At 40.4% G+C, this 121,431-nt stretch overlaps 1 protein-coding gene across 4 annotated transcripts; it reads left to right on the top strand.

Annotated features, from left to right (window-relative positions):
• Positions 1-26,488: 26,488 nt before the first annotated feature.
• On the top strand, positions 26,489-105,993 carry SEPTIN7 (septin 7). 4 transcript variants are annotated; one of them, XM_075083588.1, is made up of 14 exons: positions 26,505-26,607; positions 44,761-44,863; positions 78,412-78,518; positions 84,750-84,850; positions 85,444-85,578; positions 88,518-88,635; positions 90,426-90,518; positions 91,718-91,814; positions 93,920-93,971; positions 94,891-95,016; positions 99,461-99,481; positions 102,180-102,315; positions 104,307-104,446; positions 104,973-105,993. In XM_075083588.1, the coding sequence occupies exons 2-14, from the start codon at positions 44,854-44,856 to the stop codon at positions 105,010-105,012; spliced, it is 1,176 nt and encodes a 391-aa protein (XP_074939689.1). In that variant the 5' UTR covers positions 26,505-26,607; positions 44,761-44,853; the 3' UTR covers positions 105,013-105,993. The 4 variants fall into 4 exon arrangements, with proteins under 4 accessions (XP_074939691.1, XP_074939689.1, XP_074939690.1 ...); XM_075083587.1 differs by lacking the exon at positions 26,505-26,607 and adding an exon at positions 26,701-26,949; XM_075083590.1 differs by lacking the exon at positions 99,461-99,481 and having other exon boundaries at positions 26,489-26,607.
• Positions 105,994-121,431: the final 15,438 nt, after the last annotated feature.

The raw sequence follows: 121,431 nt of genomic DNA, 5'->3' as shown, positions 1-121,431 counted from the left end.
TACGTGTGAATGGTTTCCTGTCAGTTTAAAACACGCCAACGCTCACATCACCAAAAAATACAATTGCTTCATTGATTAGCCCCAGTAATGAGAATGAATAAGCACAGAGTTTGAGCTACTCTTTCTTTCCAAAAAAACAGTCACACCAAATTGGAATTGCAGGAGACTGCCAGGGCATCAGGAGGAAGCTTGAAGTGTTGGGCGCTCTCTATTCTACAGAGAAAAACATTTCAGTTAGTTACCCAGAAAATCTATTAATGAGTTTTCTCATGCATTAAATGACCACACAAAGTCCTCTTCCCCTCTGCCCTAAAAACACAAGCCAGCATGATGCCAGAAGAGCTCAGTGGTGGAGGAATTTAAAAAAGAGACATGTTTATTCTTTGGCAGTTGTGGGCAAGTACATGAAAAGAAGCAGCAGATGTAAAAAGCTCAGGGGAAAAAAACAGTAAACACTTTCAGACACAGGTGGATTTATGTTCAGAAGGTGGTGATATGATCTGAGTTCTTGTAGTGCTGTGAGAGCACAAGGAAAGCAGCCTGTAGGCAGGATCCACAGTCCTCTGAAAGCACTGGGAATGTTTTTATGGGTTTCAATAGCCCATAGAGCAATGGAGCTGCCAGACGTCATGTATTTCACTCAGGCTAGTGGGGACGTTCTCAGGCTGCCCTGGCTCTCAGCTGGGTTCTCAGGCACTCAGGCTGGCAGTGGGGAAACATGGCAGGAATTTGACTTGTAGTTCTGTCTTGGGGCTGCTAGGGGCCCCAGTGGCTCTATTCCTAAGGCACATAATCATGTCCTTGCTGTAACCGAATTATGCCCCTAAGCAGTGGACCTGTTCCAGACCAAGGGAACGAGCGTAAAGGTTTCCCAAGCTGACACGTCTGTAGCCAGTTATGGCAGAATCCCCTCCAACATTTTGCTCCACAAGTAAAGTAGCTTCTACCTGTAGGAAGTCCAAGAGCCAGAGCATCCACTGCTTTCCTCACCCAGCAATGACTTACCCATCCAGCATCCTTCTGCCACTAAAATCACCTGGGTCTGACATCTCTCTGCCTCCCTACTGATGGTACTGTCAGCCCTGGCGACCATCTCTCCCCATCAATCCCCTTGCTACTTCCCAGCAGCACCCATCCAGTAGCCCTCTCCAGCACTGCACTACCCCGCACCTCTGCTCTGCCATGGCTTAGAGTAATGTGTGTTGCTTGCTAGTCTGAAAATTATTTGCAAGCATGTGTAAAATTGCACACAGGGAGTGGGGCACCTTTTGAAAGTGCTGCTTCAGTCCCAGTCTGGACCAATATAATGGGGAGAATAATAATAACAAATCAAAGAAACAGTATCAGCTGAGGCATATCAAATGTTTCAGCTCATGGAAAATGCCTACAGTCAAGGACAGCATGCAGAAACGAACAACCAAGGTCTGGAACAAGATAGGATTTCTATTGTAGGTTTCTTACTGGATGGCAAAAAACGGCAAACAGATGGAAATAGCAAGGGAATTTACCTAGAAAATGCTGCCTTACAGAGCTATGAGAACATGGAACGTTAAAAATTCACACTCGATGAGGGGTCAAGAGAGATATCTAACCTTTCTTGGACTGTACACATATGAAAAACTTGTGTTGATGGTTACAAGCTTTAAAGAAAGTTGACCCATTTTACTGTTTACAATATTTTGAGACTTCCTTGGAGACTTATGTGATGCCACCTATATATAATGACCTAGATTTTTAAAACAGTTGGGAAGCACACGTCTGGAAAACCACTGTGAATTTAACATTTTCCATATAAAGATCAAGCGTAAACTTGCAGTTTAATTTCACTTAGGAAAGACTAAAATGCTTTTAGGACTTTTCAGATACATTATTAGGATCATCTTGTTTGGGAGATGACCGTGAAGTGACAACAGAGCCATTCTTTCCCAGCCAGATTCCTCTCTTAAAGAATGCTCAGGTAAGCACAGGTCTAAAGTCATTGCTATCTAATAACCGTAGAGTTGTTTGTATGCCGTGTCTTAATATGCCTCTTAGTAAATGGGTGTCAGTGTCACAAAATTCACTGGCACCATTAGTGCCTGGTGGCTGAGTTATCACAGTGACTGACAAATGAAGCGGAGAAGAGAATGAATTACTTTGCCAAGATGAAGCACTCAGAATTAAACAGACATGTGATGATCAGGATGAAGCAATTTAGAGGATGGCTTCCCCTCTCCTCACATTAACAGGCTTCAGTCCACAGGTTTGTCTTCCCAGCTATATTCTCTGGAACTCACTCAACCATTCAAAGCATGGACTATGTGAAGTGGCATTTCTAGAGTTCAGCAGGCAGGCTGCCAAAAGAATCTCCTCCATTCCTATTTTAACATAAATTTCTGTGAGTTGGGGAAACAAAATTAAGCAGTCGTATAAAAGGGAATTGCTGGCAGAAAATATTTGGGAAAAAAAAAAGAAAAGGAAACTGAAATGTCTCCTTTTGGATTTTAAATAGGAAAAATATCCCAGAGCCTCATGGTCTTAGGGATCGAAAGGTCAGTAGAAACAATAAGTAGTAAGCCTTAAAAAAATAAATAATCTGGTAGGAGGAAAAAAAGGGAAATCTGTAAAAATAAGCAAAAGCAAGTTAAAGGGTAATTAGTGAAATAAATAATACTGAATTCCAAAAAAATATTTCGGCTGACAGCAAAGGGACACAAATATGTTTTTAGTGGAAGTCGACCAAAGATAACTAAAAATTGGTCCATGGGAGCATAATTGGCTCGATTGTCACAGCTATTTAACTAACAGTTTTGAGATTATGAAAACAGTTGTGTGATACTGCTGAAAGGGCTCATTAAAATAAAGCAGGCATTTCTGCAGGCTGCTAATGAGAGTTTCCTAGGAAAAGGTTTGATTAGAGTTTGTTCTTGAAAAACCTCTCTGCACAGCGTTTGGAGACCAGTGTACACATGGAACCAGAGGAAAGTGGAATTAACTATCTGCACTTTTCTCCCACGGTTTCATCAAAACCTTAGTGAATCACAGTCCCTTTATAAAATCAATGCTCATTCTAATCCCCTGCAAGTCTCTCAAGTACAATCCCTGTTACTCAAACAAGGATGACTTCCAGACACAACAGTTATGTCTCGAGAAATATCAAGCTAGCTCATCTTTCACCGGGACAAATAAAGACCAGAAAAGATAAAATACTATGAAAGTATGTTAACCATTTTAGCAGATGTCAAGCAATAATCTGTGTTGTAGTAGTAATAATGAAGTCAGGGCTAATCTTAAAGTAATTATTGTTGTGCAGAACGATACGCTAGCAGAAATGTGTGCTACAATTCTGAACATACCAATGCTTGTTCAGATGAATCTTTGCACAATAAATTTTACAGCTTCAGCTTCTCAGAAGAACATGCTTTGAACTACAGCCCATAAATATTTCATGGTTACTCTTGCAACTCTTCTTATTTCCTAGCTGCAGTCCTGTTAGTATGAGATGATGTTCCTTGAGTCTATTTAAGTCCAGCATCAGAGGGGACTTCAATCTGTTTTATGCTGGCCCCATGGCAGAACACACTGGTTTTGGACAAGGCAAGCATCAAAGGCATTTGAGTGGCAACTGGAGGGACCGGGTGGAAGCCTCTGGCAAAGGAAGGCCTGCAGCAGTGCAGGGAACACCCAGAGCCTGAGCAGAAGGCAAGCAAAAGCTAGGGATGGACAGGAGATGCTTTAACATCACCTGACATAACATCCAGTAATTGTCACTTAACTGTTCTTTCTTACAACTGCAACATGGAGCTTTGCCAAAGCCTCGCATTCTTAACTGCACTTTTGAAGTGGAGAATTTAAACCTCACAGAAGCCAAAATGGTACTGCTGGCAGCAGAATGTGTTTCGTACCTGATTTTTTTTAGCTGCAGATAGAACTAAACTTTTGTTAGTGCATATTGTAATTTCCAAAACTGACTAGTTATTGCCCATTATATATTCCAATTTTATTTAAGAGTAACTCAGGTGGTAAAAACATGTAGCTACTTAGCCATCTTGTAGCTTGCGAAGTTGTCTTCCCAACAATTTATAGTTCATGCCCTCCACAAACATGACAAGAGTCAATCCCCAGAAGTTAAACGAACCACATCCTCTGTGAATATACCAGCCCCCAGCCATCTGCAGAAGGCCTGAGAAAATAGAGCTAGTAGTATAACCCAAAGGTCAATAAACTGATTCTTTCAAACCTGCACTATTTTGGAGTTGGAGATAAAAGCCAGGATGTGAGCTTTCTGAGGCCTTTGCTTCTCTATCTATAGCTGCACATTCATAAACTGTCTACAGACAATTCACGGCTATGTAAAGTCTTCAGCTTTTCAGACTTATTTGATATTTCCTAATTACAATTCCCCTCAGTGAGAGACCAATTGAAAATCCTATGATCCCTGTTGTAGTTGTTTTGCAGGCTTCCTTTATCTACATAAACATTTCCTGTTCTGCTTTCTCATCCTCCCCCAGTGTCCTATAATGGCTTCCTATCATCATTTTTTTAACATTTCTTTCACTTGAGTCCAAATTGGTTTTCACTGGTGACAGCGCCATCTGTGATATTTCTTGCTTTAGAAATACATCACGGCTTCTCATCAAGTGAAGAGGTTTTCTTTGTGCTACTAAATGCTTTAGATAAAATGTGTAGTGTAATGTTTAAAATTCTTGACTGCATCTTAATTTGACTAGAGCTCGGGTGCGTCTGGTTCATTGTATTGCTGTGATAGCACCACTCTCTTCTACATGCTCATGACACAAGGGATCCTCTCAAAACTAAAATTAACCTTCTTTTACCACTACTTTTCCCCTAAAAAGCTGTGACGCTATAGTATTCCAACCCTGTTGCAGAAGCCGTTCCGCAAGTGCAAGTTCTACATCCTACCCTTTTGTAATCTGTTTGTGCAATTCCTTTTTACAATTCTGTAGTTTATTATTCATAGATCACCATAGGTGTGCTTCAGATACTGTTTAGGTGCTGTAATTCTCTGCACTTTATACTCTACCACCATACTGGTTTACTGTGGAGCTTGCAGTCTGACTGAGAAAGTTACAGACCACACAGCAAAAACCAAGGGAAAGACGGAGACCATATAGAGCCAGTATGGAAGTGAGTTCATTAAAGTCCAGTCAAAAGAGAGGAATATTAAGGAAGATCTTAAGTCTTTGTTGTGTGACATAAGGGAGGCAGCGCATCCTGAGGAAAGTCTGGGAAACAAGCCTGAGTGACATTTATCTATCCTCACCCTCACTGTTTTGCTCTGGCGTAAAAACTTGCCTCCAGTGACTGCTTCATCCATTCACCTCTGCTGTCTCTCCCTACTGGTCTTAAATCATATTAGTAATTTTTACAGCTTTTGCTTCTTATTATCTTCTTTTCTAGACATAGAGTTTATGAATATCCCCCAGCTACCAACATTGGCCCTGTTCTCCTTCCCAGCTCCCCCAGCTTCTTGTTTTTTCTATGCCTTCCATTCTGGGTATCATAATCACGTGCAGTTAGCCTGCAGCACGTTTTGCTGCTGGTCCCCTAAACCTCACCTACACTACAGCCCAAGGGATTCTTCCAGTAACACTTAAGGGGTTTGGGGCTTTCTTTGGTGTTTTTCATTGCAAAAATATACAAGCCTGGTCTTCTCCCCTTCCCTGAAGGCCTTTGATGAAATACTAGTTTGCAGCATGTAACTGCATCCTTCTCTGTAATGGTGAGGGACTCCACCCTGTACACCTGCAGGCACTTCTGTTGGTGGGTCTCAGTTCTCAAGTAAGAGTGCTCATCGTTAACTCATGTGCATTCCCATCATAATTGTCATTATTGCGTGTGGCCACCAAATAAAAGACACAAGTTTCTGCATCACTTTATTAAAACAAGGGCAGGTTTTACCTCATATGGGAGACAAGATGGGACATGGCCACTTTCTAGCATGCTGCATGTCACTTAAGAGGAAGCTGTTGTAAACATGGTCCATCCTCAGCTGGAATGTCTTTCTTATAGCTCTTGCCTTTGGAGGAATTAGTGGATATAAGATAGTTAAAGTAGGAGACGGAGGTAATTTAGCAGGCAATATATCACTGCTTCTGTTGAAGAAAGGCTTAGAATAGAATATAGAATAGGCTGTTTCAGTTGGAAGGGACCTACAACGATCATCTAGTACAACTGCCTGACCAATTCAGGGCTGACCAAGGTAAAAGCTTATTAAGGGCATTGTCAAAATGACTCTAAAACACTGATAGAAACGGCATCAACCACCTCTCTAGAAAGCCCTTTCCAGGGTTTAACCACCCTCTCAGTAAAGAAATGCTTCCTAATGTCCAGCCTAAACTTTCCCTGGCACAGCTTTGAACCATTCCCACACGTGCTGGCAGTGGGTACCAGGGAGAAGAGATCAGCACCTCCCTCTCAACTTCCCCTCCTCAGGAAGCTGTAGAAAGCAGCGAGCCTCCTTATCTCCAAACTAGACAAACCCCATGTCCACTGACATTCCTCAGAGAATATGCCTTCCAGCCCCTTTACCAGCTTTGCTGCTCTCCTTGGGATGCATGGAGGAACTTTAACATCCTTCTTAAATTGTGGGGCCCAGAATTGCACACAATACTCAAAGCAAGGCCACACCAGCACTGAATACAGCAGGATAATCACCCCTTTTGACCAGCCATTTATGCTGTGTTTGATGCACCCCAGGATGCGGTTTGCCCTCCTGGCTGCCTGGACACGCTGCTGACTCATGTTGAGCCTCCTGTCAGCCGGCACCCTCAGACCCCTCTCTGCAGGGCTCTCTCCAGCCACTCCTCTCCCAGTTTATACTTGTGCCCGGCATTACTCCATCCTTAACAAGTGTGGCATTTTGACTTGTTAGATTTCATCCCATTAATCAAAGCCCAGTGCTCCAATCTATCCAGATGCCTCTGCAAGGCCTCTTGTCCCTCAGGAGAGTCATCAGCACCTCCCAGTTTCATATCATCAGCAAACTTACTATTGGTACATTCAAATCCTGCAACCAGATCGTTGATAACTATATTGAACAGCACCAGCCCTAGAACTGAACCCTGAGGAACACCACTGGTAACCAGTCACTAGCCAGATGTAGCCACGTTCACTGCAATGCTTTGAGCTCTGCCCTTCAGCCAGTTAAAGCTTGAGTAAACAATATGCATCTTGTAATCTTTTTTTTTAAAAAACCAAGCAATGATCTTCTGCATTTTTTTCTTTGCCAGATGAATTTCTGTAGCAAATGTGTGTTCTTCACACTCAGTCTCCTCAACTGATCTGAGTTTCATTTCAGTCATGACAATTACATCATCCCCTCTCAGCAAGTAACCTTGGAGTGGTAGGGAGGAAAATACAGTCATTAATGGGGTTGAACCCTATCCCATGGAAAGCCGAAAAGAGAAAGATCGTTGTTCTGTTTTAAAGCAGCTACTGAATGTGGAGTCACTAAGCTGCATGGAAATATGTTCTGACATGTTCCCATTTGCCTTTGCAGCTCAAGAGATGCATATCTGCATGGTGGACTGGTTAACTCTCCTGAGCAGCTTTCTCATCTTCCATCTTAGAAATAAAGTCACAGGGATGAATGCCAGAGTCCCAAGAACCAGATTGGATTAAGATGGAAGGAGTGTGAGATGACTTCATGGGTGTTCAAACACTGGTCAGAATTAAGTATTACCTGAATGCTGATATTCTTGATATTCTCTCATATATAATCTCTCCTTAGCAACTGATAGAAGGGGGGGAAAGTCGTGATTTCCTTAAAGCGCTGTACCATCTGTCAGCTCTACTCATCTTTTCTTCAAACTTATTTTAAGTTAGCTTCTTTTCTCCTTCTGACGTTCACTGTTCCAAGGCTTGGTTATAGTTGGATGACTGTATTGTTCAGTACAGATTATGAGATACATATAACTGTTCATTTTAAAAATCTGAGGTATTTCATCAAGTGACATCCCATTGGTGCAAATATTGACAACTAGCTTTCCACGATGGGATGTGAAGGACGGAAGATAACCAATATGACCCTGGGGAGTGCAGGTAGTTTTCATCTTTAGAATAACCCCACTGATCCCAGATAGCTTCTGTGGAAAAGCAGCCAGATCTTAAGTTCATTTGTGTCAAAAGCTGCTGATAAACCTTGCAGACTTTTACCAGAGATAAGAGGATTGTATTGCACAATGGCTATAAACCATGCTAAGAAAGATTTGGATTCCTCTGAAAGGTGTGCATTACCAAACCTGGATTTTTCATATTTTTCTTGAACTCAAAAAATACAGCGGTTATACAATGCAGCAAATATGATTTTTATATTTAAACATGATTCTTTTATTGAGTAACATCTGGATTATGTCTGTGGGAAAGAATTATGCAGCTTTTAAAATCCTGTGCCTGTTTTATTAATTTTAGTTTTGCGAATACTGATTTTTGGTTTTTTACTTTTCTTTTTGCTGTCAGTAGGACTTTATTTTAGGGTTTTAATTTTTGGACTTCCCTTCTGCAGTCTCTCTTTTCAACAGAGCACTAACCCTCAAGAGGTTAAAATGACAAAAAAGGCACATACTCATACAATCAGGATGCTAAACCCAGCTGAACAAAGCAAAGCAGAGTGCAGATGCAAGACAAATAAAATATGCAGCAAACTCAGAAGGGAAAGAATAAAGAAGTCAGTATGGCAAACAGTGAGAAACTAAACAAACACATTCAAAACACAGCCCACGAGGGAAGCAAACACGCACCAAATACAATGAGAAAGGAAAAGTCAGGCTCGGGCCGTCCCCACTCATTGGCAACACATGAAGAGAGTCAGCAAATGGAAACTGCACGGGTTTCTCTATAAAGAAAGGCTTGATTTTTCAGAAGCACTTTTGAGGATGGAATTTTCTTCTTCTCATGAAGCAGCAGATCGCTTCGTAAAAGTTAATATCTCCAAAAATTCAAGGCGAATACCAGAATGTGGTTCAGTATTTTCTCTTCTGGAGAAATCTTTACCTGCACTAACTGGGTGTAATTGGAAAGAAAGCATTATAAATTATCCGTGGAACTTCAAAATTTATCTTTTTCTTTGTGTCGTGCGCGGGCAGTAAAGCAGAAGTAACAACGTTAGTGGTTTGGCGAGGGGAAAGCTGGAACTGGAAACATCAGGAACAGCTAATGCATAATACATAATTCCCAATACGTGGATGTTATACACACACCTGGAGTAAAACATACATATCTGTATGTGTGCACATACCTCCGCCATGCAGACACTGAGGCAAGAGGCAGAAAGACCGGAGAAACAAACAGCTGAAGCACTCTGGGCCCATGTCCACATGTGTTAGACCTCTGTCCTAAGCCCACCCACACTGAGCCCTTTTTGTCCGCTTAACTAGTCTTAAAAAACCTGATGAAGAGCCCTGGCATGTGGGGAAAAGCTAGTGGTTTGCTAAAACTCTTAGCAGTTTGTCTGCTTTTTTAATCCTTTGTTAAATACGCTCACAGCCCAGAATACGCACTTTTTTTATATTTTGCAAATTGAAATCAAAATAAATAAATAGCTAAAAGGAGCTTGCTGGCAAATTTAAATTATCTATGTTTTGTTATAATTCTGCTAGCAAACACAGAGTTTTTCAGAGGAGAGCAGACAGGGCTCAGGGTTTAGAAGAACAAAAAAGCAGAAATAAGGGAGCAGGGAGCTACAGCCTATGCCACCAGTCCAGCACCTATTACTAAGTGACAGCAGTGGCAACAGTAACATATTCTGAGCTCAGGTAGATCTCTCATATATCACATAGATGGAACTAACAAAATTTAAAAAGATGTGTCATTTTAAAGGATAATGAGTAAAGATGCATGTGCTTTGTTCCATATTCCAGAATTTAACAGATATTCAGAATGGGGAACTGAATAAGCCTATCGCTTCACATCACATTCAATTCTTTTTCCATAATTTTCACAGCTGGAATAACTTCATGGGAAAGTGACACAGGTCACCAATGTAGCAAAAAGCTGAATGTCAGATGGTGAGAAAAAAAAAAAAATCATCAGAGGCTGTAATATTATGAAGAGGATCAGAGGCTTGTGCTTCCCTGAAGCAAATGCTGTCTACAACCAGCTCTCACAGCATTTGAACTAGGGGAACTGCTGATGCAAACGAGGCAAAGCAAAATGAAGTTCAAGTAAAGACCTATTGCCGAGGGGTGGAAAGGTTTAAGCACAACAAACACCTCAGCTTGACAACGTAAATTCTGCAAATACTCAAACAGAAAGCAGCAATTACTGTCTTATGTTCCAGTTCTAATCTTAAATTATAGTTTCCTAATGAGGGGGAACATTGCAGGAGACAGCTGTGGTAGATGGAGGGGAACACTGCTATAATTACAGATCCTTGCACTTTGGTGACAGAAGTTCCCAAAATCCAAGGGGAAACACCTTCATAATGTTTGTTTTTTTCAGAATCAAATAACATTCCTAATTTGCAGTGGAATGGAAATGTTTGAGGACGTGAGCCTTTAAACCAGACTGCAGCCCTACCTGGTACATGTTAGGAGCTACATTAAATTGGCAGAGGTGAGCTAGTGTACCAGGATCCTAACTCAGACTGAGGGTACAATAATGATGGTCAGCTAGAGAAATGCAAGGTACAGCAGTGACGATTGAGAGAGAAAAAACAAATAACAAATCAAGGAGACAAGTCTTAGGCAGCACATCTGATATAGCAAAGTCAAAACAAACTCGTTCCCTTCTTTCAAGATTACTGCTAGCAGCAAGGGTGTTGAATGTGTCATACACTTTCTTATTACACAGAGCATGTTATTGGAAAGACTGAGAAAAATTATTATTGATTTAACATGGTTTTTTTTCCTTTGTGAGCTATACAGTCAGAGACAGAGGTTTACAACATGTGGTCTACAGACTCCTAGGGTTCCACAGATGACTTCAAGGGCTGCAGAAGAGGTAACTAAGAAACAAGCTGTTGTCTTGTCCTTATCCAAGGGTCTGCATCTCTCCTGCAAAGTTCTCAGGGATCTACAAGTGAAGAAAGCTCAAAAGCACTGTGTTTACACTATTACTATTACGTTAAAAGAAATGGATGGTATTTTTCCAATTAGTACATCCATGGATGACTCAGCTCCTAGTAGCACGATTCATAACTGTATTTTCAGAGTAGCTCTGCTTCAGTCAGTACACAGAACAAGAGCTGGTCCTGTAATGAGCAACTGTTCAATGATTTGTGTTCTCCCGGTTGTTTAACGGGGCTTCAGACTTTACTGTGTGGTATTCTTTTATTTTGCTCTGAATGAAGAATTGTTTTTTCCCCAAGATACTTACATACTGGCATTTAATGTTATAAAATCTGAATACTTCACAAGCTTATTTTTTTTTAATATGACTCCAAGGTGAGTGGATGAAAAATGGGGGAAAATGTAAATTAATTTTGGCATCCAATTTGATATATTAAAACCTGATCATCCTAAGTGCTTAACTTTTTTTTTCTTTTTTGCGCGTACACAGAGAACATTGCCTCCACTGACTTCAGTTATAGCTCTGAACACTCAGCACTTTCTCATGTCAGGCATCACACTGATCACCAGGTAAATAAGGAGCTTCCAGGTAACAATATGCAAAGTTTGCCCAGTGTGCAAGGAATTCTGGAGCAGTGGGACAGAGTCCGAGGCAGCATTTAAACCCCAGGGGCCATTTATCCGCACATCTTCTCCTTGCCCTCAGCTTTAAGTCCTGTACTGCTAATTGAGCTAGTCCTCACCTCCCCTCTGTAAATTTCCCACCCAGTCCTAATCTTGCTTAGCAAATCCTAGGCCCTAGCAAATCCAAGATAAGTGGACTGCAGACATCAGCCCCATGCATAGCTCCTTGCCTGGACCAGCACCGTTATCCTCTCCCTGTCTTGGCATCGCTGTCCCTGCTGCCTTTCTCCCTTTCTCCCGTGCCAGCTCAGGCAGGTTCAGCCCCAAGCTCTGCTCATGGCGACTTCCCAGGTCCCCCAGCTCTGATGCTCCCTTCCCAGCTTCCTTCCAACTTCTGCCTTGCAGTTTGCTTTGGCACCAGTGTTCTCCCACCATGTGCTGCTGGTTTAAACCTCACGCCCTTCTTCCTGCCACCTCTGGAGCCAGTTTATGCCATTCTGAGCCTCCTTCTCCCCAGGAGCTTCCCCTTCTCTTTGCAGTGCCAGCCAGGGGATGCTGGCTGGAAACCAAGCTGTGCCCCCCCACTCAGTTCAGAACTCAACATTAAGTGTGACCTGCCACAGAGCCTCGTAACAACTGTATGGGGGGAAAAATTTTCTTAAATTTGGACTGGGGTATGCTCAAGGCAGACAAAATCACTGGGGAGGTTAGCTGCTAAAATTGCAGAGGTTTCTGTTGAACATGTGTGAGCTGCAAACTTTCAAAGGCCTCTCTTTGCCTGAGCTAACTGTGGCTGAATTTGCTGAAGGAGTGTAAAAGAGAGAGCCCTTTCAGAAAGACTACTTCTCCCCCACACCTCCTAACTGCAAAGGCCAAATCCTCACTCCAAACCTCTTTGGCCGGAGCAAGATACACCTTTCACTTTTATCCTGTATCTGAAAAGTACAGCTACGTGTACATAGGTGTACCTAGTGCAGCCAGATGGCTCTGAATGGCTCGATTCTAGGAGCTGAACTCAGGACTTATAACCAGCTGGAAACAGGGCTTTGTAATGAGATGTGCAGACAACTTTAATAATACCTGGAGTCACCAGCCTCACCTACAATATCTGATTTCAGTTGGAGAAATCTATACAACAACTATTTTGGTGAAGCCTACAGTAAACAGGCTTTTGTTTTATCATCCTCCTCCCCATGTTAATTGTGACAGATACAGCCTGACATCATTGTAATCTGGGAACCAGATAGTTAGGAGAGGAATTGCAGCCACACCAGCACCTAGCTTTCATCTGACTTCTCTTTGCTCTTTCATCTTTTTAGCTGGATAATTAAGAAGCTTGAATCAGCACCCTGCCAAAATACTTTGTGCCTTTTTCCTTGGCTGTGACTCTCAGAAAGAGCATCCAGTGTATTCACATTCAGTAAGAAGCGTGTTACTTGTGAGTCTTTCAGCTCTGTTCATTTAGGTGACCATATAAATGTGTGCTGTGTTCTACTGTGGACCCTCCTCTTTCTGCGTTTCCTATTCTAAGATGAATTAAAGGGGGAAAAAATATAAGCCTTGACATCACATTTTGCAAAGGAAGCAAATGCACTCCTCCCTAAAGTCTAAATGAATGGCCTTTTAAGGTGACTGCTGAATTAAATTCCTGAATGATGAAATCAACAGGCATGAGAAGGTTCTTATTTCCGAAAAAGAAAAAAAGCTGCAGGAAAAAAAAAAAACACAACAAACCAACCCACCCAGTAGTGTGATTGCAGGGCTGAGAGCTGAATAGGAGCTGTTTACACTGGCTCAGTAAAGATACTTTACTCAGCTTTGGTAGTAATGCAGCTTCACAGGCTGAAGGGAAACGGGGATATACCTGAGCCTGCTAAGCTTCTCTAATGTAAGACATGTGCATTTAGTTGAAGTCCTGAAATACCTCACTAAGAAGAAAGATGATCGAAACCCCAAGCACATCTTCCTGTTTATCACACATATTTCTGACATACTTTAAGCAGTACAGTATGCAGCCGACATTGGTCTTTATATATATAATATGCCGGTAAGGTATGCAGCTAAAACACCGTTTCTGTGAAGACCTAAAATACCGTTAAGACAGAGTAAAAATAATCTCATTAGAGGAAGGGGCACGTCTAGACATTCTCAGGTCCAAGCTGTACCTGAGCACAGCCTGTCACTCTACCCTTGCAGGGGAAAATCATAGTGAATCAAACTGGCATGAAACACAGAAATGAAACAATCTCCCTGTAATCTTGAAAAAAAAGACCCAGCGACTTCCATGAAAGCCGTAAATTCCCCAGAGCTCAGGAGGTCACTACTGGTTGATTACCACTACCTAAGCACTTTTCTATCATTTCCATAGGGATATTGCAGAAAGATGAGAACACAATGGACATGAAATCTTGTTCCAGTTTTTCTCCTCTCCTTATACCCGCTGCCCCTGTGTAACTCCAAAACCTGGGTCTCCATCAGACTTTCCTTCATAACACCTTCCACTTTTGGGACTTCCCTCTGGCTGGATTGTCAACCAGCAACAGGAGCTTTAGGGCAGGAGAGGTAATGCCAGGAGTTGGTATTTTTTTTTATTACTACATCAAGCAGACTTGCTTTAAGTAAGGTTAGACCACACAGTGATAATACACTGATGTCTTATCTTAATTGTTCTCAGTGTTGCTACAGGCAATGGTGCTACACCAGAGATAACTGAATGTTAGGGGAGGGTGACTATTTTAGACAAGCCTACATCTCCAGGAAGGAAGGGAATGTGACACCTCTGTAGGGATTTAGTTTTAAGATAAATGAACCGGAAAGCAATGATTTTCCTTTTTTGAATGTAATTTGTCCTACTATCATAGATTTACAGATGGTAAATTTATTACTTGGACAGTTCAAATAGGGAGTGAAGAGGGAGCTGAATGATGGCTTGAAGACCTTCCGCAGGTTAATCGCTTCAGTGGACTAGACAGATGTTAGGGCCAGATTATCACAACAGGCAGGGGAACACTGCAGTCAAAGCTATTTTCTGTGTCATAATCTGGAACTAACCCTGAATTGGATGTCTCAGCAGGGGATGTGACAGGACTACACTCCTTTAAGTTCATCTGTCTTTGCTGTCTACCTACTAAGAGTGAATTCTGAGTTTTGGACCCTACATATATTTTATCCATAGCAACCACAACACTTCCCTCAGATTTGCTAAAACGCAAGTCTTTAATTTAGAACAAGGAAGATGGATCTTCCCCCGATACTGTCCTTCTGAGCCTGACTGAAATTTAGAAGTCAGCATCTTTGTTAGCATCAGGGCTTCCTGATGGCCCTTCCCATCTTAGAGCCTCCAAACCCTGGCTTAGCAACTCATGACCTTTGCTAGCAATCACTGGGAAAGCGCTGAAGAAAAATTGTTGAGTGATGACTCACTCTGCCACAGATTGGTTGCTTTATCATTTTCTAATGCTGCTGATGGGAAGATATTTTCTATTGTGAGAGGCTTGTTTTCCTGCTCCATAGGAACAATGATCCATAAGGATTTCCTGAGGAGTGACTTCTCCTTAGAGCGTGTGAGATTTCTTGTCTCTCAGCTCCTGGAAGGCTAATTTAATTACCCATCACCCAGTTACTTATTACCTTCCTGTACCCTCTCGCCTTTTCAACACCTTCTTTAATGCAGAGGGCTCCTCACAGGACACAGGCTCTGGGAAACTGGGTGTGACTAATGAAAAGCCTTCATAAATCAGCAGTGGAGGAGGAAACGCGTAGGACCGGGCTAGAGCAATCAGGGGCTGCATGTGGATGACAGCGTGGGGAATTACACATGGAAGGGAGCAACACTGGGTGTTCAGTCCTGGCTCTGCTGGCTTTCCGTGTAAGCTCCAGCCCAGAATGGCCATAGCTGATGACGAGGGTCACAGCAGAGGACTTCTTCCTTCTCCAATCAGAAACAGCACTTGGGGCTTCTTAAGAAAGCAAAGGCACAACAGCAGTCAAGGTTTATCTGCTTGGGCAAAAGGCCCAATGCCACTACATTCTTCTCCTTTTATTTACAGCCTTCGGTGAGGGCTCCTCTCCTCTGATGATCGCAGATTATGATGTTTTGTTGCAAGCACAGCTGGCTGGTTTGGGCGGCTTACAGGCAAAGCGGCACCTGTTGGACTAGATGCTAAGAAAAAAGACATGTTCTGACAAATACAGGGAGATTGTCTAATCAGTGATGGATTGCACAGCTAAAAGAGTTTGTTAAGATGATCCTGTGTGACCTCCTGCATTGACCATCCGTTGACTCCTGGTTGGGTGACAGAAAGTCTTTTAAGATGATACCAAACCTACAGAAATGACTCTGATCTGATGGTAAGTATGGGTAAATATGTGTTCACCTTGAGGTTGGCAGTGTGGAAGAGATGTCAGTCACACTGCATAGCTTGCTATTGTCCCTTTCTCTGCTCCCAGGATGCTGGGAGAAGCAGCTGTATTGCAGGGGTGCCAACCATCAGCAAAATACAGCAGCAATTGTTTTATGAGTTTAATGCTCTTTATCTCCTAATTTATTTACCAGGGACATGTGTAGTGCTCAGTGAAAGCCAGTTTGCTGAGAAGAAAAATCTTAAAGACACCCTTTCATTCGCTAATGTGTTGTTTCTTAATAAATAAATGTGTTATGTTTTAGAAAATTACAGCTTTTTACCAAACAAAAAACAAACAACAAAAACTGAGGGCAGGGAGGGAAGAGACAGATGGGCAACTCCAGAACAGTGAAATACCTCCTCCACGCACAGGTAAATGGGAAAGCGGGTCAGCCAGGCCTTATCTTCTTTTTCTAATTACTAGCCCCAGCAAGGATGGGGACCCCATTGCCCTGGGAGCATATGGTCCCTAGCCCAAAGGCTCACATGCTGAAGGGTGAATGGTCGCTTTGCGTAACCGTATCTGAAGGAGTTCAATCTGATTTCCATGTGAGACAGCTGCTGGCTTCGTGTTTGCTAGCTCAGGTACTGTTATCTCCTTCCTGTTTATGTACAGATTATCTGTAATGGCTGGGACCCCTCGGTGAATGCTGCCAACCTCTGTACCAAGTAGAATTAATTGCAGGATAAGGGCTCACTGTGGACCAGATAACAGGGATCTAGAAAATCTATGGAGGCCAGACAGCATTAGATAAATGGTGGTGAGAAAGCCTGCATTAATAGCACTAATGTAGCTGTGCTTCCTGAACAGAGCAAGAAATTCCCTAGTGTAGACATGCTTCTTGTTGGCCAAAAAGCATTCTAAATACCTCAACAATCAGGCAGGAAGTGGTAAAATCTGTCAGACAAAATGACCAATATGCTGTTTTTTCCAATATCAAAAATATATTTTAGGTCATAACTATTAGAGAAAACATTTTGTGGCCAATCAGATTTATTTTTTCAGCCATACTAAATTTGTCGGTGATGTACAGCAAATGGAATTTCTGTACACAAAATGTATTTTAAGAGCTTTCTTTCAGTCCAGATCAGTACTTTACTTTATAGGTGCATCATTCATAAGCACTCACTGCTCTTTCAAAAATTTGCACAAATAGAAATTATGTTTTAGTATTTTCCCAGTCAAGTAATCAGAGACGAAAGCAGAATTATAATAACCATGGGTTTTGTGCTGCCTGCAAACATGGAGTTTTTATCACAGACAGACACAAAACATATAAGGTAATCTCCAATTTAATTTCGTCACTTCATGTGATTACTTGTGTTTAGTTTCCTCCATGACTGAAGTCAAAGCGTTGACTCTGTATCACAACAGGTCTACAGCCTTGTACTTAGCTTGCTTTTGGTTGGCTGCTCTGAGGAACCTTCTACCAGGATTTCCTCTTGTCTCCATTTTAGAGAAGCTCTGTCTTTTCTGTGATGAGTGGAAGTTAGTAAGACCCACCTGGTGCTGCTGCCTGAGTCAGCAGAGTAACGCTGTGGCTCCTTCCAGCTTCTTTGCTTGTAGATAAAGAGGAAGGAGGATGCTAGCTTAATAACTTCTCCTCATTGTGCCCCAGAGGCTAGGCACCTTGCCATACACAGATGTTATAAAAAATGGAATAATTTTATAAATAAACTGTGAATTAACAGCAGTCTGGATAAATGTATGCTTTGGTTCAAGACTGATGTATTCCATTCTTTGAGAACATTCTCTAAATAAACTGAATGTTTTCATTTTGTACTTTGTTACGATTTATCACATTGTGGTTTATTTAAGTCTTTGAATGCTCTCTCTTCCATTTGCTGAACTTTAGATATGGAATTAAAATACCCTTGACTGCACAGTCAAGTGTCCGAAGGAGAAGCCATGTAGCTATCACAATGGATTAAGACGTCCTACATTAAAAACCTGTGTCACTTATGCAACTGTGTGCATTTATGCAACAAGACATCGGTAGCTAATGGACACTAAGACGTTAAGTTGAATGGACACTTTTTTCATAGCTGTGGTAATTATGAATACTCTGAAAAAGGCTTCTTTGCCAATTGTAGGCTAAGAAAATCAAATATTGTTCTCTTGCAAAAACTGCTCTGCAACTGTTCAGCCATCTTATTCCATTACACGCCATTACAAAAAATAGTGACTTGTTTATTCCTTGGATGTTACTTGCACATACGGTAGATCTTCTGAAGGTCTGTAAATGCTGCTTTAGCCTGCTTTCTGTCAAAGGCATGGCCTCAAGCTAAGAACCTTCTCCATTTATCTGTTATGGACAGCCCATAGCACTAATAGATCCACAGTCATAAAAATTCAGTGATCCCCAATTCTTTCATATAGAATTACAACAGCCACCTTTGCTCCCTGGACTCAGCCACAACCGAGTTGTGGGGTGATCCACCCATCCACAGGGAAAGGAATTCTTTTGGGGGACATCTCCCAGAATATCAGGACCAAAGTCTTAAATGTGCCCAAACCCAACTTGTTCTAGAACTAGGGTTTTCCAGGAAAGAGTATTAATGGTGTTGAGGTATATTCACAATAAACACCTTCTGCTGTTACCAAACATATCAACTTCCATTTGGTATTTAGTTATGCCTTAAACCATTTATTTAGTGTCTAGTTATGATTCATATAACTATATATTGCTGCCAAATGAATTCCATTGCCATGGGGATATTTGCAGACATTTTAAATAGTTGAGATAAATACAATAAACTAGAAAACCAGCAAGAAATAAATTGATAAAAAACGGGAGATCATTGGCTCACAAACTGGAATTAAATAAACTGAATTTTTGGACCAACTAAGTCAACACAACAGTAACTGCATGAGCCATGTAATAATATACTACAGGTAGAACAGTACTATGATTCATTTTGCAATAAAAGTAGTTAAGACTTTTTAAAGAACGATAACATAGGCAAATATTTGCTTTCTACACGACTGAACCTTCTTTCAGTAACATTCAATTCTTCAGCTAGATATTTTAAAAAAATAAGAACACACAGCAACTAGTCTGTCACCAAGTGCCCTGTCCAATAGACTATTTCTATCACAGTGTCTTTGGTGAAGATGATTAATATCTGAAAACGGGCATGGGCATTACAAATACTCTTGTATTCAGAAAACATGAAGTCATGCAACTAGGCATTCCATGTATTAAAAAAAGTGGTTTTATTTAGCGTATTATGTAAGAGAAGTGTTCCCATGCACTCTGTAGAGCACAAGATTAACTATCAAAAAGTGCTATCGATGTATAACCAAACAGTATATGCTTCACATATATTCAACCACAGGTTTTTACCATGGTTTTTACAGAACATTGGGCGTTATGTTAGACTGCTAGGAAAAAAGAGAAGAAATGTTGGCAAGGAGCTTGGGAACATCCTGGGTAGGAAGAGTCCACACTGCTAGTTAGTCCAAGGACATTGAATGACCCCATGATTCAGAAGTGGGAAAAAAATGTTGTTTCATAAAATGTATCTATGATATTATGCAAATAACCCTCAACCCTAACTTTTCTACGTTAACAGAGATTATGTATTTTGCTTTAGAATGTATACACTGAAAGGACTGAGCCTGATGTTTGGCTCTGTAACAAGCATATAATTTTTTCAAAAACTCTCTAACACTCTAACTTTCTGTTATTACAACAATACAAGAACTTTTCTTATCTGGAAGACTGAGGATATGTCTTGGGTTATGCTAATGGATCTACTTTGAAACAAGCTCTTGAAATATTCTTGGCTTATATAGTGGATTCATCATCAAAAAGACCATTATCTTCCATTATGAATCCCAAACGTCTACATAACGGATTCTTTCAGAACTGTGCTCTATTTCTAGTATTGCTCAGTCATCATAGCAAAATCACTAAGTACTGTCCTCCTTATGTAAAAAAGTAGTTCAGCATGATGTAATTCAGAATACAAATACGAAAAAGTAATCTGAATTAAGTTTCAGCATTTTCCGTGTTCTACGTTTCAGTTTTTAATTTTTTCCACATTACGCACCTATAATTTAGCTAACTGCATTGAACTCTAATGTGTTTTGAGTCTTTCTGTACCATTACATTCATATTTTAGCTGTTTGTGGTTTTCTTAGAAAACATAGTTTTGAAAATTTTTTAATAGTGGCAGATTTGCTTGTAAGAGATTGCATATCCCTTGAAACCAATTGCAAAATTCCCACTGTGGTCAGTGGCAACAGGCTTCAGTCAGTTCCATGTGTGAACAGACACCAATCCTTACACATGACTTAAGAAAGAATCGGTTTTGCTTTTTACTTATTGATAAGTGTTTAATATTACCTCTTGTTGCAAGGGACAAGTAAGTAGCTCTATTGGATTAACTGGAGCTACATACATAGGTGTGGTCAGCTTAACGGCTGCTGCTAGGTAAACTATCACCAGAGCCCAAAAGACAGGTACAAATAAGCCATCCTCTGGCAAAAGCAGGAGATGAAGCCAAGCAGTGAACTGTAAAGATTGTATTTATTGATTCTAGCCCAAGGGTTCAGCAGCTGGTTTTAGGCTGGAACCTAAAGATCAAAAGCACATTGAATATCTGAAATTGAGAAGTGCAATTGACTAGCTGAAGAGAGACTTTCGGGAAGCGTAGGGTGGATGTTCTGGTGCTGAGGCACCAATAATTTTGTTCATACAAAGCAGGTGGTCAGAACAACAGGAAGGGTGGTCTGACTACCTTGCGTGAGTTACATGTGTATGCGTGGTAGATTAGACAGGTGTGGAGGTTCAAGTTCTCCTCTCTGTGAAGTGCTGCACTCCTGATGGTTGTGATAAGCAATTTGTTTTGCTTAATCGATTCCTTTAAGTGCCAGGTGCAGCCTCAAAGGGAGGATCTGGGAGCCCAGTCATGTGCAGGTCAGCAGACGAAGTGCAGTGGTGGACTCAGGACCTGCCTACCCAGAGGGGGCAGGGTCCAGGCTGGTCCGACTTGCGGTACGAAGAGGGAGACTCGTTGCTTTGCGATGAGTTTGGAGAGGACTCCAGTAGCCTGGTAATCATGCGAGAAGCTAGAGTTGCATTTTCACAGGCAAAGAAAACAGAACAAAGTGACAAAGCAATTAAAATGCCCGTACGTAGCACAATCTGCAACACTTCGGTTGTCCAACATTTGTACCCAAGGCCTTGATGTGGCATACTGCTACCCAAGGCTAATGTCAGGTACTAGGCATGCTATCGCTTCAGTGTTCGCAAGGACAAAGCCTGATGCAATCTTCCTAGGGTGGTGTAGATGTCCTTTAATCAAAAGGGGACAACTGGAAAATACAAAGACGAACTGCTGGGACTGCAGTGGCACAGGGTACACAGCACTTCTTCCCTATCAGAACCCGTCATTGACTTTACCTTTGTAGGAACAATGTTCTGATATGAGTAAAAAGAATAAAGGAGCTGACTACTGTACACACAGAATTAATCTGTTTTAATTCTGTAATATTTTACTATTATTTGTTCTACAATATGTTATTTCTGGAATGAAGAAAAACCCTGTCCAGCATTAACATTTTAAGCTCTCTAATTAATTTTAAGAAAAATTATTTTTCTTTTGGAGGACATAACTCCTTTCCTTAAATAAAAAGAAAGTAATAAAACGCCACGTTGCATTACATGTCTAAGTAATATTTTTTTTTGCTAAAGTATGACAGCAGTACCTTATGCTATGCTAGGAAGCACTTACTAATGTAAATAGGCAGTAAGCCCAACTCTCCGAAGGCCTTGCTCTCGCAGCAGCAGCAGTATGAGCAGACCCTTTATGCTCACCAGCCTCTGCTCAGACACAATGGTTCATCAGCATATGTTCGGCCGCAGCACAGGGTATTAATGATTACACATCTGGGTATATAGAAAGACTCTTAAGGATTTACTGAGACCTGCCCAACCCCAGTGGGGTTTACTTATTAACAAATAAATAAACAAACGGAAAACTGGAATTACAGGACAGGCACCGCACACAATTGCCTTGCTCCTGGTCATCTGAGCAGTCGCTGCTGGTGCCTGCAAGCGGAGCGGCAGAAGGGCTAGAGGGGCATTTGCTTAAGGCTCTAACTCCCTGGCATAGGAAATATATCTTACAATCTGTCAGCTCACCAGCTTGCATCTGCTAATGTCATACAAACAATGCATTAGATAGTGCATTTTTCAAATACTTTAACATTGCTGGAAATCTGCTGTTTCCCAAGCCGCAAGTTCTTCACAGGGTGAAGGAAACTACCACAAAGGTTGTAACTCGCCTCACTTAAGGAAGTAATCATTATTGGTACATTGCTACTTGACTCAGGGTTAGGCTGCCTTCCTGCATCTATGTTCCCCACTACACAACTATAACTGTACAAAGCAACCATTTTCTACCTTAAACAATAAGTGCATGTGTGTGCCTCTCACAAGGATCACATCATTGGGTTGTAATCTATCAAAGCCTCTTTCTTTAGATAATTGAAGTAATGGATGTATACCAGGACAATACAGTAAACACACTACAAGACAAGAGATGCTGTATTTTTCCCATAGCAATTGTTCAATAGGAGCCTGTCTTCACAACTTTTACAGCATTTTATAAGCATTTGCTGATGAATATAGCTTGCTTTTGTTGTTGCAGATTGGTTTCTTAAACAGCAAATGGCAAGACTTAAAAGGGAGCCAAGAGGTATACATTTTATCTTGCTTAATCATATTTGCATGTTCAAAGAATAATGTTGTAGGTGGCAGCCAAAGACAACAGCTGTGATGGCAGTGACGACGATAGTTAGGATAGTTGGTTACTGTGCTGCTTGTGAGTTTGCAAGGGTTTTCTGTTTCTTGGCAGCCCTCCTCTTGAATACAGAAAAGTGATGCAAATACAGTCCTGATTCTGGAAACCTGTATTCAGAGAAGCGGCCCTACTGGCTTGGAACATCTCAAAATAGGAAAGCATTGATGGACAAGGCATCAGGGCCAATTAGATGTGACACCAGATGCCTCATACTATTGTTAGCGTTTGTATTACCGTTGTGTTGGGCCATTTCTTGTCTAGTGAGTAAAGCAAAATGGCAGCATTTACAACAAGATCATCCAATGTAAGGACAACAGATGTCAAAGAGGCAACAAAGTCCAAGGACAGGAGACATTACTGGTCAGCATGACAAGCAGTGGTCAAAGTGCGGTCAAGATGCTGGGGGGGGGGCATTACTGCAAAGCTGAGATTTAAGGATGGGTTTGAAGGAGGATACTGGGCTTATTATTCACTGCTAGGCATCCTCACCCTCCTGTCTTTCAAGAGCTAGACTGTTTACAGGAGTGGGAGTTTAGGACTTCACCCAGTTGGTATAATGAAACTGGTTGTTTTGGCAAGCAATTGCTTGGTATGCAAAACTCTGTTACACTTGCCTGGCAGCTCAAAAGGATGGTACATACATTGGACCAACTGAGCAAGTGCGATTCAGTCTGGAGATGCACCACGTGCCCTACAAACCCAGGAGGTACTGGAGTTGCCGTGCAGGAGCAAGTCAACAGGGTATAAGCACAGAAATTCCACCACATCCCATGCTGGAGCTAATGCTATGTGCAAATTCACCCAGTGAGTCACGTCTGCTTGCATTAAAAAAACAAAACAAAACAAAATAGTCTTCATATGTCTCACTGGCAAGAAGACACTGAAACTGGCTAGGCTGGTTGGGAACAAACCTTGAGGCAACCCTAGTTAGCAGATTTTGTAAATAAGGTGAGTGGGTTTTGTTTCTGTATCTGAAGACGAGAAGGACACAGATGGGTTCCGAGTTATGGCAGGTAGTGCTCTACATTTAAGTTTGCAAAGCTTTTCATTAATTTCACAAAAAGCAGTCATAAAATTGTACCTTCTTTCAAAAGAATCAAATAAATACAATATAAACAGTCTTGAAATTCACTTGTCGAGTTCAGTTTTTTAAAGTTTAGTGACAGATTTAGTGAAGTCTTTTCCTTTTGAAGGAAGAACAACAGACTGCTGCAGGAATGGAAAAGTTTGGATTTATTATATTGTACAGAGAACACAGTATTCTTCAAGCCTCAGGGACCCATTTGCATTTGCTTTATTTCTTCTCAAAATGAACACAATTTTGCAGAATCTTCCTAACCCTGTAAATTACCGTATGAAAAGAGAAACACCCCCTGCTATTCACAACATGGAAAAATGGGACATTAACCTCACATAAAACCCACTGGCTTGCATCTTGCTTCCTCATTAAGCCTGTACCAGTTCTGCAGCAGATTTCAAAGGCTCACTTTTCTTCTTCTAGTGATCAATCATGAAGTAATGTCTTACTTAAAAGGAAATGACTTAAAAAGCATCATTCCCTTTCTGAAGATATCCCAAACAGTTACATACTATTTTCTCTACATTGTATATCTGAAAACCAAGACAAGCGGTTTTGAGCGATCTGAAGCCCTTACTACAAGAGAGAAAATAAGTATTATTCATATTGTTTGTCTTCCCACAATGTATTTTTATGGGTGAGCTGCAGGGACCATATTTTGTATCCAGCGAACAACTTCTGTGGTGTAAAATGTCTCATTTTGGTATTCAAATAACCACGAAAGCTGTGTAGCTATATGTCATTGCCATGGACATTACCACCTAAACCAACCAGAACGAAAAAAAAAAAGGTTATTTCTTACCTCATCTATTGTGAAAGACGCAGATTTATGAGATAACATTTGGCAGTCCTGTGACCAACGATAATAAAAATCTCTTTCCCTTGGGCATCCGAGAACCACAGTATATTGTAACACTTCCAGTTCTTAAAACAGTGCTGAAACACATTGTGCAGGGCTGCATACCTTTCTGAAAAGATGATGCGTTTTCCTTGTTGTTGTAAAAAGCATGTTTATCAAATGCACTCAGAAAAGGAAAGTCTGACATTAGACAAGAAAGAATTGGATGGAAATCGGTGAGAAGCAAGGACAATCTTAGCATCTTCATTGTTGATCCTGTCTGCCTTGCTACGACTCTACCTACAGGAATACTGCATTATTGAAAGTTTCCCTTCTGCTGCAGAAATGAAAATTGCTATTTTCATCCTTCTAGTACCAGTGCATGCTCTTAAAATGTACTCATAATAAGAGCAGAAACACACTATATCATAGGCACAATAAATGTATATACTTTCCCCTTTTTGCCAAGCACCCTCCCCTACTAAAGAAGTGTACTGTACCTTGCGTGAAAGAAAAGGCAAGGAACAGACCATACTCGGACATCCCTAACACAGAACAAAGTATGTTAGGTTTCAAATTGCACATCATAAATACAGGTGTCCAGTATTTCAGTTTGGGCACAAAATATCCCCGAGTTTAAAAAGATACCTGTCCCAAGCAAAGAAAATACAATGTTGAGAGACATATTGGAATAGGAAAGGCAAAATTAAATTTTCTGCTTTTCTTGGAACCCTCCTCTTCCAGTGTCACTTCTTTACTGCAGCTAGACGTTGACCCTGACTTGTAGCAGCATTTCAGAGGAGCCAAGTCAGGGTCTCAGGGATGCGCTAGACCAGCCCAAGGCTTGTCACTGTGGTCCCAGGGCATACGAGCACCCCTTTGACCTCCTGGAAGGACTGTATCTGGTGCCTGCGAACAGCTGTGTTTGAATCGTATTTTATTTAAAAAAAAAAAAAAAGTTCTCATTGGTTTTGGGGAACTTGGGCACCAAACAGGCACTTGCTGATGACGAGAAAAGCGAGGCCCCGTTTGCGGGCCTGACGGCGGGGGAACGACAAGCTGGGCGGCGCCTTCGCCCCCCGCCGTCGCGGCCGCCCCGTGGAGCCCACACCTGCCAGAGGCGGCCCGCCAGGGAGCCCCCGGCCCCTGCGGGGAGAAGGGCCCGGTGCCGCCTCCAAAGCGGCTCCGAACGCCTCGTTGTGGGGCGGGCACGGCCGAGCCGCGGCGCGGGGCTCCCTCAGACCGGCTGGGAAGCGGAGGGGCGGCCGCCCACCGCAGCGCTGCAGCCTGAGCGATCCCCAGCGGTGAGGGCGGCCAGTCCTCGCCCCGGCGACCCCGGCCTAAAGGCAGCGCAGGGGCTGCCGCTGGGCCACCCCCGGCCCCGCTCCACGTCCCCCGGTCCCCATCTCCCGCCGACCCCTCGCACGCCAACTGCGTAAGCGGGCGGGCGGAGGGAGCGTAAGGCTCCGCTGCGCTCATTGGGTTCCGTACGGCGCCTAAGGACTAGCGACGCTCCGAGAATAGCCCCGGAGAAAGGAGGGGGCGTAGTAACCGCCTCGCCCAGCCCGTCAAACTCGGCGGCCATCTTTGTCACGGGCAAAAACCACCGCGGCCGCCGTGTGGCTTTTCGCGCTCCTGAGGGTGCCCGGTTTCAAAATGGCCGGGGAGCGGTCTTTTTATTCTCTGTTACGGAGCGGGAGGAAATAACAGTCGCCTCCCGGGCAGGGAGGGGCGTGGGTAGGGACGTGAGGACCACGACGAGCCCCGCACCGGGCGGAGGGGCCGAGCCGGAAGCCGGCGCTGCGTGCTTGGGGAGGCGGGCGAGGAGCAAGCGTGTGAGGAGTGGGGCGGAGGTGGCGAGGGAGGAGGAGGCGGTGGCGGCAGGGCGGGGAGCGTAGCCGAGCCGCTAAGTCCGTCTGTCCGTCCGCCAGAGCGGGCGCGCGTAGGCGCTGTGCGGAAGGGCCGCGGCCCCTCGGCGGAATCGGCGTAGGGGGCGTTGGAGAATCGCCGCGGCGGCCGCCGGGTTGGCTGGCGGGAGGCGCGCGGGGAGGAGGGGGCGGCCCGCTCGGTGCTGCCGCCGCGGCTGAAGGAAGGAGGGCGGGCGGGAGGCAGGGCGCGCAGGCAGCCGGAGCCCAGCGTCAGCAGCGGCAGCGACACCACTGCCACCGCCGGCCAGCGCCATGGGTGAGTCTCCAGCCCGGGGCCGAGGCGCGGGAGGGCCGTGACAGTCTGAGGCGGGAGCCCCGCGGGGTCTGCGTGGTGGGTGGGCTGGGCAGGGCGGGAGGAGCGGGGTGGGCGGCGGGCACCGCCGAGACCCCCCACCCCGGCGGCGGGGACCGGGCGGCGCGGAGTAGCGGCCCCGCCGCGGGGCCCCCCGGTCGCTCTCGCCGCCTTCCTCCTCCTCCTCCTCAGATGCGGCTCCAGCCCCCCTCGCCGCCGCCTTCCCCCCCACCCCCCCGCAGTCACTTCCTGCCTCGCCGAAATTGTATAATGCCTGCGCGGAGCTGGGGAGCCAGGCGGCGAAAATGCCGGAGATGTTTCTTCTCCCTCGCTTTCTCCCCTTCCCCCCCTCCGCCCCATCCATTCCTCCCTCCTCCCCTTTTCTCCTTTTGCGCCCAAATTTGGGAGGGAGGAATTTGCTGCAGGAATTAAAGCAGCCTTCAAATATGCGGGAGAGGAGCGGGTGGGACTGAAATCACGGCGCCGGGGGGGGGGGGGGGGGAGAAGAGGAAGAGGAAGAAGGGGGCGCTTGTGCGCGGGTGGGTGGGTGGGTGGGTGCGCGTGTGTGTGGCAGCGGGAGAGGGCCGAAGGCATCGCGGCGTGCTTCGCCGGCCCGCCTCGGTAGCTTTTTGTTTTCTTATATTTTTTTAAGGGCTTTTTTGGAGGGCTTTACGCCGCCCGGGTCTGGGTTTCATTTGCCTCCCAGCCGGGGCCGGCAGCGGGGCCTCCGCCGGCCGGTTTTTAAAACGAACCGAAAAAAAAAAAAAAAGAAAAAAATTTATGAACAGCTCCCCTGGAAATCTGTATGAAGTGCTTCATGAGCAGTTTCTATGCGATCCCCTCGTTTAGCCAGCCAGTCCTGCAGAATAAATCGGAGGGGCGGTCTGGGGTTCGCGGAGGGTGACTGGGAAAAGGCACGATTACATACGGAAATCTTAACGGGCAACTTAAGGAAAAGCAGCTAAACTTATTTTAGCATGAAGTTGTTGGCTTCACGCTGGACCAATTATGCACAAATGTAATTCTGTGAGAGACAGCGTTCAAGAATATTCTGCGTGCAGTTTGTGTGCCGCCTCCTGCGGCTGGAAAAATCGGTGAGCAGGAGGCTGTCAAAGTACCCACTCACCGGATGGTTTGTCTTGCCCATAAGAATCTCGCTCTGACTGACGGTGGCTTTAGGTTATGTTAAGTGAAAGAAATGCTTCCATATGTAGAAATACTTATCATCTATATTAATATTGGGACCAGAAAGTGTCAGCTTGAGGGAACATGCAGGCTCAGCTACTTTGAAAGTTAGATGGCCCACTGCTGTATATCTTGGCTAAAAGGTAGACCATACCTTCTCATGCAAGTTTTTTTTTTTCTTGTAATAGGAGCTTTTCAGTGCTAAGTGATAACTTAATCTCTGACTAGAACTTTCACTGAGATATCAAACTAATATTACTGTAAAGTATTTCTCCTTTCTGATTATGTCTACATATATTTTAAAGTTCTTGACTGCAGAAACATTAGGAAACTGGGGAAGATGTATTTTTGTGTAGTGTTCAACATCTTTCACTTGATACCTGCTTCGTTTGTGGTGTTTCTGTCTTGTTTGCCCCATGAGGTTACTAGTTAGCGTCTTTGGTGACTTGTGAATGTAAAAGCATTATTTTGTCCTGGCTTCAGATGACTGCATTTTTGTTGTTGTTGTTGTTTTTTAAGCTGACATGTGAGTAATGAAACCAATAAATAGAAATTTTACTTAGGAGAGCAGGTTTCAAAAAGCCATTGCTTTAAGGGTCGGTTACTGCCTTGTCTGTGTTGAAACCTGAATTGAAATGCAAGGAGATCACCTGTTCTGTGCTTGCTACCGTAGAAAAAAGGATTGCTACTTAGTCATTCTGAAATTGAAGCAAACGCACCCAGAACTGTACATACCAGTCTGCGTGCTGATAATAACTCATAGCATTTCCTTCAGTTTACCCACAAGGACAAGCAACTAGTCTCAGTTTAAAATGGTGCTTCAGATGTACTCGTAGTGTGACAAACAAATGCATGTTTGTGTATACATGGATAAAAACTTGATTGTTTATCTTATGCAGAAATAAAGGATCAGATTTTTCGACATTGTAAGCTAAAATACAATAGATTTTGCTTTCTTTTTGCATAAAAATGTCTAAAGAGGCACAGTAGAACTCTTGTATTTTTTTTTCCTTGTAACTGGCTGGCAACTTAGTGGTAATTTCATTGCTCTCTTCCACGGGTCATGCTCATACTTCTTGGAGTTTAATTTCTTCAGCTGTAGTAGTTCAGTGCTGCAGTGGTGGTGTTTTTAATACTATCTTAAAATACACATTAAGACAACAAATAGTTATAAAATACAGTGGCTGCAGAGTCAAAACCTCATTTTAAGTTCAAAGTCAGTGAAGGAAAATCTGCCTTGGAGAAGGTGTAGGAGAGAGGTTTCTCCTCAGAACTCTACTGTGACATATATTTTTAGCTGTAATTTATTGCCAGACTATTCACTTAACCTGTCTAGACCAGAGATGCGTATGTATGAGCGACGTTCTGTTTTCTGTGAATTGGTGCTCTAGCTCCTGAAATAAGCCAGTTAATTGCAAATGTGCTCTCTGTAATTAGAATGGCATTTAGTCACCATTTAAGTAGTTTAGTTAAATCTTGTTTAAATTAGTAATTCAAATTTAGGGTAGTGTTAAACTGTAGGCGGACACTAACAATTCCCTAGGAGGGTTTGAATGTCTTGAACTGATGTTTATAGAATAGGTGTTTTACAGAGGTGGGGATGGCAGCATAGGTGAGGTAAAGACATTTCTCAACTGCGAGGGCCAGAAACTGGGTTCACAGAAACCAATGACTTCCTACTCACCTTGCCAGAGTGACTTTCACATATGTCAGGGGTGAGTCAAAATGGATTTTTTTTTTTTCCCAGCCCTTGTTTAGTGGTAGCATTGTGATAGCTCTGTAATGTCATCAGGTAGCTGGCTTCTATTTGTGGTGCGTGTTGTGTTTTTTTTTAATAGGAAAGAATCAAATCAATATTTACTTGCATAACTTGCAGTTTTGCCTTCTGCTTTAGTTTAATGCAGCTGCCCTGCAACCCAGGTATTTGCTGCATTGCATGAGCATGGCTGTGAAGCTGTCGTAAGTTATGACATTCTTTGTGTTACATTAAAAATCAAAAAGTAACCAGTAGGCTCATAAGCACTTCAGAAGACAATGTGTATCCACTTTCCTTTTGACAGAGTTTGAGCTAGAGGTATGTAAAGCACACACCTGACTAAACTTTGTTCTGATGAACATCCTGGACTTCCTTCCCACAAAAGCCACTTAACCTTACTTCTGCTTTTTGTGCATCAGTGCTGTTTCACGGTTCTAAATGTGCCTTACGGAAGCCCGCTAGTCACACACCAGCTTCAGTGTCTGTCCTGGTAGTGCTGCTGCATGGAGCGGTGCGCAGTCTGGTAGCTCTTCCTAAAGCCACTTAGGGGGAGTCTGTTCTTCAGTGGCTCTAGCCCTGTATCTTGTTTGCAAACAGCTCTTTGTGTGGCCGTTTTCATGCCAGATTTCTATCATTTAATGCAATGATAGGTCAAAATGCATTTGCAAGTAATTTTGAAAGCACTATTACAGAACAATAACACTATGGGTGTTACATTCAGAAGCACTTAAGCAACTAAAATAGAACTGAATGATTTCTTAGTAGCACAGAAAATTTAGAATTTTTTGTCAGCATTGAAAATCATGTCTCAAGGTATAGGGTTTTTCTTTTTTTAATTGCTTTTTTTCCTGTTTTATACTTAGGTTGTGTGCTTTTTATTTGCTTGGTTTTCTTTTTTGAACCTGAATAGTAAAGTTGTTAGGTCTTACAAGCAGGGGAAGGATTGATTAAAATATTAGGAGATTTTTCCCTTTGACCTACTGTAGCTTTAGGGGGATCAATATTATGGTACAGCATCTAGTTTTGGTGTCAGCATTTTCAAAAACAGCTTTTTAAATGCAAAGATTGCATCATACTTAGAAAAGATGTGAGACCTGAAGAAAGAAAAAAAATTTATTTAGGCTTGTCTTTCATTTGATGACAGAAAAGACCAAGGAGTGACAGTGGTCTTAGAGGCATGCTTCTGAAGGAGAGAATATCACATACTAAGCTTTTTTCCAGTGCTTTGGGGTAAAGAATGACAGGAACAATGACCAGGAGAGAAATGCAAACTAGATACATGAAGCATGCTCTTTTACTTTGTTGGTGAGTGTTGAGCTACGAAGTAGCAGTTTATCAAATTCCAATCAAAGTAGTCTTATTATATGTAGAAATCAGTCTATCATGCATTAATGTTATTACAAAGAGACCTTTCAGAAAGGCAGCCAAGGTCATTGATGGCAGAATTTCTGGAGTGACATTTGTCTGAAAAAGCATTGTAGGTCATTGCAGTTGAGGCTGAGAAAAATGTAAGATGGCATGAATGTTGGCACTGGTGCCAGTGGTTGTCACTGTATTATGGGCAGGCATATTAGAAGAAGAACGTATGAAATATTACCTCTTTTTAAATCTCGGACATTAAGCAACCATTCAGGTAATGATTCAAGTTGAACTTTAAATAAAATGAAACTTGACCTAGTGAGATGGTCAAAATTGCCAAGAATGCTTAAGTTAATGTCAACACAAAGCCTAAATCAAACTGTTTCTAGTGTTGGCTGGTTGGAGTGGTTTAACCTCATTTATGTGTAATTCTTCCACAGGTTGCAGGAAGTTTTCGTATGCCCAGCAGTATTTTCAAACAGTATCTTCTGCTTTCCTTTCTGTTCTCTCTTAAGCACCTGATTGTGTGATTTCATAGCTCACGCTGGTATAACTGGACCGCAACTGAAAAATACTGTCTTGATTGTGTGTTCCTCTCTTCTTTGTGTTACCTCTAGTGTTCACGTACTGACTGATATGATTAGATGAGCTTGCTGATGTAACTGAAAGTTAACCTTAGGGTAGGGTAGTTTTCAGCTGGATATGTGAGCTAATCTGGCTTGCTTCCTACCCGTACAGTTACCAGAACTGATACGAGGGAAGCGTAAGCTCACCCCCAATGGTGCAGTTGCCGGGTGAGTCTGTTGGCCAGCCACTTGAAAGGAGGTGATTCTGCTGCTCTCCCCACCCTTGCAATAGTGCCTCTCTGGCCCTGCAGTGAGTCAGTTCGTGGAGCTCAACTCATGGGAATTACCTGGTTTTTCTTCCCCATGATTATTTTTTTGTTAGCTGAGCTCCCTAAACCTTTCAAACCATTGGGTCACAGAAGTGTTGGCGTGAAAAAAGAAATGCAAGTGTGCTCTAGGAAGAGATGGAACTTCAGCTGACCATTTTGGCGGTAGACAGGTAAGCGCAATCCTGATTTGGTGCCTGTTTTAGACTGGTGTAACATGGCACTGCTGCAGAGAGAAGCAAGCTTGATTTTCTGTTCCCACCCTAATGGTGAATCTTAACATAAGCTGAAAGTTGTGGTAGCGTGCCCAAGGCAGCAGAGATACGTGGTGGTTGATCTAGTTGTACAACTTGTATATTTCCATGCTACCAGTGGTTAAGATAGGAAGAGAGGAAAACCCTATCCTGTTGGATGAATTAATGTTAGTGGTTAAGGTGGTACTCTCCCCTCAGTGCTGAGCTGGTGACTTAGCAGAGGATAAACACAAGTGGGCAAAGTTTAATGGCTCTTGTTTCAGCTGCTATCACTTACTCCTTGAGCACCGAATGGGTGAGGTGATGTGCTTTTTTATTATCTGCTGTTGCGTCATTACCTACAATGTTTATGGTAATACTAATATTAGCATTAGGGCTTTCTTGAGTGATGTGCAAAACTAAAGCCCTGACTAATGATGGCTGCAGAAATCTGGCAGTGCAGAGGGTCTTGTGCTGATCAGATCCTAACTGTGATGATTCCTTAAGTTGAGATACCAGTTTTAGCTGACTTCTTGTCAAAAATAAAGCAGTTGTGAGGCATTAAAAGCTGTTGCTGGAGAAATATTATTTTTCTGGGAGCTTTCTGACAGCAGAGATTTTTTCTGGCTGTGCAATCTTACCAGTACTGACTACAGCTTTTTAAAACAAAACTGCAAAACTTAGAGTATGTGACTCAAAATCTGAGTTCCAGATGCTGGCTTAAATGTAATTGAATGCTTTCAAGTTTGGGACAGCGAAAATTTCCAAAGTAGAAAGAGGCCAAGAAACCCATCTCCTTGTTTCTCCTTCCCTGCCCTGCTTCTAGAAACACACTCTTCCTAATTGTAGCTAGTAAAGGTATACTAAACAAACTAAGAGATTCAAGATTAAATTAGTTTCCTCTTGGGAGGCTTTGCCAGATGGTGCGAAATCAAGGTCTGAGTAATCTCTTGATGATGGGTAAAGGGGCGCCGTCCTGTTGCTGCCTTCTGTGTTCTTTATTTTTTTAGCAGTTAGTTGAGGGAGAACTTAGGAGGATAGTCTGCAAAGTACTGCAGTATTAGTTACTGAAGCTTGTGGTAATCTCCTACTGTTCAGCACCTTCAGTGCTCTTATTTGCAGTTCTGTGGGCATCTGCAAACCTCGTAAGTTTCAGGGCGGTGGAAGGAACCTGCAGTTTGTGACAGACTGAAGCAGTGGGGAACAAGGCCATAGAGAGACTAGGGCAAAAACTAGAGGATATGGTTGGTCAGTCCTTTTTTGGATACTGTGAGGTGGTGGATTGTGAATTATTCAGTTAAAGGAAAAATGGCTTAATGTTACAGGTTCAAAACAATACTGAAGACTAAATGCTTGAAAGGAGGAGAAGGTAGGGGTAATGAGCCCCCATCCTGTAAAAATTTGGCAAGGAAAGCTGGGAATTTCAGCAGGGAGTTTTTCCTTACCAGCACTTTCAAATTTAATTAGCAAGTTCATTTTTGAGCTGGTTGGTGTTTGTTCCTTTTTTTAGGTATTTAACAGGGCCTCTGGAAAACATTTTTAAGATTTGTTGTGTTCTGAATCCTTAAACAGTTGAAATTTCAGCAGGTGACTTCAAAAATATACCAGTACTCAGTATTTTATGTAGACCAAGTGAAGTTATTTGAGTGTTAATACCTTAGTAATGAAGGGACGCTGACATCTTGTTTGTCGAAACGTGTGCAAGAGTTCACTTTGGAGAAGACTTTGAAAGTGATTAGGACACAGCTTCTCCAAAGAAGTGTTCAATGGATGGCCTCTAACCTGGCTGCTGAATGAATTTCACTTAGCCCTAGCTTCATGTCTTTGGCTTCTTGGCTAGCAATGTCTCTGCAAGACAGCCAATATCTATCCCCTTAGGTAAAGGTGACTCTCTTTTGAATAAGTTCAAGCCCTTGTCACTCTGGGTAGCAAAAATTATTCTGGGTTTCTCGTTCTTTTGAATTGTGTTCCCAGTTGTGAATCTTGCCCATCATGTACTCTGGTGTGGCAGCCAGGTATGGAGAGGAGTTAGCTTCCACTCTGAAGTTTCAGATGGCTAATCATACGGGATAGCTGCTCTGCTGGTATCCATGTTGGACCTTGTAATAGCATGCTCTTCACAGCCTGCGTTGCTGCTAATGCCAAAACCAAAAGTACTTGGGAAGTTGAAAACTGACAGATTTGGTGCTGTTAAGCACGGGGATGGTTCCCTATCAAGCTGTGGCTCCAGTCCTCGAAGTCTTTAGTTTTTTCACCTGAGGCAATTAGACTGCTGGTGTCCTGGATGCTCTCAAAGGGGTTGCCTTCCTCTTTGAAAAACATGCAGTAAATGCCAAGTTAAAAATGCATTCCTTGACATGGAATAAATGGAATCACAACTTAGGGATTCTCACTGCCAACATATACGACAGATGTATGGTAATTATACCAATTATATGCTGTAATGGTCTTAGTATTAAACCTGGATGATATATTTTATTATCAGTATGGACCATTCATTTGTATCAGTTGCCATTGCAACCCGCAGGGGAAACAATCTTAAGTTTTACTTACTATCTTCCTTACACAGTAATTATAATGGGAGCTATCTTTCTGTGGTATCTCTCTAGCTTAAAACCAAAGACAATTAAAACCAATGCAGCCAGCCAGCTGCGTTTCAAAACATCTAAGTTTAACACATGGTGAGGTTTTTATTAGTTGGCATAATTCTTTAAAATAGCACCTATGTGTGTCTTTTTTTATTTTCTTGGTCTCATTAGGGTTATTTATATTATAAATACAGAACTCCTCAGACAGTGTGGAAATAGTTAAAAAGTAAAGTCCTCTAAGTATTAGTAATGTAATAATACCCTTAAGGTCCTCTCCTGGTAGTTTTGATGAACCTGGTAGTAAAGTACTGAACCATAATAATAAACATGATTTCAGAGTATCATGAAAATTCAGCTTGTAATTAAAAGTCTAGCTTCTGTCTTCTAGTGTCATTAAAATATGCTGTCATAGGGGGAAATGAATGCTGTGGAAATATACCTATCCTGCCTCAAGTGATGAAAAATATAGCAAGCTAACTTTGAACTACCCCTATGCTTTTTTCATAAAGATGTGTCTTTAAATGATTATTTGGTAACAGCTTGTTAATGATGAGAAATCTCAAGATACATTTTATTTTTTCCAATGAAATTGCTTGTGAGAGGCAAAAGGATTGGTGCTTTCAGAAGTACTTGGGTTTCACTGTTCTGGGGTGCCAGTTTGCTACAGCACAAAAGTACAATAAACCTTAAAAGACAAGTGACAAGAACGTGTCTCTTAGAAAATTCTAGTTCAAAATATCTTTCCTGGTGAAACCTACAGGGCTTCTGAAAGCTTCTAGAAGTCCAAGTTTGAGGTGTTGAACATAGAAACTGGTATAGGAAAGTAAGAGAATATACAGAAAAACAGATGGCTCCCATATGGGAATGAGTTGCATCCACCATACAGGAAAGTATGGTAAAAGCCCTTCACCCTAGTTACTTTAAATGAGAATTCCTCATGTTAACAGAAGCACCAGTGGTGAAATACTATAATTTCTCTCATGATTTTAAGGGGAACATGTTTCATTTAAAGTGTGTTGAACATACTTGCATATTTCTGCATGAGTGATTCACCTCTTATTAGCATTTCTGCACCTACATGTTCGAGAAATTTTACTAGATCTGATAGTAGCCCTTTAGGCGAGAAATGTAACAATACTGTTTCTTGTATTGCCATCCTTACAGCTGCTTGATGAGGGGAATGGGATATATTGCTGGGGAGTTCACCTCTGTTGGTATTCAAGGCATAGACCAGAAGGAAGGGCAGAGTGCACACCTGCAAATGCCTTTTCCTGAGTCCCTCACTTGAAATACTGCCAGCTGGATTGCAGGAATTTATTCTTCCTGAAAAAGTCACTCCTGTGCTTGGGCCGATGTGAGATGCCCTTGCTCTTGCTGCTGCTTTGCACAGAGATTTGGGGTGGGAGAGGGAGGGAATCGTTTTGGTTTGGTTTTTAAATAGGTCTAAACTTATAAACCATAATTTATCACTGCCTGCTGAGTCTTTCTGTTAATTGACCAATTTGTATGTAAATTTTGAAGGAAAATGCAATGTTAAGGTGCGCCTGAAGGAACTGACAAATGCTCAACAGTAACTTAGATTAAAAGGAAATGGCGAAGGAACTAAATGATATGTCACAGCGTGATACTTCAGTGTGTTTCTTAATACTTACTGTGCTTCGTTGCTTCTTTCTACTATGTTTCCAGTGCTAAGTCAGACTGAAATGGTCTCCAGGTTGAGGCACTAACCTATTTTGTGGAGAATATGTTTCCTTAAAAATGGCTCTTCCAAATCCACAAATCCATGGTTTAGTTGATTTCATGAGAGATGAAAGTGTGAGATAAAACTTCCTGAAAGTTCCTGCCAGTAGTGGTTTGTTGTTTTTCTTTTTTAACCTTTTATTTACATGTCTTTGGGAAAATTCCACAAACTAAATAGACAAGAGACATGGTAAATATGGAGTACAGAGGTTTTTTTTGCTTCCCCTTGCAGGTTTTGTATCTAGGAATTTTTCATAGCTTTTTTCAAAATGTTTTTCCTTTGCGTCTTTCACCTTCAACCCTTGTCTCTGTGTTTGTATTGGAATAAACATTTAAGGGTAGCAAAATTGCATAGGAGGAGTTAGGAAGGAAGGTTAAAAGTGGTGATAGATACATGAAGTGATCTGTGGTTGATGCTTATCTGCTTCTCTTCCTGACACTGGTTCCCTGGCTGCTGTTCTGGTGACCTCTTTCTGTAGGCTTCCCTGTCTTCTGTGCCATTTCTTGCTGTAGTCATTTTGACCCCTACTTTATGGAGTGGAAGATAATCGGTCACTTTACTGTCAAATTTGATTTCAAGTTGGTCATTTCAGTTAGATGCAAGTTGCTACGTGATGGTGGTATGCATGCTGCTCTCTGCGGGCAGACTAAGGCTTTTGTAAAGCTGGAATAACGGGGAAAATGAACAAAAAAGAACAAGAAGCTTTAAAATTATATTCCTGTACTTTTAAGGTGTACTTACAGTGCATAGAAAGGACTTTTTCTTCAAGGAATTGGTCATCTAGCTAATTCTAGCAAAGGATGAACCGTTACATAAAAATGGTTAATATGGGTGGCTGGCATTGTGGGTAGGACTTCTTTTAATGTTGTGGGCTGAGGCTATACAGGCCTGCTTTGGTAGTTTGACAGCTTCTTTTTTGTTTTTCCTCCCCTCCCCCCATCTATCTGTCCTTAGTTTTGCTTTTCTAAATAGGTAACGGGCTTCATTTTCCTGTAGTTGTCTGCTTTCTTGCACTTCTTTGGCCTCTGTAAGAATTGCAGCACTGGCTGTGTTCACTGTAGCTGCTGCAGTCTGTGCACAGTTTGCTTGGGCATGCCCTTGTATCCTGTATGCTGGCTCTGAAGGCTGGCAAATTTCTTTTTAACAGGCAAGCTAAGGTTTCCCAGAGTGCCTGCTGCATCCCCTTTGTTTTTCTTGAGAATATTCTGCTTTCCTTCTGGACATGCTGCCTTTAGCCCAACAGATGGACTATGCTGTCTGCTCTTTCTGATCTCTTTACAGTGCAGAATTCTTCTTGCAGAATCCTTTTGCTCTTAGACATCACACGTGTTTCAACACTATCTGTTAACAAACCAGATGATAGTGTCTGGCACAGGAAAAGAGTGAGTCTGAACCTCACTCTTTGCTGGTACTGACTCACTATGCCCAGTGAGATTTTGAGGATGAGTTGAATTGAAAGTGCATTCACTGGATCAGTGATCGAAGTTATTGATTATTGACTTAATCAGCTCCTACCTAGAGACTGAAAGAGATCTTGATTTCTTAATTGTGGTTACACATGAAAACGATTTTTTGGCTCCTTTTTGAGGATAGTTTTAATCTTTTCTAACGTAGGCAAGACCCTAGGTTTGCACTTGGAAGCCGAGCTGTCTTATTATGAAAGAAGGCTTTTAATAGGGTTCTGCTGTTTGCAGTTGACGCCTGTTTGAGGGAATAAAAGTGCTGATTTCCTTTCCATTAGTACTAGGCTTCTACCATGCAGGTTATAGCAGACGTTACTGACCTGGCAGATGTTTTCACTTTACTTTGAATTGTGAAAGGAGAAACATGTTTGTAGTTGTTCAGCATAAGTTTAATTTCATAGCTAGAGATGATGAGTTCCCCTTTTGTATTGTTATTACCATACTTTTAAAATTAAGTATTTTTCTAATGTGGATTGCATATATCTTAATCTATTATATTAACAAGTCCTCAGGGCTTGTAGAAGCACTGTTACACTAAACACTGCTGCCTAAAGGTCCTATTTTAAGAACGTGGTAACAAAAACTGTCAGTTGCAAGACGTGCAGTTGCAGTCTGCCTCTGGGACGTGGCACAACAAGATGGAGATATGTATTAGCTGTATGTTTTATGTATTGCCTCCATATTGAAATATTAATATTTCCTGCTAGTTTGGCTGGGTCATAACTCCTTGAGGAGTTTGCATAACATTGAGTAGCAGGCTGCTGGTTACTACCAGTGCACAGCAGCTGCACTTACCCATGTGGAGTGTGAGCTGAGCTCTCAATTTGCATGTAGTAGAGGTAAAAAATGGCTTTAGCTCACCTTGGATTTGCTTCCCCTCTTGATAAGAGGGTTAAGGTATGCTGTTTTTGTCAGGCAATGGACCTTATGCTAGAGACTGCCATCTTTTGGCCCAGGTGGTAGTACCTGAAGAATGACTTTAGATTTATTGCTCCTGGACACAGCATAGAATAAAAGAGAGAAGTAAATTACGGGCATATGTATGTATGGGCATGTGTATGGGCAATAACAAAGATGCTGCTGGCCATTAATCCATTGGTTCAGATGATGGATCTAAAAATGCCAGCTCTGCAGCTGTTTTATGTGGGCTTTGACATTTTGCTTGGGGGAGACCTACATTAAAGTAACATTGAGTGCATAGAGTGGATGCAGCAAAAGTCAACTAAGGTCAAATTTATAATTGTGTGTATGTCTTGCCTTCATTTGTGTTAGAGCAGAGATGATGGACGACTACAAGGACTAGAAAATGTTAGAAGACGATAGGAGAGCTGAAGTGCAGTGTAGGTGCATGTAAAGTGATATATGTGGACTGCTTTCACGCTGTACACTCATTGATAAGCTGTGAATATCTATTAAAGCTCAGGAGCAAGGTCTTGAGACTGTGTACAGTTCAAAGTATCATCAGCTCAGTATTCAGAAGTAGTCAAAAAAGCAAATTGCATGCTGGGAATCAGTAAGAAAGGATCAAGAACGAGAGATACCATACGATCAGGCTGTGGATATATGACTGTTTTGGCCCTTGGATACTGAGTGTAGCTCTTGCCCTGGTCTCTCCAGAAGAGTACAGAGCTAGAAGATTGTTACAGAAGTGCAGCAGAGGTGATCAGGGGCACAGAACAGCTTCTTTTCAATGAAGTATGCTAGATTATTAAGGCTGTTTTCCAACACAGGTAGTACTGTGCAGCAATTAAGCTACCAGGTGGTGATTTTTGAAGTCCTCCCTTTAACAATGTACAGGTAATCAAGAGGGAGTCCTTGCTATGGGGGCTTTTGTGGATGCTCCATTTACATGATGCTAAGAAGAGTACACAGTAGAGAAATCAGTCAAATGCTATTTAAGTGGAAAAATACCCCCATCTTAACAAATACTTGAGAGGTAGGTTTTTGGTGTCTATGGAGGTGTTTAGAGAAATACTGCTGTCTGTTTACTCCGTTGTATGCGCATACCTTAAATGTATGTTTCTGGCCACTGTTGAAGATGGGAACTTTGGTCTGACCCACGTGGCTGTTCTTGCTGGATGGTGGTTTTAAAATCGTGCTGTTTAATAATACTGCTTTTGTGCAGGGAACCAGACCCTCATGTGGACTTGGTGAACTGATGTAGAAGTCTTCTGTACTTGACAATGCTACCTTGTTTCAAAGTTGAAAGTAGTGAGGTGCAACAAGATAAATTATAGTAACATAGCGCTTAAGGTGGTGGATGTCAAAGCTGTTGGGCATTTATGCTCCTGCAGGATCTGCAGTATGAGTTGTATCCCAGCCTGTACAGCTTGCTCCAGTTCTGCTGCACGTGCATCTGTCCTCCCACAAAGCTACATGGAGCGTCTTGTGCCACCTCTCTGCGGGGCACAGAGAGGGACTGGAAATGATTGGCGGTGCTTTGCTTTTTTTGTCCTCTCACGGGAGTGTGGCAGCAAAGCATCCAGTGTGCTGAGTTGTTACGGCTCTGGACACTGATAGAATATGAGGGGGACTGTAAAAACAAAAGGCTCACATCCCATTAGGAAGGTCCCATTATGGGACCCCAGTACCACTTTAAACTGTAGGCTCCATCACAATGTAAGTTTTCTAAAAATAGGCTCTGAGCCTCTTGGAGTATGGGACTGAATAAAAAATTACATGTTAGTGTGCAGAAGCATCATTGACTGCTGGCCTAGAACTTGGTATTGAAAATTTTTTTTAATTGGTCTCTCAAAATACTGAAGCATGGGAAGAAGTTCAGTGAAAAACAGGAATTTAAAGGGTCTTTGTTATGGGTTTGTAGTTGAAGTATTTTAAGTGCCACGTTGGAGAGCTAGCATAGGTCTCTTGTCATCCACAGAGTTAGGTGATGCTGAACAGACCCTTAACTTCTGCCCCCTAATTTGTTCTTTATTTTCTGGCTGGTCAACCATAACAGTTATGACCAAATTTGAAGCAGTGCTCTAATGCTATGTATTGTGAATGAAGAGAATTGATACCGTTCACTGAATCTATGAAGTGACATAGAAATACAAAATCCTGAGAGACGTTTATGATGATGATGGTGTTGATCTTTGTACCTTTTCCACTCTAAAATAACAATATTTTGCAGTAGTGTGGTGAAATGAGATTACGTGTTCTGAAGAAAATAAGTACCCTTGAACCTATTACAGGTTTAGATAGCATATGGTAGACAAAAAGCACACTGAACAACTAGAGTAAAAAGAATGATTGAATAACTACCTGTGTTGACCATTAAAGAGGTCATATAGCATAGGCATAGCATACAGCATGGTAGGTGAAATAAAGCTGTCAAACGTGTAAAACAATCTAAGGTTACATAAAACGCTGTATGCTAAGCATACTAGATTAAAAGTATTGTGGGTAACTTTGGTCAAATGTAAGTAACTTTTTCTTTCATTTTCTTCTCTCCTCACACCACCCCTCTTTCTCTCTCTGGATTGCCGCTGCACCTGCGTGGACTCGTTGCTGCAATGGTCCAAACTCATCGTTTTACTGGACTACTTCTGGCTGTGTTCTGTCAATATCTTCAACACTGGAAATGATGGAAATGTGTTGTTTACAAAGTAGCTGTAAGTATTACTTTGCTAAAGATTTATTACAGCTATTGTGGAAATAGAAGCAGCATTAGGGTTTTAGTAGATGAACTGAAACTGAGCTTAGGTAGCAGCTGGTTGAAAATCAGGAAGGGATAAAAGTTAAGGGGAAGCTATTGTAAGTACTAGAAACATGAGATCTCACCTGGCACAATGATCAATACAGTGTGAGTCAATGCTTCAACAAAAAAAGTAGTAACTTGTTTTAAAAGCTGTTGCAGGAATTTAAGAAATTCAATTCTGAGTTTGTTTCAGTAGGTCTAGAAGCAGCAAGTTACGAACAAATGCAACTGTTTAAAAATCAGTATGTTGAAAGCTTCAATTTTAATTGGTATTGGTATACCAGAAATCTGAATCTAGCGTCCAACTTTTTTTTTTTAAGAGGCTCTTTCCTATGCAGTATACATAGTCACAATAAATACATATTACTGCCAAATGTAACACTTCATATATCTTTCTGGCTGCTAACATATTTCATTAGTTAAAATTGTGGGTATAAATGCTGTAGACCCACTTAATAGAGCAAACAATCCTAAAGTTGCCATTCATTCTTGTTTAGCATGTTGTACTTGGCATTGTTAAAGTTCTTAGTAGTAAAACTGTCCAAAATGTGGAGCTATATGTGAAGGGGAAGGGAAGAGAAAGAAAAATAGTTTGAAACAAGAATTATATGTAAACCTATTCTTTTAAAGAAGTATTACCTAGACTTAATGAGGGGGTGAGCTGTTCCTGGTAAGAGTGACATACATTAAAAGGTGTGTTGGCATTAAATGATGCAGGTGGTTGACAAGTAGAACTATAAGGAGTGTCTGACTGTGATTCGATATTTTGGTAGATATTCATATGGTAGGATGAATAGCATTTGCATATTCTTAATAGTTATGAAGGATCTGCACTGTTAAGGAGCTCTTTAATCTCTTAAAGGGTACCCACCTGCATGTCATGTAATATCTCTGAAGCATTGGCTCCTGTTCAGGATTCATGATAGATTGTATTCCTCACATGTAGTAAGAAATAGGAAAAGTAAAACAGCCTTTGGATTTTTAAATTCCTGGCTGATTTTTTTAAAAAAAATCTTTTTGAAGTCTTTCAGATGAGACTATTGTTGCACCAAAGGCTGAATTGAAAAAAGAAATCATAGAAAGAGTTTCTTGATGTTACAAGGCAAACATTCCTACATTTAGAGAAGTAATAACATTTGTTGTATTGTGTGTATCTGAACTTGAAACTATAACACCTACCTCAGTTGGCTATCATTGGACGTTCCTGTCTTATTCTGTATGGGTTAATGAGTTCAGAGATAGTGCTGTTTTTTAAACTTGAAGGAGAATTGATGCAGCGTCTTACCACTAAATGAGAGCCGATACTGATTTGCAGTAGGATTAAATCTGTCTTTTTCAAAGTAGTCCTGCTAAGTTTGGACTTTTCAGACTTATTATACTGGTGCCATAATCAAATTTAAATATGTCTTTTAGTGGTGTAGCATTGCTTGAGAATAATGGTTTATTTGCCAAATGGAGATATCAGTTATGTGACTTAAAGCCGAAAGTCAATTCATTGACTAGGGATGTTGAATTGCAAAGAAGCTAGTTCTTCTTGCATTCAATGCTTTTAAAAAGGATAGTGTTTTTATATCCTTGCACAGAATGTTTGCTTTAATTAAAAATAAAAAACCAAAACAAAACACCAACCTCTAGGAGTAGTTACTGAAATAAGCTTATTCTGTGGATTTTTAGGAAAAATATCCAAATAAGCAAGAGTCAGCCACATACCAAACTTAAATTAACCGTACTCTATCCAATACGAGAAGTTCCAAGGCAATACTGCCTCTAGTAGAACAGAGGTTTTTTTTAATTATTTTTTAGAATTCCTCTATCGTCTTAAAGATAAGGGGAGGGGTATTAAAACTTGTAGGCAGTGTTTCAGCTCTGTGGATGTACATAAATTTCTTAAGCTCTGAAACTGAGGTAGTATCAAATCACATCATCTCAACTTTGGACGGACATAAAGCCTAGAGGCTGAAATCGTTGCTCCATGAAAAACAGTGCCTTGTGTTGCTTTAAGTAGACAGTTGTCTCAAAGTATTTTCAGATTCTCTGTAAAAGAACTGTCTCATCTCATAAGACAATCCTCAGACCTGCTGTGATGGTAAACGCATTGCTAGGATTCTGCTGGAAGATCCATTCAAAAGTAGCATGGCTGATCTCTGGAGGATCACTGGGTCTAGTACAGTGAGGGAGAGGCATTTTAAGCACCTTCAACATTTTTCATTGATGCGGTGAGAAGAAGCAGTGGCTAACATCCACTCTTATCTCTCATATCCTCTCTTTTCACAGTAGGCAATGTTTTGAATAACTTATTCACAGCGCAAAGCAACTGAAACTTTGTCTTTATGGAGGGTTTGTTGCAGTTCATGCTGCGTTTGTGCAGATCTAGATTTAACATGGAGGCCTCCAGTTGTGTGACCCAGAAGTAGGAGGTGTCAAGTTAGTCCCCATTATATTGGGGCAATACCACCATGACTCCGGGGAGTATAGGAGAGCTACCCTTGTACTAATTGCTCGCATTTCAGGTGGGCATTGGAACAAAGTTGAATACATTTTTAATCTGCTTGCGGTTGTACACTCTGGTGCTTGCACAGTCATAATGTGGTAATTGTACTTGCTCAAAATACTGTTAGCATAGCTAACTTTCTGTGCCAGTCTTGGCTAACCAGTCCAAAAAAAATTCTTATTTATTGTTGTGCTCACTGCGCTGTATTTGATGTTAGACGGCTTAGGTTGTTGAGGGGTTGGGTAGACAGCACATTTCTACAAGTGCAACAAGGAAGTGAGCACTTAAATAACTAAAAGAAAATACAAGCAAAGTAAGAAGTTACAAGCTTTTCTTTTAACTTTTTTCTAAATATGTCTTGACTTAGCAACAGAAGAACCTTGAAGGATATGTGGGGTTTGCAAATCTTCCAAATCAAGTTTACCGGAAGTCTGTGAAGAGAGGATTTGAATTCACACTCATGGTAGTAGGTAAGTTTCTTTGTTTTGAGTGGTGATCGTTAGAAGTATATTGACATAGTTCTTAAAATCTATGATGATGATGTAAATGTGTTGTGTGGTCTCGCGAGAAAATATGGATCTTCCTCTTCTATAGTGTTGGAACAGAATATGTCTGATATGCAAGTACATGAGGAGGAGAATAACGAATGAGAACTGTTTAGTTGATACGGTCTAAGAAAAGTTTGGTGTGGATCTTGTCCAAAATGTGACTTGGAAGTGTGACATAATATAAGTAATTTGAAGCTGGATTTTAATTTGAATAAAAAAATTGAACTGCTTTTACAGTCGAGTGCAACATGGTAAACTGGGATCCAAAAGTAAAGTTGGAATCTTTCCTTGCACATAACCAGGCAGCAGGATCCTGTATATCCTGCACTTCTGTGGCCACAAAACTGTGCTACAAAATCAAAGCTTTAATTTAAACAAACCTTTCTAGTTTGTATGGTTGCAAAGAAAACCAAATGTAAACAGTGTGCTCCCTATGGACTACAGAGAATGGGAAACTATAGTTAGTATGGATGAATAATGGCATGCAGAACAGTTCATTTCGGCTTCAGTGATGACCCAAATTGTCACCTCTCCAGCTAGGACATCCAGTTTCCTTTGTCCCCATTCTTACCATTATTAAGGTTGGGCACATTTGTGTGTATCCGATATACGTATATACTGAATATGTGACTCAGTTTTGATATGCTAATGGTTAAAATAATCATAATAGTGTGTTTAGTAATAGCCAGCTGTCTCTTTGTTGATGTCTACCTTTCTCTTGTAATTTGGCTAGCTTGACAATGCTTTGATGTTTTGTCATCAATACAATGGATAGCTTGTACAGTCAGTATGCACATGCAGCACGTTACATAGTATTACTATTGATGGAGTTAGAAATCAAGGCCAAATAGGTGAAAACTCATTGTAGGCACTTATAATTTTCTTTTGATTACAAAGTGAGTTAGAATTTTAAAATTTGAGCGTTGCTGTTTTTTTTCTTCTGGAACTTGATTGCAGCCTCCTTTGTAATCTCATGTCCAAGTACATAATTCATTATTTGGTACAAAACTGTTTAGTTTTAAATAAAATTTGGTTTTCTGCTGTCTACAGGAAAAAGGGAGGAGGAAGAGAGGTAACTGTCTTCCATAAGTATTGTTCCAGAATGGGGTATAACTTGTACTTCCAAGTTTCATTCTCGCAAAAACCAAGTCACTTAAAGCACAAGTAGATGATGTAGTGATGTATTAGAAATGGAGAAAGGGTGTAAAATGACCTCGGTGTTCTTATGTTTGCCTGTAGTACAGTATAATGCAATTGCCCTTAGGAGAACTGTAGAAAATTGTGGCCATTGAGAATAAAAATTGGTCCAAAATTAGGTTGAAAATGAGATGCCAATCAGAAAGTTCTGTTGCTAGTTTTACTTCTAATATTCTTGTATTCACTACTAAGAATTAATTTGCGTGCGAATTTGTGCCGTTGTCTGGAAGTTTACTGGGATAATGGGCAGTAGTTGTCTAAATTAAAAATGTACCTAATTCTCTGCTTCCAACCCTCCAGTACAGAAATCAGATACTTGAAAGTGAGTGTTTAAGAAAAAGGATGGCTGATCTTTTAGTACTCTAACATCTGGGAGAGGTGGGGGAGAGAAATGATTTTGTTTTAAAGTGGTGTGTCTGGTAATAGTATGCCCTGGAAAAAAGTGTCTGTTTTAAATATGAAGACAAAATAGTTTGTGTATTACTGATCACTTTTGTTGGTAAACACTAATGTAATGCACAGTTAGAGTCTTAGAATTGTAGCTAGCTATTGCTGCATTCATCCTTTGAGATAATGTGCTCTGACTTCGTTTGAGGTCTTTACCTGGCATTATGATACAGTTCCATAATAGTAAATGGAATTATCTATGATCTAATTATTAAAACTTAAGTTTTAGAATGTAGTGCTAATCTGTATATGGTCAGTGCTTGCTGAATAAGAATACTGTGTATATATATCTTCTCTTGGAGATATTCTCATGCTCTTTCTACTACCAAGAATTGGGCATGCATGGCTGCCTTTTACTGTAGATTGCGCAATTATTAGTCTGCTGGCTATGCTTTATTTATAGATACTTCAGTATGTTACCTGTTTATTCTGAAATGAAAAATGAGAAAAAAAATGCTTGTGGTTGCTAAACAGATGCCAAGTGTGTTTTGTTTCCTTTGTGATCTCTGTGGCTGGCTATTTTCAGGTGTCTGTAAGGCTTGATATTGCAGCTAATGGATTTGTATAAAAGCTGTATTCCAGTTGTCTATTTAATCTGGAATTACCAGTTAAACTTAATAGATGTACATAGTGTGATACCTGGCTGCTTTGTCTTGAAATGTGTAGTATGAAAAGTCACCGGATCAGTGTTCTGGGGGGACTTGCCAATCTGGTTGCACAGCTGTACTGACTGTTGTAGAAACTATTCAGTTTTCAGTTTAACTATGTAAGATATTTGTTACTGAGGAAGTATTAAGTACAGCATCCAACAGATCTGATGTTGTTTCCAGTAAGGGTTTTTGCAGGGAAATTGAACAGTTTTACAGACCATTCTTGAGTGTAAGGCATGTAGGTGCTCCATAAATTGTGTTCCCCAGGCTGCTGAGTTATTGCCATTGCCCTGGAGATGATGCCGCTGCCCATGGGGGGGCGGCTTGCCGTGCTTCTGTTGTGCCAGTGAAGCTGGAGAGCGGGCTTTTAAACTTGGGTGTGCATGAGGCTGTGTAGTTGTTGAATAGCTTAGAGCAGGTCCAGGACATAGGTGCTCCTTATCTGAGCTGACCTAAACTGGTTGGGGGCATTGCTTTGGAAATGGCTCTGCTTCAGCCATATGGGCAGTGGTTTGTCCTTTAACTTGCTCTCTGAGTTGGGACTCAATAAGATCACTAGCATTATAGGCCTCAAAGTAGAGTCTTTTCTGTAAATATAGGTGCTAATTTCCAGGTGTTCTGGTGTTTATATTAAACGTAACTAAAGGGTGAAGTGTTTATGAACTGCACACATATAAATATAAAAAGTTGATGTTAAAACATTAAATATGAAAAGGATACTTTGAGAATCATTGAGAAGCTAACCTTAATAGGAACTGGGGTTACTCTGTAATATTTAGCCATAATAAACATTTCAATGTTTCTATCTCATTAACTGTATTTGTTTTCTCTAAGTTGTATTGTTTCTTTTGGTAGTGTTTCTAAACAAGAAGACTGAGGTAATGCCTTGTTTCCTTACTGATCAGTTGTCATTGGACATTGATTTGTCTTTAAAAATCCTCATGAGACAATGAATTTCGTATTAGTCATATTCTAAAAGGCTAATCAGTAGTTTAAATCACACTACTTCTGAAATGACTTGGCTTTGTAGAATAAAGACTTAACAAGTGCCTCCTGTGAGGATAAGACATAAAGTAGGCAGAAATACACATTAAACTGAGCTTCATTCTTGATGCTTTCAAAAGAAGGCATTTAAATAGTGGTTTAAAGCAACTAATTCTACATCTGAAATATTGAAGCTCACCAGTGGAAAAAATGTTCAAGTTTGCCTCCGTAGGCTGCTTTCTTCGTAATCTTTTATAATCTCTTCAAGTATAAGATAGTTGTCAAAACACTTGAGACCCTGACATAAATATTTGAAATCCAAAGTGCATTCTCTGTATTTCTCTGCTGTACAGGTTTTTTTGGAGGAAAGTACATGCTTCAGTCAGATGCTTAGGAAATAATATTACCATGCTTAGTAGCTCACAGTTAAAGAAAAATCTTAATTGTGAAATTGTAGTTATGTCTGTTTATTAATATAATAATATTTGCTTAAGTAGTGGGCGTGTGTTTTTCTTGTTGCTCTAGTGTAATGAGGCATGGAACAGAGTTGCTTTTCAGTGTGTCTTTTTCCTAAACACTGAATTAGGAAATCCCTCTTTTGTTGTTCTTGCATTGAAATTACACTGGTAACATCTGATTTGAACCAACACCCGAGTGGATGCAAAGTTATAATTAAAAATTTTTTTTTTCCTATAGACTTCATGTACTTAAGAATAATTATTTGGGGTTACTTTTCCTAGAGCTATATACTTTAAGGTGATCAGGCTTCATGAGCCTTTTAGAGGTTGGACTCTTAAATTTTATTTTATTTCTTCTCAAATCATCTGGTTTGCAGAATGCAGGTCACTTAGAAAAGTCCTCTGGAAAGTCACTTGACTACACAGTTCCTGTTTCTTGAACAACTCTTTGGTAGCTTTGACTCTAAAAGCTGGTTTGAAACATCTCCTATAGTAAATTGTCTGTTTTGTTTTCTAACTGTTGCTTTAGCTGTGTAGATCACCTGTAGATTACAACTTATAGGAAAATGTCATGCATTATTGTCATAGTGTTTCACTTGTAATTCTATGTGCACTCAAATGTTTTGGTTTAAACATGGCTTTTTGGCGTGGACTCAAAGGAAAGGGCTGTGTTTTGCAAGACTTGAAGTTACGTTAAAGGAAAAGCACGCACTCATTTTAGAACAGTTTTATTTTTCACTGAAGAAAACTTACACTGGTTTAATACCAGTATCTTCTGGTGATGGATCGTGTTCTGATTAGAAATACCCCTTCCATTTGTTCGCTTTCTGGGGCAGTTTATTTGTCAAGCCAAATGTGGTACCACAAGCCTTGGATGTTCACAGCTGCTTGTTCTTTGCTAGTCTGATATCCTTCCCCCCAGTTTTAAAGCCAGGAACAAAATCGTTAACCGTATGGCAGGATAGGAAGAAAAAGTGGAAAATAACCTGTGCACGGGCAGTATAATTTAGTAGAAACCATTTTGGGATGTTCCCAGTTCTTGCTGACCTGCTGTGATTTGAAATCCTCTTAATTAAGGTTTCTGTAGTGTCCCTTCTACCACAGTATCTGAGTATGTGTTTGGCCTTTGGTGTGACCTTCATACTTGGTTTCTTAGGATCAGTGAAGTATTGCTGAGTATTCATTGCCTAACCTTGCCATTATTTTAGAAGCCTCTAGGCTCTACTACCATACAAATATAGCTTAAATTAAAATGTACTTTCTTTTAAACCTACTGGAGGGAAAAAAAAGGCGAGTTTTGACCTTTCTAGTAATTTCTTAGCTTCCTTGGACTATATTGTTGCATTATTGTTTTAGAGTCGGGGTGTACATCTTAGAAAAACCATATTATGGAAAAGAGCTAGCAAAGCCTTTTTTATTTCTTGAATGTGGCCTGCCCCCTTTTCCCCTGTAACTTAACTTCTTCAAAATACCTCAGTTCCTGTAATTCTCTCATCCTCTGAAAACTGTCACATGTTCCATGCTGTGACCTTGGCTGCAGCCCACTTTGAGCTACTTGCATGGCTGACTGCCTGTCCGGTACTGCTGTGCCAGTGGGCTGGGGCCAGGTCAGACAGCACTCCTTCAGTTCCCAGGGTACTCTTTCTGTAAAGAAAAGTAGCAGTCTGGGTTCAGCTGTTGTATAACAGGTATGGCTCCCTTAGGAAACTAGATTTAAAAAAATGAGGGAGAGATTTTAGCTTGCAGGTGTTCTGTTGACAAGATTATGAGGCTTCAGTGAAGTACAGAAATAGGAAAGGTTCTTTGAAGAATTTTGTGATCTTAAAAAAAAACAAACTACCTTTCATGTGCTAGTTCTGTGGAAACGTTCCAATGATGATGTCTACACAGTATTAAAATTGACAGCTTAATACTTCCGTGCACCTGATGGGTATGCTGAAACAAACTGTGTTGAATTCGGAAGAATTGGCAGACTGGTGGAACTTAGAATGGAGCCAGAGTATTCCTAGAGATGATGCGTTCCTCTGGAATAATCTCTGTTGATGGAGTAATGCCTCACCAATAGCACATCGCTCCTTTTTGTGCAAAGAAGTTGATAAAGGTTTTTTGAGAAGGCAGAGTAGATGAACTCTGAAGATCTTTCTGTGGAAAAAAAGTGAATATCTTTTCAAGATGTGAAAGGCCAGTAACCTAACTGTGAGTTTACTGGCCTACAATGCATGATTTTCCACCAAGTTATTTTCAGATGAGACCTTGAAGTATAGATTTATGTGACTACTTGGCTTCAATTAGAATCTTTCGCATACTTTGTTGGTTTATATGGGTGTTTTTTTTCCTCTTTCTTTTTGTAATGCAGTTTGGAGTGTGCTTGCTGCTCTTGCATCTTTTGTGGTATTTTCCTGTGCCTTTTTTCTAGTGTTGGGGAAAGAAACCTACACAAAGTCTAAACTGAGATGGAGGAAGAGAAACTTTTTCAGTGTATTATTGTTAATACTTAATGTTGAGATAGTCAGTTAATCTACCTATTTGAGCTTATCTAGAAACCATATCTCTCCAAATTCTCTCACAAGTTGCTCATAGCATAGTGGTTTCTAATCGCTTAATATGAAAAAAAAAATTATCTTAATTTTTGTTAAGCTCATGTTAAACATTTCCCTCACTGTGCGATAGCTTAGACTTGTACTGAAGGATGCTTTGAAGGCTCTAATGGCCAGAACTGAAGCTGGTATTTAAAATGATTGCTCTTCAATTCTCAATTTTTCATTGTTTGCAACTACAACATTAATTGGAATTGTAGTGCTTACAGGACAATTTTTAAAGACCCTTTGGGTTTTTATTTTCTTTATTAACTGTTTGGATACAAAGCTTCATGAGTAGAGTCTATGAAAGCCAACTTCAGTATGGTATCTCTTACTGGATGCTTGCTGTCATATGAATCTTGAGTTCTGACAACCAACTTTACATACCGAGTATTATTATATTAAAATATTGCTTTGAAAATGTAAGGAAAAGTTTTGTAAAGCTTTGGTGGTTGTATTTAAACTACACTGTTTCTTGTGTGGCAGTATTTTGGACAGAGTCTAATTCCTCTTTTAAAATTCTTTGTTTCCTGGCAAAGGTTTTAGAGGGAAGAGACTTCTAAATAAGTATGTGGATGTGAACCCGTAATTTGGCAAAAATCTGCCTGTAACCTAATTGGCTTTCATTTCTTTAAATAAATGATGATTCTGTTGGAAACACTTTCTTTTTTCTATTTCATAGACCATGTCCTTGTCAGCCTCATAACAAATGGTATGAATTCTTTTACTTCTACCTGCATTTAAAACTAGGTGCCTGATAGATGAATTCAGGGAATGAAAACCATCTAATGAAGTACGGTGCTCTGTTTTATGTAGGTATCATCTTTGCTTTTTAAATTTTTTTTTTAAGCTTTGTGGAGTTTTTCAGTACTTACCTGCATAATTAAGCCTGTCACGGTATTGGCTGTCTTCAGGGCAGTTTTAACTTTTTCTGTGTTTCTAACTACATAAATATTTTTGGTGTAGGTGGTTTTTCTTATCCTAGCTTACAAGTGTTAAATTTTATTTCTAAATAAAAATGTCCTTGCTGGTTTTACACACCCAAATATGTGGCCATGTGCACACAAACACAGTTACACTGTTAGTTTTTCATATATTAGAGTACACTTGTTCATTATGGTGAGATCAACATTTGAACCCTGGTTCTTGTTCCTGTTGGTGACAGTTTGTAGATCGCAATTTAACTGAAATGAATGAGCTGGTTTTTTTTATATTAGAATAAGAATAATTAGTCACGGCATGTGATGTTCTAGTTATGCTTTTGTAGATGTTCAGGTGTAATGGTGTTTAATGTAACGTGTGAACTTAAACACATTATAGAGAAGGTACCTGACTAATGGACACATTTTGTAGCTTAAATTGGTTATCAGGTGGCCAACACTTGGTTCTACTCTCAGAACTCAACAGTTTACCCTGAGCTGTCATGGTGCATTGGTAGGGTGTGAGCTAAATGTTGCACATCTTGTAAGCAATGACCTGTTAGAAGTGTCACTACTACTTTTTCTAGTTCCTTAGCCCTGGATAATCAGGTGCCAGTTTACTGCAGGACTGTTTCGGGGCCATCTTTGCTACAAGCCCAGAGTGAGTTTCAAAGTAGGTTTTTTGTATAGCTCAATATGCTGTATGAGTTGAAAACTGCTTTCTTCCTGTTGGCTGAAAATGTTAAGTTTGCCTGCTGTATCAAGAAATGCTGACAATTTCGTGAATGAATGAATAGGTTAATACTGTAACCAAAGTGATGTTCTTGGATGGAGTATTTGTGGTCTAAATATCCAATTGTAGTAAAGCCACTGTGACCCATTAAATGCAACTCTTCTGATTCAGTATGCATGTTTTCCCTCTGGCTGATTTTGCAATAGTCAGTTCAGATCTTCACTGCTGAATCCATTCGAAGCTGTTAATTTTTTTTTTTCCCTTTTTCCAGTGTTTTTCTGTACGTAGTATGGCTGTTGCATGCAACTGTTTCATTCTGGGTTTTGGATGGTTTTTCTGTTGAGCTTCTGAGCACATTTACTGACAAATTAGAGTTTATACCATACTTTTGTCTAGAATTTCTTTTATTGAAGAGTATAAACACCTTTTAAGAAGAATTTTCTCATTTCTGTGCTGGTGGCGGTGTCCGTTTTTTTTTCATTCATTTACCGTAATGTAATACTTAAGGCAGAATATTTAGACTTCTCAGTGGTTGGAGGTGAAAATGCTGAAGCTGACTGTTTCATCAAATTAATTTTTCTGTTTGAGTTGTTGTCAGCATTTACTTCCATCCAGATTTTTCACTGTAGGTATTTTTGTTACGTATACCAGCAACACAAACGTAAGAACTCTTACACTCTTATCTTGGAATGGTGCTAAGCTTCTGTCAGTGTTGATACAAGTTGTAATAAGTGTATAATGGTGCCATCCGACACAGCTCCTTCCTTCTGTTAAGCTTCAAGTGAAAGCTTTTTTGGAGGGTCATGACTTCCTAATTTCACAAGCAGTTCTGGCATTGTATCACTAAAGTCTTGACTTCCATCACTGATGAGGCTTTAAGCCAGAAATTATGCTGACATCTACAACCGGAACAAGTGTGTCAAAGCTAGTACAGAGCGCATCATTCTGATACTTCTGTTCATGAAACTTCATCTGTGAAGGCTAAATGAGTGTTTTTCATGGGGCAGATGCTTCTCCAGAAGGGCAGAAATGGTCTGCCATTTAAGGGAATTAAACTCTTGGCCTTCTGCAGAATGAGCAGCAGTGCAACACAAATAAACGTGGGCCAACTAAGGACAGCAAGTGTCAGTTCTAACAGGATCTGGCTCTGGTATTTTACTACTTGGGATGCATGAAGTGGTACTGTTTCCTATGTAAGGTGACAGTTTGCTAATTTGAAAAGAATGTGAAGCATTCCCAGGTGACACCTCTAACTGCAAACAGCAGTGCTTTTTAAAATAGCAGTTTTGCAATCTGAAGTAATTATATGTTAAGTCTTGAGTTTATGGGCTAATACTGAATCTTGGGTCTGTTTTCTGTTGCTAAGTTAGTTAAAAAACAGTAGTTCAGTGGTCTGAAAGCAGTTGTTGGATGTCTGTGGAGCACTCTGCAGTACAGGCTAATGAGCATTGTATTAAAATGAAGAACTGTAAAACACATGACTATTGAAAAATATAATTATCAGATAAGCAGTTGGTGAGCACATGTTTTAGAAGCAAGTGACATCGATCTTCAGTTCATTCCAATGTTTTGGAACTTGCTGTCCTTGATCTGTTTCCATTAAAGACTTGAATTTTTTGACCTTAAATGTTACTTGCCAATGATATAACCAAATGTTATGTTGTTCTACTGTGACGGAAATGCCTGTTATCAAAGCTCTGGTTGTTGCCAGTCAGACCAACAGTTCACTAAATTAAAGAATTTTGAACTATTGCACCAAATGTAGTTGGATTTATAGTCTTTTTGAATAATCTGATTTTTGTTACAAATGCAGTAATTTCAAGAATATTCTGAACTTCTCATGAAAGATATGAGTGGTTCACCTGTGATAATTTGGCAAAGAGTTAGTTGAGCTTTAATCTGTATCTCCTCAAACCCTATGAGGTAAATCTGTGAAACATTTACTTTGTATCTTTATTAAACTGTGATCCATTAATTTGCCTTCACATCTACACGATTCTTCTGATGAGATATTGTTAAAAGTTTGTCCCATGCTGCAGAGTTAAAAGGGAGCTGTAGGTTTTCTGAGAATAAACTTTTTGTTTGTTTTGAAAGTCAGCAATTCTCTCTTACCATCTGTTCTTCCTTGGTTTAAGGTATGAGAAAGTTTGTCAGTTTCTGGTTATTTCTGCTTCACTGTCTTCCTTATTTGGCTGTTTATGTCTGCCATTGACAAACTTTTTTTTTTTTCACCTCCATAAAATTACATGACAAGTGGCACAGTCTGTCAAAGAGGCCTCTGAGCAATTAATATAATACCCTGAAGTAAAAATGTCTTTATGTAGGATGATGGCACAAGTAAATAACAGAAGGAGCTCTTTAAAGGACCTGAAGGCAATCTTGACTCTGAACATCAGTTTTCTTGGGTCTTGGGTAATGTGTGATGGTGTTTTACTTAATGACCTGTGGAGAGGTTAGCAACATAAAATAATGTTCAAGGTTTAATGGTAATTATTTTTAGGGGGATTTCTCTTCTGAACTTACTACATTTTGGTCACCAGAATTCTAATCTTGTATCTGCAGATTTCTGGCAAAAGATTTGGGGAACGTAGAAACCTTTGATATGATTGCATGGGTTTGCAGCTAACCATTCCTCTGTGCTCCCAGCAACAGAACTGCAAGCATGAAAAGAAATTATATCCCCTCTTTGTAGACATCTAGTGTGTGGCACTCCTTGCTCTGAAAATGCCAGAGGTTACCTTGTTAGTGTGAGTCTTCCGATGCAGAAAGAATATAGTGTTACACAAAATCCTAACTACCTCGTTTCCATGTACTCTGAAGCCTGTGTGAAGGGACGAATGCAGGGCTTAGCCTGAGCAGGACGGGTGAAGCCTCTCATCCCACACCCCAAGTGTATTCCACAGCGCTACCATTTGTGGCATGTTGATTAACTTTAGTGAAACCCTAATGAAGTCAGACCTTGAAGAGTTGATCTTGCCTGCTACACCAAATCCCCTCCTGTATGTAGATTATTGTGTCAATAAAAATAGGATTCTACATTCCGTTGTTCACTAAAGTTGTGCTGGAATCTTTCTATTTTTATTCTTTTATGGTCTGGGGTGCATACAGTACACAGAATTTTTATTTAAATTATTATTTCAAAGGTATATTTTGTCTCCAACTTCTTCCTGAGTAACTGAGGCTAAAAAACTAACCCAGTTACCACTGCAGGGAAGAATCTGTAAGTGATTTAGCAAAATCAATACCTGCTTCTTCTACAGTACAGGTAGAGCTTAATCCAATAGTGCATGTTAATTCACTTAACAGACTAACACAGTCTAGTGGCTGGAAAACTATCCGTGTACTTTTCTTATGAGGAAATACACACTGTTTCTGAAATACAGTTCTTGCTCATCTTGCATTTTGGTCCTTTTACCTGCTGTTGTTGAACTGTTTAATAGTGAGATTACTCTCTGATCAAACATTTTTAGCGACTGAATGCAAAGAAATGAGTTGAGCTGGTGACCGGGCCAGGTCTTAGGCTTAAGTATTCCTTGAATTGGAACAATTTGGCTTGAATTATCACAGCTATTTCAGTCTATACAATAAAGAAAATGATCTGATTTTTTTTTTAATATGCTGTTAGACTGTGGTTTGAACTGAGGGCAGTGTCCAAATTTTTATTTGACTGTGAATTTATCTGCTTTGGTTGATTTTATGACAAGTGGCAAGCATTCAGATAACTGAATAAAATAAAACTGACTCAGAGGATGTATTTTATGAACTTCACAGATACTTGGACTGTTTGAGGTTTTACTCAAAAAAACACCAGCTTCTGCTTTATGTAACAACAAAAGCATTTATTCTACAACTAGTTGCAAAACATTTTTATACAGCTGTCTTATTAGAAAGGAGTTGAGTCCTACAAGTTCAGAACATTAACTGTACTATGTAATCATCAGACAAACTTCTAGAATATATACATATATATATCTTTTTGTCCCTCAGTTTTGGCTCTCTTGTGAAGTTTTCTATGTGTCTGGTTTTTTGCTAAAAATAAACTTAATTTCTTAGAAGTAATTTGCTTTTGGGGCACAGTGTAGAAAGCTGTAATTGTATTTTCTAATGCCTGTTAAATTGTATTGAGTGGCTGACTGAGACCAGGCAAAGATACAGACAGCAGGATAAGTAGAAAATTCAGGAAATCAGAAGGATGGTCAGCATAATGACAGTAGCTGAAATAGCGGCATGGTACTAATTTGGAGAAAGCAGGTATCTGTAAAGATGGGTGAAGAGGTCCCCAGACCTCTTTTAAAAGGCTTCTGAATAGGCCTCCTGCTAACAAGTGTTAAATAGCTATTTCTTGCTCAGAGTCTGTGACTAGCTGAAGTCAGCGCCTTCGGGAAATAAATTGAGTTTAATAGCATCGGGGCCTGACTGTAGATTATGCTTTCTTGTTTACTATTTGTAACTTCTCACAAGCTCATGTTGTTAAGATGTCAAAATAAAGATCTCTGTCAACTAGCACCATAAACGTTGGGAGATAAATGGTATTTCAAGGAAATATCACTACTTGCTTGCATGCCTTTTTACAGAATCTTGGAATAGTTCAGGTTCGATGGAATGTCTCAAAGTTGTCTGATCCAGCCCCTGTTCAAAGCACTTCCATGTGCTTTTTCTTGGGCATCTGCATTTGCCCTCTCTCAGGAAGATGATACTGGGCTAGATAAAATAAGCTAGGTCCCATTTTGAAGTCACAGTTGATGGTAGTTTATGAGCATTTCAGGAAGGTGCTGGTATGGAGCACTTGGTCAGACCAAAGGTTTTAAGTTCTGTAATTAGCTTTTACTGAAAAAGCATACTGAATTCTTTTAAAATGTTAGTGAGCGATTGTCTGACTTTATGTTCATGCTGAAAGAGCAGTTGTGGTTCAGACTAGATTTTTTTTTTATTTTCCCTTGTACTTGGGGTTGCCCTTGACACTGGAGTTTCCTGAAAGATCGTTGCCTATGGCTGTGTAATATCTGTGGAAGCAATATAAGCTTTAAGTGGAGGAAGGCAAGGAAAGAGCACAATCCTCAGTTTGTACATTGTTGATTCATTTTTCTATAGGTTATTTTATTGCTGTACTGTTTGGAAAGCCAAGGGTCAAATCCAGCAGGACTATCCTGCTGATGTTCACTGCACAGTCATATTTTAATACTGTAGGTATGGTAGAGCATATTTGGTCCAATGCATGCACATGGCTCTTTGAATAAATTAATGTATGCAGTGGTCTGGTATCTGTTGCATTCTTGAACTTCTGATGAAACATAGGCTCTCTGGTCCAGTTATTAAAATTACTTGACAAATGTTTGTCAAATCAGCTTGTGCTGTTAACTTGATAGTCCAAGTGTTTCCAAAGAGAGACAACATTATAATCTAGAGATTCATCATATGGATGAGATGCTGCATAGGAGACTTTACCTTACCATTCAGCTTCCTCATTTTACCATTTAGGCGGTTGCATTTTGCTTCAAAAAAGGATGAACTAAAAAAACCGTTTTTATACCATTTCAACCAGCAGTAGAGTTCAGGAAGATGGAAGATGCTGATAATTTGAAAGGACTCTGAAATCTTTGTGAATCTAATACCCTTTAGAATGTTTTTCTGACTAAATTTGTGTCCTGGCATGCTTTGCAGTTGCTAATCTGGTGAAGTTAGGCCATTTTCAGTTTCTTATTAACCAGATACTGTGGATATTTTATTAAAAAGTAGCGTTTTAACCAAAGATTGACTAGGATTGCCTCAGATATGGGCTTTAATCAAATGCTAGTTTTTATAAAGACAGTTTTTATTTGAATATGTGGAGTGTGAAGACCTTTGTATGTCTCTTAATAAATTGTTAAAAGATCATGCAATTAATGAGTAAACCGGTAGTTGACTATCGCATTCCTTTAGCATTTTAAAACTGATATGTTACTGCATCTTTTTTGTGCCATTGGAAAGCAGGGCAAGAAAGGGCTTCCCTGTTATTAGTAAGATGAGCTAACGGCAGATACAGAGAATTTTTTCTGGTTATTGAAATAAGGTTATGTTTGCCAACATTGTGTATTTACCGGTTTCCTTAACTGACTGCTGCTGCTGTCATCTTAAAAAAAAAAAAAAAAGTAAAATAAATTTAATGAATGTTGAATGTGATTAATATTTAAATAAATAGTTTATTACAATGAAATAATAATTTTAAAAGCCTGACAACCATGCTTCACTAAAGATGATGTGTCCTTTACTTGTTTGCATGTTTCTAAGTGGTTTAATTTAGATATATCTTTCTAAGGTTAGGTTATCCTCGACTTGACAAATGCAGAAAGAAGCACTAAGGTTAGGGCCCTAGCCTCAGTAAAGATGAGTCTTTACTGACAGCATTTTGTCGCTTTGGGAAGGTTTTGTTCGTATTTATGCTTTATGGAATGCTCCCTCTTGAGAAGTTGCCCTTTTTCCCCAGATGAGTGGTTAAAGACTTAATTTGCATTTTCATTCATATCCTTTGCTGTAAAACTTTTAATTCTCCAGGACCACCTTCCCTATCCAATAAATAATAGTGCTGGGGTTTTTTTTCCCTTTTTTTCTTGTTTTTTTTTTGTAAGTTTTAATAAGGAGGAGAAAGCTGCTTGCTAGTTGTTCAGCTACTGAGAACTAGACCTTTGCAGGTATACTAGAAGACTCAGTACTTACTAGAAAAAGTGTCACATCTTAAAAGCTATTTGTTTTCTTCAGGTAGACACGTTGTTCTAACACCCCCACTGTTAGTGTACTTTAGATGAAGCTTGAGGCTGGCTCTTATTGGGTAAGAATTTGAGAGCCTCTAGCACTTCTAACTCTACAGAAGGATAAAAGATTAACTTTCACACAGTTAGAAATATTGCAGATTATGGTGTCTTTTAGAGAGGTGGGCATATATGCCAAATTTAGGTTGGCAGTAATTGCTGTATATTTCCTCTCCTGAGAATTTTCTCCATGTAGTATCTATCTTTTTGAAATAGCTTTTTTCACTTAAGGTATTTCTGGTGCATTACTAGTATTGACTAGTATTGTCTCTGAGTGACATGAACACCTCAGTAAATGTTACCTATTTATTATGAATAGGCATAAATACGCATCTTCTTTTACTTGTAATGAACTGCAGTCTCAATTTGCTGTGTAAGATTCCTCACCCTGCCTTGGATTTTTTAATAAAGCTTCTTCATAGCTGAAGTTTTATGGTAGGTTTTGGTGTATATATAGATTTTAAAAATCTTTTTTAAGAGATTAAAAAAAAAAAACTCAGATGGGTTTTCTTGATACAGTTAGAACCTTTTGAATGAAGTGTCTCTCTTGTTTTAAAAAAACAAAAAAACAACTGAGAAATTTTTATTTTCCAGCTAAGACGACTAAGATAACTAAAAAGGCTATCTTTGTTTCTGTAAACGATTGCATATGACTTTTTAGTTAAATTGTTCCTTGATTATGTTCATGCTTCTGAGAATGGAAGATCAAGCACCGTATCTTATATGCCTCTCTATCTCTTTTGTTCAAGCTGCTGCGTCATAGCAGTACTAGTGAGTATATTTAGCATCCTTTCATCTCCAGTAAATTGTAGAGATCTTGTTTCTGATGTTTCTGGCTGCAGCTTTTTTGCTGATGTACTTTTGACCCTTTCCGGAAGGCGCTTTATTACTTACTGTTCAAAACCATCTTTAGCTCTTTCCACATATTCTAGCAAAGTGACTGCATATGTCAAAACATACATATAGCTTCAGAGGTATCTGCTTCTAGAAGCAAGCAAAAGCTGTGGTTCTTGAAGCTATTCTGGGAGAAAGTGAGGACTTGATATGCTGGGTGTGAAGGTGGGAAAGTACTGAAAGGGAAGGTAAAAACAGAAGACAAAGGAAACTTCTATTGCTGCTTAGTCTTGAGATGTAAATTTTGATTTGCATAATAAATTATGTAAAAGAATTAGTCATTGAATTTCCATGGATAAAAAGGTGGAAAAATGTGACTGGGACAGATATTCCTGCTGCATGCTGGTCTGTTTGAATCCCATGATTCAGTTTTATCACAGGGTGTTGCTGCAGAAGTGGAAGAAGCTATGTGGCTGGCTGGTGATAAGGTAGGCAGGGGCAGCAAAGAGCTGTGGTTCATGGAGTTTCCTTGGTCAGATCTGCTAACGAAGGTGAATTTCTGTTCAGCCTCTTGCAATGTGCTGTGAGAAGTTGTCGGGTGGTACCCTGCCACTCACAAGGATTTCTCTTATCTCAAACCTGCTGCTGAGTACCGCAGTTTTTTGTTATTCTTTGAGGTGACTGAAGTCCTTGTAAATCAGGACAAGAGGATACCTATTGGAATCATGCAGTTTAGTTATGTAGAGGTGGTACAGTGTTTACCTAAAAGGTTAGGCTAAATGAGTTGCCACTTAACACGATTTGTTACAAAGCAGATCTGTTGGGGAGGCTTGTTGTCTGGCTGTCTTGGTCAGGTGGATACCATGCCTGGGACATTTTGCATAGACACTCTGTTCAGGAAGAATGCAATTTCCATGTTCCACTAAAGCTTTTGGAATTGGTCTGGATATTGTATCACGGGGCTTTTTTATAAGCATAAATTCTCTGTACCTTTCATCAGAAGCTATTTTGCTGTTTTTGTTACATGTGAGCTCATTGGGTGTTTCCTCTTGAAGGCTTAAATGTGTTTTGGTCCTGCCCTTTCTGTTGTCAAAGTATCACTAAATACATTCGGTAATCCTCTGGGTAGCTCTTTTTTCAGACTTAACATGATTCATGTTTAACAAAGATGGGCGGCTTAAAGATTAAGTGCAGAATTGGTTCTTACACAAATGTGGTGGCCCATTTGTTCACAGTTCGACTCACGCTATGGATCTGTTGACTACTGCCATTCTGAAGGGTTTTCTTGCTTTTTGCCTTGTGGCTTCTTGAGAAGCTGGGTCACTTTACTGGCTTCAAAGAAGGGTGTTTGGCATAACACTTCAATCTGAAGTCTCCATGTAAAACCAGAGATCATAATAAATCAGCTGCATCCAGAACAGCAGATCATACTGGTTTTACTTTCAGAGTCTAGTACGGCTGAAAAGAATGGAAAGGAATACAGGGAAGCTATTCCTAAGCTCCTTGCCTTCAACTATGTTGAGACATTTAATTTCACTTTTAAGCTAGTCAGAGACCTTCAGTATAGGAACATGGATTTGATATTTTTTCATAAACCAAATGTAGATATGGAAGTTATGGTTCTGTGTTTGGCTGTTTTTTTAAGTCTGGCAAAGTAGCAAAGAAAACTGGGAATACTTTGGGAACTTTTTAATATAAAGTATAAATTTCACTAAATACCGTAAAATTTTACCTTTTTATTTGTGTATGTAAGTTGTAGTCTAATGCTGTGTTTGAAGGGTGGTGTGGAGTTTTGGGGTTTTTTTGTTGGTTTGTTTTTACCATGTCTATATTCCCTGTTGGCCCTCTGAGTTTTTTGCATAGTGACTATGACTTGTACTATGCTGATAATTTAACTACTCAAGCTTGTCGAAACTACACTAGCTTGCCTTTCAGAACAGGCTTCTTAATATGTCAGTTCTAAGCCTGCTAATTAGTAGTTAGCGTTGGTCATAAATCAAAAGTTTGTGTATGTTATGACCAGGATGAATTAATAGGGCTTTCTTTCTTGTTACATCCATGGTTTTTTGGCACTTTACATATGAAATGTAATAGTTGTTTAATGTTGATCCTTCTCACTTAAATGCACTGAAATTCTAAAAATAGTATTTTGTCTATGCTTTGGGTCCAGTAGTGCTTTTGGAAAGAAGTGAGTGGAAAAGATAAGGACAACTTTAAACTACCCCAGTGGTGTGGGGGTTTTGGCTTTGTTTTTCAGTAATAACTGATTTATTTAGTTTTACATAAAGCTTGTATGCAAAATGGTTCTCAAACATGTTCTTTTTTATGAAGTCTTATGAGATTTGGCACGCAACATATTCCAGGTAGGAGTATGCTTGCTATATACTGTGCTAGCCTTCATTTTCAGAACTGCAAGGACAGAGATTGCATTAAGCTTCCTCCCCTATGATCCAAAGGTGCTAAGTTCATTTTCTCATAAGACATTCATGTATACTTGCCAAAATACTACTCAAAAAAAATAGCCTAACCATATTCTGCACCTCGTTGCTGCCTGGGTCAATGGGCTAATGTTAGAACTGTAAGTAAAATGTGTTCAGTGGGTTATGAAATCTCTGAGAGTAGGAGTGTCATTGCAAAAATTCTGTGGTCTTATATAGGCTATTTAAGGTTTGTTCTCCTGAGTGGGATTCATGAATAGAAGGTTAAGAGAAATAACTTCTCGTCCCTGTTTGATAGTGGAGTCAGCTGCTTGCTCCCAATAATTATATTCCGTTTCCAAGACACCAATGTTACTATAATCTTCAGTTTTGGCTCTGGAAGGGGGAACACTTCTGCTATTCTGTGTTAATCCTGCTGCATTGGTTGGCACACCACTACCATGTTTTGCTGGGGTCGGTGAAAGTGGCTCTTGACTCAGTGGGTGCTGCTTTAGGTAGTCTGAGGGGATGAGGACTGGAAGGTATTGGTCTGCTGTAGATGAAACAGTGCTTCTGCACCTCAAGGGAGAAGGAATAAGCAGACTAACAGCAAGGCTTTGTGTAAGGAAGCTGGAGTCCAAAAGCATTAATACAGATGTATGTGAAATATAATATAAGGAAAAAACTGTTTTGGGTGTGTTCTTCTCTTGGTTGAATAAAAGCTTACTTCCCCTGGGTGTGGGAAGACAGACCCTTAAGTTTTGAGGAAAAGGGTAGAAGGGAGGTTTGTTTCCTTTCTGGATTGAATATAAATTATACCCCTGTAATTAGATAATTTATCTAGAAAAAAGCTTTTTAGATAACTGAGGCCAGCAATGATCATGTGAAAGAGCCCGTTGAGACTGGGGAAGTATTCTGTGTCCAGATTTTAAAATTAGTGCTTTTATAGCCTAACTCAGGTTTGCAGTGCTGGATCCCCTCCCCCCTTCTGTCTGGCACCAGAACAATCTTTTTTTACTTACCAGTGGAAGACGCAGTGATGGTGCTACCTGTTGTCACATCCCTTTTACTCTACCACCTCACTAGGTGACACTGGGGCCTCTTGAAGAATTTCAAAAGATGCCAAAGACTAGAAATGTCATTTAACTATATAGACACTGTTTTTTTGCCAAATTCTTATAGGACTGCTTGACTTTCTCTCTCTGGGGGACGATATTAATAAACTTTTTCTGTTCTACAGTTGGTGTTGGCCGACTAGTTGGCACAAGTGTTACTGGCTAGCAAGTCCCACTCTGTTTCTGGTCTAGTGAAACAGTGAGCTAGATGGTTCCATCTACAAGGGAGTTCTAGCTCTGAACTTAATTCCGTTTTTGAAGTGAATCTCCTAGTTGTTCCCATTTACTGGGCTTTCAGCCATGTCATATGGGACAGTCTGGCAGCATGTGAACTTGATTTCTTTCAGGAAAAAATACTAAATCGGGAGATTCTGTCAAGGATTACCTCTAATAGGGTCCATTGGCTAATTGGCATTCAGTCCATCCACCTTGAGGCTTATGCTGAGGATGCTTTTGAGGAAGACAGAGAGAGGCAAGAGGGCTGAAAGAGGAACTTGCACTAACTGCCTGGTAGGAAGTGATGGCCACTGGTGTCTAGAATACCAAAGTTGGTTCTGCCAGTTGTGGAACAACTGTACAATAATCTACTACATAAAATTTAGAAACATTTTTGCAAGTATATACTTGCAATTAAGCCTATATTAACTGTTTACAAATTAAGACAATATTTCTGAGCATAGCTGTTCCAGTAAAAGTGTAAATTTGGCCTTATGTGTAGTCAAGTCTTAGTTCCTGTAGTACAACTTTTCATGCAAACTTTGCAGTGTTTGGCTTTTCTTGTACACAGGAAGTTGCTCATATTTTCTCTAAGTAAGGCTGATTTCTTTAAAAGGAGAAAAAGAAGCAATGTGTCTAGTAGCAAGTTTCAGAAGTCTGGGGTTTTTGTCTGTAGAAACTCTTGAGAATCCATGAAAGCATATGACATTTAACACACAGGCTGTAAGCTGTATCTTAAACATTTCAAGCTGAATTAGCCAGAGTAGTTCTGACTCCTTTTTACTGATAGCTTGCTTTGTCAACTGTTGCAAACTTGTCCGAGGAAAAAGCTTCAAGCTTGTTCATCTTAATTCCATAAATGTTGAGGCATTTAGCATAAACAGGTAGCTCTTGAGGATCTGCAGGGGTCTTGCTGTGTTTGTTTTTCCTAATGAGGAAATTACCAGATTCTGTTCTGGTTTCTCTTTGATGGATGGTGGGTTTTTAATGATAGTCCACTCCCCCAGCCCCTCCAGCCCCGTTTGGTCCCATTTCTGACATTTGAAAATGGTCAGTTGAGCATGAAGCAATACATGGGAACACAGTTGTGTATGTCTGTAGTAGACTTGAGGGGCTTCCAAACATTTGCTGAGTTAAAGGCCAATAGTTGTAATGATCTTTAAGATGAGGAAATTGATCCTACCAGCAAAAAGAAACAAGTGAAAATCTCTTTAAAATCTAGTAAGTAATAAATATGGCCATTTCAGTACCTGAATTATCTCTGGAGCAATTTATTCCTATAACTCAAATGAAGCATTATTAGAGATGTCTGGGGAGAGGGGGAAAAGAAAAGTCTTCGTGGAAATCTGGAAGGAAAAATTATGTATTGCAAGGGTGGTAGTGACAACCTTGATCTTAATTTATAGTATAGATGAACTTAGGTCAAACTGTAAAAAGTAGTTAACCTGAAACACATGATATAAAGAGGAAGTTTGTTGTGGTTGTTTATGGTGAATTTATTTTTGGAAGGAGTAGTCTTGGGAGAGCATAGGCCTTATTGATGTACAATGTAACATAGCTCAGTGCAGCAGACATTTTTGCTGAAGTCTGAATCTTGCCTAAAACCATTTTCCACAGCTTTCTGATTGATCATTACCCCACCCCCCCACCCCCCCACTTGAATGATACTTGGTTTAGGACTCTGTCCTTGCTTTCTCTCTGAGTCTGTGTGGCTGAAGTGCTTCACTGTTGAGAAGTTTTGTTCAGAAACAGCGAAGATTTGGGCTGCCCATGTAATAGCTATTATTTTTGGATGTAGCTGGGAGTTTATTTTCCAGTTTTATTCAAACTTCCTTATACTTTTGGAAGACTTTCGAATTTTATCTTCTCCCAGTTCCCTTGGTCCCAACCTCAGGTTTTCTGTTGACCCTGGTGTGTGCTTGCATGCTGGTTTACTTTGTGATAAGTATTGATGTTTGAGACACCTTAGAGTGCAACATAACTACTGAATCTGCTGGCTTCATCCTTTTTTAATTCCCTATCTTTTAGGCTGCTTAATTTAGGCCTTCATTTTTGTGATCTTGACTTGGCTGTCATCTTGCCTTTTGAGAACAGAGCTCCTGGTTAACACTATGGATATTCAAGTACAAAAACTTGCCCTGATTTTTTTCATCATAGTAAGTTTAAACTATAACTGATGTTATTGAAACTGTAAAAGTCCTGTCCCATCCCGTCCCCTGTTGTCGTGTCCTGTTCCCCTCCACCCCCATTAACAAGGATGTTGTACTACACAATGACCTATCTTAACCTCAGCGTTTGGAAACAGCTAGGAAGAATCCAGACTTACGTCTTCCTTTTCAAAAATATTAGAACCAATGCAAATTCCTTGGCAGTCACTGCCTTAGCCATGACTCTGTTTTGCAGTTCTTTACCTCGTCTGGCTGCTTTTTTTTCTTATCTATACCATTGCATTTCTTTGACGTGGCTCTTTTTCCACCGACCAATCTGATGTGGCTCCTTTTTCTAGTCCTCCTTCAATCATTTTTATGTTGGTAGATCTGTAATGTGACCAGCATAAAATTACCACTGGAAAATAACTAGAGCTGCTGTCTCCAAGATCTCCGGCTCCTTTGAAAGGTTTCCCATTGGAATATGGCAAGGACGATTAGCGTCACAGATGTTAATGGATAAAACACTGTACAGAAAACCACTCTGTTTAATGTGGCACTAAAGTCGCTATTAGACTTGTTTATTTCAAGGTTTGTGTTTTCTCCTTTTTTTTCTCTCTTTTCAATAATTGCACATCTTTATAAACTGTAAAATTTAAATGAGTATTTTCATTTCAGCATTGTGTGCTTGTCAGCTTCTTTTCCCAAACCAGGTCACGATGACTTTTAGGAAAATGAGACTTGAGAACTTTGCGGGAGTCGGGGGTCAGGTGCGGAGTTGGACACAGGGACGCCCACCGCCCCAACCCAAAACCAACCAACCGAAAAAGCCCTCAAAACTTGAATGGTTTTCTTGCTTAATGAAAAACAGAACGAAGTGAAAAGGAAAAAAATTAAACTGTGCATACCATATGTGGTCAGCCTCTTTTTTTTTCAACTAGTTTTTCTGTAGAGCTTTTTTAAGATACTGAGGGTTTCTTAAATTTTTACAGATTCTGGAATTCCCTTTTCACACTGTCTCTTAATATAGTGGACAGCCTTTTGAAGATGCTTGGATGAGAAAATTTGGTTGATGTAGAGGGTGTCAGTTGCGTAAATAAGAGTATGGAAATGATTCTCCGTCATTTTTAAGTACTTGAAGAGGCATACTGGCCTCAGTGGCATTTATGAAGTGTCGTTCTGGATTAATTAGGAAAAACTGATCCAACAATAGCAGCTGTTCCTCTAGGCTGAAGTTCAGATTTTAACCTGGCCTAAGTCTGTGCTGCTCCTGAAAGAACTAATAGCACTCGGCCCAGATTGGATTAGTGTGTGAATCCAGCTGGAGAGTTTTCTGGGAGCTGCAAGGAGGGTTGGTCTTCGGTCCGTTTGCAGCATAGCAAAAGAAGGGTCTTGTGTTGGCACAAAGAAGGGGTGACATGGAGGCTGGGAGTTGATTTTTTTTTTTTGTTTTCAATTTTTTTTTTTGGTGGTAGTACTAGTTGATATGACAGTGATTGGGCATTTGTTTCAAACTTGTGAAAATGAGCCTTGGTTGCATTGAAATACTGCTTGCTTTTGGCTATAAATCTTCAGCATTATAATTACTGACTATACTGTGGTGGTTTTAATGAAGGTTCTATGTTTGAGATATTTTTCCTTGAAGAATATTAAGACTTCTGTAGTTGGAAGAGCAGCTTATCCTATAGATACCTTTCATACTAAAAATACTAAATGAAGCTATGCACAAGGCAGTCTTGTAGGATGTAGTTGAAAAGTATTCCTAGGTAGATGTTTAAAAATTGTATTTTGTGGATTCTGTATGTGTCCAGTTTTTGAGAGCTCAGGGGAAGAGCACAACCTGTAGCACCGCCCAGCTGAAGTCATGCATCAGTTCCCCTGATGTTAATGTCTGCATAACTCTACACTTTGGCAAGGTGCTTTTGAGTTGACACTTTCTGAAGCACTGGTGGTTGCAGCTGCCCGGTGTGGTGTAGGATAAAGGCAAGTCTTTGTTCCTTGTTTTAAAAAGAAAAACTTAAAAGTTTTGTAAGTGACACATTGTTACAGTCTTGGCTTTACACCGGTTGTTTAGGATGTGTGTTTCAAACAAAACATTTGTGGGGTATAGAAATCTTGTTTGCGTGCATTTTCAAGTCCTCCCCAAGCTTTTGGAGGAGAAATTGCAAGATTTCTTTATTTTTTAGGTCTTGGAGGCATACTCTGCTGGCAAAAATGTATCAGGTTGCTAATTTAGAGGAAAATGACTATTGGCAAGCATTCACCACTTTTCTGCTACATCAGTGCCAGGCACAGCGGAAACCAATAGCTGACCACTCAGCAGACATTGAGAGAGAAAAGAGGATGTCAGATTTTCACTAACTCACCAAGTCAGTATTTTTTTTACATTGCATTTGACTGAATGATTTAAGAATGTATGTGAAAAAATATTTTAAGAACTATGTTTTGTATTTCTTTTGCTTAAACTCACCGTATGTCATCCTCACCTGTAAAGGATGAGCCTGTGACTTACCCAACTCTGCGTCCTTGGCTCTGGGCTGTGTCCTCCCTAGCTGGCAGGAATTCCAGAAGGAGTCCTGGTCCACCTCCCGTGTTTGTCCTTCACGCTCATCTGCTGCAAAACATAGCAAGCACACCAGACAGGTCTTAAGATATCACCTTATCAAACCTATCCGTTTTCCTTTCAGCTTTGTTGTACGCTTCTGTTGTTGGCTACAAAAACGGCTCACTTGTCCTTAGAGTAATTATTAGAAAACTAAATAGTGGTGGCAGCAATTTGGAGGCAATGGCTTAGCACTTAAGGAAAACAGTTCTTCTCACCACGTTAGAAAGGGTGTAGTCTTGACAACACAAGCTTATTCCAACCTGCCTCAGCCTTTGTTAGAGATAAAATACACATTTTTATGACGATGGTGGAAGCTGTCTTATGGAAACAAAAGCATGTAACTGCCCCCAAGTAACTGAGGTATCAAATTTGTGTGTTTTACCAAGGTTGCTCAGAAGCAACCTTTTGCTCCTTGTTTGACTAACACTAGACCAAACATTGAAAAGCAGAATTATCTTAACTTCCAAATGGCATTGCCCTAACTTTGCTTTCTTTCGTGGCCCCAAAATAATATCACTAGGGTAAATTTGCAGAATTCTGTCAAGCTATCTGTACCTTTCTCTTTCCACTTGTGCCAGTGAAGTGTCTTGTAACATAGTTTCCCTTGTGCTGCCTGCAATTAGAAGTGCTTTCAAAGACCTTAAGGAGAGATGACATCAAGAGACAAGGTATAAGCTATAGAAAGAAATTTTGACTAGAAATCTAAGTTCAGTCCTCTGACAGATTTTTGTTGATTAGCTCAATAGCAGTGTGTCCCACCTGGGATATCTTAAGGGCACTCAACACTTACTTCCAGTAGTTTTTATTGTCTTCATGTGTAAATTTTCAAGGGAAGGGCTGCTGCAGTATTGAGTAAGTCAATGTAGGTGCTCTTTTTAGAGTTCTGTAGAGACTCATTAGTTTCCATGTAAATAAAAATAGAAAATTATTTTGTCCTTTTGAAATTTTCTGTGATATTTATGCCTTAGATGTATCAGTTGGGTGGTTTTTTTAAGATCCTGCCGAATGCGCTTCACCTGTCTCTCCTTTTGCTTGAGTTGACCTGCAGTACTTGTTATTAAGTAGAATGTGAGTAATGCAAGCTGTACTGTCTTTAAGGTGTTTACCCTGTATCTGTACCAAGTAATTTAGTCTTAAAGATTAAATAAACCCAATCGTTTTTGTTTTCTCATCAGCATGTAGATAGCTGTGTGGGTTTTATTTCTGCCTGAGTAATGAAAGATCCTAATGTGACTAATTAGTCTGTGATCTGTTGATTAATATACCTTTCATTCTTGAGTCAGCAGATGTTAGAAATTATGTGCTGGAAATGCTGTATAACTAGTTGTCAATAGTAATGCATAGATGATGAGTTTCATGTTCCTATCATCTTTCTCTCTCTTTTTAAAATATCGTATAAATAGGGAATTTAATCAATGACATTTGTCATTGTATATGTCACCAGAGTAAGTGAAGCTCTGCAGCTTTCTCTAGATGCATAATTCTTCAAGACCAAGCAGTGGTGTTCTCAGATGAACACTTTCTTAGCCTTAAAGAGAGCGTCTTTAGCATCTTTCACAACTGTTTTTGTTCCTCTTGCTTTCATTTTGAAGCAATATGGGTTTTTAATTCTCATGTGAAGGTTCCTTATTTTGGCTTTGTCAAAGCCTGTGAAAATTCAAGGTATGTGCTGGTTATACGGCCTAACCATAGAAGATTGTTGTCCTGGAGCTCTGCAGCTTCTGTCATTTCCAGTTGAATCCCTTAACCCAGTTATTTCACAGATAGTGTGTGCATTCAGATTTTCCATGTAGGCCAGTTTTGACAACTTCTTGTTGCTTGTAATGTCTCAAACTGCATTGCAGTATGACTACAGCTTGATCAGACATAGTAGTTTTTCTTTTAACTAATGTAGAAAACAAAGCGAGGTAAACTTTGGCGAGCCTGGGCTGAGGCTGCTAATTGTGTACTTACAATTCAACGCAAGCTTGGATGCTGAAGCCCAGGTTGTCGCACTTCAGCTGTTGTTGGTACTCTAGATATAGGTGGACCAATGGCATGGAGTGTTTTTTTTCATCTGCATTCATATTGAAGTACTAAAAATGAAGAGAAATTTCTGATTTTGCTTCCTTGGTTTTACTAGACTAGAACTTTTTTAAAATGCTGAAGGCTTGCTTCCTTTGTATCGTGTTTGTTTAGGTAATATATCCTGTTTAAATGGCTACTTTGCAGACATGCTATTTATTGGGAGCAAAGCCTATGTTTGTAACTAGAGCAAATGTGACTTTCTTCATGAAGTGCCACAAATTCTTTGACTTGTGAATTGTTGGTGGATGTTCTGTTGCAGAGAAGAGGTCAAGTTTTAAATGCAGATTTTTACATTTACTGTCCCCTCTTTTTGAAAACCTGTAGATTTGTCTTACCTCATCTGTCTGATGTCTTCCTTCCACCTCTTTTCCCATCCTTAAGCCCCTAATACCCTGGTTTGCTGGATTTCTTCTTGCCTTACCATGCTGCGTTATGAATTCTAGTGCAAGTGGTAGGCTGGGAATAGGTGTCCATTTCTTTTGGCAGCAGCCAATATCTCACTTGTGAAATAAAGCCATTGTTTCATGGCTGTTTTAATCTCAGTTGTAGAAAGCTAGAACTCCTTCTGCTTTGGGGGGAACGAGTACTTGAAAAATGCTACCTAGAATCTGTTGCAGTGGTATTCTGAAGTACTTCCCTGCTTTGAATGGCTTTTCTGAATTATTTAAATGGCGTCTGTGACAAGAAAAATACGCCAAGAGTCTGTCCTCAATTATTGCACTTAAAATTGAAATTTTGCCCTAAGAAAGTTGATTAAATTGCCATACTGTATCCTGAGTGCCGAAGTTTTGTTGCTGTTGATGCAGTTGCTGATAGGCAAAAGTGAGTTTATTGCTGGAGGACTTCTCTGTTACTCTGTTTTGCCAGGATCAGCTTTGTGGCTCTAACAGATGTTACTTCCATAACTTAAGCTCCCAATTCAAGTTGTGAAATGGTGGAGCTTTGGCTTTCTTTCCTTTATAAACATCTATAAAATAGAAAGTTGAACTTTTTTCAGGATTTCACATGACACCGTCCAACCTGGAACTGTAGGTATGTAGGAGCAGCTGTGTAGCACGGTGCTGCTCTCACCCCTCCTCTTGATGGGTTTCATTTGGATGTTCTTGTATGTTTATCAAAATGATGGTTCGTATTTTGTAGAGCACTGAAGACAGGAACTGGCCTTTATGAAAGCTTGTAAAATCAGACTTAAAATTAAAAGCATCTTGTAGTCTTCGTTTTTGTGGTCATCTGTAATGCCATGGCAAAGCATCACTCCCTCTCTGTGACAGGATGGTTCCATCATACCGTTCAGTGTAGTTCAGGCTCTTTGATTATTCATGTACCTTCCCTTCTGTATAAAAGTAAAAAACACTGTGTGTTACAGTGCCATCAAAGCATTGCGTATTTGCATAAAGCTGCACATGTTGTCGTGCATAAACTGAATTGTACAAGGATCAAATAAGACAAAATGCATTATTTTTTGTCTTCTCCCAAGCTTTTTAGCCCTCTGAGTCACCAGCATCAAACTGATGGGTTTATATTTTAAACAAAGACTGTCACAATAATTAGAATTTGTAAAATGAAAAAAATTCCATGAAAAAAATGGCTCACCTCTTAAAAATAAAATACACTTTGATGTAAACATTCTGTATATGTAAGTTGTGGAGAAGTACAGCATTTTTCTGTTGAATTTGATTCCTTTGTAATAACTGGTTGGGGCTGTCAAATGCACTAAAAATCACTGCCCCCTCATACCAGAGAACACACATATTGTTGGATATCTTAATTTTGATAAATCAGTAAAGCAACTGCAGCTTTAGGCTGTTCATATCAAGAAAATAAATACTAACTTCTACTTAGAATGCTGTGGAAGCTTTGAAAAAATTGTGCAATTTGTAGAAAAACCCTTTACCCTGGTACATTAGTTGTTGGTGGCTTGTCTCTAATAAGCTACAAGCCCCACTGGGGTGAGTTACCTCCTCTCGCTCACCAGAGTTGTTAGCAGTTAATGCACCTTCTGAATCTGCAGTTCCTACCATTCTCAGTTAACAGATACAGTGACAGAGACTGGGTTGTCATCTTGGTGACACTACACGAAGCATACTTCTTTGAGCAATCTAACTGAAGTGTCGGTTTATGATGCTGCGATCACCAAAAGCGTTTTCCTAGCAGGTGGGTGGTGCCTAGGCGGTTCCTGTAGTCCCACTTGGAGCTTGGGAAAGCAACTTGAAATTCCTAAGTACAGACAGCATGTGTGGTCACATTCCCAGTGGGGCAGTTGACTGTCACAGGGCATAAGCGTGAAATATTGTTTGACTGATAGATAGCCAAGTAATTGTTAGTGAAGAATAGAAAAACTTCTAGTGATTTCTGCAAGAGTAATTTCTTTCTTATTTAATGAAGCAGTAGGAAATGAAACATGCAGAGAATACACTGAGGATGTTCAATATTGGTTAGTGATCCTGATCACTCGGTATGTTTAGTGTATTCTCACATGGGGTCATAAATCTAAGGACTTAAGTCATGTTTTTAAGTTCAGGGCTTGGATTTTAGAAAACAGGATCCTAAAAATACAGTAGAAAAATTATCCTGGATTTTCAGAGTGATGTGGTAGCTAGAAGATGTAGTGTGGTGCATTATCAGGAGATGTAATACATGATTGAGAAGATAGCAGTCTCCAATGGGAGTCACACATACACCTGGAAGCTGGGTTGGACTGGATTGCTTGTCCATTTGTTTTAGGTATTTGAGTAAGAACGGCAGAAGCTGAAAAGTTGGAGGCAGTGGTAAATATGCCATGTTCTCGGTGTGCCACAACAATGAATGGTGAAAAAAAGCAGTGTCATTAAGGTTTAAGGATAACAATTCATTTCTATTATCAAAGGGAGGAGATACTTGCAGTTTTAAGTTTCTTTGTAGTAATAAAGTATTAACAAGAGCTGATGGATAGAAGTTGAATTAAAAAAAAAAAACCCCATGTATTGAACCCTTGCAGTTTAGCTGCAAGTAGATATGCTAACTGGTTATCACAGATTAGGATTTCTGGTCATTTACAGTGAGTGATTTGGAAATGAATGTGAAAGATTTATGTAGCTCAGTTGAGAACAACCTGTTAGTTATTTTATTTTAACCTCTAAAGCACTTATTTCCCCCATGCCATTATTTCCCCCACGCTGTTGGATTGTACTTCATTGTTCCAGTTTTTTAATCGCTAATTCTCCATACTTACCTGCTTTAATATTATTCTGGAGACTATTTACCATGGTTTGCAAACCATTCCAGGGGTTGCTGGTGGTCTCTTCTGACCACCAAAAATGTGTTTGAGATATAAAAGAAAAAGCTGAATGTGTTGGGGTTTGGTGGTTTTGTTTTGGGGTTTTTTTTTGGGGTCAGGTTTTTTGTCTCCCTTCTCATGTTGCAGCTAGTCTCATCTGTGTAGAGAAAAAGGGAAGTACTTGATTAGTATTTCATTCACAGAAGAAATTTTGCTAACCAACGTTAATTTTAAATGATGTGCCATGGGCCATCCTTATGAAGATGCTAATTGTCGGCAGATAATTGTTAACCCAAAAAAGCTCCAATATTTGTACAGCTGTTCAGAAATCCATAGTCTTGAAGAGTCAGAACTTTTGCTAATCCTGTAAGGGCTAACAAAAGATTCTGTCCTTTGCAAGACTGACAGGAGTATGTTAATATTTACCAACAAGACTGCCAGCTCCAAATATTTGAATGTGATTATAGGGGAAAAGTAGCTTGAGAAAATGTTGACATTTTGAAACACTAATTTCCTGCTAAACATTAGACATAAAATAATGAAGAAAAAGAACCATGTATTTGTTTAGAAGAACTTGAAGTGTATGTAAAACATTTAGTGGGAGAGTGAGGGCAAGAAAAAGCAGTAGCTGGATACCAAAATTAATTAAACTCTTGAATTCAGGATTACCCCGCAAAGTCAAAGTATTTTTTTCTTTTTTTGAAACAAAACATTTCATGCTGAAAACAGAAGACACAGTAGATTTCTAAAAATCACTCACTCTAAATTAGGCAGGTAGATCTAACTGCATCATGATGCATTGAGTGATTGGAAGTTATTACTGCTGAAATGGTTCTATTATGTTGCATGCATACACCACTTTATGTAATGGTGAAAAGGCAAAAATCTCATCAGAAATGCTTACTGAGAGTGGAAAGATACGTTTTATTTGGGATGCATCTTTTTTTTTTATGTTAAGGCAAAGTAAATTCTGCTTGTTTTCCCTGTTCTCTTGTGTTTTGTTTGTTGTATTTGTAGCCTGTTGCATCCTTCAAAGATGTGTTTCCTGCCTTTCCAGTAGGGAATGCTTTCAGGTGATTTTGGATTGAGCAAGGCTCTACATGGGAAGAGCAGAGAGTTTTGTCTGGGGTGCTGTTGTTGGTTTGGTGGTTTTTTTTGTTGTTGTTGTTGTTTGGTTTTTCCCCCCCTCCTTACCATATTTCTAGCTAAGATCAGACTATTTCAATATGTCCAAAAAGCCTGCTAGAATTGTTCAAGTACACTTTGGTTTCTTTAATTCTGCTTCCTCCGTAGTCAGCAGAGGAAGTCCTGTTTGATTACTATGGAAGCAGTATGACTCCCCATGGTACAGTATTGAATGTTCCAGTTATGTTTTTTACCTACAGTTTCAGTGTTTATTTCATGCTATAGCCCCTTACTACCATCATACATGTTGACTGTTACATGGTCTAAGGCACAACTGCATCCAGGTTTGGTGTGTTGATGCAAACTTTTACATGTAATACCTCAATTACTGGTAGCAGTTAGGCAGTCTAAACTCTTATAATCTGCACCGGTTGATTTAAAATTAGGATGGGTAGGGGTATCTGGGAGGCTGGGCGCCTTTGGGAACCAGGTGGTGCATAAATATCCTTAGCATACTTGTCTTTTTCACTAATTTTAGCTCAAAACTGCCTTCCCATCCTTGCTACTGTAAGTGGGGGGAAACAAACCCCAAATCTATGAGGGCGTAATGCTTCAGCAGTTCCGGAGCTACTTGGTATGGAGTGCCACAGCTGCAGGAACCATCCAGGGCAAGCTGCTGATATTTCCATCACAGTCTTTCAAAGCTGAAAATCTTATTTCCATATGTCGAATTTCAATAGCAACTTGACAAGCCCTGTGATTTTTCAGGAGAAGCGGTTGTCCTGGGTGTTTTCCACTTCAAATTCTGTAGCGTGTTAAGACCAGCAATAACCCTAATAGAAGGGAGAAGAAAGGACAACCCTTTTTGTATACTAAGTAGAATCCGATACACAAATCTTTCTAGTGCAGTAGAGAGCCTTCTGCAAGATGATGCTCAACTAAAAAAGTAACGCTTACTGAAAGGATATGAATTGTACATTGCAAAATCGAAGCCCTCCTCTTGAGGAGTTCAGTAGGCTAGATAAAAAAAGCTCTTCAGTTTAATCGGAATGATAACGTTTATCTTGAGCAGAGTTTTGAGATGGAGAAGGTTAAGCTTCAATCTGGCTGCAGCTATGAGTTTGGAAAGCTGTGCTTTTCAGAAGCTTCTTTCTTTTGCAAATTTAGTCGGAAGCCTCTAGGCTGCAGCCGACCCTGCCCTAAAGATCTTGCAAGCACCGGAGTAGAAGGCATGCATCTCTTGCAACCAGATGCTTTTAGGCGCTGTATTTACCACGTAGTTCTGAAATGGCTAATGCATCTGACCACAGAAAGATGCAAAACCTGCAGTGGTAGTGATGAAATTCTTGTCAGCAAGCCTGTCCCTTCTGGCTCACATATAGCTGTCGCGTTGGGGTTAGTGTTCTCACACTGCTATCTTGAGGTTATAACTCGAGTATCCTTGTTCCTTGGCTGCTGCGGCCCATCTTCCTAGCTGTAGCCTGACCCTGCTGGCGGAATGGGTTATCTCATCCGTCAGACAGGGTGGGGTTTGAAGAACAAGCAGTGCTAATAACGCAGCCAGCCTGCAGGAGCTCTGGTTGCAATGTTTCATCAGCTGCTAATCCATTTACAGTATAGCTAATCAGATTGCTCTGTTCGGTGCTGCAGAGACTTTGTGCTATGCCACTGTAATCGAGATGGCTGATGCGTATAAGCTAGCTTGTGTATGAAATCGAACCAGCTATTACAGTGGAGATGAGGTCTTGTCTACTGAGGTTCTTAAATACTTTCTGTTTTGTAACCTCGACTACTTGCATTAACCCAGGACATTTATCTCAAGAAAAGTTTCAAAGCTTTCTGAGTTTAGTCTCTAAAAACCCATTTTTTTGTTGGGGATGGAGGGATTAGTGGGTTAGGAATTTTCTTTTCAAAATGTGGTGGCAGCTCAGCTCCTTCTCCTCCCTCAGTGAAAGTATGTAGTTTGTACCCAAATTCATTAGCTTAAGAGCAAATTTCTGTATGACTGTTTCTGTTTAGTTCAACATACTAACAGCACTGTGTATGAAAACTTAAACAGAAAGTATCACTTTTATATGCTTCTTTCCTTAGTTCTCATGCCAGTGTGAATTGTTGTGTTGAAGTAGTTTCTTTACAATACACAACTAAGCAAGAGACTTGTCTTTTAAATACTGTAATAAGTAGTTGTTCTGAAATTCTTGCACCTGTCTCTGTAGAGCTGTAAATGTTGGGATAGTCTTTGCTGTGGGAATTGTAACTGTATTTGCTGGGACTGTCATGGCAGTAGTGTCTGGAGATTCTTTAGCAAGGGTATGACTTATTGTTGCTCATGAGGAAATCACACACACACACACACACAGACACACCCCCCAGATCCAATCCCCCCTTCCTGCCACAACAACAACAAAATTCCCAGGCAAACCACGTCGTTCTGAAACTCCATTTTAGCTCTTGTGGCTTTAGTAGTTAGACCAAACTAATCTTAGTGCCTCTTTCCCCACACCCTTCTCTTCCCGCCCCGCCGCCCCCCCCCCCCCCCCCCCGACAAAAAGACTCTCAAATAATACATGAAATAAAGGAGATAGTTTAGTCTGCTTTGGCTTTACGGTAGGAAGTCATACCAGGAAGATAGCTTGTTTATAAAATTTTATGTGGGGTAGTATTATTTTTTTATGTTGTAACAGGAGCAATGGAGAAGTGCTAAATCCATTTGGTACTTAATGTGATGGGAAAAATGAATGTCTACAGAATCTAACAGTGAGATTGATTTGCAGGGGTTTCCTTGAAAGTGGAAAAGATGATAGATTTCAAAACCTTAGAGTACAGTATATGTTTTCAGGTATTGCGTTTCAAGAGTATTTGAAATGTAGATCTAAATGTTTATACTCAGTGTGATACTCCTGGTTTTACTGAAACTGTTCTGGTTTTTTTCCAGGTGAATCTGGACTGGGAAAATCAACATTAATCAACTCATTATTCTTAACAGAATTGTATTCCCCAGAGTATCCAGGTCCTTCACACAGAATTAAAAAGACTGTACAGGTATGTCTGGGGGGAAAGCTGCAGCTTGAACAATGTAACTTGCAATTTAGTAATGTAAGGTGATACAGTTGTTGCATAGCACCTGTATTTCAAATAAGCTTAGCCATGATGTGAACCACTAAGAAATATTCACTGTGTCTTTCAGTGTATCTTAGCTATACAAAACTTTGAGGTTATGAAACTTGTAGCCTGTTGAAGTGTGGGGGCCCTGAAGTGAAGTACTTTGTGTGCTGCTAGTACTTTAAAAACTTCATATGGGTGCAGTCCTGTTTAGAAATGGAATTTTTATTATCAGTAAAATATTGAGTATATCTGTAGATCTGCACTAGAGCCCCATGCTGTTTAAAGCAGGCTTTTAGAAACTGTGTTAAGGGATTTGTCGTAAGTGTAAGGACCTAAGGTATAAAAGTATACAGCAGTCTTCTGCAGTCTGTATCCGTTGTGGTGCATTTTTTTACCCATTATAAGCTGTTATTCTGAAACATATCAGGGACTGGGGTGAACCTGGCTGCCTTTACGTGCTAGACTTACATAAGCAAAGCTGATGTTCCTGCAGCTACAATACTACTACAACTGAAATACTTAGTCAAAGACTGGAAAACTGAAGTTGATCTATTTGTTTTGTGTAATAATTTGCTATTGATCAATTATATTTTCTCTCAAGAAAAGGACCATATTTTTTTGTATTATAAAAAAATTATTAAAAACCCTAATATTAAAAAAATTAAATAATGTTCTGGGTAGTTTAGGAAATCATTGCATTTCAGTGGGGCGTTTTCTGCCTCCACAGCTGAGTGCTTCTTTAAGATTTTGGTGAAGACAGCTTGTGGTAATCTAACTTTGTACAGACGAGGGCTGGGGGTGTTCACCATTGCCACTGTTGTCCAGCAGAGTTCCTCCAACTGCAAAATGACAGTCTCGGACCACCTCAGCTGTGGCTGAAGTGACTGTGCAATTATAGAGTTGTCATAAAGTGATTAAACATTGTGCTGAGTTAGGAGGCTATGCAAGGTGCTATAAACAGAAGCTGTAAAACTGAATGCTTTTTTATTCAATGGAATTGAATAACTGCTCCAGTGCTATGATCCACTCACCTTTTTTGCTTGGGGTTTTGGGTAAAGCGCTTCTTAATCCAATCTCAACACTGAATAATTACCACAGGGCCAGGAAAAAGTTAGCTGAGCTCATACTAAGAAGATTAAATGACATTGCTTGCCATTTAGCTCAATATCAAATTCTTGATCACTAATACAAAATACATTTGTTGCAGAATATAAATTTTTTAACTTGGAAGAAAGCTTTTAAACATCTGGAGTTTGATTAACTATTTTTTTTTCCCTAAGCTTTGATTATGTCCATTGGGCTATTTTATCAGTTTAATGTAAAACCATAGTGACTGACAAAATGGACGTAAAAGTTTGTTAGCAGGGGCATTTGAATTAGAAGGGTTGAATTTATGTACCTGTTTCAAAGAGATGTTAAGTGGGATAGAAAAGGTGTGCAAATAGTTAACCTCTGGTATAATATATTTATTAATGAAATAACCAGAGACTGTTGAAAAAGAGAGTAGAAGGGTGACTTTTTTTTTTAGTTGGAAGAGACATAGTGTGATTTCATTACTTTTGATGACACATTGGTTTAGCAGAAGAACATAACCTGAATAGGTTTAACATTGAATTATAGTTTAAATAATGGTGGGTTGGATTCCCTGTCATTGGAAGATGATTGTTTTTCAAATTTGGAAACATCATAGGAAGAATTTACACACAAATTAACAAAAAAAACAGTTATCTTTAAAAGATAACTCAGACCCATCCTGCCTAAAGGTGGATCAGTGTAAGACAAATGAAACTAAAACTCTGTGGGTGTAGCTTCTCAAACCTAAGTACTTTAATCTGTTAGGCAGCAAGATTAGGTGATCTGTTCATGCCAGCCTTTTGAGTTCTAGTTCTTCAGAGGTGGTGATTTTTTTTTTTTTAAATTAATTTACTGGTTGAGGAAACCCCCCCCATACTTTCCAGGAAACTTGACTTTTTCTTAAGGCATGTAAAGGAGGGGTGGGGAGTGTGTCAGGAAGGGCTTGGACAGAGCCCTGGCTGAAAAGCCATTACATTTTTTCCTACTCCCGCTGTATGGGCTAAAGCCTGAGGGTGGCCAAGAGCTGAAAAAACAATTTTTAGTAGTAAGTTGGGGTCTATCATGAATTAGCAAATAATATGATTGGAATAAAAATATATTTAACGACCATCTTCCCCCTTAGAAACTATTGCTTACTTTATCTAATGAGCATTTTTTGAGTATACTTGTGCAACATAGCTTTGCTTTCAGTTACTCGTGATGAATGAAAAACCAGTAAGCATAGCATTTTAAGAAGGAAACTGAAACTGTCTTATTTCAGTGTCTAAGTGAGGATAAAATTGTTTCCCCCTACAACCTTGAAGACTGTGTGCTAGCAACTATGTATGTGGTGTGGAGGTGATTCCAGTGAAATATTAAAGAATTAACAGTGGGAGCTGCTATTTGGATCCATGGGGTTTGTACTGTTTGCCAGTGTAAACTTTAAGTTGAGGATGTCAGGGGTTTTGTAGGGCAGAGATGAGGCAGACCACCAGAGCATCTTGAAATCTTGGTGGTAAGAACTGCCTGCTCTTCTATGGTGGGAATAACTTACCGATCAGGAATTGTATGAGAGTCTCATAGTTAAATACAAACTGTGGCTTGAAAACAATTGCAGTTTGAAGTTGTTTTGTGAGGCAGGTCCTTTGTATAATTTCGTGGAAAGCAGAAAAAACAGTTAATAGTAAATGACTGTCGGATGAATTCAGAGCAAACTTCTTCAGAAATGATGGGGTATGAAATATGCTTTCTCTGATTGTTACTTGACTATCTTAAATGGAGTATGGGAGAGGCTTATTTAATCAATTAAAAGTAGTCAAGCTGTAACAAGCATCATGTCATGAACGCTGCATAGTAACTGTCGAAGAGACCCGTGTGACCCAGTTGACTGGAGTGCATGGGAAAATGGCCGTTTGGAGGAGACTTTTATTAAAAAGTTTTAAATTCCAAGACTTGAACTAATGTTTTCCATGAATCCCTTGGGAATACTTGTAAATCAGATGATAGGATGCAGTTGGATGCTTAACTATGAATGACACTAGTTTACAGTGATTTTCTGGATCTTTTCCAGATGTTGCTGCTTTCTGTGCCTTTGACCATGTATGGACACATCCATTTAGGTTAGAAAAATGCAACTTTACAGAAGCTTTATGGCAGGTTCTTCACGTACTGTCTCTTACCAGTAGCCTCAACCGCTTACAATATATGGTGGATATGGTCTGACTGTCCACAACACAAGCATTGGACGTTTAATTTGATCAGCTAATGTTTCTTGTCTGTGGGTTTTTGAAAACCCTGCTCTGATAGCAAGGTACCAAATGAATTTATGAAAAGTAAGAACAAATTTAAATCCTCACCACCTAGTAAGGTATTAGCACTGCCTGCAGAGATTCCGTTACTGCAGGCCATTTATCAGAAGGTGACTTCACAAATTCAGCCCCACTTACATTTTACAAGCCTACAGAATCAGGAAAAATGTTTGGCGTGGCATTTCTGAAGATCTCCTGACCTTCCTTTTCCTTTGTTATAAACACACGTTCAAGATAATGTTTTATTAATTGCTTCTTTTGTAAAAGCATTCCACCGTGAGTGCTTAATAATTTAATGGTTCTTGCTGGGAATTTTTGTGCTGGAGAATAAAGCTTAATACCTTGTAGCACTTGGCAACAGTACAGCTCTTAACATTATCATCTCTAGTACTTTGAAAGTGTTACAGGTTTCTCATACTTGCAGAGAGCTTGGTTATAGGAGGGGTTTGTGGTTACTATATGCAAGACAGCAAAAAGAATGCAAGGAATCACAAGTTAATCTCCTGTGTGCTAAAGGCTGTGAGTAGGAAGCTCTTGGCCGAGTTGACTGTGTGGCTGGGGATTGCTGTCTTCAGTTCTGGCACTGACTGTGTGCAGTAAAATTTCTCTGTAGAACTCTTGGTGGGGGGAGAATACATTCACCACGATTAAAACCTAAGTTTTTAAAGCACTGCGTGTATTCCTAGGTTCTCATGGCTTTGTACTGGACGCTTTCAGAAGGGTAGGAGTTGTACAGTTAGTGAAAGAGTAACTTGGTGATGTCTCAGGCTGGTGTGTGTGCATTGGCGTTTTGGGGGGAGGGGTTGGGGGCTTTTTTTGGTGTTTGTTTTGTGGATTTTTGGGTTTTGTTAGGCTTTTTTTTGTTTGGGCTTTTTTTTTCTTTTTTCCTGGTTGGTTTTTTAAACACCACAACAACAAAACAAACAGAACAAACCTTCCTAACCTTGCAGCAAGGCCTGCTCAAGTAGGAGATTGAATTGGGTGGCCCAACCTGGATTCTTCTGTGACTAGTGTCCAGGTAGCCCAGTGTTGGGGACTCTTGTTTTATAAAGCTGCCTTACTGATATTTTTTTGCCTTTTTGTTAGGTGGGGAACCAACTCATGGTGATTGTGTGCTGTAGACAGCCTTAGCGTAGCTGAGTTGATTTTCTGAGACCTAGCAGTGGAAGGGATTGATCTGGCTTGGATAGGATGAGTAAATAAACATAACCTCCAGCATACTCAGAGGTTAAATGTGGACCTTTCTTTGCAATTAGTTACTGTTTTCTGTGTTTCCGTATGTTCCCTTCTGAATTAAAATCAGTGTTTTGCTTGTGCAAGAGGTATTTAGTTTTACTTTCTGCAGTGTTAATTTATCTTGTAGATTTACATTGCATCACATAACCAGTGATTGCAAAGTGTTTGCAACTGTGTTCAGGTGTGGCTGTGAGAGAGTCCTTTTCACCTATATAACTAGGGGATGTGCAAGTGCTTAAGCAGCATTGATATGATCTCTCAAGTCTTGAGCTGGTCAAGAGACCATCCAGATAGGATTTATTATCCAAGTTTCTACTCTGTCTGAAAGCTTGTTAGTGAATGTTCTTGCAGGTGTTCACCAAGTTATATTTAACTTTCTTTTCTCTCCCTGGTCAGGGTTCAGGAGGCTTAAAAAGGTTAAGCAGTGAGCAGCAAGGTGCGATCAATGTCTGCCAACTCATGTGTGGCTCTGAATAAATGGCTTGTGCAGTTGATTTTTTTTGAACCCCTGTCTAGAAAACAGTCATCAGTGATTTATTAGAAACTGTCTTATTATCAGGGGAAAAAACTGTGATGAAATGTGTGAGCAATTAGAAAGAGCCAACACACTAACATGAGTTTGTAATTTCTTACTGCTGGGGATCGGACCGATATGACAGTGGTGTACAGCACTTTCTCAGGCAGACACACTTGACACTGGCGTTATCAGTAATTACTGAGATTAGTAGAAAGATGGGGGTAGCCGTCCATTTGCTGTTTAGCCTATATTTTCTGTTCTGACATGCTTAATCTGTTTGACATGCTTACTGCAAGCTGACTGAGCTGTGCTGCAGATGGGTGATCACAACTTGAGGCATGCATTCCCACACCCAGATCTTGCATCATCCCTTGTGCTGATGCAGTTGCCTTCTGAGCCAGATTTCCATCAGTGATCTGAGCTAACAGGAACCGATCCATTACGGTCATGTGAGGTCTAGCTCAGCAGATTGCAGCTAGTTTGTATTACTTTCCAATATCAATCTGTTTGTAACAGGAAACCATCACTTTCTATTACTCCTGTCCCAAGCATTATACCAGCTGAAGAATAAATGTATTCTTAAAAATATTAATGGGACTAGAAATGTAGTCTCGAAGGTGCTTGGGGGGAGGATTAGTTCTGAAAAGTGTAATTTTCTTTGAAGTGACCAAATCTCACAAGTATAATGCCTGGTTTATCAGTATGTCTGAACATCTCAGAACACCTTTTAATTTATTTATTTACTGGCATTAGTATGGTTGGTTAGGGTTTTTCTTAGAAGCTAATATTTTAAGATATCCTATATACTTAGATGGGTTCTTTTATGACTGACTTTATTTAAATTATGACCCTTTTTTTTTAAAAAAAAACAACAAAAAAATTAGTCATCATTGAATTATTGGGATTTTAAGTAAAGCACAGTCCCAGTATCCCTCTGAAGCAGAAAAGTTAGCAATTCTTTGTCAGACTTCTTACTCATTGCGTGCTTTTCCTAGTGTTTAAGATGGGTGACTGAACTGCTAAAAATTTAATCTTACTTCATTCATCTTACAGGTTGAGCAGTCAAAAGTTTTAATCAAAGAGGGTGGTGTTCAGTTACTACTTACAATAGTTGACACACCAGGATTTGGAGATGCTGTTGATAATAGTAATTGGTAAGACATTCGTTGTGTGTTCTCCCACAATAATTCTGAATTTTGTTTTATATATGTGTGTGTGAGGTATCACCTTGTGACATTCTCTTTTAAATGCACACTTCGATCTTCTGTTAAAATATTAACGCTTTTAAACTTTTCAGTTAGCTGAAAACTTCAACTACTGTAGTTCCAAGTACCTTTTATTACTTGACTGGAATGCTGTCAGCTTTTCCCTTTAAAGTGGATGGAGCATTTGGCTCTTAGCCACACATGCAGCGTGCAGAACCAACTTCTGTGCTGTCACAAGATGTGACCAGTAATGCGTATTCCTTTGGCTGCTGTTCTTAAGTGTTCTATTTAATGCTATTACAATGAAGGTAATTGTGTTTGAAAGGGTTTTTCAAGGAACTCACAGCTTGTATCTTCAGAGCTATGTAGCTTGGTTGTATGTTGAGGAGCTGGTCACTTAAAATGTTCTGTGTTGAAGTCTCTTAATTTAAAAAAAAAAAAGGCAAGCCATGGGAAAATAGTGTACATCTATTTCTAGCAAAGACAGACTTTTTTACATAAATGATACAACTTACAGGTTTTTATTCATGTAACCTCTGCAGTTGGCAGCCAGTTATTGACTACATCGACAGTAAATTTGAGGACTACCTGAATGCAGAATCTCGAGTGAACAGACGTCAGATGCCAGATAACAGAGTGCAGTGTTGTTTATACTTCATTGCTCCTTCAGGACACGGGTTCGTAGTAATGTATTTTATGTTTCATTTCTCTGTCTTTTTATCTCAGATAAACATCCAAATTTGGCATTTAGTTATGTAAAGTTCCAAACAGGATTTTCTTAATGGCCTGCAGACCATGCTTAATTTCAAAGATGAGCTTACTTTGGCTTGTCAAACATCAGCAAGTCAGACTAGTAATAATATAGAACACCAGAAAACATTATTACACATGAACCACATAACAAGAAAAATATTTTTAGAACAATTAAAAATGCACTGGCATTCACAAGTGCCAGATCTCTTTGTGATCTTTTGTTCACATTAGAAGGAGAAACTGGTTCACACTTCAAGCAACAGGATTTTTCCTTTCCAGTCTTCCTTTCTTGCTTTGATGTTAATCATAAATTGAAGATGGGAAGTCTCATGCGGATCCTTATAAGTGTCCTTTAATTCACCTGGGATGTAATAATTTGTCTAGTGACAGTTCCAATATAGGTGTTATGGATTTCTTACTTTTTTCAATTATTACGCAATCTTCCACCCCTGCTTAGTTTTTAACTTGATCAGACCTCTATCTAGTGGTAGAGAGAGAGAACTGCATTTTCAGGGTGTGTTAGATGCAGATTGACTGTATCCGAAATTGATCAGCATTTTATCATTGTATTATAACTGATTAAAATTTTGTCAGACTCTTAAGTTATACCTTCAAAACCAGAAGGAGGAGGGGATAAGTAGCCTTATTCTATTGTTTGGGTCACAAGTAGTGAACCTTGTTGGAGGGAGTAATGAAGGAATTCTGAGGAATATTCCTCAGGCAGTGAAACATGCCGACTATTACACTCAGCTTCTGTAGCTACCATTGAATGGTTCTAATAATTTTGAACTAGACAGAGCCTTCTAAATTTTGGAGAGAAATACTGGGGTTGGAGAAGAGTTTCTTATGTAGACTTGCCTTAATTAAACATTTTGTTGTTCAACTTGCGTGTTTGTAACGTCAGTTTTGCTCAATATGCATGTCAATTTTAAATGCAAACACTTGAATCCTTGGCATGCACTGTTCCACTAGTGTGCAAAATCAAAATGTCATGTAAATAAATGGAAGATGATCCTTCCCTTGTGCTAGTCAATCGTTTTTGAGCTAACTTTCAGATTCTTCAAAAAACATGTATCTTTCCTCCACGACTCCCTTTTTCCTGTTAAATTTTTCTAAACCAATGGGAGGTATAAATTGTTTGTAAGGAAAAATAAAGGTAATGCCTCAGATAAAGTAAGTTCTGGTCACTAAATTTGTGAGGATAAAACTGGAAAAGTATGTTCCTTGTGCAGGTATTTCATGTTATTCTTGGGGGGAAAAGTGTAAAGTTGAGCTAGGTTCATATAGTGTTTTTCAATTACTGGAGTAAATGCTTGGAATTGTCATCTAATTAAGGAAACGAATGGAGCATAGAGAAAATCAGTGCTGCTGTTAGCATTCATTTCCTCTTTTAGGATACCATCATCTCTGAAAGGACATTGCTCACTTCCTACCTGGGTTTTGTGGTAGTGCAGTCTTCAGTCACATTTCCTGTGCAGACACCAGCCCATATAACCCTTTGAGTAGTGTACTCTTCACTCTTAATGCATGATTGTATTTACATCGAATTAAAGCATTTGTAGGAGAACTTGCTTTTGTTTGTCCTTATGACCCAATACATTTGCAAAAGCCAGCTTGTTACAATGTATAAAGAAAAAATTGCCGGTTAGGTCCTTCCATTTTCAGCTGGTATCCCCATAAACCACTGATGGGTTAATTTGTGTGGGGGTAGGGGGAGAGAGTGAAGAGCCAGGAGGAGCCTTCCAGGTAAGTGAATGGGGTGATAATGAATTGCAGCCTCTTTCTGCAATTCTAGGACCTTTGTGTAAAGGCTTTGGTCTCCACTGTAAACTCAAGACCTTGAGGTGAGCACTGGTGGTGTTCTGAACTATTCTGCTTTGGTGACTGCTCTTCAACCTGGTGCTGCCCTGGGTAGCTTTTTGAAGAGAGGAGAGGGAAAGTATATTAAGATGAATGGAGAGCCAAACCAGTGCTTTTAATTTAGGTGTGCATTAATGTTAGCTATTTAATGGAAATGTTGAGAAGCTGAGAAAGTCAGTGGCACATAGAAAATGTTAAAGTGAAGTTAAGTATGCATTCTTAAACATTTTCTTTATTCTTTTACATATGGTTTGGAAAATAAGCTAAATTTGAATACCAAATGAATCTGGTTTTAATGTTCCTAATCCTAATTTATTTTATATGACAAATAATCTTGTTAAATACTTTAAGTGAATCCTTTAAGCCTGACTAAACTTGCTACAATTCTGAAGCGTTAATGCATCAGGACCTCTGGCTTTACTTCAGCAAGCAGGAAATATTTACCACTTTGATATACATTGCTGGTTTTATATACCCATGTGGTGGGTGTTTTAGTTTTTCTGTCATTGTCATCCACTTTCATAATGGTCTTTTTGTTTTAATAACGATTTAGAGATTAGATATTTCTAGTTCATTAGGCCACAGATTTTACTATGCAATACAAATAAACATGACTTTCAGAAGCTGAAACTGCATATGTGAACAGAGCATGATTCACAGCTGTAAACTCTCACTAGTCAAGCTTTAAATAGGACTATCTTCCAGCTAATGACACAAGCTATACTACCTTCACAGGAGATTTCATATCACTTGCTTAAATGAGTGTAATTTCAGCTAGCAACACTCTTGTGACTACTAGTAGTATTAATTTAGTACTTACTCCTCTGGTATTATATGATTCTAGGGGATTTCCTATAGCAGTTGCAGGTAGCCTTGTGGATTTCACTCAAGCATCTATCACTCATAAATCAGTGTCTCGAGTAGTTGTCAGGACAAATCTCAAATAATTTGTACATTTTTGTTTAATGAATATAAATTGCAAAGCTCTAATGCTGTCTTTCAGACTTAAGCCTTTGGATATAGAGTTTATGAAGCGCCTGCATGAAAAAGTGAATATCATTCCACTTATTGCCAAAGCAGACACACTCACACCCGAGGAATGCCAACAGTTTAAAAAACAGGTGAGTTGAAAGATTAGTATTTACAAAATGGCATGATTTAGTAAGTTGATCCGTGTGGAAATGGTGAGATTTAACTTCTTACATGCAAAGTTTAAACCCTGAAGCAACGACTTGAGACAGCAAAGCTAAGTAATTTATATCTCTAGATGTAATTATATTTCTTGGTGAAATAATCTTGTTTCTGTCCTCAGGGGAGGAGGTTTGAAGTGTAGTATGGTTCTTGGCAAGTGAAATAATTCACTGCTGAGATAAAAATCAGTAAGGGAGGAAGGGAGCTTTCAAGATCTAGGTACCTAAACAGAAGGTGTGTGTTTAAAAAAAAAACAACATTAAGTGTTACAGTATTATTGACTGTATTGTGGTATTCACTTCCGTGTTGATGCACTGTATTTATTAAAGATGCCTCAAATATACCTGTTGTTGTCAGTATACCTGTTGTTCAGTTTTGGGCTGTAGTAGTGCATTTTAAAGATGGTGAAATAATTCTGACATTGATACAACTGATATAATTTCTTTGTATTTGTAGAATAAATTTGGTATTAGTGTCTCCATGTGTTTTATGTCATGTTTTATGCTATGTTTTATTTCAACTACATGATTACAGTAGAACGTTTAGGCTTTGCTGTATTGTATGAGGAGCCAGAACAGGACAAGACAAGGCATGAGGTTTGTTTTATTGAACTGTGTCCAGTTCTGGTTTAGAAGAATACAGGTTCTGAAAAGAAGTTGGCATTAAGAGATGTTGTGTGCAAAACTCTTTATTTAAGACTGAAAATTAAAGGGCATTTTCTGCCTTGGAGAAACTTAAGCAAGTTGCAATAGGCCTGAAGTATGTTTTGGTTGCAGTTCATAAGTTTTTTGGTTGTTTGGTTTTTTATTGGGGGGGGGGGGGGGGGGGAATTGTAGAGCGCAGAATATTTCTTAATATCAATTAGTTGATGTTAAATAAGGGAGACTTTCCCAAATCAAACTTTGAAAGTAAGTCCTTTCATGAATTGGAAACTTATGTTCTTGTAAGACTGCAAACTCATGAACCAGAAATATTCCCCAGGGCTCTGCAGTGTAGCTGTCAGCTAAATCATCTAATATTTTTCCATTCTAAAATTCTAGAAAACTAATCAACTTGTTTTTAAAAATACCCTTCAGGTAAATTGAGCACCAAAACAGTCTCATTTTTGATGACGCTGTCAGTTATTCTTAAATTTTCATTAGTGCGTGCAAATAGTTTTTAACACAACTAAATGCTAGAGTCAGTCCGTCAGTCATAAGCTCTATTAAAATAGGCAGGTGATCCTGCTTCAAGCAACTGATGCTCAGGTGAGCTGGAAACAGAAAAGAATAGGAGTGACAGCAGTAGCTATTGTGGGAACTGGAAGGACCGAAGTATGCCTGCAGTTATCTATTCAAATCTTTTTTTTAAGGGACTCAATTGTGAGACTAGTCAGAGAATTTAAGTTGTGCTATATTAGTTTTTGCACGTGCAGGTAGAATTCCCATTAGTGTAAATCTCTGCCCTGTTGTAGAAAACTGACATTCATTTTTGCTGCCTTGTATTGATGCATAGTATTGTTAGCTGTGAGGCTCTGATCCTGTCTTCTGGCAAAGGAGAGATGGTCGTGCTAATAATCCCTTGGGGTCACATAATGGGGGTAAACATGCAAGTTTTGTGATGTAACTTAGTCACTTAAATGCGCACAGATCTTACATATCAAACAGAAGGAGGGAGAATCAGATTGCTGCAAGAAAGAGTTACTACAAAGTATGAACAGATCACATGTTTTTGTTCTTAGATAATGAAAGAGATCCAAGAACACAAAATTAAAATATATGAATTTCCAGAAACAGATGATGAAGAAGAAAATAAGATTGTTAAAAAGATAAAGGTAAATAATTTCCTTTTGAAAAACTGCTTAATGGGGGAGGGGAGGGAATGAAGAGTTTGTCATTAATGAAGAGCTCACCAAAATGTTTAAAAGAGAAAAATCAGATGTAAAGCTGTTCTAAGAGTCACTGTTCCCCAGCAGAGGAACTCTTAGATGACTTAGTGCTTTAATGGCTAAAATTCAGATCAAGAGCACTGCATCACTTGTTCATTTAATAAACTCTAAAAGATCGCTTTCTTTTTTTCCATCCCTATTTGGCTTTTACCCACCTACCACATTTTGTTTACTTCTGAGCTTTGAAGGACGCAAGGGCTGTCTTTCAGACAGAGGTGTGCGGTGGTGTGAGAGCGTGTGCATCACAGTTAATAGCTGTCTGACTAATTGGTATACTGAAACCTTAATGGAGACGAACGACTAAAGAAAATCAAAAGGACTGTCAGGCTGTTGAAAAGCTTTTTCTTTGTTTACTCTGTATTTTGTTTGGGTTTTTATGTTGGAGTCCATCTTGTATACATTTCTTGAGCCTTGCTTCTGTTTGTTCATTAGCTTTAACAGCCTGTAAGAGCTTTTAAATTTTGTTACTGTTTATCTGTCTAGGATAGATAAACACAAATAGCACAAATGGAAGATATTCTGGGACTAAGCCTAGAGGAGACAAGCAGAATAAAAGCAAGGACAACAGTCCAAAATACTTAGCTTTGTACACTGCTCCTTTCAGCTACTTGAAGCTGCTCTTGGCTCCTTTGTTGCTTGTTACACTGGAGGGATTTTTTTTTGTTCAGCTGAAATCAAGAACTTGAAGTAGTTCTTAGCGAAACCTTTGAAAACTGGGTTACAAGATCCAGTCAAAGTAACAGTCCCTGTAGCCAGTGGAGATATGAATTGATAAATAATTACCGTGCGATTGAGTAAACAGGAAATGGTTTGCTGTTTGCTTAGCTTACTAAGTAACAGTAATGTCTGTTTCTTAACTAGATTTACAGAATACAACAGTGTAAGGAATTTCAAAGGCCTGTGTGTATATATATGCCATTAAACTAGGCAGAGGTCAGTAAACATAACTATTCTTGCACTTCGGGTAAGCTGTGTTGCAGTATTATAGCACCAAACTAGCTTACATTAAGTTTATACATGAGCATGCCTTCACTATCTTTTGGCAGTAGAAATTTTGGTTTTTGAAGTAATGCTTTATCTTGTAGGACCGTTTACCTCTTGCTGTGGTAGGTAGTAATACGATCATTGAAGTCAATGGCAAGAGAGTCAGAGGAAGGCAGTATCCATGGGGTGTTGCAGAAGGTAAGGCTTTCTCATTATTTTTATCCATTTAAAACTTATTAGTCAGTATTCGAAATGTTTGAAATGCTTGATTTGAATGTGCTTTGGTCCAGAAATGTATTGAATGTACATTTTCTTATTCTGACAGTCTTGGAACAAGGTAAAGGTTCACCAACGCGTGACTTTGCAAGCAGATTACTGTTGAAGCCTCACTGAGGAATTGTAAAAACTGTAGTAACCTACTACAGTTAATGATGAGGCTTAGATTACAACTGTTCGCTAGAATTCTTATTTTAATTTTCTTCATATCAAAACTGTCTGTCTTAAATTCTTCTTTCTAGAGTATTCATATTATAAATGTTAATTTGATCAGCTTGACTAGCACAAATTCAATTTAAAGTTTCTGGAAGAATTTGGCTTTTTCCCCAAAACATCAGAGTCCTGATTGCTGGGATGTAGCAACAGGAAGGTACCTGATAATGAATTGAATACTTTTGATAGGCTTTTTTGTTTGTTTGTTTTAATTTAAAACTTAAAACTGCATGTTCTTCTGGCAACTATTGCTTATGCTTTAATGCTGTTCACTTATTTCAAGTGGCACATGGCATGGCTTGCACCATGCTGTACAGTGAAACAATCACTAGTAAACTGTGTTTCCATGATCGTTGAACTTTTTCCTTGTAGTGTGCATGTACTGAATAAAGAGAAGATTTTTATTTCTGCCTTCCAAGCGCAACAGACTATAAATTTGATGCAGTGTAAAATAGACAAAAAAAAAAGGCAAAACCAAAAAAAAAACCAACCAACCAATACCCAACCAACAAGCAGTGTATGGACCAATACTTGAAAGAGAAATGCTGTAGCACTTTGAAGTGCATGTCTGGCAGGAAATGAGGTTTGGCAGAAAGTAGAAACCAGCTGCACCAGAGAGGATCAAGCTCTATTTAAGGCTCTTGAGTTAGTATTTGGAGATGTACAAAATGGTGCTGCTTTTCTTTATTTTAAAACAAACTTCATAGATGCTTCACACTCATGTGACTGTACAACTTTTGGAAGGGAAGAACTAGCCTAAATAAAAGGAACCTCTTTAAGTGGCTTCCAGTCTGTCAGTTATGGACAGAATCCATGGAGATGATGCTTTTTTTGGAAGTATGACTTAAGGTACTATCTGAGTGGAACTCGCCAGTTTGTGTAAAACCATGGAATAAAATAATGCAGGAGTGCAGATAAGATGAACACACAAAGAGGCTGCATTCTTCATTTTTCTGTAGGTTTCACTGAACTTAACTTGGGTTATATTAATTGCATCCTTGTTTTTCTTCCTCCTTCCTATGAAAATGTCCATCTCTACTTCAGGCACACATTGGAACCTGCCTCGTGCCTTTCTTTTGTGTGAGCTAAGAGCTTTGTGTGTTGCCTTCTCTGTCTGCATGCCATAGAGTTCTGGGATGTGCATTACTCTCCAGTGTCATTTCATTATCTATCAGGGAAATGCCACTCACAGCATCAGCCTCTTCTACAGTAATGGGATGATAGGCACAGTGGAATAGGTGGCATCTATTGACAGCTGCCAGCGTACTCTCTTGGTCTGTAGGCAGGTGCATCAGATTAAATATACAGCCTTCCTTTGCTTAGTTAGTCAAGGACTAAATCCACATTAAAATTAAAATTAAGACTTTTGCAACACGTTTGGAGGGGCAGGGAGAAATAGGTTGCATTAAGTCTGTCTTCTAAAGGTTTTGGATGTAGTTAGACTGAGGTCTTTAGTTAGTGTCTGATCCTTAATTATACAATTGCGCTGGCAGGGCCTCCAAAGAATCATTAAGTTAGCTAAACTGGCAAAACTGTGTTCCTGTTGCAGTACCTTAATCTGCTGTACTTACTTGGAGTATGGTTTGCCAGTATGGCTTAGGGAAGCATAGGAATTTTGCTAGTAGGATATATTGATATAGTGATATTGTTAATGCTCTCCCACTGTTAACACACATCCTGTTTGAGTAAGGAAAGGCTGGAAGTAATCTGCTGCTGGAATGAACGTAAGGGATGGGTGACATCTAAAAGCCTTACCTCTGCATAAGGCACGTATTTTGGTTGGCATCTCAACAAAAATTTACCTCTTTTTGTAGTTGAAAATGGTGAACACTGTGACTTCACGATTCTGAGGAACATGTTGATAAGGTAAGTAAGTTACAGGTAACATGAAGTTTTCTAGTATGTCTGAGAGATTGGAAAGTCCTATATTGGAGAAAAAAAGGATTTGATCTAAATGAGTTTGTATTAATCCCCATATTTTTAGTTGTAAACAGTATCTTACACTTCATAGTATCTTGTTTAACAATGTATTTAGTAAGCGGTGGTGGTGGTGATTTTTTTATAAATAGGTCTCTACTTTCTGATTACTTGTTATTAAAAATTGTGATAAACCATAGGAACCAGAGTTGTCTGTTAATGCTGACGTGTACTTAGTTGCAGACTCTTTTTTTAGAAACTTTCAGTGCTGCAGTTGTCTAAAGTAAGACTATCTGTGCTTCGCTGTGCTGGGCACAGAGTCCTGCGCTCAGAGCAGTTCAGTGACATCTACTGTAACAACTGCTGGTTTGATTATTAAGCTTTGCTCTTCTCCAAGCTGACAATGGAGAATTATTAGAGGAAGCTAATGTTTGTATCGAAGTCTTGAACTTTACGTTTAGCTTTTGCAGACTTAAAAGATAGAAACTAGGAAGTTTTGGCTTGTTTGTTTCTTGCCTGACATGCTTTGGCACATCTACTACAGTAGTAATACACAGTTTCAAATCTGTTCTCCAAATACTTGCCAAAACACTCCAAATCCACAGAACTCAAATTTTCCAAAGATTGGTCCTGTAAGTTAATGTTTGGAATATTGCAAACTTGAGATAGTTCAGTGCAAAATGATCTGGTATTTCTGTGACTTTGCTGTCTTGACAGCTCTAATTTAAATGGAAGAATGGCAACATCATGAGGACATTAATGGATGGATTTAATTTAATTAAGACAATTTGCGAAGTGAACATGGACTGATTTTTCAGATAGTATTTTGTATGTGTGCACTAAGCTGATGAATTACACTTATTGACAGAACTCATATGCAGGACCTGAAGGATGTCACTAACAATGTACATTATGAGAACTACAGAAGCAGAAAACTGGCAGCTGTTACATACAACGGTGTTGACAACAACAAAAATAAAGGGCAGCTAACAAAGTAAGTTCCTTTTACGGTTGTATTGCACTTCAATCTTTTTGCTCTATGGGCTGGTTGGTTGTGTTGGGTTTTTTGGTGGTTTTTTTTTTAATTGGTTTTGTGTATGTGTGGTGGGATTTTTTTGTTTGGAGGTTTTTGGGGTGGTGGTATTTACCCTCCAGTCAGCTGCTTCTTCACTGTGTTCTGGTCTGAACACTATACTTCCGGTTTACTCATGATTTGTTTTTTTCTGTTTCATGAAGGTTTACACTAGTTTATCTGAACATGTTAAATAATTGGATTTTAATTAGATTAACTTCTGAAGAGAATCCTTACATTTACTGTTTCAGTTTATAAGTTTTATTTCAGTGGTACTTATTGCAAAGTTGTTGTGCATTAGTGTTTCTATTTTGATGTATATACTTCTTTTGGAATTATTGGCTCTTTTGGTATGAAAGCTCAATACTCAGTGTCAGGGATGTTTTTGAGAAGAATGGGTTAATGTTTGTTTAGAAACTTGGGAAATCCAGATGTGCTACTGTCATCTTTTAAATGCTGCCCTGGCTACTTCCAGGGTTGCTTATCATGGTAGAGGAAATTTTTGCAACATCTCTCTCTTGTGAGAGGACAGTTGCAATGCAGGGGTTTTGGGTTTTGTTGTTGCTGGTTTTTTTAACCCTAGTATGTCCTTTGAGTTACCTCTGACAGCAGGTTATTTGCCAACCTGATGAAATTATTGGAAGATTTAAAAGTAGGCTCTACTGTATTTTTCATTTTATAAATCTGAGAATAGCTACACTCTTAAACTTAAGTATCTGTCCTGCTCTACATGTGTCAACTCTATAAATAGTAATTAGTGATTAAATAATTAGTAATTAGTGATGCTTTTTTTTGGTGCTGTATTTAAATACAAATTTCTCAACCAAAATATAGAGTAGTATTCTGTTTGGCTAATGATATGCCAAATTATAGCTGTTCTTCCTGAAATTAGATGTACAGGTAGGAACAGCAGATATTTCTGACAGCTACAAAGCCATTTTTCACTAAAGGAGTGTCTATTCTACACTATCTTAATGTTTGAAAGTGTCTGTGAGGGAGTGATTTAAGTGGACATGATTGATTTAGCTTCATCTAGTGTGAGCCTACCTGAGGCTTCCCTCCTCAGCATTGACAAAAAAATATAATAGTTTATGTCAGTTAAATCAACTCTTCAAAAGTGTACTTCAAATTTAGGTAGAGTTTGTAGTGAGGTCAAGTCTTAAAAAGAGTAGTCTTCAAATACGTGTATCCATAACGACTTGCACCTCAAGGCTTCTGAATGCATATAGCAAGTATGTTAGAAATATTTCTCAAGCTACACTTGTCCTCTTAAAGTATTATGTTGGTGGTAAGGAGAGGAGGAGTTTTAAGAAGTAAAATTACTAAATGAGGTAGTCACTGTGGAAAAATGGGGGGGGCATGTAAGGTAGTTTGCACATTTGAGAACAAAATGGTGCAGGTGGGCACATCAGAGAAGAAAACGTGCTTGACCGCAAGAACTTGACCCAACTTTCTCTTTGCTGAGGTGGTACTGTATTAAGAGTAGCACAGAATAGAGAATTCTACATTTTTTTTCCCAGGACTTCTAACTTGCTATTACTATGTTTTATTGTACTATTATTTACTATTACAGTACTGAAAAGTAAAACTTTTTCATTGCAGTTTTGTGTATCAGAGGAAGTTGTTTTGATTTTTCATAATGTTGTTGAATACCATGTTTTATCCCTTTCAAAATCTTAGTATGTTTTCCTTAGATTCAGAAAAATTATTTCAATAACACTTTCACCACTTTTTTGTCTGCTGAAATTTGTGTTAGCCTGCACTTACAGACTTAGTTTAGTCTGTTCCCTGATTCAAGAAAGGATTGGTTATTCTGCATTGTTCTTTAAAAGAATAACGCAGTGATTTTTGGTTTTGTTTTTTTTTAATCCCATATTGCAAACATAACAAGATGCATTTTTGTATAAATGCATCTACCAGAAGGTTTCAAAACTGTCTTTGTTGTTGTTCATTTCCCCCCTTCCTCCTCCCCCAGCCAATTTTTGATAGGATTGCTGAGGTTTTGTTTTTATCTAGGATTTACACTAAGAGGTCCTGGATTACTCTGCTTTCTGAAGCATGCTTACTTTTGCATCTCCTGCCATCTCAGGTCACTGTGCTGTCCCACCCAAATATTTCTAGGTCAATGTGCCTTTTGGAACAATTTTTCTCCATAAGAAATCTGTTGCTTAGGACACTGCAGTACTGCAGCTCGGAAGTGATTAAATACAACTGGTGTTCTTATCCATCAGGTTTTCTCTATTTTTTTTTTTCAAGAGAAAAAATAAATTATTGCAGTTTGTATGACTCAGGCATCTGAAAGGTGGCAACATCTGTTGCAAACTTGTAAGAAATATTTTGAGTCTTTCCTTAGAGTTTGTTTCTCCAAACATAGGGTGCCTTAATAAGTAAATAAATAAAATTCTTGAATGCATATACTGGTTATGAAGCAGCTGATGCTGTTCTTGTCTTGTTATCTGTATGTTGCAGCATTTTTTTTTTTTTAATCTTTAACATAATTTTTTGGCTTCAATGTGTTTTCGTAGTTTTGAATCTATCACAGTTGAAGCAGCGTAGAAGGAGTTTTCCAAATAACCATGTGTCTTCCTGGAATTAGTCGAAAAAGGGAAAACCAGATATTAGCAGTTCATCTGTGCATCCTCTTAGGAATTTTATGTTTGCCTGCTTGCCTTTTGAAAGAAGTGTCTGTGTCGCAAAATGGAGCAGTATTTGACTTGTCCTCTGGAAATCTGATTCGTTCACGGGAGACAGATCCTCTGTCTCCATAAGAGAATGGAGACGTGCTCGGATGCTGTCTGGTGGTATTACAAGCATACTGTTAAACACAGATACAGCCACTGGCTCTGGAAACTCCTAAGCTGCTGTTCCTTTGTAAGCTGGGAGGGTATACATAAGAGGAGAAGCATAGGCAGTGGTTCTTGATTTTTTTCCAGAAGTATCTCCTACTGGCAGCTGTTGGAGTCTGGATTGACCTTTTGTACCTTTAAAACAGCTGTATTTCTATTATCTTAGCAGATCTTTGTTTTTCATGCAACTGTTAACATATTTCTTTGAACAAAAATGCAAATGTGAAAACAAATAGAAGTATGTGCTACAAGTTTTATTAATACTGTGCGGATGAATCGAAGCAATTTCTTCCTTCCAGCTGAGAATTTTTTCTCTGATTTGTCTCCTTGGATTTGGTGAAACTCTAATTGACTGTTCTACAAATAACTTGTTGACCTAAGAGCAATCCAAAGCATGTGTTTTCCATGATCATGTAGCCTTTTCGTATTTCAGGTTTAGTGTCAGATTCCTTCAAATTTTCAACAACATCCCAACCATTTAAAAAACAAAAAGTCTGGGGTAACCTTCACATACATGGATAACTTGTCCCTTCAAACTATGTGGTAATTGTAATTTCGCACGTGTACTGCATGACATGTGAGAAAATTGGCATTTGCTCTGAAATTTACAATTTTTAATTTGAGAAATCTTTACAGCTTGCTGTGTGGACCTGATATCTTCAGTGAGTTTAAAAGCAAAGCCTTATTTTATTGAAAGTCATATTGTACACTGTAAAGATGAGCCGTAGCCATCTACCAATCTGTTCAATAACCTGTCACACAGGGTAACAAAATACACAATGTGTAGGTCCTTCTAACTGCTTAGCTTAGGCTACTTCTAACTCCTTTTGCCTAGGTTCTTAGCAGATTCTGTGGAACAGTTCCAATGTTATTAAGCCTATCTTACTGTATGGTGAGACTTAATATCAGGATCTTGTTTTCAGACTTCTTTTTTCCTCTCCTATAGTACTAGAGAAGTGCTAACACAAGGCATGCTCGGGTTAAGCATCATGCTCTGGGGAGGTGACATTGCAGCCAAGCCTTCTACAGAGCTGAGCTCAGCCGCCGGTGAGACCTCTGCTGGCCATTGAAGTCAAGTGCTCTTTTTGTAGCACAAGAACATTCGTGGGTTTTTAATACGGTGTCCTTCACTAGGTGACAGTTTTTAAATGAATGGATAAGCCTCTATGACATTGGTTTCCAAAACTTTGTTTAGAGCAAGTGGTTGTTCACGTCGCTAAAATATTTAAAATAGCTTCAAAAGCATGCATTATTCTAGGGAAACTATTCCTGAAAGTATCTGCACATCAAACATGCATTAATATTTACATGGTGTAGTGATTATTAACTGAATTTGAAAGAAATAAAACAAACTTTAACTAACAGTCTTTCCTCTTACTGTGAAAAATTTGCTTTTGGGGAGCACATAATTAGCTTTAGGAGTCTATTAATAATGAATTTACCTTTTTAATTATTGCTTTTTGGTTTTGTGGTTTTATTTAAGCATGCTAAGTTAAGCCTCTGTATTTTTTGTTTTTTAGATTTGACACAGTTGAAGGCATGTAAGTGGTCATTTAAATTTTTCCAAAAAACTTAAAGACAAAAATTTTATAAACACAAAAAGGGTTTCACTGTTTTATGTTTCAAATTTAAAATAGTTTCCTGTTATCCCACTCTTGGCATTGTTTTTTTTTTTTCCCTAGCAGGTTTTTTTTTTTTTGTTCTAAAGCTGTGCTGATGTAAACTTTAGGAATTTACAAATACTTTCAGTGACAAGTATCTCTGTAAAAACCCATCCTTTTTAGAAACTTTTTGGCTATGCCTCAAGACTAATTCGGTCAAATTTCAACAATGAGTAGAGTTGCATAAATTGACATTCCCCCCCCATTTCTATCTGTAGCTCAACCATCTCTATATAGATGCTTATAAAGAATTGGTGGAATTTTCATCCTTATCTGTAAATTTACAACTCTTCATTAGATTGGGGAATTAGTTACTTTAATCTTTTCTGACCATGGTTTTACTTTATTACTGGCTCGCAGAGGTTCCACTTTGCACGTATCTAGAATAATTTTCATTTTGGGAGATTAATTTAGAGGGCTGTTTTAACATAAATCCTGTGAAATCAGTTAATTGTTTTACACCTTTGTATAGTGGTTGGTGGTTGTTTTTTACTTCAGCTCTTTTTTTTTTTGTTTAAGTCCCTTGTATAGTTTTATCCTGAAATACAGGATGATGTGCTTTTACCCATGTCACATACTTAAGACCTAACAAAACCAGTTGTGACCTATGTTGTAAAGCTCTCAGCTGTAAATGCTCGCTTGTTACTTTATGAAATTTTCTGTGCAGTCTGATTTTTACCACTTTCTCAAATACAGCCACGTGATATCCCCATTAGGTTATTAGGTTGTCAATAGAAGGATGGTTCCACTCCCATTTCAAGTCTGTAGAAACTGCAGCTATGATTCCTCAGTATTCAGATCTACTTCCTAGGTTAATTTTCGAAGAGCAGATACAGTTGAGAACTTTATACTTCTAAAAGGTAACAAGAAAATAGTCTTGTTTTGACAGCTGGTTAGCTTCCACAAGTACTGCTACTCACCTCTTCTTTCATTTCCTTCTTATTTTTGTGTATTGTTGTATTTCACTTGTGTGTTAACCATTTTTTTTTATTCCTTGACAAAATTTGCCAGCAGTTGGCCTTCTGACGGGCTAAAGTAAACATCAGACTAAGCATCAGTTTCAGTACCATATATTATACAGCATTTTACTCGCTAATCCAGGCTTTGCAACTATTAGTTCAGATTCCATTACATTTTATTTTTTAATAGAAATGCCATTTTCTTCCTCCTCTCCCCCCACCAATTGTCACCTTTAAAATACTGGTATTTGAGGAAAAAGTGCATATGGCCTTGAGTTCATATGACATTGATTACTTTCACTGTATAGTTAGCTGGTGGGCAAGCAGGAAAGCTAAAATGAGCCATTTACAGTCAAAACAGATCTTAACTATTTTTGATATATAAACTCCTTTAAGAATGAGTGGCAAATTCTGAATCAAAATAGACATTGCTAATTACATTTCAGTCATCACTAAAAGTCAATTCTTTCTCCTTTTAGAATGCTTTTTCTGCATGATTTGAATCAGAACAGGTTTTATGTTTTTTTAAGAAATGAAAATAAAATTGGTTTGGGTTTTTTTAATAGGGCTTAGGCTTGCAGCCTCTATTTTACAATCTGCTGGTCTGAATAACTTTTGCATACATTACAGTAGATGTCCTCTGCTGGTTAATTTTAACAGTTCCAAATATATTCAGGTCTTCATTTTTTTACCAAGACAATAGTTAAAACTTTGTCATTTTAAGCTGTGCATACTCAAAACTGAAACAAGAGGCCAGTGGTTTGTTTTGATTGCTCTTGGTTGAGCAGGAGAAAAGTCTCTCGAGACTGTATGTAGCAATCACCACTAGATCAAAATCATCCTGCTTTATTGGATATTTAGTGTGAAACTTGCTATTTAATACCTGTATCGCCATAACATGGATTGCAGGCTTATACAGCTTCAAGAATTCAGTAGAATCCAGGAAAGTAGTTACCAAAAAGTGTGTAGAAAATATAAAAATAATGTACATTAAGTTTATTAGGAGCTTTCTAAAGGAAAATCTTCCAACTAACGCTTTCATGAAATATTGATGTTCAGTTGCCCAAACCTTTTTTGCAAAGTATGACCACAGTGTTCAACCCAGTTGTAATGTTAACTTACTTTTGGGCTCACATGGAACAGTGAAGATTTAGAGAGGAAATGGGATTTTTGTCTGCAACGCTCTTAAAATTTTTATTGTGTCCATTAATTTTTGTATATATTTGAACGGGAAGGAAAAAGATGCCTGAAGATCACTTGGAAGATGCTAATTTTTTTTGTTGTAACTTTGACTTCCTCTCTTCCCATGACCAGGTTCTCCTAAAGATAGAAAGTCAAGAGTTTCTGTTAACCTAAATGTAATGTAAATCATTTGTGGGAGAGGAAAAGATATTGTATGAAATGTTTTTTCGTTAAGCTTTCCTCAAACCAGTTAATATAAGAATGCAAATTGAGTTTAAGCTAGCAGTGCGTACAGCCATGCTACTTATCTTAATGCTTCAGCATTTTTATCTTGTGTTTTTTGTTTTTGTTTTTTTTTTTTTTTTACAGATGTCCTAATGTAACAGGCAGGAAAAATAGTTCTTATTAGCTAACTACTTCTTCTGGATTTCTGGCAGGAGCCCGTTGGCACAGATGGAGGAGGAAAGGAGGGAGCATGTAGCCAAAATGAAGAAAATGGAAATGGAAATGGAACAGGTGTTTGAGATGAAAGTCAAAGAAAAAGTTCAGAAACTGAAGGACTCTGAAGCTGAGGTAATCGAAATGTCTTAAACCTCAATATGCTTGAGGCTGAACAAGTGTAGAGATGGCTCTTTTTACCAAGACGTTGCAGCATAACCTCTGTCTAGGAGTCGATTCTGTAGTTAGATTTTATGTTTAAAGGTAGCTCAGTTACTCTTTCTCAGCTTGTTGTCTTTGCTGAAACGGTATAAGCCCAAACTTAAAATGTAATTTTAATGTTCGCATGCATTCTCTTTTTATTTTCACAACCACTGTGTGTTAAAATACTCCTCAACGTTCTTACCCTCTTTTTCTTCCTCTTCTTTGGAATATTTTATGCCTATTTTCTTCCACGTGCTTTAAAAAGTTCTTGAGACTTCCATGATTTACGTAGGCAAATGTAGTAATGATAATTTGCATATTTAAAAAGTATTTCAGAAATTTGATATGATGTCTATAAGAAGTCGTCTGAATGAGAATTACTAGACTAAGTGACAGGGATATATTATTGTCAGTGTTTTGGAATCATTTGAACATACATAAACTTTATGGATATTTAATTTCTGTCATCTCCAGGTGAAGTCCTCACAGTGACCCCGTTTATGGGCTTCAAGCACCTCACAAAGTGATCTTTTTAAGAGACTATTATAAAATTACATTTAAGCAGAAAATTAATTTTAAGTTTTGAGGAGGCAGCTTCCCACAAGAAGCCTAATAGAGAAGTTCAAAACTGTCAAAGTTCCAAAAGAAAGTTTGTTTCTAAATTTGAGGCAAAGTGAGGAAACTTCAAAGGGCAGTTGAAATGCTTGGCAGCCTAGGCTTTGTAAGGAGCCACGGCATACTGGATCAGAGGGGAAAAAAAATATCAGTCTAGATATTTATTTTTTTTTTCTTCATTTTGGAGAAGCAAATAGATAAGGATATAAATGCTAAGCTACACCAGTCAGCAATTTGAGGATTTAAAAGCTAGATGTTTTATCTGGATCACAGTGCTTAATTAGTCACCAGATTTTTCCTTCCTTGGTTTGTCTCAAATCTTTTGAACCCATTTATACTTCTGGCCTCCACACTCTCCTTGTTACATGAAAAACAAACAAAAATCTTCCTTTTTGTTTTTCATGTACCTCATGACTTTTTGACTGAGTGCATCCTGTGATACCTGCTTTTAGATTTTCATGCAATTCATTCTTTTTTCTTCACCCTTCATGACTGCATCGACTTCTCCTGTATTTCTCTAAATGTAGAAAAGTAGGCAATAGACAGTGCTGAGTAAAAAGCTTTAAAAAAAAAAAAAAACAACTGTAAAAGGAAATATGTTTTGAAGGGTTTGTGCAAGAGAGCAAGGAAAAAAGTGAGTTTTGTTTAACTCAATTCAGAAACGTGTTACACCACACAAAAGGAATCACTTTTCCTGACAGTGTCTCAATTCTCACATACAACACATTTGATTGTCAGTTTGTCCCATCAACTTGCAGAGAGACGTCTTATACTGCCCTGGCAGTGTAGACATTTCACTTCAATAACACTAATAGTAATTCATGAATAAATTAATCCACTTAATGTTCTCCCAAATAGATCCTTAATATAATTAATACTGCAGGATGAAATCAGTGTTTGGGGTGTTTTTCCCACAAAGAGTCAAAGATTCTGCTAAATCAAGCATTACTGATACCCAAATGCCCTGGAACGTGCTTCTTAACATTTGCATCAAATATCACAACGTTTTGGAACTTCCTTTTGTTCGCCACATGCAGCAGCTTACAACTCCTGTTTGTAACTTGGGCATGTTTTCTGTTAACTGTAAAATGAGACTATGGGATTAATACCCTTTTTGTTTCTGTTATCGCTAATACCTATAACTTTAGCGGGTTTGTTCTGAGTTACTTTTTCTGAGGAGAAAATATAATCCTCTGTTTTCTTGCATTAGTATAGTTGCTGATGTTTGTTACTACAGCTCTGAAAGTTGCTGCGTTTTCTGCACTTTTCGTAACTGTTTTCACAACTGTTCGTAACTTTTTCTATAGCTGCAGCGACGCCATGAGCAAATGAAAAAGAATTTGGAGGCACAACACAAAGAATTAGAGGAAAAGCGTCGCCAGTTTGAGGATGAGAAAGCGAACTGGGAAGCTCAACAACGTATTTTGGAACAACAGAATTCTTCCAGGTAAATTGGAGTCCTGTTCTGTAGTTTTCTGCTAAAAGGCAATTTCTGTGGCGGTAACAGTCAGTGGTAGTTGAGCACTACAGAAGTGTCACTTAAAAGCCAAGAAAAATCTGAACTGCTCTTAGTTATAAATGAGCATATCAGAAATTTGGGGAAGATGATTAGCTTCTAAAGCAGATTTTAATCTGCAGAAAACACTATATCCATACCTAACTAGATCTATCTAGAAAAATTCTCTCTGTATGTGAAAGTTCAGTGGCATCAGTTGTCTGAGGAGTGAAGAGTTAAAGCTTTGAGAATGCAAGTGTTTGATTTTCTGAGTCCTTGGAGGGGGAAATCTAGTGATAAATACATTGCTTGACTCCATGTAGCATAAGCACTGGTACATAACTTTCATACATTGTATTGCAACCAGTAAAGCTTTATAAAATGCATATTTAAAAAGATGTGCATTAAAGCTTTTTTTAAAAAAAAGATTAGAGCAAATATGCATTATTTAACAAACTTTTTTTTTGTATCGTTTTAGAACCTTGGAAAAGAATAAGAAGAAAGGGAAGATATTTTAAATGCATCATTTTGACCACCAGTTATGTATTAGTTGCCAATATGCCAGCCTGGACATCAGTGTTTGTTGGATCCGTTTGACCAATTTTGCACCAGTTGTATCCATAGTAATGGATTTAACAGCATGACAAATTTTTGTTAATTTTGATGGAGAATGAGATGCCTTGAATTGTCTAGGGTGTTGTGTACTTGGAAAAATAACAGCTCTGAGTACCTTTTTTCTTTTTTTTAAACAGATGTCATTTTAATGCAGAAGAAAACATTTTACTGTTGTACAATCATGTTCTGGTGGTTTGACGGTTTACAGGATACTAAAAAAATGCAAGGACTCTAGACTGTTTTTAGTGAGGATAAATTGCCATAATAAGATGCAAACGATGCTTCTCTATTATTATAATACAAGAATTCCATTCAGTGCAGCGTAACATACAATAATGTAATTTAGTCTAACACGGTTGACCCTATTTTTGACACTTCCATTGTTTAAAAGTACACATGGAAAAACAAAAGTTGTAGGCTTACAGTGCACCTAAGCTTTTTATAACAACCCCTTTATGTTTTGGGTTCTTTAAATATATGCTATTCTCATTTAGTAACTTCTTTAGCCAGAAGGATCTCATTACTGCTTCATTTTTTGTAATAACATTTAATTTAGATATTTTTCCATATATTGGCCCTCCTAAATAGAATATAGCTTCTTTCATATGGTAGGAACCAGTGAGTAAAACTTTCCTTTGACTCCCTTTTTACATTTTATGGTAAGTAGCTGGAAAATGCATTTATAGGTCATTTCTAGGCAAAATTGTGGAGTTAACTACCAACCTGTTTCTACCTGTGTGCAGTCTTTCTTTGTTTTACTAGAAATGGGAATATGGCCTCAAGAAAAACATCACCATTTCATATTTAGCTGTATTCATATACTGCATTTCTGTATTTTTGTTTGTATTGTAAAAAGTCACATAATAAACAATGTTGTGATGTAACACCCTGCTGTGTCAGAAACTTTAAAGGAGTTGAAACAGCCAAGAACTTCTTTGGGAAACCTTTGAGCCTTCTGCTCTCCATCCAGGCTGGATTGACCTCCGCTTTGATTTGCCCAAGGGTTAGTATAAGGTACAGAAAATGCCTTTGCGTTGTGGATTGTTAGAAAAACCCGGTTCCGGTGGCTGTGCTCGGAATTGGCAAAACAAGGGTCAGTCTTGCCCAGAAGAGGGCACCAAGCGTTCGCACCGCTGCGCTGCGTCCCGCTTGCTGTGCTTCCGGGCGCCTTCCGCGCTCTCTTGCACCTTCTGCAAGCTTTTCTGTGCATCTGGTGAGGTCGTCCTGTAACAACACGTTTGCAGCCCCTTCGGGTACTTCTGTTAGGCTCGTTGGCAAGGGTGGGATTTTTTGGTTTGGTTTTGCTTTTAGTTGATGGTCAGTTTTAATAAATGTAGTAGCCAGGAACTTGATATTTAAAATAATCCTGTAAGTTGTTAAAAAAATGTGGACTTCTGATGTCGCTTTGCCTGTGAAACAATGAAAAACAGCTCAGTTTTTGTAGATGTTCCTTGTTATTACCCCTGCTATCACTCTATTTCTGTTCACTTTTGTTTTACATGTGTTATGCTTACCAGAAATATCACTTACTCAGAGGTTCCCGATTAAAAGATGATGTTTTCGGTAGCCTATATAAAGGCCTACTTATAACTCATTTCAAATATTCTGCCTGTTTCTTTTCAGAGACAACACAGATTATCAGTAAATGGACATAGCTTTTCCTTTGAGGTAAACAGAATTGCAAAATCTCATCTTTTAATACATCATGGAGAACGTACATTGGCTGTGTCTGCCCCCGCTCCCTCAGGTTTCAGTTCAATAAATTGAATAATGTAAAGAACAGGCTGAAGTTATGTAGGTCAGAAGCTGCAGGTTCTGAATTGCATCAAAACTCAGGATGCGTTGTCTGTGGATATGCTAGTGCTTTAGCATTCCCATTTGCTCTGAAATAGGGATTACATTTATCAGGAAACCTGTTTTAGTTGTGCTTGTTGTCGTTCTCCCCACTCCTATTCTCTATCCTGCCACACACACACTCGGGATAATCAGAAACTAGTAGAAGCTTTTGTTAGATCTTTTGTATGAGGTCACATAGACATTCTATAACATAGCATTTGTATTTGAATTAAAATTTAGAAATCAACTGTTTGAAGTCTCTTCTGAAATGGAGCATTGCCCTTTTGGGAAGGCTTTGTCACTTCCTGTTTCTTAAATGCTTTGGGTTTTATGGTAAGTTTGGGCTGCACCAAAAGAATATGAGTTTGCCAAAAATTAGAATTAGTTTTCAGACTTTCTGCAGTCTCCAGTTGTGGTTTTTTTTATTTGGAAAAAAAAAAAAAGAGTAAGAGGCATGAACCTGTGCAGTTTGCAGTATAGTAGCTGTGTAGCCAATGAAAGGTCTATAAGCTAAAGAGGTACTATGATACAGCCCAGGACTTTTTTTCTTCCACTGAATAAATTATCGTTTAAATGTGTTATTTCTGTAAAGTCAAAACTCATTTTACTTGCGAATAAATGGCACTTAAATTTACCTGTATTTGTGTTGCCACTCAAAGTACATGCAGCAGAGGTTTTGTGGTGTGTGCGCTAGTTGGTCAGAAACCTGTTGCAAACAGGTGTCACTGGACAGTACTAGACTTGTCTCTTGTTTCCCTCATGGTATGCTGTGAAACATGACCTGTTTGACTGAGGCACAAAATAAGAGGTGTTAAAGTGTAGTTCCATACATCTGCTGCATGTTTCTGTAACGGTGGTAGTTAGGATAATACAGTCAATCTTCAGGCAGTTGTGAGGCTGGAAATTTTGCTACTCTGTTGTAGAATGAAGGTCTCAGTTCAGCTTAGACTGTGTTCTGTTAAAGAGGTAGTGAGGAAGGGAAAATAATCCTGGTCCTGTCATGCATGGCACTGCAAACAGCCATGTTGAACATGCAACTGCGCTAGTCCATGCCTTTATATGGGGGTGTGGGTAGATTTATATAGACACAGCTATGAAAATGCATGTATATTTTTATATATGAAGAAGTGAATAAAGCTGCAAACTTGGGGCTTTTTTCTGATGTGAAACACATTCCCGTATTGGGTTGCTTATCTGGCTGGCCATGATTCAGGTTCAGCATCTTAAGTATCTGGATGCTAATATTCCTGCTTCTGGCATGAAATACAAAGTATGGAGTTCTGATGGAGCATCGTTGTGGTTCTTTCAGTTTTCTCTGCAGTTTTCCCATTCGGTAGTCGGTGCCCAGCTGATGCCCTTTCTGACTCCTCAAAAGGCCACATGTTGGACTGTTTGAGTTCAGGTGACTTTGTATCACAAGTACTCCTTGTGGTTAGGCTGCTCAAGCAATACCAAAACCATTCCTCAGTTTGGCACCACAGGGAGCGAGGCAATCTGCATTTCCATTTCATAATTCCCAGATTCATAGAATGATTTGAGTTGGAAGGGACCTTCAGAGGTCATTTAGTCCAACCCCCCTGCAGTGAGCAGGGACATCTTCAACTAGATCAGGTTGCCCAGAGCCCCGTCCAACCTGACCTTGAATGTCTCTAGGGTTGGGGCCTCCACAACCTCTCTGGGAAACCTGTAAAAAATTTCTTACTTATATCCAGTCTAAATCAACCTCCTTTACTTTAAAACCCTCACCCCTTGTCCTGTCACAACAGGCCTTGCTAAAGAGATTGCCCCATCCTTTCTGTTGTCCCCCTTTAAGTACTGGAAGGTTGCAATCAGGTCTGCCCACAGCCTTCTCCAGGCTCAACAACCCCAACTTTCTCAGCCTGTCCTCGTAGGAGAGGTGCTCCAGCCCTTGGATCATTTCTGTGGCCCTGTGGATCTGCTCAAACAGTTCCAGAATAAGCATGAAGAATAGATTCTTAACTGTTTGAGAAGAGCAGAGTGTTGGTTTTGTCTTCATTGATTCAAGAAACCCCTCAATCTGATTTAACTCTAAGTGGCTTAAAACATTAATGCTTTTAATTGCTTCAATACAAACAAATCAATATGGAGGTCAAGAATTGGGCAGGCTTACCAGTTCATGCTTTGGAAATAAGGAGAAAGTGTAGGTGAACCTGTGGAGCAAACCGGTATATGAAGGGTTCATCTTCTGAGTTAGTGCAATAGTGTCAAGCTTAGGTTGTCTTTGGGTAGCCAGGACAGGCTGTGTTAGGTGCCCAGGGTAAGGATGTGCTTTTCCCTGGGGGCTAGCTGCTGAGGTTGCTTTTGCACACAGTTCTTGGGTTTCCTGTCAGCTTAATCTTAATGTTTACAAGCCTGTCTTAATGCAGTTTACAATTCTCCACCTCCTGACCTTACGCTATTTAAGGCTCAGCAAAAGCAATTACACCCTTCTCCACAACTCATGCCTGCTTTGGTCTACCTTCTGTTGAGTACCTCGCTCTGCCAGGTGGCTGGTGGGTTTGGTGGCCAGCCATCATGATAGCCTGCCCCTGACACCAGGACCTGCTGTGTTGCTGTTCCTGAAATGAGCTGCTCCTACCAACCGCTTCAGGAACAGAGCACTTCTGAAGCGTTGCACTGGGGTGTGGTTTTGCCCACCCCTGCCTTCCTGTTGCCACATGGTTGCTTCTCCCAGGAGCTGCTCAGCTGTTGCTCTTGGAGGCTTCGCTTCCAACTCGTCACAAACGTTCATCTTTAGAAATGTGCACTACTATATCCTGGTAAAAATAGCAGAGGTCTCTTTCAGATGTTGCAAATGGGATTCCCACCGCACCCGGATCTAACCAACCACCGGTTCTGGAACAAAGCACTATTCCTACCATCCTGGTCTGCTGATACAGGTTACCGGTCATCTTTGCCTACAGGCAGCAGTGAGGAAGCTCAGTAAGCAGAAGGTCTTTCCCTGCCTGTGGTTGCCAGGATATATAGCTGTGAGATCGGAGATTTGATCCGTTCATCAGATATCTACAGCTGCCTGGGGCATCCCTATGTGAGCAGGAGATGCAGGAGGGCATCTACAACTATGGGTTGGGGGCCCAGCAGCTGCACTGTGGGACCTGCAGGTGGACTGGGATGCCAGGCAGTGCTGCTGCGGAGGCTGCAGGTGCAAATAGTCCCTGTATCCTGTTTTTCTTCTCACGAGTTTTTAAAAGTGATGACCGGGGGAATAGATTCACAAGCAGTAGCATGAGAAGAAACTGCTGACCGACATAGGAAAATAAGAAGAAATCTTTGTCTGTCCCCCTCATGATTGGGAACACAGCTCTGGTTCTCTTTCTGTAATGTATCACCTCTGCGCTGTCATCCAGAGAGGTCTCTGGGGCAGCCAAGACGCTTGCTTTGTGCAGCCAGAGCAACTTTTTAATGAAAGTGATCATCTTTCAGCTTGCCCTGGAACAGCTAGACCACATAAGTCAAGGTAAAACTTGCAGGTTTGCTTTCCTGAGAATATTATTCCTCTGGCTTCTCTGATTCCCACCATCGCTAGTCTGCTAGCAATGATATTCATGGAAGCCAATGAAATAAAATGCAAAAAGCAGCCATGTTGCAATGACCAAGGTAGATTTTTATAGTTTATCAAGATCACTGAGGGGCAAGAGGAACCCTTTTTCTGATCTCAAGAGCTTCTCATTTAGATACTTTGAAAATAACTGGCTCCTCTCCTTTGGGAGCTGCTGAATCACTTCTCCCCAGACTTGACTCATCCATATGGTTCTTACAAGGCAAGTGTGATGGTGAATTTATGAAATCTTTGCTGATTTGAACTTCACGTATGCCTGAGGAAATGTTATTAAAATTCAGAAACAATTTGATTCTGCCGCCTTCTTCCCAGCAAAAGCAGCCCTGGTCTGTGGGCTTTAGCAAAGATTAACTGGAGCAGTATGAATATACCAGCACACTACTGGTTCCTTGCGAAGAAGGCGGCTTTACTTTGTACATGCCAAGTCTCAGAATCATGCTGACAGCCTTCAGGCTTTCACTTGGCCAATAAAGGTCTCTAAGAACTTGGGAAAATCACCTAAATTGTAGTTTTCTTGTTTTCCACCCAGAAAACAGAAAATCTGGTGTCCCTACAGAAGGTAAAATATCTTTGCTGCAGGGGATGAAGGCAGGGGCGTTAGTCTTGGCAAAATATATGAAACAGGTTTGGCCAGCTTCCGTGGCTGAGTGTCCTGCCGTCTGGTATGGCCTGAGCTCCTCGCCTTCCCTCTCTGCTGCTGCTTGGGTGGTTTTAGACCCCGCATGGAGCTGACTAAACTCCCAGAAAACTAACCAAGTAGTAAGTAGCAGCATAAATTCATCCTATCCAGTGAAAGCAGGTTCAGACTGAGTCAGCGTGATTCCCAAGGTTTTGCATCTCTGTTCCCCCCAGGACTGCGTGCCAAACTCCAGTGGGGTTTCTCCCCTGGCCCCACGGATGGATGCAGCATAGTCGCCATGAGCTGTCCCTGCCCAGCCGCAGCGCTGGCCTGGCCGCTCAGCCCTGTCCCCAGCTCTGCCCTGCTGCCCCTCCCCAGCATCACGACTGCATCTGCAGCTGAGACTCTCTTCCAGATGGTTGTAATTAAGAGATTTTTTCCCCAGAGGCATTTCACCAGGGGGAACAGCAGTCCAATGTTGCTGCTTCATCAGCTCTGCCTGCAGAGCAACCCTGGCTGCTTTTACTTTGTTTCTCTCTGACTGGCAAGCCACTGTCTCACAGAAACAGGGGCCTTTTTATTTAATCCTTTACAAAGAGTGTACGCTCTAATCCTCAGTACTACAACCCAATTCTTTGAATTGCAAATAGGGGCAGCAGTGCAATGCCAGTTCCTAGTGTGTATAAGGTTATGTGGTTGTTACAGTTCTTTAAAAAGAATTTGAAAAGCCACTTCTCTCTTGAATATAGCTTTTGGGTGCCCGAGGTTTGGCCACCCATGGTCCTCATTATCCCCCAAAATTTGTAGCTTGTACTTAAGAGGCACCAGGGAAGAAGTGGCAACTGAGTACCTACCTGGGCTCCTCTCAAGGCTTTGCAGGTGACGTTTCCTTGCCGTGGCAGCCCACCTGATTTGCAGACCTGTTGACAATGAAGAAACACTGTTGCAGCCCACCTGATTTGCAAATCTGTTTACAGTGAAGAAACTGAAGAGAAGGGAGTGTTTTGTGGTCCATTGTTTTCGCCAGCAGTACGGTGGAAGAGGAGTCGCTGACAGCTGAGTTACAAGCACAAAAAACCAGCCATTAGTCCCTGGAACATGCAGTGTTCCTTCCCAGTGCTCCCCCCTCCACCCTGCGTATTGGGCTGCAAAACAGTTTAAAACCCAGAAGTTACCCAAATGTCAGGAAAACCAATGTCTACCCATATTTAAGCAGCAGGTGGCAACATCCTCTGCCTTATGAAATTCAACTAATGGGTTCACGAAGGCTTTATCTTTCTTTCTCTGGGAGCAGGAGAAACTTCAGGCTCTGTTTGCAATCTCTGCCTTTCTCAGGAGCACCTTGCTGGTGCCTCCAATAAAGACGCACAGTAGGAAAGTACCTTGAATTTAGAGCTACGGTTCCTGTTTAGAAAGGGTGGGTTTTTTTCCCCAATATCTTTCAATGAGCACACCCTGAAGTGGGTCGGTGGTGTGTGAGGGAGTTGCAGGAATGCCTCCACGTGTACTGACAAATGCTTTCCTTACATGGTGGCTTTAGTAGGTTTGGGAAAGATGCAGAAAAAAGCTTTCCCTGAATACAAGGATGTACACGGGTGTGCGTTTTAAGGGCTTCTCAAAGGGGCAATTTAGAAAAACATCACTTTCCCATTCCCAGCATTTCCCTGCAGGGCAGCTTAGTGACAGCTCATGCCCAGGACCTTCCTTCTCTTCTTCCTGCCTGTGTTTCCCCAGTCTCCTGCCTGCCTTCCCCACAGCCGTGCTCTGCTCCCCCAGCCCTGGTCTCTCCTTCTCCTGCTCCTACAGTGACTTTGGGAAAAGACCCTATGGGGCTGCCCCCACCCCAGACACACCACGGCCTCATGCCCTGCCCCGACGCTGTCCTGCCCTTTTCCTCGACCCCCCACCGTCCCCGCCTGCCATTCGCCTTATCTCCACTTCCCACTGTGCCTGCAAAAACTCCTGGTACTGAGGTTTTTGTTGCTCTGGTGAGCAAGGGGACAATGAGGCAAAACCACTTGGTAATTGCCATCCTGGGCGAGCAGGGTTCAGCCGTCATGCACTCCTGTTCATGGCTGTGCCTCAGGCGCTTCAGATCTCTGTGCTTTCTCCAGCCGTTGGGCACAGAGACTGCTCAGCTGCCCCATCGGAGATTGTCTCTGGCCTGTAGAGAAGTGTCCCGATGCTGAGATGGGGCGTAGCGGAGCTTAGTCCCGTGCATTTGGGTTGCGTCAGATTGCAAGCCGGGTATTCATCCTCACTGCATTTTAAAAGGATGGCTCTGCGTGCCTTGCTCGTGTTGCCTTTAATGGTGCATCGAGTTTCTGATTTAAAGGATGTTGCTGCTGCTGTTCTTTCTGGCTCCCACCACTAAATCTCAGCATCCTCCTGAAGTCTTGTGTGGGCCTTAGTGGGTCTTATGTAAAACACTTCACCTTGAAATACCCTGGCACCCCATTGACGTCGCAGCAGTTAGACCTCAGATACGTCAGCTCCACCAGCTGTGGCTCTCCGGCTTTACTGCCACCCTTGGGACCACAGACTCGTAGCTAGTCCACAGCTAATAACTCAGGCGTCTTTTAATCTCAGCATCTGGAAGAGCTGCTGTAAATTCGCTGAGCCACTTCACTGTTTGCTTCTGTATGCTTCTCCATCGCCCAACCTCAGACTGGTGGGATGGAGAACGATGTTTGGGACTAATCCCAAATGGGGTAAGGCTAAAGCTAATTTTTAAACCGGAGCTGCCTGAAGAAGCCTCCTGGCCTAGGAGGATACAGGCAAAGGGCCCAGGGTCCAGACAGAATGGTTTAATGGTATGGTTTCTAATAAATCAAATTAAATTCTTCTGTGTTGACTTCACCTTACATCTGTTGTTCTTTTGAGGCATACTCAGTCTCTACTGTCCAGCTCTTCCATGCCTCTGGCTAGCAAAAGCAAAATGGTCATGGGTACGAAGCATAAGGTAGCTGGTGATGTCCAAAAATGCAGTGATTTTAAACAAAAAAGCAAGTAAAAAAAAAAAATGCCAACCCCCCCCAACCAAATCCTCTTCTGACTGTAGTGCAATTCTGTCTGGCACTTCCAGATTTCAAATCTGTGAGTAGCTGCTTATAGTGAAGAAGATGAGCTGCTGCGTAGAATGGTGCAAAATCTACATAGTGAGGTTGAGCTCTAAAAAAATAGAGAAAAATATTCTGTAAAAAATATATTCTATAAAGTCATCCTGTTTGGGTCATTGATGGGTAATGTTGAGGGCCAGTGGTAAGGTCCCATAATTTTAAACATAGAGGAGCTAACAAAAAAAGGGAGCGTATTATGGAGAAAGAAGCAGCCAGAAAATTAAGTCAGATCACAAGATTTTGGTACAACAAAAGATCATCTCTTTAGCTGTGCAGACAGTAAATGCTAGCCCAGAAATTCCTGGAAATTGTGGAAGAGAGACACACGTGACACTGATTTAAAAGATACTAAAATATTTCTGTCTGTAAAGACAGATGGTCAACAGTAGATGCCTGAAAGCCTGGGGGATTTCATTTGGTACGGGTGAGGAGGCCAGTTTATTAAATCATGAAGTGATTATAAGTAGTGGGGTTCGTTACGGGTGTTGGCAATAGGCATGCTTCCACCTTCTATTTCATCTTCTGCTCTTGTCATGGTGTCATTCTGGCATGTGATTCATATTACTCTTTGATCAGTTTTTCATTAGCCTTCAGCTCTTCCTTTTAAAACCTGCTCTTTCCATCAACATTGTTTTTCCTAAATACCAGGTTTGTGTGTCTTCCGGTCTTTCCACCTACAAGGACAATCCCCATCCATGTGAAGCTATGGAAATGTGGTTGCATGGAGGAAGCATGCAAACAAACAGTCCCATTTACTTAGAAATTCAATTTTCCATGACTAGAAAAGGTGTCAGCTTAACACCTGCTCCTTCCTACGCGATGATTTCAGTTCCTCTTCCATGTGCTCTTCCTGCACCAGAATTTGTAATCCATAGTCCTGGTGGACATGGTGGTCCCATTTGATGGGAGTCTGGAGGAGTTGGATCGAGTCTGGGCTTGAGTCAGAGAACGTCCATGCACGTCCGCCTGAGCAGCCAGGCTGCACGTGCACCCATGGGCGCGGAGAGGGCTGGCCGCTATCTTTTAGAAAAACTGCTGTCCATCACCTTTGAAAGGTCCTGGAGCTCAGGGGAGGTCCCAGTGACAGGAGGAAGGCAAATGGCACACCTGGCTTCAGAAAACTGCTGAAAGGATCCTTATGCAATTCAGCGAGGACAAGTGCCAAGTGCCAAGTGCTGCACCTGGGAAGGATTAACCCCTGACAGTGATACTGGGGAGGGACTGGCTGGGGAGCAGCTCTGCGGGAAAGGCCTGGGGTGGTGGGACAGGAGCTGAGCGTGAGCCCCCAGCATGCCCTGGCAGCAATGGAGACCAGCAGCATCTCACTCCTATGGACGGGAGCACAGCCATTCGGTCAAGGGAAAGAATTCTCTCCCTCTACTGAATGCTCGTTGGACCATGTGTGGATACTGCATGCCCCCCAGTACCTGATGGATGTCAGTGAACTGCAGCAAGCGCAGGGGAGGTCCCAGGGTGGCTGTGCAGGTGCCCAGGAGGCTCTGCAGGCTGCGTACCTGGACGTTTTGCAGCCTGTCTGAATACAGCCCTGAGCACTCTGCTCTGAGCTTTGAGCAGGAGGTCGGACCAGAGCCCCTGCCGCGGTCCCTTCCCACCTGAATTATTCTGTGCGCCTCAGGCAGCTCCAGTGGCAGTGGAAAAGACAAAATCCTGAGCTAAACTGGTCTGAAATCCACAGCCACGTGGAGTGCCCCAGACTGGTGAATGCACCACAAAATGCCAAGAAGGAACCACGAGACAGTGTTGCAGCTGCACTTGTGTGCACTTAAAAGAAATGAAAACCACACAGAAAATGTAGTTGCCATGTAAAGGTATCCTGCAACTCAGAAACAAGGATTTTTAACGCTGCTTAAAGTGCTAATCAAGACCAATGTCTCCAAAACAGCAAGTTGTTCTTATGTCTTTATTTACATGAGCTGATGTAGAGATACTCTGTACTGATATATGGGATATAAAAAACTGGCCCTGGTTTTGCACAATGAATGGGAATGTGCCTCGGCAGCTGGTGTCCCCTCTGGCCATGGCCTTGTCCCATGACTGAGACAGGTTTCCTGAGCTCCTGGGGTAGCTCTCAGCCTTTTCAGATAATTGCCTCATTACTGGCAGTTTCTCCCCATTTCCTGGGGGAGGTTTGCTCCCGTTCGCTGCTGTAATTCCTCCCACGCCGCAGCAATGCCTTGCAGGTGCCTGACACAGCAGCCACCCCTGGGGAGGGCAATGTCCCCTGGGGAGGCTGGAGCCACAGCCAGGAGAGGAGTGCGGGACGCGTGACCGCAGGCGCCTTCCTCGCCGGGCCCCTGGAGCAGCCCCCGAGCCCCTTGGGCAGAGGGAGAGCACAGATGTTCAGACCCGCCAGCATCCACAAGCCGCATCTCGGGGTATTTACGTCACAGCGTCTGAGAGGCGCTTGTGCCTAATCCCTGCAGAAAGGCAGCTACATTGCCAGATGTTACAACTCCACTGGCCTAATTCAGGATCTGGGGGCTGGCGCCTGCCACCCCAGCCACATCTCCCAACATCCTGGAGCAGCAGCTGCCAGAGGCAGGAGCATCCACCGCAGCTTCGGGCCCCTGCAGAGCACCTTGTCCCCAGGCACCGCTGTGCTGGTTGTGTCTGCACGGGGCAGTGATGCCCAAATTTGCAGCCGGCAGCATCCCGCCTGTGGTGTCAGCTGTGCTCTGGCCCCAGCTGAGCACAGGAGGACGGGCGCACAGCTTGGTGTTCAGCATGCTAAGCCGATTTGCAGCACACTGTGGAGGGATGGCATGCTGGGTTTTCATTGAGGGTTGCTTTCCCAGAGGAGGAATTTCAGTCAGGGATATTAACTCCCTGATGGTTCAAGCTGAGTGCTTCAAGTATCTCTCACTGATGTCTTAAAAATAGAGATATCCTTATGAATACATCCTGAAGGCTGAAAAGGTCTTTGCTCTCCAGTAAAATATGTTGTTACCCACACACCAAGCACCATCCTTCCTACCACGGGCCTTGCTGGCATTTGGCTTTGTCCGAAGGAGAGTCTGGAGCTTGCATCCTTTTCCTCAGATGACTACCACTTCGTCAAAGAAGAGTCTGGGCTCATTGAAACCCCAGGAGATTTCATGCACCTTGGATTTAATTTGATGCCTCCCAAGAAAGTTGATGAGTTATGTGGCATCCACCAAGGAGTAGGTGTGCAGGCGGACCTTCAGACTTGGGCTACTTACAGATGGCAAGCAGTTGATGAATAAGCTGTGTAAAAGCACTGCCTGCCTTCTCTGCCCAGATTGCATCCAGGATCAGCTCAAGCTCCGAGCACCTCCAGGGATGGGGTGGTGTGGGAGGCTCAGAGGAAATGTCACCGACACTGAAGGAGCAGAAGTGCCAGTGACTTTCAGATTGTTCCAGACCTTCAGATGTCTCCTGTGACACTGATTGAACCGATGCAGGGAAATTAAGTCTCTGTCACATGGAAAATCACCTGTTCAGTGAAAAGCTAAAGGCTCTGGTTGTTCTTGGCTCCTACCTGACTGTAATTTATTTAATTTTCTCAGAAGGATAGGACTGACCTATTGCCTTGGCCCAGTCCCACTCTCAATGATGTCTCTTCTGCCTGTGCGGGGAGTCAGCTGAAGGTATTTTTTCCTTCTGTACTAAGGCAGGGTATTGCTGCCACGTGTCCCACCTACTGTAACAAGTGTCCTGGGCAGAGCAGTGGCTCCCAAGTCCACAGGAAAGATCCCCAGGCCCAACCTGGACACTTCTGTTTCAATTCCCTCCTTTTTGGTGTCACAAGAGAAGGTTACTTCAGAACATGTTTTTCAGGTCCAGAAAAGCCGATGGATGAAAACGCTCGGTGTGATTTTCATCAAAGGCTTGGCCAAATCTGGTCATGGATTGTCACTGGAAGGTGTAGCAGCACCCAGATGTGCCCACTTGCCTCTTCCAGACATGCCAAACCCTGTGCAGCCCTGCATTTTGATGCTGGTGTGCCAGGGATGCCTGCAGAGATTTTTCTGCATGAAGACGGACTCAGACGAGGGAAATGCATGTGAGGGTCCCAGGGGCTGTATGGGAGGGATCGTCAGTCCCCCAGCAACTCCCTCAAGGCATTGTTTTCTCTGTCACCTGAGGGAGGTCAGCAGCACTGGGATGGGGAGGCTGGGTTTGGAGTGCTGAGCACTGCTGGAGGTATGTCTCTCTATCTCTCACTTGCTGTTCTTTGGCCAGGTCTCCATCTGGCTGGGTCCTCAAAAACCTGACTCTGGGTTTCGGGCTTGGGCATGCATGGGAAAGGGCTCTGCACAGCAGAAGAGCTGTGGCCAGCCTTCACACATTGTTTATCTGAAAAAAAGTCCCATGATTTTACATTATTTTTGTCCTTAGTCCACATTTGCTGTCCCTCCTAATCTTCTCTGTTGCTCTTTACAGAAGCACCGGGGTGGCATTTCAAGCACCAGTTACAGCTCTGACCCTGAAAACTAAACTCGGTGGAGAAACACCACTGCTGGGTCATCCACAGGCTCTCCAGGTGTCAGGAGCTGGAAATCGACAATCCTGGTGGTGGGCCTGGCTGATGTTCCCCGCTCACGGCAGGCCCTGGTGACCAGCTTACACTGTGGAAGCACCAGCTATCCTGCCTGGAATGCTGAGGGAGGAAGGTAAAAATACCTCCTCAGTCACACGCTTGTGAGATTCCTGGATGGAAGATGCTAAAAACAGCACAACGGTTTTGGACAGGTCAGGTTTCTTGGCAACAATGTTGGCAATTAGTCTTCTTCCTGGCTTTGCACTGCAATGGAGTCGTGGGGTTAGGGCTGGGGGAAAGCAGCGTTACCCTGGGGCTGCGTGCCAGGACCTGCACTAGGAGGTTCATGCCTTTTTCCGTCTTTCTTCCTGGCTTAATGCATCCCATCAGGAGATCTTCATGGCCAAAAAAAGGGTGCCCTGAAATCATGAGTCTGGCCAGGGGCAGAGCAGAGCAAAGGCAGGGCTGGACCAGCCCCCACTGGTCTAGGACACCAATACTTTATAGGAGAAAGGGCATTTCCTTGGTCAGAAATGGTCTGAACAGACTCATCCCACACATATAACAAAAGGAAACTTCCAAGGAAATCATATAGTGGGGAAAAAAAGCTATGTTTTTTCCCCATGGGACAGGAGAAGGTGGGGGGGGAGAGGGGGAGTCTCTGCCCTCCCAGAGCTGCTGGTGCTTTGCACTTTCCTGAAGGGACCCCAGCCTCAGGAGATGCCTGTGGGTGAGGGGGAGATTGCCCTGCCTGGGAGGAAAGGTGCTTGACAAATGCAGAGGCTGCTCATCTCTGGGATGTTCCCTAAAATGAGCAAAAATGAGGGATGCTACACCCATTACAGGCAAACCCAGAGTAAAAGTTTGGGAAAAGCTTTTACAATAGGAAACCAAGAGAGCTCTGGGTTTCCTTCCTGCTGTATAAATAGTCTTTCGTAAACCACAAGCTTCATCCACGTTTATTTCAGTTGTAGCCACTTTCTAATAATACTAAAATGAAGATGGCAGAAGGCAAGCCAGCCTCTGAAATAAACTCTGATGAGCTGCAGAAGCTGTTGTAGGCAAGCGGGACATCCCACAGCCCCTGTCCTCAGCTGCAGCTCCCAGGCTCCCACCATGCACACCTGTGCCGGGGGGGGTTGTGGGAGCCTGGCTGTGGGTAGCACCTTCAGGCAGCTGTTTTTGGCCAGGGGCTGGATGTGGTGGGGAGGCCAGGCACCTGTCTTGAGTGGGATGAATCCTTTAAACAGAGCAGAAACCCCAATGTGGCCTTGGCTTCGCTTAACCCTGCCTTCCTGCAAACACTTCATTGAGCTGCTCAGAGCCCTGCGGCGGCTGTGTTCCTCTCCAGTATAAATGCAAATGGATTTGGTATGTGCTCAGCCAAATCACTGCCGAAGCAGTTGGATCTTGCAGAGACTTCAGTGGCTTGGCCATCAACGAGAGGTTCTGTATCTCACCAGTGCTGCCCAAAAGCAGCAGTCACTGTTGAACCCCCTGCCCCCCCGTGATGCTGGTGCATCTTCTGTGGCCGCTTCCCCAGGCCCAGCAAAGGAGCATGAAGCAACAAGAAGCACTGGGAGGCTGATTTATTAGTAGTCAGCTTCTTGTTAACTCTTGGAAGAGGAGCTTGGCCCCTTCCTCAGCCAGGGAAGGCAGCAGGGCTGCAGCCAAGGGAACAATAGGATGAACGCTGTGTCCCTGGCAGCTCTGGATTTTGAGTTAGTACCTCAGGGAGGCATCAGCCTGTGAAAAATGCCTTTGAAGTCCAGTTTCCAGATAACCATCGGATGAAGTAAGAGGTAGTTTGGTTTGCCTGCCTTTGGGTTGAGTGCCCTGGCTGCACTCCACCACTGACCCTCACCCAGCAGGCATGCAGCTGCCCTTCAGCTAGCCAGTGGTATAGCCAGTGCTACTGCAAGGTGCTGCTGCTCTCCTGCATCCACCACCTCCTCATGAGCAGAGCTGGCTGTTCCTCATGCAGGGGAAAACGGTCTCTTCATCCAGCCGAGGTGGCTGAGATACCCATAATGGGGCAGGGCAGAGCCAGCACCCTGACCCTGCTCTGTGCTTAGACGTGAGGTCGCTCAGCAGTGCTCGCCTGTGTTATCTTAACTAGCATGGAAGGATGGGGGAAGCCAAATAATTTTAAAAATATCTACCTACATGCCATGCAATGTCAGCCCACTGCCCTCTGGGAACAGCTGGTGCGGGAAGCCATCCATCCCAGGCTGCCGCTCTCACGGTGCAGGCATAAGCCCAGTGGACGGGAAATTGCAGGAAGGAATACTAAATTAAGAAACAGCACCCTTCCCATCTAATTTTAGCAGCAGCCAGTGGTGTTTGTGCAAATTTCATCTTCTTCCTCTGTGTTCCTGTTGACTTCCTTCTTGGTGATGTTATGGCTTTGGTCAGTGTGACCTGCAGGCAGATGAAAAGCGATGAACAAACCCTTGCTTTGCCACAGGGAGGTGTGGGATTAGGGGCTCTGGCGTGGCTACTCATGTGGGATGCTTTGGTCTTCTGGGTGCCCATGCTTAGCCCGAAGGTCTTAATCCCCAGTGAGGCTGATCAAGGCTTTCCTCAAATCAGCCTCTCAAAACTCTAAATGTCCCCAGATCTCCAGCCCTGCCTACTCACGAGGGA

This window comes from Phalacrocorax aristotelis, chromosome 2 (genome assembly GCF_949628215.1).
Source record: "Phalacrocorax aristotelis chromosome 2, bGulAri2.1, whole genome shotgun sequence".
In the NCBI taxonomy this organism is placed as follows: Eukaryota; Metazoa; Chordata; class Aves; order Suliformes; family Phalacrocoracidae; genus Phalacrocorax; species Phalacrocorax aristotelis.
The sequence above is the reverse complement of the archived record's forward strand: the minus strand, read 5'-3'. Positions and strand labels throughout refer to the sequence as shown.

Bases quoted from the DNA above. Each gene is read 5' to 3' on its own strand.
- SEPTIN7 (XM_075083588.1), top strand. The intron at 88,636-90,425 runs GTGAGTTGAAAG...TTTTGTTCTTAG, and splicing joins GCCAACAGTTTAAAAAACAG to ATAATGAAAGAGATCCAAGA. The intron at 102,316-104,306 runs GTAATCGAAATG...CTTTTTCTATAG, and splicing joins TGAAGGACTCTGAAGCTGAG to CTGCAGCGACGCCATGAGCA.